The following is a 120,511-nucleotide window of genomic DNA, read 5'->3' on the forward strand; positions in this document are numbered from 1 at the left end:
CTAGTCTCTTATTCGCCGTTGTTGGGGATTCAGCACTCGATTTTTTAACATTGGCCGTGAACAAGCGGAACTAGTGCTACCCAGGGAACATCGCCATAATTAGACATGAAATGCGAGACTGCCTTGAGAAACTATGCTGCTATTATGGGGTAGCTGCAAAAAAAAACTGTTGTTAGTCTCATGCTTGTTTAAGGGTGCTTGATTCAAAAGACAGGAAGCTTCGTTCAAGTGGTACTCAACAAATTCTTCTTGCAGTTTATCTTGTATGTTTGATGATTTTGAAGGACTGTTAACTTTTTGTTCACCAGCTGGTTTTCTTGTTATTGATAACGTTTTTGTTTTCACTGTTTAATGTTACTGTGTTTGAAGGATTGTAAGAAAAACATACTACTGGATTACGGGGCAGGTGATCAAAGCTAAGTTTCATAATTTTCAGCTGAATTATTCCTGTCAATAGGAGTGTCTTGTGAAGATTGGACTGGTTATGCGAAGCACCAATGTCAGCAAACAAATATAACTGCAAAACTCCCTTACCCAACAACGTATTCTATCGAGTCTCATCTTCCATCAATAACTGGCAAAAAATAAAAAGAAAAAAAAACTCTCAATAACAATGTATCATCACAAATTTAAGCTTCTGCCTGTTATTTAACAACATTTAGTCGTTCTCTCAATTATTTCACGGTACCCTTTGCAGTTCTAGTTTCCCTTTAGTCTCACCTGCCGTCTGGTTCATAACCTGTGGTAAATATGAAGCCATTCGCCAAACTCTTTAGAATGTTAAGATTAATCAAACTAATCAGAGGCACGCCGGGGGCAATGCATAGGCTATCGATATGAGCAAAATCCCACATCAGGAAAGGCATGTTAATCCATAAAACGTCATCAGCAAATTGTTAAATTTCAAGAATTACTGTGTTTGATAGGAAAGTATTTCCATTGACCTCTACGTCAGAGAGAATGGAGAATTCATGACAGTTTCTATCCAATCCCGCTTCGGACCACACTTCTCCTTCATTGGCATTCTCCACTGCGAGGAAAACTAGACACATTTTTTCATATTTAGCATTTAAACTACTATGGTGAATTGCGTTGTTCATAACTTACAGTGTGATACGACATGTTGACACAGGTGAAGCTGGTACTAATTACTTACGTTTTTAATTTTATGAAAATGTACAGCAGATGATCAAACATCCTTTGACATGCTCAGTCCGATGTTATAGCTTGTTTTCTATATAGTATGTCCACACAGTTTGGGATGACTTTTGTATGCCTCCCATTCTTCAGCTGATTTAACCTGTACACAAGGGTTCATTGTTCAGGAACAATATTTTGTGCTTACCAGCAGCAGCAGCAGCAGCTTACGAGTAAGAAGTGTCTTCAAAGAATTTCCTCCCCTTAAAATTTAGGAAACTACATATACTATTACCCTTCACATTCTCAACTTGGAAGTGTTGAAGGCTGCACTCCTGCAATCTGGTGCAGTACCATATTTCGGAAGTTCATATGGAATGTTTTGAAGTTGTATTATCACCAAATTATTGTATCAGGTTGCTGAAAACATGGGCGTGAGCAATATTGGAGGGGAGCCAGGTTATCTACGGATTAATACTCCAGTTTTAATCGGAAATTGTATGCTTCATATGCATCATTCCTTTTGCGAGAATCCTGGGCGTTTGTTCAAAGCCATCCATCAAACACCTAACATGTTCATTTGTGTGAAGATATTAGAATATTTTTTCATCCATTCTTTTGGTACTAAATTTGTTTACTACCCTCACAAGAGCGTTGGCTCCAAAGTTTCAATTCAAAGTAGATATTTCATAACATTTTCCCCTGCCGTATCTCCCTCTCAAGTATCAGTAACGTTGATTCCAAACCATGTTACATATATCCGACGCTGTCACGCCACGTCTTTATGCTTTATTTTACGGAAAGTCGTAGTTGAATTGGACCAGACATTAAAGATGCGATCTTAAATATTTGGATAAATTGGCGCGCTGCGAGCCCTCAATCCCTTGGACGGACAAATAAATTTAAATTGGAATTTGAAGGAAATTCAAATTCCAATTTAAATTGAGATTTATAATATAAAAATAGAAATAGAAGATCAAGTCCCTATCATTTCATTTGAATGAAACAAAAGTAGTTCTACATGGATAATAAAACAGCGATTGCCTTGTCCCTAGGATTTTATCGAGTACACCTCCATACAAAGTCACACTACAGACACAACTACATACACAAAGATGAACATCCCGTTCACAATGTAGAGGCAATTCAAGATTTCTTGGGGGATTTGGTGGCTTTGGATGGAGACTTAGATTCTGTGGAGGCTCTTTCGGTTTTCTTAGGCAGCAGAACGGGGTTGATGTTAGGCAACACACCACCGTGAGCAATGGTCACGCCGGCCAACAATTTTCCAAGCTCTTCGTCGTTCCTCACTGCTAACAGAACATGTCTTGGGATGATTCTATTCTTCTTGTTATCTCTGGCAGCGTTCCCAGCCAACTCCAGAACCTATAGCACAATAGATCAGCGTCGGAAAACGAATGTCCAACCATTCACCCGTAATGCATGAACAGAGATTCGACAAAATATCGAATAAAGTGGAGAGAAGCACTAATTTCCACATCCAACTCCGATAGCCCTAAACTAATTGGGGAGATTTATTATCAAAGAAGAAAATGTTTAAAGTAGCCTTGGTATTTTGATGCAGAGATGGTTACCTCAGCTGCAAGATACTCCAGCACAGCGGCGAGGTAAACCGGAGCTCCGGTGCCAACACGTTGGGAGTACCGCCCCTTCTTCAAGTAGCGACCGATCCTTCCGACAGGGAACTGGAGACCGGCTTTGACAGAGCGAGAAACTGGCTTCTTTTTGGGGCCGCCTCCCCTTCTTCCTCCGGCGCCTTTCTTCAACTTTCCTCCGGTATCCATTATGTGAAGATTAAACTGGTAGCCTGACCCTCTCAGGGAACAAACTGAAAATGATGTGAAATTTGGATGACGGAGCGGGAATCGTTCGGTTGGAACATTTATACAAGGTATGGCAGCAGTGAGAAACCCGATCGCCTCGTGATAGGATATCATAGCCGTTAGATTTAGAATATCGACGGTTTTAAAGTGATTATCGCAGCGATCCGTGTTGTGCGAAGGATTCCAATAATATAAAGCCATCTGTCTCTGACACCCAGACTCGAAACCCGCGACGGAGAAGCAGATTAGCGAACTGGGAGGGCCAATGCCTTCGATCCTTCTCTCTTTCCTCTCTGAGTAAACCCGTACAATCACTAATCACTAATTTTCTTAACAAATAAATTTAATAATAGCATAATACTTTTTGTTAATCAATATGCATCGAAATTAACTCATTTTATGACTCAAATTAGAAAAAAGGTAATTCGAAAAAGATAATGTCTCGACGTGAATTCCAGTGTTCAATTAAATAAAAGGTAAGTTTTATTATTGGAAAAAAATTATTTTTGATCGAGGTTCGTGCCAATAAAACGTGACCTTTTTTGGGTAAAAACTTAAATTCTTCATAGACTATTTCATTCACTGAATTGTTTAAAAAATTAAAGTTGTAATAAAATGTGATTAGAAAATTATTACTGAGAGATTAGCAATGGTGAGTATATTTAGGTTTAGCTAAGAGGAATCCAATTGGGCTCAGAGGCTCCTCCTGCCAATGGAAGAAGAAAATGGGCCGTACGTAAGAAAATGACGATGGGCCGAGCATCGGCCTTCAGAAAAAGACATCGCACGGCCGAATTTGAAAAATGAAACGTACTACCTCTTGTCTTAAATATAAGAATTATTTGATTAATTTGAATAGATTAAAAAAATACTACTTCTCTTTCTTAATATAAGATTTTGTTTGAATTTTATTTTGATCCTAAATATAAGATCCCAATCTATTTTGTCTTTCATATTTATATATTTTTTTTAAAGATAGTCCTTCTAATAATGGTATTTCTAAATAATAAACTTGATTAGTAAGGATATTTTAGGAAAAACAATATCTATTCATTACAAATAACCAACTTAACTAAGCTTCTTAATTTTCCAAATTAGTCAACTGGGTCTTATAATTAGGACCGGAGGTAGTAAATTAAGTTAGTTATTTATAATAAATAGGTATTGTCTTTCCTAAAATATCCTTACAAATCAAGTTTATTGGTTAAAACTATTATTATTAGAAAAATTATTTTAAATAAATAAATAAATATGAAAAATAAAATGGAGTGGAGGCTAAAATAAAATCAAAGAGGTCTTATATTATACTGCCTCCGATCCTTAATATAAAACCTTATTTGACTTTTATTTTAGTCTTAAATATAAGACTCCAATCTATTTTCTCTCATATTTATGTATTTTTTTTTCAAGATAGTCCTTTTAACAATGATAGCTCTAGCTAATATATTTAATTATTAAGAATATTTTAGAAAGAACAATACTTATTTATTATAAATAATTAATTTAATTTTTTTTCTTAATCTTCTCAAATTAGTCAACTAATTCTGCAGAAGTGGTATTAAGGACAGGAGCTAGTATAAAATTAGATCGTTGACCTTTTTTTCTTCTGCAACGCGTTTTCTTCCTTATCCCATCATCATAATTTCAACTCAACATGTCTAGAATGGCTTGATTCTGATTTCACTCCTTCAGAGGCTCTTGATTTTGTTTTCAGCTATCTAAAACCGACTGTTGACTTGGTTGCCTGCCGGCGTCCCAAGGTTGAAGTTTCGTTCATGAACGGGTTGGCATTGCGAAGAGCATAGAACAATGCCTTCGGTGCCAATTGATTTCTTGCTATGCCCTTGGATACCTTCTTTGACCATTTTCCATGGTGGATCCTCTTACCGTCTGAAACATCTTGAAAAAGATGGTCGGCGTGTTAATCTTAGTCATCAGTTGGAAACTCTTGTCATTCCTTTCAATTTCTATCAAGGTTCTTTTTAAGAGATATCTGTTTCGTTCTCATCTCATCTCGACGCTTGTTGGTATAAGAAAGACTTCGTGATCTTCCTGAAATCGTGTTAGCTTCAAAAGTTGTGGAAATTTGCTTGTGTTAATTCCTGTTCTAAGAGCCTTGTTGCATTGGAAGTCGTCGCTAAGGTACTTTTGTATAAGTGTACACTAAGAAATCTTCTAAAATTTGTGCATCATTCAAATTCACAATACTCCTTTTTAAAACAAGTCTGTGCAATCATATTTGTCTATTTGAACTTGAGCACGGTTCAAACTATTGGGGGAAGACAGCCACAGCCGCAACCCTTAGTCTAATTGCTGGGACCTTTTTTTCTATCTTCTTTCTTAAGATTTTGGTGCTGATTTGTCATACATGTTACTCTTTTGCATATGTTGTTCTCCATAGAATCATTGGTCACATGTATTTTGATGATAGAGGAAGATAGGAATATAGGATTCTTCTGCTAAACTCAACCTATAATTTTCAAACATGAATATTGCTTTCCACATTTTTACGTTACCGAATAGCTGGTCACCGTTCATTACAACTGATATTTCCACCAAGATGCTGGTTATGCCTTTTCGTACATGCTCTTCTGTTTGTATCATTAGTCATGGAGAGATTGATCTTTGGAGTTCAAATCTTATAATGCCATGATGCTGGTAGTTGTCTTTTCTATGTCACCATATTTTTACTCTTTGTCCACCGTCTTTGTACACAAATAGCATTTTATTTACTAATTTCTTCACCTTAGGTTCTCTGATGGCTTCTTCATATCTTGTTAACAATTTTTTTTTAATGTACATTTATAGAAGTTTTATTTAATTATCTATTTATCTATCTTGAAAATATTTCTTTACTTTTGTCTTTTAGTACCTGATTAAATCGTTTGATATGTACTCTCCCGCCAATACCGAGCATGACATAAGTAATCTAGAAAGTACTTTTAGCAAATCATTTCACATTGAGGATGCTGAGAAATCAGACCACTCGTCTGTGGGGGATGATTATTGTAATACGGGGGAGGGAGGTCTTATGCAGCAGGAAACGGATATGGATAAGACTTGCTTGACGAGGTCTGCAAACACGAGTTATTCTGATCAGACGTTACCACCAAGCTCTTCTGACGAGGAATTGGTCATGAATGACGTGATTCAAGCCGATATAGCAAAGGTTGATGGAACCTCCTACATTAAAATGTAGTTCTTTGTTTCTGGCTTTGCTATCTTATGCTTATTGACTTGTATTTTCGTGATGTCTGACTTCACAGACCGATTTGAAGCCTGTTTCTGTGATGAAAGGCAGCCGTGAGAAACAAGGAGGACCACGGACAAAACTGACCGTAAAATGGGCCCCTGATGTGTATGATCCGCTACCAAGATCAGCTTTGCTCTCTGTTAGAAGCAAGAGACAGCATAAATCCAGGGGCAAGAAGAGAGAGAAGAAGAATGGAAAGGGTCAGAAGAGCACTTATTCTCGGAGAGTTAGTGGCAAAGATAAGAAGCAGTATCGCATATCGATTGAAACATCGGATAAGTGCTATAAGTTCGTTATTTTCTCGTGATGAATTGATTGGAACATCTACCGAACTGGATGCTTTAGATTCCCACCAGGATCCTTTCTGTGGAACTAGATTCTTCAGAAAATCAGTTACGCTAGAGCATTTCTAGGTAGCAGAGGCCTAATGAGCGTGTTATTAATGGTTTTTCCTTTTTAGCTCCTTTCGTCTGTCCCTTTACTACTGGATTGCATGACTCAATGTGGCTCTGGCTACTGAACACAGAACTTCTCAAGGCTCGAGCAGCCAAAACATATTTTTGTTGTGTCAAGCATATTTGTTTGTATGACCCGCTTTGTTGAACACGGCACCATGACAGGATTTAAGCGTCTTGCGTTAATGCGCATTCTCTTTTGTCTATCAACTTCAGCATGTCCGAGATACATTCTAGAACGCTGACTTGGGTAAAATCGTGTTGCCATAGCACGAAGCCATGATAATAGTCGATGCCGTGTAGCGGCAATAATACTAATTTTCAAAGCGGAGTTTCGACGAAGGTTTGGGACTTCGGGTATGTGCTCATCTCACTCAAATTTTCGTCAGGTGGCTTACCAGTTTAAATTTCAATGGGTTGTGCGAAAAAAGAGTGTTCATGGCCGGTGCAAGCATTTTTACAATGTATGTATATGACACTAATCGATCCCCCATTCGACAAATTGAACATCTCTAGGTCTGATGTGCTCCATTAAATAATGCGGTTGCGGTGGTGACCGCTTAGCTACTAGTCAAGTTGCCAAGACTGGGGGAAAAAAGGTGCCAAACAAAAAAGTGAATGCAACTGGGTAATGGATCAAAAATTGTGCCAAAGAGCTCATTATGAAGGACTCCACGTTTGACTATGTTGTGTACTCTGCATTGATTTTAACATAATCGTAGCTTAAATCGCAGCCCCACGCTTGTCCACGACCCGGACCATCACCTGGGGGGAAATGAAGACCAATTAGCAAGCACATGCACTTCCCTATTACCAAAAAACAAAAGACATTTCCCTTGCTCATAAATTCTAGGCTGGGTTAAAGCGTCAAAGCGCAACAGAAAGTGCAGGCGCACGGTTTATTACAACGAAATAGCCTCATTTGGTAACTATCGCATGGGAATGATCCTCGATTATCTAGTCATAAGTAATCAAAATAAATAAACATTGAGAAAACGTTATTTAAAACTGAATTTTGAAATTACAAAATTTTATCCAAGACACTTTCATGCAGGGAAAAAGCATAATAGGGGGAAAAAAACCCTGACAACAAAGTCAAGCGTCTAATATTTTCAAAAATGCTTTTAAAACTTCTGAATTTATATTACTAAAACAACCCTTGTAGGATTCTCTTGTGCAATGACTTGAATGGTATATAATTGTGCTACGTCTCTGCTTTGGGTTACTATTCTCTTTTACCGTCATCATACTCTTGTTGATTACTGAATCCCAATCCCAGTTAAACCAGGGTGGCATTACGAGGGCTTCAAATCATGACATAGAAATATGTGCGAAGAGCAAAACCATAATTTCAAATCACACAAGGGCAAAAATTTTCTTAATTTTGGAGGATTTCATTGACAAGATACAGACTTACCAACTGATATCTGAATTTCAACCGTACCATGAGTATCTCCAGCCTTTCTCAGATAATTACTCGCAGCAACCCTGCCAGAGTAGCTTCTTGAGTTTGCAAAATGTAGATAAATAATCTTAAAAGATGATAAACAAACAACGACATCACAAGCTTAAAAAGGCATGTGCAAACTGCCCAAAAAAAAAAACTGTACGCGTGTAGAATCTTATTTTCATGCAGATGAAGCTGTTCTGAAGAAGCTATGCATGTCTAAGGACAGGCGAGTAAGACAAAAGTTATTGGTAAGTTTTGAACCACTCTAGAGGAATTTATGGAAAAAAGACACCGAAGATGAAACCTCAAGAAGCAAAACAAAGAAAGTAGCTCAAAAAACAAAATAAAGGAATTAGCTCTTACTGATCAAATAATTGAGGTTGGCCAGCATCCATTAGTAAAATATCGCCCAGCTGTACCCTAAGTGAGTTTTGGTGGAAAGCAACCCCTGCGTAGCCAGCTGCAGCAGCAATGCGTCCCCAGTTGGGATCTCTACCATATACAGCAGCCTGCATAACATTATTTTAGTATGTTAACTTTCGTTGAATTGAAATACTTAAAGAATGCTCTAGCTCAATTCTCATGCCTTCACAAGTGAAGAAGATGCAACTGAACGTGCAATTTTTGCAGCCTCAGCCTCACTGTCAGCCCCGGTCACATGGACCTGTAAAATGAAAAATGAAATTTGACGACAAATATCAATAATGAGTAGGATTGAATAAAAATTTTATGACAATCAACCTCTAAAATACTTCAATTTCATATTTATTAAATCAGGGGGAAATGCAACAAGAGTAAATTGTTTGTCAATGAAATACCATCACTAATTGCTGACTAAAACTGTATTTCCAATCATAACTCAGTGAAAAGAAACTTGAAGGGTTAACACTGGATGCCCAGTAGAAAAGAGGAGTAAATAGTCTTAAAAAGCATGCAGATCCTTGAAATAAGAACCAGACCTCAATGAGACATGTTGCTCCCTCTCCATCCCAAGCAATTGATTTGGCAAGACCTTGCATTACCTGGAAAGATAAAAGATTTACTGTTTTGTGCATTTTGAACCATGAGTCAAAGTGGGAAGAATAGGAACTCATTTATATCCCAATGTTTACTTTTTTTTGGCTGGGAGGTCCTAAGCACCAAAAAATAGAAATTGGCTATGAGCTCTGACTACATCAATCTGGAAATTAGCAATTGTATACACATAAAGAAAGGTGTTCTAAAGATCTAGTAGGAAGAGGAACTGGAATCCAAGGTTGCACAATACATTAGATAAATCAAAATGCAATAAGACAATAACCTATAAAAAGGGTCCATTTTTACTAGATCAGTCATGCTTCTAGTGAGAGTCTAAGACCAAGATATATCAAATTGTTTATCATGAAAGATTAAAATATTTGGTAACATAGAGGTATAAAATGTTTAGCGGTCAAACTTACAGCATCAAGGCATCCCTGAAGTTGAGAAGCTTCGTCACTATTTAAAGAAGATACACAGCTTAACCCAGATAATCCACTAGCCAAGGCAATAACAGTATCATTAGTGCTAGTATCTCCATCCACCTGTAGCATAAAGATTAAGAAATTCAGAAGCCAAAGGAAGTCATAGACCTGGCTGATCACACAAGCAAAAGCACGTGATTGTTAAACTATCAATTCAAGTCGATGAACTTGAATGCATGAGAGCCACTTGATATCAATTGTCAGAATGATTTTCAGGCTTTTTTTTTTTTCAATGTTTTAAAAATCACGCTGGATAAGCTAATCAGACTGAAAAATTGATTATACGTCCAGTCCAACTGACCCTCAAAACCAGCCTTTGAAAGAAATCAATCTTTATTTAACAAGATAGCTCCCCAACCAGGCGGACCAGCAGGGTAACAATAAAGAAGGTTAGATCACGGACCTTCCTGAGTCTAGACCAAGTCCAGCACTGGTGCATTAAACTAGTAATTTGGTTTCCTATATACAGAATTGCTACTCTATATACAGAATTTCTACCCTATATGCAGCATTAAAAAGGTGCTGGATAAGCTAATTAGACTGAAAAATTGACTATACGTCCAGTCTAAGTGGCCCTCAAAACCAGCCTTTGAAAGAAATCAATCTTTATTTAGTAAGATAGCTTCCCAGCCAGGCAGACCAGCAGGGTAACAATAAAGAAGCTTAGATCATGGATCTTCCTGAGTCTAGACCAAGTCCAGCATCGGTGCATTAAAATAGTAATTCGGTTTCCTATATACAGAATTTCTACTCTGCTACTCTATTGAACCTTTCCGATATCAGGCATTGTTTCTTCCAGTAATTACTCACAGTGGCACATCCACGCTGGTTTGGACAGCAGAGGACTCCCATTGCACCCTTTCCTTTGGATTGATGTCAAACCTATCATGGTGATTATGGCCCATGACAAATCCATGACATGAATGGCCACCAAACACCTTATGCGCATCAATCTACATTCTCCCAAAGCAGCAAAATCTATCATAAGCTAGGTACCCCGGGATGGGTTGGAATCAAGGTGATTATGAAGAATCTTAAGGGGTTTTAATATCAGAGGATTGGATTTTGAGACAATGTTCTGCTGATGCAGAACAGCAATGAAAAGGGCGAAAGGGGAGGAAATGGGAGAAACAGGGGAAAAAGTGGGAAAAGGGGAGTTGGAACAGAAACAAATGATGATAACTGGCATGCAATTTCATAATATCAAGTCTGTCTGGCTTACAGTTCCCTGGGGCTACTAAAACAAAAGAAAAATAAAATAGTCAGAAAATAGAAAAAGACACTAAATTAACGCTTCCTACCTAGAATAAGTACTACAAAAGTTCCCATCATGCACCCTTCTAATTCAAATTGTAGACAAGCTTTCCATCAGCAAATTGCCAAACAGAACTGTATCTATTTGAGCTACTGTTTGCTTGGAAAGATTTTCCTAGACAGAGTTGTACATGAAGAGGGTATTGCACTCTTAAAAATCATATTTTAGACAAACCTTCCACCAAGAAATAGCCAAAGAGAATTGTATCCTTTAGAAGGGGAAAAAAAAAAGTTTAGCTACCCATGTATGAAGCCTTACTATGCATATGTCCATTGCAGAAGTATTTAAATCAACTCAATAAGGCATTGGACCAGCTTTTAGTGGGGGAAAGCTGTATCTAGTCTTATAAAAATGTATGTGTTAAGCATGTATCCTGTTATCATAAAAATAAGAAAAGAAGGACAAATAAAAGACCTCTTATTTTTTATCATCGTATATTTTAAATTTTTATATGTAAAATAAAAAACATGATATATGTATTCAATTACTATTAGTTTGACCACAGTTCAAGCGAAAAAGCGGAGAGTCCCCCCTCTCTCCACAATATAATAAAAGGCCTCTCTGCCATTCAGATTAATGAATCATGAATAAGTGCCTCCATTAGTCAGTGATCAGACCAATTTTAAAAACATTGTTTTTTATTCTCTCAAAAATAAGAATGGCATTTATAATGAAGAATGAGGATCTTGCTCAAGTTGAGTACTCTAAAGTCTGCAAGAAATTTAGTAAAGATAAATTACATACAGTAATCTGGTTGAAACTTCGGTTCACAGCCACCTGCACCATTTTCCTCCAAACATCGCTGGCAACATGGGCATCAGTCGTGATTACCTAAATGTAGAGATTTTACTTGAGCTAAGAAAGCGATATGTCTAAATAACAAAAGAGCATTTAGCAAGACATACCCCAAGCATGGTAGCCATATTTGGATGGATCATTCCAGAACCTTTTGCCATTCCCCCTACTTTAACCTTGATCCCTCCAACCTGACCAATAGCCAATACTTACAAGCACAGATTAATCTCATCCTCATAATAATTAATAACAAAGAGACGTTGGCTTGTGGAAAATGATCCTTACATATTTAGTAATGTTCAAAACGATTTCAGAGTTATTGGCTTCCCTTTTTAAAAATACTACATCACATTTAAACAAAATTATCATTTACATCAAGAATTCAAGACCATATATCAAGTTGTACAGGTCATGCCGACAATAAATTACCCTTTGATGGCTTCAACTATCGTGCATTCTTAATTACTTAAGAGTTCGTCAACATTATCAACTTTTTCTATCCGTGATTTGTCAAGAAAATGCCTCTTTGCAGTTGCTGACTGTTTTCAGATCAGCTGCTCATCCACGTAAACCATTGTCATTGCAATAGACAGGATGGAATCACATATATGTTTATTAACCAGGTCTACAATGTGAAAGTTGCATAAATTAAAACTGAGCAGGATGGGAGAATGTAATACCAGACACTCCATTGCCACACTCTTGCGAACAAGATCGGTTGTGGTGATTGCAACTGCTGCAGAGTCTGCCCTGTATGAAAGCTGATAAGATTTTTGGGGGAAAAAAGAAAAGAAGGAATGACGTAAAAGAAGGAGTGTCAAATTTGGGTCAGATTTAGATATTTTTTAGTGCATAAGAGAAACCACAATATAAAAAGTAGGGTCAGGAAGAAGAGAGAAAGAATAAAAGATATAGAAAAGTCACTTAATGGCCAAAACAACTATGAAACTATAAACGCGCAATGTTGCTTCACATCAAAGCAAGTGCAACATCAATATAATAATAGCAACTCGTAAAAGTAAAGGAGTTACCCCTCGACTGAAGGTGAGAGTGAGTTTACTAGTTTGGGAAGTGAATTTAAAAGTGCCCCCTGCAAATGAAATGAGAAGTATATAACGCCAAAGCAAAAGTACTTATCAAATAGATAGTGAAGCAGGCTTGTTTGACTACTTTTCAAATTACTGCTCCACACTCTATTAATGTGTAGTCCATATTACAGATATAAGCATCACATAAACACAGGGCAACAAAACATAAAACATGCAGAGTCTCTGAACTTACCTTCTTTATTCTGTGACCAATGACACCAGTTGATTCAACAAGCACATCTTCAGGTTTCATTTTCATTAGCTGTAATCATGAACATTGACAATAGCCACCAAGCACGAATGCTTCTAAAGGAGCAAAGACAAAGAATGCATGAGAATAATCTCTGAAAGAATGCATACCTCCGCAAGGTTTTTGACACATTCTATCACATCCTGGTAACCAGCATCTCCCTGAAGATTTGAAATGCCTCAGCCACTAGAATTAAATCCCACAGCAAAGACAAAGAGCACAAGCAAATCAAATAACTAAGCTCTTAAGCAAGGGGAATAAAGCTATGAGAAATTCCACGCGGCAATATAACGTTAGGCAAACACATGGAATAAAACCAGATATATGGCTTACTGTTGCTGCATTAGCTTGACCTGCATTAATTAACACAGCACGTGCCTGCAAGAAAAATAATTCATTAGCAAGTAATCAAGTAAAAGAAAAATTATCGCATAGAATGAGATGCTTCGCTGTATCAATATTAACCAAAGCTGCTCTGAGAACTCAAGGAAAAGTTAAATGTGGCAAATGATCTGTATTGCATTCTGTTCGGTTGCAGTTCTATCTTGACTAGAAAGCGAAAAACTGAATACTTTCTTACTGTTTTGGAAATATCCATTGTCTTTTTGCAGTATAACACTGGTGCAGCAGCGACCATATTTGTTGTAAAGGCGCCTGAAAGTGGCAAAATTGAAATTTAATAAAAAAAGGGCAGATTTTTTACTAATAGCTCTTACGTTGTCCAGAGCATAAAATTCATAAAATTCCAAAGCCTTTGGTCTGATGCTCCAAAATATGATCACATAAAGTGCATGCCAAAATCCAAAAGTCAATCAGAGTAAAGGTCAATTTTATGAAAGTTAACCTGCAGATACGGCATCAACATCACATGTGTCAATCACAGTAAAGATCAATTTTATGAAAGTTAACCTGCAGATACGGCATCAACATCACATGTGACAAGTGCAAGATCAGGTTTTTCTCCTTTGGCGCGCAATCCTCCATAAAGGCCTGCTGCTTTGAATCCCTCTGCAGCAGTAACTCCTCCTGGTATCTGGAAACCGAAACCAGATGGTAACTGAGAAGTTGATAAATTTTCCAGATCCTAATTTAAGATTTGTTGGCATATTTTCCCAAAAATGAAACCAACCGCTAGACTACAATGAGCTGTTTCAAGCATAAGCATATATCACATGTCTCTCCCTCTTTCACTCCTTCCCTCTAATACAAGCGAATAGGACAGATGATATCCGAATATTTTAGCATCAAACAGAAATCGTTCAACAGTCATCTGCCGTCCGCTACTCTCAACCGCTCAGTTTTTAAAAGAAATCAACCAGATTAAGTTCATACATATTGCAGATGCCTTATTTTACGTTAAGAATAGTGTTCTATTTATCAATATAGAATATCATTTCTTGATACACAAAAATTCATGCAATGCAAAATTGACGTATTTTTACATGGCAAAAGAAACCATCATTATTAGACTATAATTAGCCATTCAATGCATGAGCAAATATCAGAAATCTCAATCTCTTCCCCCCCCCCCCTTCGCGCGCGCATATTCAGTGGAGCACGGGAGATGATTTCTGAATGCTTTCAGCATTAAACGGAAATTGTTCAACAATTATGTGTCATCCAGGACCACGGTCAACCATTTCGTTTCTAAGAGAAATGAGCCTAATTAAGTTCACATATACTTCAGCAGCCTTCTTATCCATTAAGAATACTGTTCTAGTTATCAATATAAAATAACATTTCTCAATACACAAATTCACACCACGCGAAGTTTACACCATATCAGGGATTTCCTGTAAGAAGTTTTCTGAGGAATTAAGTCAATGTAGCATCAATTTACCAATTAATCAGCTAAAGGACGATCCCTTAGCGACTGACCTGCTTCCAAGGTCCTTCAGTAAGAAAAATGGGAGCAGCTGGCACGTAAGTGGCGGGCAGATCCCCCGTCGCAGAGACAGCGCAGATTCTCAAATGTCTTGGAGAAGAATCAGAAGAGCTAAATATCTTTGGAGAGAACGCAAATTAGAATCAAACCGCGTGAAACGAACAAGATAGTTAGGCTAGATGTTATACAAAAGTTAAGTAAGCTTTAAAACATGAAGTAGCGACAGCGTTAACCAAACGAGTAACGTCAGAAATTGCAGCAGCATGAAGCAGGATCACACCTTTGGCTTTGGATGTGAATGAAGGAAAGCACAACCTGAAGTGCAGAGATACATTTATCCCGTGGCGCGCTTATCAGTTAGGGTTTTCTGCAGTTTGAGCGATCAGTGAAGTTTCGGCGTAGCGCGCAGTGAGCCGAGTGTTCAACGGCTGTTTCTTAATAGTATAGTGTAAGTTAAGCAGTCCGTGCACACACCCACATGTATATCGGGCAGTCAACTCAGTTAAACCATGGATGGTCCAAACTCTTGTCACCAAATATCGGTCAAAGGACGAAAGCATAAATCCTCAATCCTTTGTTCTGGCCAGCTAAACCATCGATCTATCGTACTAATCGTAGTATCGCGCATGATGAATGTTGGATGACACAGGACTTGTTTGGATCAATGTTATAAAAGTATTTATAACTATTTTGACATGAGTCGGGATAAAACTCTTTTCACGTATTTATCTCGTATTTTATAAATCACATTTAAAAAATTATTTATAAACTATTCTAAACAAGCTCACAAACAAACATGAAATGTGTTGACAATATTACACTTTTATTTGTTTTGGTAAAGTAATTTTCATTGATTGTCATTATATTCTATATCTTCCAGAAATTATTAACTTATGTAATTTCAAATTCAGAACAATTACTTTACTTTGAGTTTGTTTTATCAGAAGTCAAAACTATTTTTTTCCTAATTAAGGGAATTGAAATCCATTGATTAACCCATGAATATGAGACATAAATCAACAAAAGAAGGGCTTCGAGCTGGCCAAAAATATAATAAACGAAATACTAAAGAATTAATTCCAAAGCAACATCAGAATTGCGGTCCAAAAAAAATCAACACCAGAGCTTCCTAAAATAAGCTTAGACCATTGGAATCCACGGCAGCAATATAAAAGCCAGGCCATTAGTGGTTGGGAACCTCTTCTCTTCTTTTTCCATCCTCTTTTCTTTTTTTTACAACAGTTGGATTAATATATTTTAACAGTTTATATTTTAATTTTTTATAAACCATTTACCAAAAAAAATAAAAACATTTAATATACTTGTAAACCATTAGAATTGAATTTTAATATAGTTTGTAATTTATTATTTATTTATTTTTATGATTTAATATTTTAATAATAGTTTTAAAAGGATTTAAATTAGAGCCGTTAAAATATTAATCTAACGGTTAAAAAAAAAGAGAAGCAAAGAGGATGGAAAGGGAAGAGGAGAGGTTTCGAACTAGGCCATTAGAGGTAAGTATGTCAGGAAAGAATATTCTAACTAGAAAAAAATTATAATAAGGTTCCATTTAGGACAGTTAAATACAAAAAGTTTCTTAAAATTATCAAATTATTCTGAAGTCTCAAAGAACTTTATTGTAAAAAATTTTATTTGTTTAATTATCAAATTACCCTTATTTTTTAAATATGTCTTGACAACTGAAAGAGTAATCGTTAACAACTTAAGGTATAACGATTAATAATTATCATGATAAGTATTGACAATACATTTTTTTAGCTCATCACAAAAATGCAATGTATGAATTGCCAATACCTACCGTGAAAATTGTTAACCGTTACGCCTTAAGTTATTAATGACTGCTCTTTTAGTTATTAATGTATAGTTAAAAACATAAAGATAATTTAATAATTAAACAAATAAAATCTTTGGTAACAAAGTTTCTTAAGATTTCAGAATAATTCGATGATTTTAAAAATCTTTTTATATTTAATTATCTCGAATAGTACCTCAATGCAATTTTCCCTTCTAATAGTCACCTTCAGCGGGCTACTGAAAAGGAGGAGTAAACCCCTCTTTTTAGTTTTTCATCTGCAATTCATTAATCGCCAAACACTGAACAGTACAAGAGTTTAACACGCGTCTAATAAGCACGTTACACCCACCCAGCTCTTTTTTTTTTTTAAAAAAATCACAATTATCTACAGAAGTGATCCCAACAAAACAAACATTATCCTTTCGAACGCCTCCAACCCCATCAAGCCATGTAAAATAAGTTTCCTTTATCCAGTTGCCAGCAAGAGGAATTTAAACGAAATATGCAATTCATGTGCCACTTATCAAAGCTTAACATGGAATGAAAGTGAAAGCAGTCCCTTCTTTTTTTTTTGGGGGGGGGGGTTGTTTGTCATATAGTTTGGTAGATCGCATCATGCACACCATAATAATGTGGTTTTTTTAAGGTCTTTTTGAAATATTGATGGCATCGTGAAAGAGGAAAGCACTTGCAGTGCAGGGACGATAATTGTGGTGCCTTCGAAGTTAACTAATACTCCTCTGATGTTTAATATAGGACCCAATTTTTAAATTGGTTTTAGTTCTAAATATAAGACACATTTCTCATATTTATTAATTTTCTCTAAATTACCCTTATAGATACTCCCTTAACCATAATCAAGTAGAAGAAAGAGAAGGTGTATTAAGAAAGATAATTATAGTGTTTTAGGAAAAATGTGTCACTTTTTTTATAATTAACTAACTTACCTAATTTCTTTCATCTACTCAAATTAGTTAAATAGGTATTATATTAAAGTTAGGAGGAGTAGCTAATAAAGAATAAACTGTTAAAGTTTGCAGAGATTATTATCGTCGCAACATACAATGTCATATGCTACGGGAGAACGATGTAAAGCTTAAAAAAAGAAAAAGAAAAAAAGAGTTCGTGGCTTAACACTTACATATGATCATTAGCAAGGGTGGCATCTGATCTGATAACGAAGTTCGTGGCCTACACAAAACAATAAATTAAAAGCGTTCAACGACAGCCTGGTGGTGGACAGTTGGAGAAGACCAACTTCCGTTTTCCACTACGAAACACCTGGCGCATATATCCAGCACACATTATATTCCTTTCAATGCTTATAAATTTTATGCGCCACTGATGTCTTATGTTTAGTGTTATTTGGATGGATTGTGGGAGAAGAACAACTCCCATATTTTAACAGTACATTTCACGCATAACAATGCTCGAAATCAAAGCACACATCTGCAGAAAATATATCTATATCCGGGTCTAGTATCTGATTATATAAAAATAAATTATGAATACTCCTCCTCTCCTATTTTAGAATGAGAAGATTTTTTTTTACTATATTTACACGTCATTTCATTAAATTTTAGTATGAGTATACTATTTTTTTTTTTATTTTTATAAACCTATGACTTAAAATTTGAGGAATTAAAAACCAAAATAAAATAAATTTATGGAGAAAAAAAATATTAACCCTAAATTTTAGGTCCAATGCTCATATAAGCATATGTATGGGTTCGGGTTTTATGATCCGTGATAAAGTCAGTTTAGTTGGACCCGGCTACAGAAAATATCAACGGCAGGATGCATAAAAAGAATAACAAAGCGGCTGAAAAACCGCGTTCGACGTGTGTGGAGATGTTTGTCCTTTTCATCAGATCAACCAGTGACCCAAGTAGCCTTCGCAGCAAAGACGGAGGTGTCCACGCCCAATCAGCTGGGCACAACCCTTTTAACGAAGCTTTAGCAACCCATGTGGAGATGTTACAGTAAGATTTCAAAAGACATCAAATGCAGAAACAGGAAACTAAATACTCCTCCGATCCTTATTATAAGACCCAATTTGATTTTTTATTTGGTTCTAATTATAAGACCCAATCCATTTTGTCTCTTATATTTATGTATTTTTTTCCAAGATAATCCTTCTAAAAATGATAGTTTTAGCCAATATACTTAATTAGCAAGGATATTTTAGAAATGACAACACTTATTTATTATAAATAACCAACTTAACTTACTTCCTTAATCTCCTCAAATAAGTCAATTGGGTCTTATAATTAGGACTGGAGGAGTAGAATTACAGCAGTGACAAGAGAACATAGCAGTAAAGGCGAGGTGAGGTTTTTTACCAATATACGATAAACAGTAAAACTATATACCAAAATACTGTACTTTTGAAACTATTTACTAATATGCTGCATTTAAAATCGTTCTTGGCAAGAACGATTTTAAAATTACACACAAGTCGTTCTTGGCATGAACGATTTCAAAAATCATTCACACCAAGAACGGATTTACTTTTTCCTGTTCACTCTCTCACATATAAATCTCTGTCAATTTTACATGCAAAAATAAGAATCCTTGACAATGCTCCCATGAGGCTACAACGTCTATATTGGATTAAAATTTGAAAATCCCAAGTTTTTTAATTTTTTAAATAGAGCTTGATGAAATTTTCTGTCATTTCCTCTTCTTTTTATTTTTCTCATACCAAACAATACGTAACCAAAAAAAAAAAGCTTTGATTGTAAATTTTTAATTGTAGCAATTAAGTTATAGGACTAAATTATTATTATTATTATTTTGGTCACAGGCATAAAAGGTTTATGTCCAATATTTGATTTCTCGTCAAACCGAACAAATGCCACACAACAGGCTTTTTTTTACCAAAATACTATAAAAAGTAAAATTATATACTAATATGCTGCACTTTTAAAAGTATTTACTAATATGTTACACTTAAAATCGTTTTTGAGGTGAATAATTTTTAAAGTCATTTATTTGCTGAACGATTTCATGGACAAAAAATGTAGATTTACGGTTAAAAAAAATGCATATTTTGCTGATTTGTGAATTCTGAACACCCTTATAGAGTAATAAATATTCAATTATCACGTTAAAAGAATGTAATGTTAACTTCAAAAAAAAAAATACAAGTATTAACTTCAAATGTTTAAATAAATTGATTTTTCAAGATTATTCAGCGTTGTTTTTGTTAATTTAAATCCTCAAACGACATCTCTTTCAACTACACACATGTACTCAGGCCACACAAAAAAATATATACATGTACGAGTAATTTTGTTGTTCGCTGATATGTTAAAGTAAAATTTTAAAAATTATTAAATATAAAAATATAAATTATTATTCACAGATAAATAAAAACTGGAATATATATTCTCCTAATATTTATTTGGGCCAGAACATATTCTCCTAAATAATTAAGGTCACGCATCACTAATCATTATTCCTGGCCCATTGACACTTTACCAGCTACAAATTTAACTTTATTTCTTTGTTTGTTTGTTTGTTTTTCATTTAAGAAGAGATAATTGCTTAACAGCTTATCATGTACTGTATTATTCTTTCTAAAATTTATAAGATATCTGAACACGCAGATAATATTTAAATAAAAAATAAAAAATCGTACGAAATCTAACAAAAATTCTAAATGGTAGTTATTTATATAAGAGGGTTACATAAAAAATGGCGTGATCTTTACAAATTTTATAGTTCATATTGATTAACACTTCTGTTTATCAAAAAATTAAAACTAAAATCAGAAAAATATTAATTATTTACAAGGGCTTCTCAAACAAGCATAAATGATGACCTTCTTGATGATTTATAATTTTACGGTATGACAAATAATTAAACGTGATAAATTAGTTTAATAGAAAATACCATCAGGCGATAATAAGTTGTCCAGTGATAGTACTACCACCCGCTTTGTTTGGAGATTTAAACTTATTTTTTCCGATTTAGATTTCGTATATGGTAGGAGTAAAAAAAATGTAGTGCCTTTTTATAAGCAACAAACAACTGCTATTTTTTTTCTCTAAATATAAACAATATTTACAAATTGTTTTAAATTTTTATAAAAAATTTCTTATTTTACTTATTAATTACTTATTTTAATACTTAATATATTTATTATTTTATTTTTCAAACTATTACCTCTCTCCATCACATATTCTTTCTTTTTTATAATTATTTTTATTATCATAATTTTCTTATTCTTTTTTTACTCTCTTTTCCCATAAATAAAAGTATTTTAAAGACAAAAAACTTTTAATTTCTATCTATTTATTATTTTTAACTAACTTTTTATCTACGTAATAGAATCTAAAATTACTTATAAAAAGGAACGGAGGGAGTAATTAATTAGTACTACTTTCGGTCTTAATTATAAAAGCCAATTGACTAATTTGAGAAAATTAAAGAATCAGTTGAGTTAGCTATTTGTCCTAAATAAGTGTTGTCTTTTTTAAAATATCCTTGCTAATCAAGTGTATTAACTAGAACTATCATTGTTAGAAGGGCTACTTTGAAAAAAATACTCCTTCCGTTCCTTATTATAAGAGACAAATAACCGAAGTACGTTGATTAAAAAAACAGTTAAAGTTAGTTAAGAACAATTAATGTATAAAAAGTATAATTTTTTTTCCAAAAATGCCCTCATTAATAAGGAGAGAGAGCATGAGAGAGAACAATTAAATTATTAAAAGAAAGAAAAGTGGAAGGGAGAGAGAGTGTGAGTTGGAGATAATAAATATGGGTAAAATAGTAAATCAACACAAAAAAGTAGAGACAACTTGTAAGTGTCTCTTATATATAGGAACATGGCATAAGCATCAAGTGTCTCTTATAATAAGGAACGGAGGGAGTATATAAATATGAGAGATAAAATGGATTGGAGTCTTATAATTTAAGACTAAAATAAAAGTCAAATAGGGTCTTATATTAAAGATAAGAAGTAGTATAAACTAACAGAATTTTTCTTTCAGGCAAAAAAAAAAAACTAACAGAATTTTATCTGTTGTATGTGGGACTTTTGACATTTTGAAAACTGTGGTTCTGTTATTATTCTTATTATGCAAGAAAAGTGGCAGAATATCAATATGTTAGGGGCAAAATACGTTTCCGTAATGATTTTTATTCCGAAATTAAAAAAAAAAAATCCTTACCAACAATATAAGAACAAGCGGCCGCTGCAAAATTTTTGGTGTGCTGAGGCCTTTTCCTATAATTTCTCCTTCCTCCCCTCCTCCGTCGATAGCTGCTGCGAGTCCTTGTCCTGTCAAACCGCAAAAGATGGTCAGTCTTCTCTTTCTCTTTCCTGTCTTCCCTAGGTTTTTATTTCGATTTTACTGTTTAGTTCCTTGCTTGGGACGTCTGGAATTTCGACGAAAGGCTAAACGCTGGAATACCGCAATCAGACGCGATGTGAAATTGGATTATGTGCTTGAAATCTATTGAAATTGGGTGGTGATTACTGTTTCCCACCTGACAGCGTCTGCTCTTGTGCTGATTATTGATCGATTTCTGTATTTTTAAAGGCCGTGGTTGTTTCGTGGTCGATCTGATGTTTTGAACTCCTATAATTGAAGAAAAATATCGGCGTGTTTATCCGATTAGCTCGTTTTACTTGTATTGTTTGCTTCCAGATCTGACTTTATGTCGTTTCGATTGTTCAGAATTGTTTATAAATTACTTGGGTTCGATCTTCTGAGACGATATTTAAATGTTGGGGGGAGAAATGTCTTCTGTTTATATAAATCGAGGACTATTTATGATAAAATGACTACGAAGGCTTTCACTTCAGAGAGAAAAATCGTTGGTGTCTTCTGTTGATATGCCTTGATAAGCTGATCAGCCACTTGCACTTCTATCACTGCAGTACGACCTCACTACCACAACTGTTTAACTCTCTACTTCCAGAAGTAATGAGAATACATATTACCTACATTATCTACCTTCTTTCCCCCCATCAACTAAATAATGAAAGGGTTAATACTTGTGTGTATGCATATGGTATTTCCGTCATATGCTGTCTTGCAAGCTTTCTTGTCGAGTTGAGCCTTGTATGACATACATTATGTCCATAATCATTCAGACTAGTGTAAACTATTTGATTTGTTGTCTGCTTTGAAATATGACAGGCTAATGCGGCATCAGGTATGGCTGTCCATGATGACTGCAAGCTTAAGTTTTTGGAGCTCAAGGCAAAGAGGACATATCGCTTCATAGTTTTCAAGATTGAGGAAAATCAGAAGCAAGTTATTGTGGAGAAGCTTGGAGAGCCAACTCAAGGCTACGATGATTTCGCTGCCAGTCTTCCTGCTGATGAGTGTCGATATGCTGTTTATGATTTTGAGTTTCTGACAGAAGGGAATGTTCCCAAGAGCAGAATTTTCTTCATTGCATGGTAAGCTCAGTTCTTAGGAATGTAAAATGATGAGACTTCAACAACGGAAGCATTTCACTAGAAAAAGAAAGGAGATAAAAACACATAATACTTCTCTCAAATAGTCTCACATTCACCATCAGACCACTTCTCTTATTCTTGCAATTTTTCTTAAATAGTCTTGCATTCACCCTCTTACTAGTTCCTTTGTCGGACTTGTACGATGCCAAAACCACTTTATGGTTCTTAGACTCTTAATTGATGTACAATTAAGATTATCCAAATACATAATTTTCTTCTAAATATTTTTCATTGAACATCTAGTCTATGTAAGACTAGGATGATTATGACTCCAGCAGATTGAATGCTTACTCAAACAGATTGAAAACTATTCCCAACGCGGAGATTGGTTATGCTTGATTATCGACTTTTATCTTGCTGTTTTTCTTTGTAGGTCCCCGGATACATCAAGGGTTAGAAGCAAGATGATTTACGCTAGCTCGAAGGACAGGTTCAAGAGAGAGCTGGATGGAATTCAAGTAGAGTTGCAAGCAACTGATCCAACTGAGATGGGTCTTGATGTCTTTAAAGGTCGTGTCAACTAATATGCATATTAAACACTGGGATGGGTACCACATCCCTGAAGTTACTGAAATTGGAGTGCTTATAGGTTGTCAAGAGTCAGATGCTGAACTTGGCTCGTCATGGTATCAAATTTTTGGCATGGCCTTGTCATTCACCTTCCGACTAGCTTTTATGCTTTCCAGTATAAATGTAATCTGTGAAATACAGAGCCTATGTGTTTGAGTGGTATTCATGTCCTGTTATTGTGTAACTGTTGTGTGATTAGACAAGACACTAGTTTCTCATGTCTTTTGAATATTGAGACTAGCCATAATGTGGCATGCTTTGATTACTGATATACCTCCTTATTTCACAGCCATTAACATGCCTAGGAAACTAAGGAATGCAATTTCATTGGCTAGCTTCAATTAATATCTAATTGTATTAGTGGGAATGCTTTATTGCTTTGCTTTTTTTTTTTTTTTTTTTTTTTTTAAATACTAGTTAGCGTGTCACAACTCTCTAGGAGGGTGAAGCTATATGGTATTCAAACATTGTTTGCCATGGGGGCTGTTGGCTCTGAAGATGTAAGCCTTTTTTATTTTTAAGGAACATCTTGGGCATGTGCAAGAATAGTTGCAATATTTCTTGTCCTCGCAATTTATCGAAGTTTATGCCTCATGCTTTCACTTGTTTGAAAGCAGCGGCTCTTCTGGCAGGATTGTCTTAGTCGACTGCTATATACAATGACTCGACCATTTCGTTCCGGCTGGGGAAAATTTTGGTCGATTGTTTTATTGCCCCCGAGTTTCATGTACTCTCCTCTGAAGCTACAGTTTATAATTGAGTTTCTAATATTTAATATTGAATTTTTGTTTTTAGAAGTCATTGAAGGACATATTGGTCCGTCTAATTTTTTCACTCGGATCTATCGCTTTCAAAATTTAAGATGTTTAAGTGGTCATTATGTGTCTGCACAAGTTTTCAAGTGTCATATATTGATGCGACAAATTTGTTTAAAGAATAAGCGAAGTTTCATGGACAAAAAATGTAGATTTACGGTTAACCCCTCCAATTTTTCGTGTTTTAATTTAATATCTTAGTTAAAAATGTTAAATTCTATAGCGAAAAATTTCCCCCCAACATTGCGTCTTAGCCTTGTCAATTAAGTTCTGGAAAAACAGAAAACTAATGGGCGACGTGTTTGAGTGACCTTAATCATTTTGTCGACGCTAGATTTCACCGACATTGACCCTGCTACTGGACGCCTTCCCGTCTCTTTCTCCCTTGATCTGAGTCCCACAGTGCTCCTCCACTTTTTTGCGCGGCGATTTCAGATGGCAAATAATTGAGCTAGACTCACTGCACCCCCTGAAAAAATGTTCAGATTTTGCCCCACCCTCGTCCAAATTCTCATTTAAACCTTTTATTTATTTATTTTTTGCCAACTCATCTAAACCTTTTATGATTCTTTTCTCCCCTCCCCCCAAAAACTAAAAAACAAAAAAGAACATACAGCTTTATTGTGGAGCTGATCAAATGGAGCGTTGCATCGGAGGGTCCTTGTAGAATTTGAAGAAATGGTGACACTGTGGACAGGTTAATGGCGAAATCAGCAATACGAGACGACCGCACAAGTGTTTTATTCAGTTTTCTTTTCTTTTAATACACAATGCATTGTCAATTAATTAGCCTCTTTTTTCTATTTTGACCAGCAATTAATTAGTCTCTGTTAAAAAGTTTACTTGGTGGATTATTGTGGACATGACAAACGATTTCCGTTAACCGGACGTTCCTTCTCAAGCTGAACGTTTAATGAAATGAATTTGGATATACAGATCTTCTTCAAGCCTTAATATGACGACACTACTTAAAGATGGAAATTTATAGCCCTCTGCTAGATGCTAGTGGAATACATTAAGTGCCTCCAATGATCATTACTCTAGCAGAGGGCTCAACAGAGCACTACTTAGCAGGGTACTCACCAAAACATCGTTCTGCATAAGAACCATCCACAATTTGGATCAACTTAAGTACCTTTATGCTTCACGAGACGAAACTTTCGTCACATTTTACTAATCCAAATGGGTACAATAATTGAATCACAATTACAGCTTTAATGGACGTCAAGCTGGAAACGTTGCCTGCGATAAGTTTCATGTGAGCCGTCATCCCAGTAAAATTTGCTTAGGTAGGCCTAGTTTAAAAGGGTGGGAAGTGAAGCATGAGAGGTGGTAGGGACAATGGAAGCGAACGGAATGCCAGCACGGGCAGGATCGGATATTTCGGCTCCAAGAAGGAATCAGCAAGATGGCTTGTGATGTCTCATCAACATGTCGGTTCAAATTAAAATAGTCTGACTACTACATGGCTATCAAACGAATAGGTAAGATTGACACCATAAATGGCAACACGTAAATCAACAAGGACAGAGTTTCATATCACGCTAACAAATTAATTCCAAATTAACATCAGAATTTCCTGAAATATAAAGTCCAATAGGATGTTGCCAGCTCATACAAAATTTCTCCAGCAATTGATGTTTAATTGGCTTAAATGACTATAGTTTTTCAAGAATAACCTTGCACAATGAAACGGATGAAAGTTTCTCTTCAACAACTAACCACACCATCCAACAGTCTTGTTAACTGTAAAACCTGTTTCAGATTGCTGAGGCTGTGACTGCAGTGGTTTAGGTTCTCTTGGTTTGGCAGGATCAACAAAAATAACCCATCCATCCAAAAACTTAGCATTCATTCCTTCTTTGGCCTTTTCAGCATCGTCTATGTTTGCGTAACTTACAAAACCAAATCCCTTTGATCTTCCAGAGATTCTATCAGTTATGATCTTAGCTGTAGAATCATCGTTAAATGTCAATCACAACATACAGCAAGCTAAACTAGAATGTAAGAACCCCACAGAAGAAAAGGGAAAAAACCTAGAACATTAGAATTTAGTACGTCAGGAAAGAATATTTTAATTATTATCACCTTCAACCAGCTGCCCAAAAGGAGCAAATGCTTCCTTTAGTTTTTCATCTGTAGTCAGTCTTGAAAGACCTGTTAAAATACAAAAAGAGAAGCACGTCTTCAAAAATACAAGAAAAAGTATGTTGTAGAATTATAGTCATTCAATTTCTTTTCAAATAGCTACTATCTGCGGAGAGCGATAGAAACAAAGCAAATATATTTTATCCATCAATAGATCATAAACGACACATGTGATCCATGCACCACTTACACCAGGCCACCACACATGGTGCGAACAAAAAGGTTTACAATAGAATTGATAGGAAGGTAGTCCATATTCCAGGTAAAACATCCTTAGGTAAAGAAGCATGAAAGCATTTACACTTACAGAAAAACAACCCTTTCCTTTAAGCAATTGCTAAACTTCTTTGCTTCATGAACATTGACTAAAGTGATCAAAAGGGACATGAACTAGTATAAACTGTTAAGGTTGTTGGCCGTGAAAAAGAGGGGGGGGGGGAGGTTGTGCTGAAACTCTCAACACCACATATAATCATATGCTACCACACAAAACTGTAAACTTCCCCACATTGCATCACTATTCACCACCCGGGGTGACATCTGATAAGGATGTTTATGGCTACAGAAAATAGAAGTGTTAAAAGACAGACTAGTGAATAGCTACCACATCCAATTTCCATACTTTGCCGCTCTTACTTTCTTGGAACAAGAACATTTGAACACACCATTTGTTAGGTATAATTGAACCATATAAAAACTGCAAATAGATGATATAGTTTCCTTTCTTTCCCTCAGATACGAAAAGCCACTTTCCATTTTGCTCTGTACTCAATGTATGAATAATATGGTACCACCTATGTAGTCTGCGGCATCACTCTTCAGCAATCCATATTCATCTATAAACTCACATGCTTTTAGTCAAGCGAATCAGTCCTGACAGTAGTGTATCGATCACAGGCCAAATTGGCCGCTCTTGTGATTGTTGCTTTATGTTTCAGTTGGGTCTGTGAGTAAATACAGAGCAGGGGAAGCATTTTAGGTATTAACTACAGCATTTGTTTTTAATTCAGTTTTATGGAAGTGGAGAGTAGTCATGCCTTATATGAGTCAAGCACGCAACTAAGCATTAGACACGTGCATTTTAGTAAGGGTCACAGTGTTGGCAAGAGAAACATCTATGTTTGAGGAGTTGAAGAATAACATTGAACCAAAATATAAAATAGGAACCAATATAAAACCACTGAGAAGTTATGGTACCAGATACATAACAATGTAAAACACGCCCAAAGGCCTACCACATCATATCACAAATCATTCAAACTGATATTCCACATCCCCCTACTACATAGTACGTACCCATATAAAAACATTATGACTATGAAACGCCAAGGACGTGGAACACGCATTTACCAATAACAGCACATCATACTATCGGCCACTATTGTTCAATTCAGTGTAATTATCAGTTGGGTTGCCGGATTTCCTCATATAACTGTATATTTTGCACAGAACAATTCTCAGAGGTACATAGCTGCAAAAATACGTCTCGGCGCAGATCTGCTTCTGATCTCTAATCATATTAAATTTCAGCTAGATACAAGAACAATGTATCCATTCATGTTTTTGGCCAACCCAGTCATATGTTATTGAAGCCACGAAGCTAAAAAGAGGGAATTCAAGACAGCAAGGGTGATACAGCACACATAACATTCATTAAACAGCAAACCACGAAAATGAAGAATGTCAACAGAAACTAAAATAAAAGGCAAAAGAAAAAAATTGTTTTAAAAACCAAACGAGAGAGATGGCAGCGAGGGTGACTCAGCAGCATTGAATTCCTCAAACAGCAAAGCACGAGAATAACATATGTCTACGTAAACGAACGACCCATTTACAAAGTCATTTCATTTGGATACGAATACAATATAACAACATGCCAACATACACAGTTAGAGATGCCGAACAACCACGGCCAATATATAAAGAAATTTTCCGGTCAGATCCAAAGAACAGGAGCGACAAGAAACACAAAAACATGGAACTAACACGTGGCAATTCAAACTATATAGCATATAAAGTGAAACTAACCACTGACGAAAAGCCTGGGGGATGTGAGAGTTGAACTAAGACGAATCGAACTAAGTTGCGAATAGAGAATCGACGAGGAAGAAGATGAATCGCGAATAAGGCGGCGGATTCCAGAGAAGAAAGCCATCTGCGCAGATGAACTCCAGTCCCCAACGAACGCCGACGATGCAAGTTGCCAGGAGACGATCGACTTCGGAATTCAAGAGGAACTAGAAGCTTCCGAACGACCTTGGAGAACCCTCGCCTATCGACCCCTTCGAACACTTCCTAACATAAACCTGCGTCCTCCGACTCCGAACCTTATTAATGTCGACTAGTTATTAGTGAAAATGCTATAAACTCCTTTCCGAGCGATTTAATTATAATGCCATTTAATTTTTTCCTCCGGCCCAAAAAAACTGTGGTTATAAAAAAAAAAACCACATATAACCTCTGTCAATTCGGACATTTGTAAATTTTCGATTGCACTTTCACACAAAAAAAAAAACGATTGCAATCTTTAAAAAAAAAATTGTCATGTTATGTCGTACTACCTCTTGTCTTTAATACTACCTCCGGTCCTAATTATAAGAGCTAGTTGATTAATTTAAGAAAATTAAAGAAAAAAGTTAAGTTAGTTAGTTATAATAAATAGGTATTATCTTTCCTAAAATATTTTTGCTAATTAAATGTGTTAGTTATAATTATCATGGATAGAAGGACTACCTTAAAATATATATATATAAATAAGGGAGACAAAATAGATTGGGATCTTATGTTTAGGACTAAAATAAAAAGTAACAATGTCTTGTATTAAGGACCGAAGGTAGTATAAGAGTTAGTTTGACTTTTAATTTAATCCTAAATATAATAGCACAATTCACTTTGATCATCATACTACCTCCGGTTCTAATTATAAAAACTAGTTGACTAATTTAAGAAGATTAAGAAAAAAAGTTAAGTTAGTTATTTGTAATAAATAGGTGTTGTCTTTTCTAAAATATCCTTGCTAATTAAGTGTGTTGGCTAGAACTACTTAGAAGGACTATATTGGAAAAAAAAACACATAAATATGAGAGACAAAGTGGATTGGGGTTTTATATTTAAGATCAAAATAAAAATCAAATAAAATCTTATATTAAGAACAGGATGTAGTATTTATCTATTTTTTTAAAATAGTCTTTGTAGTAGTTGCATATATTAAATATTTAATCAAATAGTAGTTTTAACTAATACATGATTAGATAAGGCATTTTAGAAAAGACACAACTTAATTATTACAAAAAACCAGCTCCAAAAATTTTATTAATCTACTTAAATTAGTTAACTAACTCTTAGGATTGGAAGTAATATATACATTAAGGTTTGAATTTTTTTTTCTGGAATTGAATATACTGCCTCTTGTCCTAAATATAAGACCTAGTTAACTTATTTAAGTAGGTTAAGAAAATAAGGTAAATTAGTTATTTGTGAGAAATAGGTGTTGTCTTTCCAAAAATATTATTGTTAATCAAATTTATTGACTAGAATTATCATTATTAAAAAGACCATCTTGAGGAAAAAAATGAATAAATGTGAAAGATAAAATAAATCAGGTTTTTATATCAAACAAGATCTTATATTAAAAATCAGAAGTAATATTTTTTATATACCGTTACCTTTTCTGTGATAGACAATTTACCCAGTGCTGCAAATATCTCACCTAATTCGGTATCACCTCAAGCAAGGCTTCAAAGACATGCTTTTATTTCAAACAGGCATTTTAGAAAAGACACAACTTAATTATTACCAAAAACCAGCTCAAAAATTTTATTAATCTACTTAAATTAGTTAACTAACTCTTAGGATTGGAAGTAATATATACATTAAGGTTTGAATTTTTTTTTCTGGAATTGAATATACTGCCTCTTGTCCTAAATATAAGACCTAGTTAACTTATTTAAGTAGGTTAAGAAAATAAGGTAAATTAGTTATTTGTGAGAAATAGGTGTTGTCTTTCCAAAAATATTATTGTTAATCAAATTTATTGACTAGAATTATCATTATTAAAAAGACCATTTGAGGAAAAAAATGAATAAAGTGAGAGATAAAATAATATCAGGTTCTTATATCAAACAAGATCTTATATTAAAAATCAGAAGTGATATTTTTTATATACCGTTACCTTTTCTGTGATAGACAAATTTACCCAGTTGCTGCAAATATCTCACCTAATTCGGTATCACCTCAAGCAAGGCTTCAAAAAGACATGCTTTTATTTCAAACAGGGCCAGGCCTTGATAGGCCGCTTACCCATTTTCACAGCTAATTGTATGTCTAACATAGATTGAGTTCAGTAGCGCTGTCACGAGAAAGGTAATGGTATATGAATAGACGAGATATTTGTAGCAAATGGGTAAATTTGTCTGCAGGCGTGATTTTTGGGAAAATTTTTGTTCTTTATTGTATCGCACCATGTTCACAGACCCAGTGTATGTGACTCCAATCCATTATGTCATGTTTTGTCTTTTCAAAAAAGGACAAAAACAATTGCGTGGCGATCTTAATGGCACTTGTTGCAATCGATAATTGGGCTTTAGGAATTATTAAGATTTCATGTGACCCAGTAGCAAAAATAGGGGCTGGGGCTGCACTGAAAATGACATAATCATTTGTTTGTTTTTTGAGCCGCAAATCACAACAGTTGATGGGGTTATATTTTGGGACGCCATTTCTGGATGCTTAAAAGGGTCGTCGTAATGGTAAGAGGGAGTGTTGATTGGATTAGGGAGAAACCTTTCCTCCGGCGAGGTCGACAATCAGTTACGCTTCGCATGTGGACGCCACCAATAAACGTGACGCTGACTGGGAAAGAGTTGGTTCTTTGTTCTTAATTACTTTTATCCCACGGATCTTATTGGTCCGCGGCTTTTAGCTTTCTTTTTCATACATGTGGTTGTTTTTTGGACTGGCAAAAAAAAAACAAAAGTTTTTTTGGGAAATGTCTGTGATAGTGTAACTCGTGGTTGTTTTTTTTGAGGAAAAAAATACTTATAAAATTACTACCAAGTTTTAAAAAGTTCATTTTCACAAGTTTTACCTGTAAATAAGGAATCTGACTTACAAATGTGAAAGATTAGCAAGTAAATATAAATAATTAAATGACTTGTAAATAACATAAGACTATTTATATTTAAATTTTTTTTTTTGGGAATTTATGAGTTTTTTCAGCGAACTTCCGGTAGCTGTATTTAAATGGAAAAAATTACAATGAGAATTCAAGAAAAAAAAAATTACAAAATAAATCTTAAAAGTTGTTATTGTCTGTTTTGAAACTTGTCATTATAAATATTTAGGTTATTATAAAATTTTTAGTAATTATATTTTTTTATAGAATTTTACTGTAATTCTCCCTATTTAAACTTCATGTATCTGTCCTTTTTTTTGGGGGGGTAGGGGTTAATTGAAGGAATCTTTTTTTGCTGGACGTGGAAAACGTTTCAACTGTTATTTGGAGATTATTATATTAACTATTATTTTTATATGAGAGTTAGTTAACTAATTTAAATAGATTTAAAAAACTAATTAAATTAATTATTTGTAATAAATAGGTTTCTTCTTTTTTAAAATATCGTTACTAATCAAGTGTATTAGTTAGAATTACTATTATTACAAGGACTACCTTGAAAAATGGATAAACATGAGAGAAAAAGTGGATTGAGTTTTATATTTAGGATCAAAATAAAAGTCAAGCATGTTTTTATATCAAGGACCGAAGATAATACATACTACCTTTGATTCTTAGCATAAGAACTAGTTTTATTTTCAACTTGATCTTAAATATAAAACACCAATCTACTTTGTCTTTCATTTTATCTATTTTTTAAAAGCAATCCTTGTAGTAGTTCTATTTGTTAAAAGTTTCACCAAACAATAGTTTTAACTAATAATATGATTAGCAGGAATATTCTAGAGAAGATAACACTTATTTATAACAAATAACCAACTTAATAAATTTTCTTAGTTTACTCAAATTAGTCAAGTACTACCTCTAGTCATTAATAAGATCTCATTTGACTTTTATTTTGATCATAAATATAAAACCCCTAATTTACTTTGTCTCTCATATTTGTATTTTTTTTCTAGGTAATCCTTTAAATAATAGTAGTTCTAACCAAGACACTTGATTAACAACGTTATTTTAGGAAAAATAACACATATTTATTACAAATAACCAACTTAACTTATTTTTTTAATCTCTTTAAATTAATTAATTAGATTTTATATTTAGGACCGGAAGTAGTATTTTTTATTTTAATGATGAAGTAGTATCTGAAAACACGTTCCAGGCCAAAACGCGGTTTTGGTTCGTTTGGATCCATGCCTAAACCCATCTCTCTTGTTTCTTTCCTTTACCCGTCCTATTTAGGGTGTATTTAGAATGGCAGTGATAGAAGTAATTTTTTTAATCTGATTTTTATAAAAATCAGATTAATAAAAGTCAGATAATGTAATGTGATTTATATTTGGATTGAGTTTTGTAAAAAAATCAGTTTAAGAAGTTGAAAACTTGTTTAGATGATAAATGTAAAAATAAATTTGGATGTAAAATGACTTAAAAAAATATGAATTTTATTAAATAGTACATATAAATATTAAATATATATAATGTGACTATTTTAAAAGAGGTAAGAAAAATAAAATTATTAAAAAAAATTTATATATAACGTAACTATTTTAAAAGAGGTCAGAAAATAAAATTATTAAAAGTAAACTCTCCAGATTAAATTTTATTAGTTTTTTTTTCATATAATGTTTTTATAAATATAAAATTATTGAATTAAGTGGGACCATTTAAATACCTTTTTCTTTTTTCATCTTTATTTTTGTCTCTCCATTTTTCTCTTTCCACGGTTGAGAAGCAACAATTTTGAGCTTCTCATTCAATCTGACTTTTTCATGAGAGGTGCATCTACTCCATTGTGATCCTAAACAATAAAATTTAGGCAGAAGTTCGTTTGAGCTTTCAAACAGGTGTTTGGTATCGTGCAACCCGATCCCAAACACGCTCTTAATCAATCTGTTGACTCAACAAATAAACTTGGAGGGTGTTTGGAAAGTCTAATAAGCACTTTTCAGAAGTATTTTTCTACAAATCGAGATAAATGCCTCTACATATTTACTTCGTATACTATAAAAATATTTCTGAAACTATAGTTTTGATTTTATCTAAATACTCCCGTGGTTTAAGTTTGACTATAACCTTTTTAAGTTTTTAATTTAGTAAAATTGAAACCCTCGCAGTGACTATTAATTTACAGTAATGCGATAAATAAAGTACTGCCAGATAACCAACACTTTTCTGCCAGCAGCCAGATAATAAACACTTAACGCCACCTCTCAGACGTTAATAAGTAAACCACTCAGTTAGATTTAACTTTCAGAATAATCACGCTTATTTTTTTTTTTTTGCCAGATTCATATATTTGAATAATACTCATGTGTATTAACAGAACAATAAATTTGACAGATGGGATTTCTTTAGCTTATTAAAATAAGCTGAAATTATTATGTGATGAGCAAATGGAAAGAAAAAAATAAAAGGGGGAAAAAAAGAAATGCTTACGAGAAAAGATTTTTATATTCCCCAATCCTCCCCCAGCAAGAATACAAGTATATAGGGCCGCTCACCATTTTGGCGTGCAGAGGCCTCTCCTATATTCTCCTCCCCACCTCCTCCTTTGTCGATTGCTGTTTCGCATCGCTGTCCTTTCAAAGCGCAAAAGATGGTCAGTCTTTCTTCTCTTTATTGTCTTCCTTAGGTTTTGATTTCGATTTTACTGTTTCCTCCTTTTTCTGAGATGTCTGGGATGGAGGAATGTTATTCACTTGCATATCGTAATCACCCGCGATGTGAGATTGGAAGCATGTGCTTAAAATCTATTGAAATTGGACAGTGGTTACTGTTTTCTCGCCCCTGTCTTCCCTTCTCTGGCGCTGATTATTGTTTTATATCTGTATTTTTAAAGTCCGTGGTTGTTTCGTGGTCGATCTGATAGTTTGAACTCGTAGAATTAAATAAATCTATCGGCCTGCTTACCTGATTAGCTCGTTTGACTCGTATCATTTGCTTTCAGATCTGACTTCTCTGTCTTTTCGATCTTTTGAATTGTTTTATAAATTAGTATTTACTTTGGTTTGATCTTCTGAAATGTTACTTAATTTAGCCCCATTTGGGTAAGCGATCATGTCTTGGATCTAATCTTTGTTCTGCTAAGTTGAGGATTATTTATGTACTGATAAGTGATTGTGAAGAATTTCTTTTGATAAAAGAAAAAAACCGTCGGTGTCTTTGCTGTTGATATGCGAAGATATACTGATCAGTCACTGTACTGGTATTGGTCATGTGCACTTTTATCGCTGAAATACGGGCTAACTATAATAAATGGTTAACGCTCTACTACCTAAAACAGTGAGAGTACTATCATCCACCAGTTTCGTTTATCGGCTATTGAAATGATTGGTACTTAAGTGTATGCATATGGTATTTGTTTGTTGGTTTTTCTTTAATTTCGGTCTTGCTATCTTTCTTATGGAGTCGACTTGTGCATGCCATAGACTATATCCATAGTCATTCAGAATAGTTTGTAAATGATTTGATTCATCGGCTGATTTGCAATGTGACAGGCTAATGCAGCGTCGGGTATGGCTGTCAATGATGAGTGCAAGCTGAAATTTTTGGAACTCAAGGCAAAAAGGACTTATCGCTTCATAGTTTTCAAGATTGAGGAAAAACAGAAGCAAGTTATTGTGGAGAAGGTTGGAGAGCCAGCCCAAGGCTATGATGATTTCACTGCCAGTCTTCCTGCCGATGAGTGTCGATATGCTGTTTATGATTTTGAGTTTCTGACAGAAGGGAATGTTCCCAAGAGCAGAATTTTCTTCATTGCATGGTAAGTTTAGTTCTCTGGCGTGCAAAATGTTGAGACCTCAATCACAGAAGCTTTGCTCAAGAAAAAGAAAGGGGATAAAAATTGCAAGACCTTCCCTGCCTTCAATTCTGAAGCGACAAATTAAACTTCTTTCTTCAGATCACAACTATCTAAGATCCAGTCAACGCCTATGCATGAATCTATGCTTGTTTGTGATGCTCAAACCACTTAATCACAACTATCCAGTGTCCCGATTACCTCCTTTTGTTAATGCCATTATTGGAATGGTCGGATACCAAAGCCACTTGGGAAACTTCAACCCCTTGGACTTCTGTTTGATGTAGGATTAGTGTGTGTGTGGGATTCAAATAAATTTTATTCATTCATGTTCATTCGTTAACAGGAAACTTAAGCCCCTTAGACTCTCAAACTCTTAATTCACGTATGATTAAGATGAGAATTATTCAAATACATGGTGCTTATCCAAAATCTTAGACACCTCTAGTTTGAGAGTCAAACTTCGTCTTCAAACTTATAAATGTCTCTCCTCTTGATTTGGCGTTTGAAAAATATTCCCAGCACAAAGCATGTCATGCTTGATTATTGAATTTTATCTTATTGCTTTTCTGTGAAGGTCCCCGGATACATCAAGGGTCAGAAGCAAGATGATTTACGCTAGCTCAAAGGACAGATTCAAGAGAGAGCTGGATGGAATTCAAGTAGAGTTGCAAGCAACAGATCCAACTGAGATGGGTCTTGATGTCTTTAAAAGTCGTGCCAACTAATATGCGTATTAGACGCTGGGATGGGGGTACCGCGTCCCTGAAGCTTTAGTTATTTAAATTGGAGTGCTTATAGGTTGTCAGAGTCACATGCTAAACTTGGCTCATCATGGAATCAAATTTTTGGCTTGGCGTTATCATTCACCTTCTGTGAAATACGGGGTCCATGTGTTTGAGTGGTATTCATGTCCTGTTATTGTGTAACTTTGTGTGATTAGACAAAAAAACTAGTTTCTCATGTCTTCTGAATATTGAGACTGGCCATATTGTGGCATGCTTTGATTACTTTCGATTTTTTGATATATTGTTTTTATTTTCATAACCATAACCGAGTCGTCAACTTTGTTGGTTAGCTTTGACCAATGTCAAAGTTGATTATGTTACCCCAAGGGGGAGAGCTGTGTTGTCGGGTATGCTTGGTTGTAAACTGTCAAATGCTTTAAACAAACTTGTTGGATTGGGTTTTCTATCAAGCCATATGCATCCAAGCACGGTTTGCTTGGAAGGATATATGGAAAGTTGTGAATGAAGCGGTTTGCGATTTTCTTTGGCAAACAATAATAATAAATCTTATTCTATTAAATGTGTTCAGTTATATTAATTTCATAATGTTATTCTATAATTAATCACATCTTTTAGATATATTGTTAATTGAAAAGTTTTTGTTAATAACTTTATTAAATGTTGCTTTTTCTTTTTAATCTCTTTTGAATATACGTTTGTTATGGATTCAATCTTTTTTTTAAATTTTTGGGTATATCCATATATTTATCTCAACAACTCCAACCACATTTATTATTACCATATATTATTGTTGGTGTTATAACAGTTCCGCAAAGCTTTTCTTTTAAGCTTATTATTAGGTTATGAATAGAAAATTAGTGCATCCTTTCTTCGCTTTTTTTTTTTTTTTGGGCGTGGGGGGACCTGAAGCATCCTTTCTTCACTTGAACTATTCAACTTATATTTTGTGAGCAGCACCCCTACCAATGTCGCCTTTATTTTGTACAATTAATTTTAAATTTATAAATTTGGTCACTTGTGACATGATTTGTTCTCTTATTTTAACCTCTGAATCATTTCTAACTTGTCTTTTATTTAAAATTGTAATGTATATATTTTATCTTGTTCAGGTGAAAATCCTTCAATTCCAAGGTCCTCCTTCATGAGTCAAGTTTAGATTTAACTTCTTGTCTTGGTTTTACGGTGAGAATTACATCAACGCCAAAGAGCATGCATTTTGAGATTTCTCTTGCATGTGCCGAGAACATCCAAGATCATATTAAAAGATGATTTTTGATCTGGGCTAATCTTTATAGTAGTGTTTTTTCTTCCTCACATCTGCTAACAGAAAATCTTAGGAACATGAATGTGCGAGTGTGGTTTCAAGTTTGAAGGTTTCTTGTCATCCGAGCTTGTTTTGATGTGTTGTTACTCAATTTGGGAGCTGCGCCTCATGGAAATACTTTCCTTCAGCTTTGGGTGCATGGTAAACCTAAAGCCTGACTAAAGCACGTAGAGATAGGGGGCTAGGGGCCTCGTAGGTTTCGACTAAAGTAAATTTGGTGAAGTATACAGTCCATAAATTTCTTTTGCCTTCCAAGCAAACTAAATACTGATATTCCATGCCGGACACCATTCTAAATTGTTAGACCGACTATTATTTAACATTTAGAAAAATGAGTGGTATTGCTTATGATTTATAAATATTACCTCCGATCCTTAATATAAAACCCTATTTGATTTTTATTTTGATATTAAATATAAGACCCTAATCTACTTTGTCTCTCATATTATATATTTTTTCAAAGTAGTCTTTCTAATAATGATAATTCTAATCAATACACTTGATTAGCAAAGAATTTTAAGAAAAACAACACCTATTTAAGACAAATAACTTACTCAACTTACCTTCATAATCTCTTCAAATTAGTTAACTGGTTTTTATAATTAGTATCGGAGGTAGTATTATGTTTAAGTTTAATTATAAATCATATACTCCTCCGGTCCTAATTATAAGACCCAATTGACTTATTTGATGAGATTAAGGAAGTAAGTTAAGTTGGTTATTATAATAAATAAGTGTTATCATTCCTAAAATATCCTTACTAATTAGTATATTGGCTAAAACTATCATTATTAGAAGGATTATGTTGGAAAAAAATGCATAAATATAAGAGAAAAAATGAATTGGATCTTATAATTAGGACCAAATAAAAAGTCAAATTGGGTTTTATAATAAAGACCGGAGGAGTATTTTGTATTCATCATCATGTAACCTTGCTCCCACTCCCACCGTCGGACCGTCCCACGTCCTAACCAATTTTTATATTATTTTCTCACTGCTCCGCGGATGTGAATTCAATATATGATGCAAGTTGAACACACGCCGAGCTTTAAAGCGGCATTTCAGCGTTTTAAACTCTCATCTCAGCATGGAATTGTGCGTAAAATGGGATAAGAAGATACTGTGGCGCCAATGTCTGCAATAAAAGATCGCGGGTTGCTTTGGGGAAAGTAAATTACAAGAATCATATAAAAAAAAAGGAGAATTACATTGAAGTGGTAAAATATTTATAACTATGATCAAAACGTTTAAAGATAAAATTCATTTTTAACAGTTCTAATTATCTGTAAATGATATTAACCAATAATTTATTACTAGAAGGAAAATATATATATATATTTTCTAAGTCAAAAATAGGTCAACGACAGTGAGGGAGACTATGTTCAATTGCACTCTACACGTGCGTAGGAATGCAATTCAATACTTGTATCAAAATTTTCATATTCATTATCTTTAATCTAATTATGTGTCTTATTGTCAAAATATTATCATTTAGTTATAAATTTATGGAAAAAAAATAGAGTATATAGTTAGATGTGATGGGGAAACTTTATAATGAATAAAAGACATTTTTCTAAAAGATTTGGTATTGACGGGGCAGAATCAGAAAAACTGAGACTCGGGGGCTGATCAAGTCATTCGAATATTGATCCTTCAGGTCGCGAGGCTATTCGATTCTTTCGTTGCAATCAATCCACACCCCATCCTCTGCCCACAACCGCTCTCCCCTCCTCCCATCCACCAATGCACATTTTAGTTTTGTTAAAAAAAGGAAAAAAGATCCACTAGCTGCCTCCAACAACTTGTCTGACCCCAGTTGCATCTTTCATACGTATTCTTTCTTTTTCTTTGTTTATTATTTAAAAAATAAATGAAATTTTCTTCTTTTCAAAACGAATTACAATCAAGTTTTAAAGAAAAAAATAATTATTAAAAAGTCTCATAACAAGTTTTAGAATAAAAAATAATAACTTCTAGAACTTATTTTGTAATTTCTTTTTAACAATTTCATTATAATTCTCTTTTTATTTTTCTCTTTACTTTTCGCCGGTCACATTTGTCATCTGAAATTAAGTTTTTTTAAAATCTAAAACAACTAAAATAAATGTAAATTATATTAATTTAGGTATAGCTAGTTCCATCCTGCATGATCCTTTTTCTTAAGGGGTATTTAGGTAAGATCAAAACTATAATTTCATAAATACTTTTACAATATACGAACTAAATATATGAAAGAGTTTACCTCGATTTGCGAAAAAATAGCTTTGAGAATTGCTTATTGGGTTTTAAAAGGGTCAATAGAGCCGATCTCTCAAAATGCCTGCTGATCTTGCAAGCTTCATCTCACGGAATCCCAATCACAACACTTTCATTTTCATACGAGCTACGAGTAACAAGAAAGCTTCATTCACGGTATCATCCATGCCACTCCGCCGCCTTCAACCCGAAGAACAATGAAGGAAATAAATCAACGCAGAAAAATGACCGCTCTACGTAATAGGATGCTTGCATAAAGCGCAAGTTTGGACAGAATTGTTAATGCCACGCAAAGGCAAAGCTTGCTTCTTCTTTTTCTTTTTATTTCTATATTTGAAGACTGAAGATATGATACTTAAACCTTCATACCTGTTATCTATATCCAGTTGATCTCAGATCTACTATTCCATTTGTATTTTTCACCTCGAGGAAGTAAAACAATTATCATATGCGAAGGCAGAGAGCATGTCGTCATAAGCCTCCACTGCATCTCATAAAAACAGAGCTCAATGATCAGAGTGTATTGTCTTTTTGACAGTGACATAGGCAAGGGGCTGTTCATGGAGACGGTGACGTGAGGGGATATATTATCATTTTGGGGCTACCGTGACAATAATGAAGAACCCACCATTCTGATTTCTGAACAAGATAGGGAATCTCCAAGATATTATAAATTTTTTCTGCTTTCTCTTTCTCTGGCGACTAGCGAGTAGCGAGGAATACAGTTGTATAATCCCACGTCATCAACTAAATTATTCAGATATTTCGACTATTTGATCCGTCCGGTCCTGTCCCATGCATTGTTGTAGCCCCTTCAATTCTTCAAATCATCCATAGGCCTTGATAGCTATCTGTTGGATCATTTGGATCGAGACTTGGAGGGGCTATGGCGGCTTTACTTCCCCACGACGAAGAGACGCCATTGATTGCTCTTTCTGATGATTCAACTCCCAAGAACCATACGAGGGACGTTCATATCTTGAGCGTGGCATTTCTGCTGATCTTTCTCGCCTATGGAGCTGCCCAGAACTTACAGAGTACTCTGAATACCGTGAGCCTCGCCCACATTTATTTCAAGTCCTAGTTCTATTGAAATACGTTGTACTGCAAATGTGACCCTTTTTGGGTTTGAGTTTTCCTTTACAGGAGCAGGACTTGGGTACAACTTCGCTTGGGATATTGTATACGTCCCTCACTTTCTTCAGTCTGGTTGCTTCTTTGGTGGTTCGGGTACTCGGGTCAAAGAACGCTTTGGTTCTTGGGACAACTGGTTATTTGTTGTACATAGCCGCGAACTTGATGCCAAATTGGTGATCACCTGCCATTTTGCCCTTGTTATTGATCTGTCGTTTCTGTTAGAAAATGGAATTACAATTACGAGTCGATTTTTTGAGTCTGACTAAACACAAGCATCTGGCCGGAGAAGAAGGGCTGATCCAAGTTTGGGAACGTTCCGCAGTTGTAGAGTGCAGAAAAGTCTTGAGTTTAACAAGAAAAGTCTATTTGAACTGATTATACCCGTGAAAATTCTCAGCCGTTTACACAATGAAGGCTCTTCTACTGGCTGTTTTCTGGGATTAATGAGTGGACAGTTTTGCATTCCACTATTTATCACTGTTTATACCTGTTGATATTGGCTCTTTTATATGTCTGAGTATCCTTTATGACCTTATGCTGAAAAAGATATTAACAACTTCCAGGAATACTTTCCTTCTTTCAGGTTTACAATGATTCCAGCCTCGTTGTATCTTGGATTTTGTGCTTCAATTATATGGGTTGGACAGGTACAAGTAACATTAACCTGTCATGAATTAAAAGCTCCTTGAACTCTTCACGGAATTTAAAATATCTTTACTAGACTGAATATGACTTGACAGGGAACATATCTTACTTTAACTGCACGTAGTTACGCCAGAGCGTACGACTTGCATGAGGGAGCAGTGATTGGTGACTTCAATGGGGAATTCTGGGCGGTGCTTGCACTCTTCCAGGTGATGATGAATTCTGCTACTCATGTCTGATATGTTTCTTGTAAAAAATATAAGATGTATCTGTTTTTGAATTGATTCCAACTTGAAATAATTTTATTTTGCAGTTTATTGGAAATCTACTTACATTTACTCTACTTAGAGATGGACAGGTACGTAGCTTCTTGGGGCTGTGGCTGCAAATTTTCTCATAGTCCTTTTGTTTATATTTATAAAATTGAGATCAATTTATTCATATAATACATTGTCCTGTTTTATTACTTTTTATCTCCGTCCTCACAATTTTACGGACCAAACGTAGCATTGAGGATGAATAGCTGCTTTTGACAGGTGCATATAAAAACTAAATACATGCTAGACAGAACCCTTGTCCAAATTTTATTAAAATATCAATGATGCCCATCTTCTTAACTGATTTGTAAATATATTTTGATTGGTGGAATTGTGTCCTCATAATGTTTCTACAATCTTGGGATTTAATTTTGTTTTTCATCACTGCAGGAAGGAAGTACCAAAGGCACAGCTTTGTTATTTATCGTGTTCCTTAGCTTTATGGTCTCAGGTGCAGTACTTATGTGCTTTTTGAGCAGAAGGACTGATGAAAACAAGGAAGAATTATCAGATGCTTGTGTTGGTGTCCATTCATCCTTAAAGTCTCTATACAAATCACATGCCGATTCGTTTTCTGACGTAAGAATGTTGTTGATCATTCCCCTCCTTGCATACTCAGGACTACAACAGGCATTCGTGTGGTCAGTTCCAAAGATTTATTTCACCACTTTGTGCTTCCCTTCTGCTTCCATTATCTCAATGAAATATGGTTTTATTGTAGGGCTGAATTTACTAAGTATGTTGTAACTCCAACGCTTGGCATTTCTGGTGTTGGTTGTGCAATGGCAGTGTATGGGGCTTTCGATACAGTGGTAAGTATGAGAATGTTGAACTCTGGTACCCTTACCTTTGGTGGTTGTTTCATTAAAGCAACCTGACAAGGAGCATCTTTATATCTAAGTTATGTTGCCATATGAACACTTTATAGCGGATTAATGAGATTTCTTTCATGGTTTCTTACTGCATTCAGTGTTCCCTAGCTGCTGGTCGACTTGCCTCTGGTTTAACATCTATTGCGACAATAGTTTCGGTTGGATCTTTTGTTCAGGCAGGCGTAATTGTCCTGCTTCTGCTAAATTTAAGGTCAATTATAAACACTCCTGTATTCTGAAGTTTCACACTCACACAGACACAGATAGAGATTTGGCTGTAATCTTATTTTCTTGGCCAACTTGAAACACATAATGCAGGTTAAGTACTGGGTTCCTTGACATTCTGTACCCACTTTTCTTGGCTGCTTTATTGGGCATTGGCAATGGAGTTTTTAACACGCAGCTCAATGCTATGCTTGGAATGCTATTTAAGCATGACACGGTAAACTTGATCAAACCATTCCACAATTATGTTTGAGAACCAGTTAGAGGGCTTGGACTCTGATTTTTCATGTTGGTTTTTTTACGAGCAGGAAGGAGCATTTGCGCAGCTAAAGATGTGGCAAAGCGCCCCAACTGCAATATTGTTCTTCTTGAGCCCTCATATCTCCTTCCAAGCAATGCTTGTGATTATGCTTGCTTCATTACTCTTGTCTTTTGGCGCTTTTCTACTGCTCACTCTCCAATTAGCCAAGACATCCTCCTTTCTCAGAGAGTGATTGAGAAGAACATCTTCCTGGCTACCATTATTTTAACCTTTGTCAATGACACTGGAAATTTTGATACAAATATGATTCAGAATCAACTGTTGCGTACCATGCAGAAATTGCGTGCAGAGCAATGTAACATGTAATGGCTGCTCCCTGCAAGTTTCAAAATTTGTTTGTCTACTGCAACGATAATAATAGTAACCCTCTTCTATAAGTAACTAATCACCTTTAAATGCGTTAACCGACAGTTTGTTGTCGTCTTTAAATTGAAAACTATCTTCCAAGTTTCCCATTATGTTAACGATATGCCTTTTGTTTTTGTGGAAGGAGTAAGTTTTTACAACTTTTAGGGTTTACCGTTTAACATTATTTTTGCGTGATCGTCGCTGATATTTTACACTCTTCTCGTGTGATGGTATCATCTCGTCTAAATTCCAATTAACAACTATGGCTGGGCTTTGCCGATAATATCACATCAGTAGTAGGGAATATATGAGCATTTGGATATCTCATATCTATTGATAATATCTTATTATTAACTAGTTGATTAATTTGAGCAAATTAACAAAATTAATTAAGTTAGCTATTTATAATAAATATGTGTTGTCTTCTTTAAAATATCTTTACTAATTATATGCGTTAGTTAAAATTACCTTTTTCATGTAACTATTATAAGGATTACCTTAAAAAAAAGTAATCAGTAAATTACATGAAACTACTTGACAACCGGCGCAGAGATAGTTACGGGGCTATAAATAATGCATATCACTATTCTGTGTTTAATTAGGCTAGGAGTCGTACCGACAAACATTTGGCGCCAGAATTAATTTTATTATATTTTCACAAAAATAAATAAGAGAGAAAAATAAAAGAAGAGAAAATGACAAAAATAAAAAGAGCAAGAGATTACTAAATACTAAATAAGAAATAAAAAATATCAATAAAAATTTATTGTCATTTACAAATTCAGTATTTTTAATTCTAAATAAAGTGTTATTATCAAATCTGGGTTTAGTAACTTTTAACTTTTTATTATTATTTTTTTAATAAAAGAAACAACGATAAACAATGTTTAAAGAAAACAAATGCTTCTCATCCCTGTTGAGCACCCAAATTTGTCACCACTTCATATCTAACACGACTGCTTCTCATCGCCTCAAGCTGCGATGTGATAGAGAAAAAGCTGCTTGGTTTTTGCCGTTAATTTTAATTTTTACTCCGAGCCACAATTTTTTTTTTTTCCATTTTGTTAATTCTATTCCGTTAATTTTCAGGTATTTACCAAATTTTTGCTTCTTCCTGCTCAATCCTTCCTCTTCCTACCTAAAACCAGAGTGGCCCTTGTAACTACCGGCTGAGTTGCGCGGGCAACATTACTACAATACTGAAGAGGTGAAAAGATTCGGAATCTCCAAGATATTATTGATCTTGTCCGCTTTCTCTTTCTCGGCCATGGACGCAGTTTTATAATCTCATCCTCATTAACTAAATTACTAAGCTATTTTGACTTTTCTTTGCGTCCTCTACCATGCCAGGTTCTGGCCGGCAATACGCCCCTTTAAATCATCTCTAGGTTTTATTACCTAATTGTCGACCATTTTGATCGAGAACTGGGAGCTATGGCATCTGTACTTCCCCACGACGAAGAGTCGCCGCTGGTTGCCGCTGTTGAAAATTTGCCGATTCAAACTCCCAAGAACCACACGAGGGATATTCATATCTTGAGCGTGGCATTTCTGTTGATCTTCCTCGCCTTTGGAGCTGCCCAGAACCTACAGAGTACTGTGAACACTGTGAGCCACGGCCTAATTTTTCTCCCGTAATTTACACTTCGAGTTTCCAGTCCTGATTCAATTGAAAGATGTTGTTTTGTAAATGTGATATGAATACCTTTGTGACCCTTTCTGAGTTTGAGTTTTCAATTACAGGAGCAGGACTTGGGTACAACTTCGCTCGGTGTATTATACACGTCTTTCACTTTTTTCAGTCTGGTTGCTTCTCTCGTGGTTCGGATGCTCGGGTCAAAGAACGCTTTGGTTATTGGGACAAGTGGTTATGTGTTGTACGTCGCTGCGAACTTGAAGCCAAATTGGTAATTACTAGCCATTCCGTGCTTTTGTTATAATTCGTTTATCATTTCTGTTAAAGTAGAATTACAATTACGGGCAAATGTCTGTGAGTTTGAGTGAATAGCAAGACGAAGTTTGGGGTAAACAGCATTAGTTAGTTGTAGAGTGCAGGGAAGTCTGAGTTTTTGAGAGACCCTCGTATAATTTGTTGAAGTTAATAGTTATTTTCGGTGAGTAGAGTTGACGGTTCATGTATTCCAGTACAATATATGGCCTCAAATTAACAATTTACGTTTTGGCTGCAGTGTGGTTGAATGAAAGGAAGAGTGGTGGCTACTTAAACTGATCATCCCCATGAAAACCCATAACAGTCCACACGCTGATGTCTCTCTTATTAGTTGTTTTCTGAGATTCGTGGGATGGTTATTTATAGCTGCTGATATTGACTCTTATGTCTGAGCATCAGCTTGTTGGACTTTATGACTATATGCTGAAAAGATATCAACTAATTCCATGAATTCTTTACTGGTTATACATTTTTCTTTCAGGTATACAATGATTCCAGCCTCTTTGTATCTTGGATTTAGTGCTTCAATTATATGGGTTGGAGAGGTACTAGTAACGCTGACTTGTCCAAAATCAAAAGCACCTTGAGCCCTTCACGGAATTTTAAACATCTTTACTAGCCTAAATATGACTTGACAGGGAACGTATCTTACTTTAGCTGCACGTAGTCATGCCAGAGCTTACAACTTGCATGAGGGAGCAGTGATTGGTGACTTCAATGGGGAATTCTGGGCAATGTTTGCTCTCCACCAGGTGATGATGAATTCTGCTGCTAACCGAAGTCTGATGTGGGACATATAATAAAATGAAAACCTCTTTTTGATGAATTCAAACTTGATATAATTTTGTTTTGCAGTTTGTTGGAAATCTCATTACATTTTCTTTGCTAAGAGATGGACAGGTATGTGTTTTCTTGGGGCTTTGGTTGCAAATTTTCTTGTATTCCTTTTGTTTGTAATTATTATAATCAGCACGTGATCCATAATTTCTTCCTGTTTGTTTTCACTATCATGTTTATTTTATCTTTATAAAGATTGAAAATTTATGCTCCTTGAACATATGTTAACATGTATAATATAAGAAATCTATCAAGGAAACATAAGTATGAGCTGGTTTTTCCTTTCACTGGCCAACAATAAATGCTTTCCCCAAAAACTCACAAGCGCCAGGATTGGATATTAAATTTGGACAATCTTGGGACTGAATTTTGTCTGCCATCGCTGCAGGGAGGAAGTACAAAAGGCACAACGTTATTGTTCATTGTGTTCCTTTGCATTATGGCCTTAGGTGTGGTACTTATGTGCTTACTGAGTCGGACCGGTAATAAAAAGGAAGAAGGGCAGCTACCAGACGCTGATGTTGGTGTCCTTTCATCCTTAAAGTCTTTATCTAAATCACTTGCCATTTCAATTTCTGATGTGAGAATGTTGTTGATCATTCCCCTCATTGCATATTCAGGACTACAACAAGCATTTGTGTGGTAAGTTCTATTGATTTGTGTGGTGAGCTTTACTTCTTGTCTATTAATGAAACTTGGTTTTGTCGTAGGGCTGAATTTACTAAGTATGTTGTAACTCCAGCACTTGGCATTTCTGGTGTCGGTAGTGCAATGGCAGCATATGGGGCTTTTGATGGAATGGTAAGTATGAGAACGTAACTGTAATACCCTTACCTATGCTGGTTGTATAACTGAAGTAACTTGATGCTTATTGCTCAATTTGTATGAATCATGCTAAGAATGAGCGTCTGTATATCTTGGGTCACGGAGTTGGGAAACAGAGTCTGTCCCTCTTGAATTTATAGAGGTCCTTACCATATAAATATTTGTTGTTGTGGATTGATTTGATTTCTTTCATATTTCCTTGACTGTATTCAGTGCTCTCTGGCTGCTGGTCGACTTACCTCTGGTCTCACATCTATTACATCAATTGTTTCTGTTGGAGCTTTTGTTCAGGCAGTGGCTGTTGTCCTGCTTCTGCTAAATTTGAGGTCAGTAGTTAACACTCCTTTGTTCTGAAGTTTTGTGTGGGTGTGTGTGTACTCTGTAACTTTATCTTCTCAATTTCTTATTGAACACTCATAACACAGGATAAGCAGCGGGTTCCTGAGTACACTGTACCCACTTTTCTTGGCTGCTTTATTGGGCATTGGTGATGGAGTTTTGAATACGCAGCTCAGTGCTCTGCTTGGAATGCTATTTAAGCATGACACGGTAAACTTTCTAAACTATTCTCCTGGGGTCTAGTCGTCTTCAGTAACCCGCTGCAACCTCCTGTTGAACTTTTACTTTTGGCTAATTAAACGGCTTGCGTTCTACTAATTTTCATGTTGGTTTTACGGGCAGGAAGGAGCATTTGCACAGCTAAAGATATGGCAATGTGCTACAATTGCTATCGTGTTCTTTCTAAGCCCTCACATCTCCTTCCAGGCAGTGCTTGTGATTATGCTTGCTTCGCTAATCTTCTCATTCGGCTGTTTTCTATTGGTGACTCTCAAAATAGCGAAGACATCTTCCTCTTCCACAGAGTGAATAAAATGTCTGCTACAACTCCGAGCGTAATAGATCGTCTCATATTGTCGTACCTGTGTGCCTGTAAAATATATGACAATCTTTATTACATTTTTCCTTTTGGTGACATAGCCACATAATGTGACTCTATTTTCTTAAAAATTACACATTTTTTCTACATTACACTGAGTACAAGAAATGAGCTGCATTAATATCAAAGTTTTGTTTTTCTCGGTTATTTTCTCACCTGAGATAAAATTGAGCTTAATGATAAATAAATGATAAAGTTGAAATTGAGTCTTAAAGTTGTGATCAAGATGCGGTTTTTTTTAAAAAAAAAAAAAAAAACTGTTCTGACCCATTTATTTATCAGCCATTTATGAGCTTGGTTCTTTATTCATTGTACAGATGTATGTATCGCTCGTATATAAATGTTAAATAAGTTTATAATTATATAAACATAGGTGGAGGGGTTGCTCTACCTGCCAACTGCCACGTGTGCAAGAATTTAAGGTGGTGGAGTCGCTCTCCAGTCTTTTAACTAAACCGAACCCACCAAGCACGCCCAATTCTGCACCTCACAGTTGGGTCAGCTCAACCATCATTGTTTCCAATATACCCCTCTCGCCATCTCGCCTTATGGCGCTCCACCAATAATTAAGTAGTTTCACCGCGCCCATCCTCTCTGTTTATATTCTTTCATGCCCATTAACCCCTCAACCTCCTAATCCCATAATGGCTCTCTCGCTCTCTCCTTTCTTCCGTTTTCGTCTCGGCCTCACTACTTCATGGCCTCTTCTAATCTTCGCTGCGACTTGGACGATGCTTCTGACCTTCACGGTGGCCGTGGCCTCGTTCTCGCCGGAGGCGGCTTTCGTTTTGGCCATCTCGCCCTCTTCTTCCTTCTCCAAGAAGTGCAAGACTGAGTCTTTCATTAGAGTGCCCTTGGATGTTCCGGGAGACATCCTGTGTTTCCCGCCTCAGCTGTTCACCAAGTCCAAGATTGATCTGATTGTCCCGCCTGTGTTTGCGGCCGTGATTGTCGCTGCTTCTGCTTGTTTTGTTCGGGCCGTGGGGTTGTGGGAGGATGGTCAAACTTTAACCCCCTGAGTTGGGGACCAATTGAGTATTCGTTTAGAATTATATTAGGTTTAAGATTCAGGTGCGGTACATATACATAGTTGTAATCGAGTTTTTCAACGAACACTAAACTGCAAAATTTTCACCCATTGGACTTTTAATTACTAAAATAAAATACCAGATTGATCTGAGTGTCCCGTGTTTCCAGGGGTAATTTGCTACCAGATTACTCGTTTAGAATTACGTTTCATATATATCAGATTTAAGATACAGGATTTGTAGATATCTATCATCAAGTTCTTTCGTATTAAGCCTTATTTAGTTAAATGATGGAGACGAAAGATCTTGTGCGGCGATTATGTCTGTGTATGAAAGCGGTAATATCGATACATATTCAGAACCAACTGTCACCTACCACGCAGAAATTGCCCTCTCTCTCTCTCTCTCTCTCGTGATGGGATTGAAGGAAGGGGACCATGCCAAAGCTGGACATCTGGTGGAGTCTTGTGATGTCAAATTTGTGGCTCATATTACGCGCAGAGTCAAAAGACAAAATATGCATAAAAAGTGTTCGTAAAAATACCCAGTGCCAGAATTGATAACCATAAACTGCTAACTTATGAATGAACTTATAGGGAAGAAGCTTGGGTGGCGAAGAGCAGCTGCACTCAATCTTCTGAAACAGACTTGATCAGCTTGTTGCTAAAATCCCACAGTTTCCTCCCTAACACTTTGTCTGTGGCGAAAGCACTTGGTTGAAACTCATTGCAATCCAGAAAGTATTTCCCACTCACACCTTTCACTTTTGGGTGCAGGGCAACGTAACATGTAGTGGCTGCTCCCTGCAAGTTTCAATCACAAGTTCAGAGACCTTTACAACAATCTCAATTTTTTTTTTTTGGGGTTTATCAATGCTTTCATTTGAATTTTCAAGGGCAATGAGTTCTGTACCTGTGGGACATTCTTCCATATGAAAAAGGTAAATAACTTGAGAAAATCTGCTTCAATGAAGTTTCATCGCATTAGAACAAGAAAATCAGCAATAAAAAGTAGAAGCAGGTATTAGGGAGACACATCGTACGCATAAGGAAGGAAGAATGTCTCATAAGAGGAGTCATTATAACTCCGGGGTGGACTGAGTTGGCCGTAATGTTCACACCCTCTTCCTGCAGTGTCAGAAACTCAAGGTGAGTGCGAAAAATGAAAAAATGAAAAAATGAAAAATGTGTAGGCCCTCGTAGGAGAAATATATGTGGTCAGAAGCAAACTAACAAGTACATTCCCGTCCTGTTATAATCTTGACCTCAACTAATGTTAAACTAGATTGGGCTCCATGAGTAGCACGACGCTCAAGAAATAAATTGCATTTTTTATGGCCTAAAAAGGGGGACTTGCCTTAAACTTTTTAAAATATATGTGAACCTCAATTTTATCTCATATACGTTCGAAAAATAGTGACCAGAAAATATAATTGTTTATGAGGTTTATATCCATCCTTACAGTCATTTTTTATCTCTATCTGGATGTGGTGTGTCCACTTTTTTGGGTAGAGAGGACCGAGTTTAAGCAATACATAGACGAATTTGGTGGTCCTTGTCTTACATATATTTCTCACTAATTTATTTCTATAGCAACTGTTGATCAGAAGAATTTTAGGAGGATCACCTGCAGGCGACGAGAAAGCTCATTTGCGTGCAATATATTGGCCAACTTGGACTGCCCATATGCTTTTTTGTCAGAGTACCTGAAAGATTATTATAGCATAATAATAAATTACACAGTCCTACATAATAAATCCAATAAGAAGCGCGTTTAATAAGAGGCAATTAAGGTCCATTTCAACCATCTCTTTACAACTCACAAAAGTTAATAATTCTGACCTGTGTAATTATGCAGTGATGGTTCGAATGGACTTCTTACTGAATTTAAATCCCAATGTAACTCATCAATACAGCCAAAACCAAGGGTTAATATAAATAAAACAATACCCAATTTGATCATTGATCTTATCAAAGCGAATACCCTCTTCATAAGTGTAGGTATGGGCAATCGATGACAAATTGATAATCCTGCCCTCGACTCCACTTGCTTTTGCAGTTTGCTTCATTTTGTCAAGAAGGAGGTTTGTCAATAGGAAATGACCTGAGAAAATAACGAGAATTAGCAAACCAAGAGATAGGCACTTTGGTTATAAGATTAATCAAACTTGTTATTACCAAGATGATTAGTAGCAAACTGCATCTCGATCCCATCCTCAGAGACTTGGAAGGGGCAGAACATGACACCAGCGTTGTTTCTGAAACAGAAAGGCCAACAATCTCAATCCAATGCGCCCGTTCAGAATCGTAGTAACTCATAAAAAAGGAGACAGGGGATTAGAGAAATGACATTAAGACGTTGAGAGGAAGATCAAGAGCGATGAAATTGTCAACAAATGATCTGACAGACTTGATTGAGCAGAGATCAAGCTTGAGAATATCCACCCGAGCTGACTCATTCTCTTGCAGAATAAGCTGTTTAGCTTCCTTCGCAGCCTCCATGTTCCTCGCAGCAATGATGACGTGGGCCTTTCGAAGAGCCAAGACTCTCGCCGCCTCCAAACCTATACCACTTGCTCCTCCTGGAATTTTTTTTTTTTTAATGAGCATTTAGACGAACAGATGTTGTTTAGATCATAGTCATGCCATGTGCTTTATGAAGGTACTACAGTAAAGAATTAGCAAAGCCCTTCTGGTAGTTTTTCTCTTCCCTTTTCCTTTTTGAAACTCAGCCTCCCTGAGAAGGAAACCTACGAAAATTCTACAAGGCATCTGTCATAGGATGCGGAGGTATATATGATAAAGGAAGGCGCACAAAATAAAGACAGATCATGGGCAATTTCAAGGCGACAGAAACAAAAAAAAAGGGGATCAAGAATCTTTGTTGAAACCAAGTTGTTAGGATTTAATTTGCACAAAAACAGAAAGTAGACGCTGAGAGTCAAAGAAGCGGAAAAACAAAAAAGCTCTTGTGGGTATCCAGTGCTTCCAGAGTACAAAAACCAATCAAGTAATCTCATCGTAATTTAGATCATGAGTAGTATAGCCAGTAATAACAAAGTGCAGAGTCTGACAAAAGGTATGAGGAAGAAATGCAAGGGAGTAGTTGTGTTACCTGTGACAATGGCAGTGAGATTGGCGGCATCGATTCCTTCAGTAACCTGTTCAGCAGTGGAAGCAGATCCAAACCCACTGGGACCAGGCCTCCCCGTTACCAAGGAGAAGATACCCACCATTATTAATTTACTGGGAAGCCAAAAATGGGAATGGCCACACTATTTATCCGGAGAAGCTCAGAGTTTTCCCTCCTGAGTGGTAACACAAACAGGACGCAAGCTCAAAGCTATTATTATTTCTCTTCTTCTCTGGAAGGTTCGCTTATACCAAAAGCACAGAGGAATAATACAAGAGCATAAAAATATGCACGAGAGTGGTAAGCAAAAGGAGGAAGAGACAAGGAGAGGTAGGGTGGGGCGATGGAAGAAAGGAATGAAGAATGAGAGGGGGTTGAGATATGTGGTAATGTATATAGAAGAGAGGAGAAGAGCAGGGAATGAATGGGACCTATGGAATTGAATTGAAATGGGGAAAGAGACAGATAGAGTGAGAGAGGGAGGGAAAGCATGAAAGAAGAGTAAGGAGGGGGTTAGGGAGGGAACGGGCGGATGTAGGTGGTAATAGTGGTAAACAGAAAAAGGGGTCATTAAATCGGAGCCGGTGGGGGGTGTTTAATATTCTGAGCGACCATTCTGGCCTGCCTTGTGTGGAATGGTACCCACGTCACTTATCTCTATCCATTCACGTACCTCATTATTTCCCTCCTTCCTTGTGTATCAGATTCTGTGTATCTGCACATAAGCACCCTCTTCAGTCTCCGCCATGCATATGTTATATTTATGTGTCTGCCTCTGTAGCTATGGGGCTGTAAGCTTGCATCCTCTGTAATCTCTGCTTAAATTACAAATGAAAAAAAATCATACTCCTCCGGTCCTTAATATAAGACCCATTTAACTTATTTGATTAGATTAAGGAAGTTAGTTAAGTTAGTTAATTATAAGAAATGTGACAAGTTTTTCCTAAAATACCATAATCATTTTTCTTAATATCCCATCTTCATCTTCTACTTGATTATAGTTGATGGAGTATCCATAGGGGTAATTTAGAGAAAATTGATAAATATGATAAATGGGTCTTATATTTAGGACCAAAACCAACTCAACAATTGGGTCCTATATTAAGGACCGGAGGAGTAATACTTATATCAAGTTACTTATATTTATTATATCAAGTTTTCTAATCATATATAGGCATGCGTCTTATTTTTAAAATATTAACATTTGATTATAAACTATAAATTTATATGAAACAAAAAAAGATACATGATGACGATGTAAGATTGAAAAATTGACATAATAGATCTAAGGAATTTGATGTGAGTGCTTTTGTTGGGGAAAAAAAAAATATAGACAATGTCATTAATCCTTCAAAATTCAGTGCTTAAGTCATGAAAAAGAAAACTATAAACAAGAAATTTGCCTAAATTATATGAAATGGCAAATCTGTCACGATACAGCAGCCTGGGAAGAGTCAATTGGTTTGATTTTAATAAACGCGTAGTTTTCAGGACCATGACAAGTCATTAATGGACGGGAAAATTCACTGAATTTCTTGGTTGGGATTGAAAAGGAAAGTTTGTCATCAATAATCCTCCTTTGAAATATACTAGTATGAAAATTGTTACTAATTCTTAATATAAGAACTCATTTGATTTTTATTTTGGTCATAAATATACAACCCCTATATAATTTGTCTCATATTTATTCATCTTTTTTAAGGTAGTCTTTCTAATAATAATAATTCTAGCCAATACATTTGATTAGTAAAGATATTTTAAGAAAAATAATACTCCTCCGGTCCTAATTATAAGACCCAATTGACTTATTTGAGGAGATTAAGGAAGTAAGTTAAGTTGGTTATTTATAATAAATAAGTGTTGTTATTCCTAAAATATCCTTGCTAATTAAGTATATTGGCTAAAACTATCATTATTAGAAGGATTATCTTGGAAAAAAATGCATAAATATAAGAGAGAAAATGGATTGGGTCTTATAATTAGGACCAAATAAAAAGTCAAATTGGGTCTTATAATAAGGACCGGAGGAGTACATATTTATTACAAATAATTAATTTAACTAGTTTTTTTAACCTACTTAAAATAATTAACTAGTTTTTATATTGAAATTTTTTGGACCGGTCACTTACAGACCATCGCACAGAGAAAATTATCAAGCGCGCGCGGTTTTTTCATTTTGTTCCTGTCTCTCCTATTTTATTACTCCCTTTATTCATTGCCGTAAGACATGCTATTTTTTTGAAAAAAAGATGTTTTATACTTCAATTTATAAGATATTTGCAGAATACGAAGAATGATTAATGTGTACATTTATCCCAAAAGTGCTGTGGAGATCAATATAAGGCAGTTCTCACGATGCACATTAAAAAGAAAGTAAAAAATATATAAATTGTTCCCAATTTTATTCTTGTTAACTATATTAACGTTGACATTCTCAGAAAACATTTTGTGACTTCAGTTGAGCAACATAAGGATAGATTTTTTTTTTTTTTTTTATGTACAAGATACTGCTGGGGCCAGTGGCTCAAGTGAGACAACAAGCATCTTTGTGATACCCTTATCCCAAGTTTGACCCGCTCTTGTAAACACTTGGCCATTTGCCGGTTAAAACAAAGACAGTTAAAAAAACAGTCTTATTTGCTTTTGTTTTTTATTTTCTTGTTCTTAAAACAAATTTATAAAGTTATTTTGGGCTAAAGTGTACCTATCACCTCAAAAATATTCCTGACGAAACATCCAACAGCACCCTAAATTATTTAATAGTGCAATTTTAGCCCTAATATACTAAAAATGTAGGAATTCTCGTTCCAACAGAAGTTAATTAAACTACGCATCTGCAGTAATTCGTGAACCGCATTAAAGTGCTACTCAAAAAAATCAGATTTCTTTTCTCTTCCTTCATCCCCTCATACCCATGATGAATCCAAATACCTGATTTCTTTGTTACGCTCATCGCTCCATCTTCGAATCCATCTGAAATTTGTGCTTGCTTCAGTATCATCAGTTCAGCCTGCTCTGTAACTTCTGCTGAGAGTTGTATGGAACTGCAAGGGAAGACATCCAAAGCGGTGACGTGCATCTCCCAGTTTCCCTTGCCATGACAGGGAGAAACCATTTGCATCAACAAAAGATTTGAGGGCTAAAATTATTAAATTTAGTGCATCCGAATAAAAGGAAATTAGGAATCTCTTAACCAAGCAAGCAGCATACACTTAAAAAATTATTTTCACATAAATGGAGATAAATAATTTTTTATTTGTTCATTTAGTTAAAATTACCTTTAAAATTATGGTTTCATTTTTACCTGAACACTCTCTAAATCCTAGGTAGGGTCACAAAATAGTTGCATCATGAGCAGGCTACTTGATGAAGACGCAAGCGCAATAATAATCCAAATTAAAGGTTCAAAGCACTGTCGTCTTGTTGGCATTAGTAACTACTCAGCTAAGCATTTAACGAAGATACATAAATGCTTTAGGGGGTGTTTGAAAACACCCAGAAGTGTTTTTGAAAAGCATTTTTTTGCAAATCGAGATAAACTCTTCCATATATTTATTTCGTAAACTATAAAATCACTTCTAAAACTATGATTTGGTTGTAATCCAAACACCTCCTTAGTCTTGCATTTACATATGGAAAGCCATCGTCTTCATTCCTCACCCTCGTTCCATCGTTTACGCCACAACTACTTGTGAATGAAAGTCAGTGACTCATAATAACATGAGGGCTTCTAAATGGCATATGGTATACTCATGGGTGGTACTTGAAGCCGAAACTTGCTGATAGTTGAGTCAAAGCTCAAAGACCATGGCCTAATCAACCCCATCAGCCGACACACTATGAGCCAGGGGAAAGGACCAATAGGTCCTTCCCTCCTGTACAATCATCCTAATCTGAGAATTAAATGTTGCATCCGGTCCTCAATATATTACATAAGAACTAATTTAAAAATATTAAAAAAATTAGTTAAACTGGTTATTTATTATAAATATGTGTTAGTCTTCCTAAATTATTTATTTAATATCTCTTAATATAACCCTTTATGTTCAATGAAAACATTTTGAGAAAATAAAATAAATATAAGTTTTATATTTAAGATTAAATTTAATCCTGACCTAACTGCCTTTCTATATTCACTGCCACCGGAGGAGTTAGTATCGTGAGTTGAATCTGAATCCTATGAGATGATGACGAGCATTGTTATTTATTAAAGGATTTTTATCATGCTTTTATTTTAATAAATACAGGATGTTTTTTCTAATTGTTATTCCAATGCAAGAGACACTCACACAAATATTCATTGGCCTCGTCTCACCATCATTTCATTCATAGATAGTCGGATTTGGATCCCAAACATTGTCCGAGTGTGATCTCTGCTACCCGTGTCATGAATCTCGTGTCGAGAAGCTTCGCAGGTATGCTGTGATTTACTTTATCCGTCTTTTTTTATGAGTAATAATTATTGTTTCCTTTTTATTTCTAAATATAAGTAATAGTTGCACTTTGTTTTAAATTTTTGTAGCTAATTTTCTATTTTGTTCCCGTTAGTTACTTATTTTAATATCCAATACATTTATTATCTCATTTATCAAATTATCATCTATCTCCATCTACATTCTCTTTCTTTCATAAATAATAGTATTTTGGAAAAAGAACATTCAATTTTTACATATTTATTGTCTTTAACTAACCTTTTGATTTACATGATGGAGTGCAAGGTTACTTATAAAAACAGACGGGAAGAGTATAAGTTCAAGAGACTCTTGCTTTAACAGCCTGTGCTGCTTGAGAGCATTATAAACTTAAAATACTCCTCCGGTCCTTATTATAAGACCCAATTTAACTTTTTATTTGGTCCTAATTATAAGACCCAATCCATTTTGTCTCTTATATTTATGTATTTTTTTCCAAGATAATCCTTCTAATAATGATAGTTTTAGCCAATATACTTAATTAGCAAGGATATTTTAGGAATGACAACACTTATTTATTATAAATAACCAACTTAACTTACTTCCTTAATTTCTTCAAATAAGTCAATTGGGTCTTATAATTAGGACCGGATGAGTATATGTTATTTTAAAATTTTATTATCTAATGTATCAAACATCCTGATATTATTTTTTAGTTACATCCAGTGCTTTAATTAAGAGAAAATGAAATTAACATGTTGGACACACCGTGTAAAAGATAAGGATGGTTTATAGGATGCATTTGCGAAGTTTCTAATTATAGAATCAAGCGTGTGGGCTGAGCGAACGCAAATCGTAAATAAGAGGACGTCAGGGAGGATAGGAAATTAGAGGTGAAGAGCAGCCGAGTTATTAATGTTAGCAGTTAGCCGCACTGAAATGAAGATTGATTTACGGGGAAGCGGTGTGGAGGCCATTATTGAGGGACAACGGCATCGTTGGATCTCACCGTCCACTGCACCTATTTTCTCAAGATGTTGACAATTTGCCATTTTCTTGCCCCTCAACTTCCCCCCTGTTTTCATTTTGTCGTATCATGTTTTTTCGATCTTAAATTTCATTGCTAATTGAGATTAGTTGGGAGTTGCTAATTTGTACAGCTAATTAATCCCATCCCCTTTTGCATCTTTCATTTCGTTTTCTTGGGCCAAGCTTCAATTAATACAAGCAGTACCGTTGGGTGTGGAAACTGTTCATCGTTCGCAAACCACAAAAAAAATGCTGCGGCAGAAATTCTGGTTGAACAGAGCCCCATTTATTTTGGAAACAAGATGGCAAAAAGATAACTAACAGCAGCCGGGTTTAATAGGAACGACTACTTCCTCATCATCGTGATGAATTATGATTTGAATTTTTGCTAGGGAGGCATTTAGTATCTGACATATCTTGAACATAACTGTGCCTAGTAAAAATAAAAAAAATAACAAGAAGATAAAGAAATCATTGTACCGGGAAAAAAAAAAGATAAAGAGATTATGGCAATTCATTTTTTTGATTTTTTTTTTCTATTCTGTTACTGAAAATAAAACTCAAGTTATTCATTATTTAGTATGCGCTGATAATGAAAGTGAAAACTCATGACATGGAATTCCCCAGAAACGAAGCAAAGCGTCCAAACGTGATACGCCAATGTCTCGCCTCAAGTTTAGACACTTATCACCGGACACCAAATGTTATTGTCCGAAACGAATACATAAAAGATTAATTTAATTTCCATGTAAGCACTCAATAATTTTGGCAAACCAGTTTGTGAAAGAGAACTCCGAAGAAAACAATTAACAGAATTTTTTCCTTGTTCCATATAGAAACAGAATTTGTAAATTGCTGCAAATTCATTTCAACATCCTCATTATTGTCAGATAAGAAATTATGAAAACAATCATGTTGGAGCCACATGACTTCAAATCTGAAGGGTTTTGAATTACTCTCAGAAGCTACAAATTTAATTAGATTTATAGATAGTGGGTTGGGATCAGAAAAATTTGTTCTAGGCGGCACTCTAACTATACAGTCTGGGAATGCAATAAAGAAATTTGAATTAGCAAGAGCTCGACCTAACCTCTCATAAAGTCTAGCATACCCATTTAGAAGAGGTCCCTTCCAAGTGAATTTAGGACCTGAAGCACCCAAGTCGGACAACCCAGCTTCTGCAATTTGATCTTGAAACCATTTGATGCGCCGAGAATTCTCCCTAGCTCCACCAACACTTTCTGAATTAGAGGAGATATCATTAAAATCTCCAAAAACCAACTATGGTTCCATCGAGTGCAGGGAGAGAAGCTTGATTTTATTCTAAAGAACTTCTCTAAAATTGAGTGGGGAAGCGCATACACAGCGGTGCATAGAAAAAGAGGGGAGATCAGGAAAAATACACATGACGTGAATGAATTGTTGACTCTCCTCTTACACCTAAACATTGACTTCATTGCTTTTCCAAATGGCAACGATACCTCTAGACCTTCCTTCACCAGGAATCAAATGCAGAGAGTCATAACCCATTGTAAAAATTTGCTGGAACTTTGCTTCATTGTTACTTTTTTTTTTTTTTAGCCTGCTTAGAGTATCTTCCCACTCAAAGCATTTCTTTTAGATGCCGGTGCTCAAACTCGTGCCCTATGGTTTAAGAGGATGGTTGGAAACCACAACGGCACAAGAGAGCAAGTGGTTCATTGTTTTTTTTTTTTTGATTGCCCAGAGTATCCTCTCACCCTAACAGTAAGAAACTAATCTCTCGAAGTACTATCAGAAACCGTAGTAGAGACCCCTCTCAATAGTGTTTTTTTCATACATACCTCTCCAAAGATAGAACCCAAAATATGAGTTTAAGGTGTTCAAGTCTCTTCCACTTGAACCAACACTTATTATTTTGATTGTTACTTTTTGTTTCTGCTAGAAATAGTAATGCAGGTTCAGGCCCAGTCAAAATAGCTTTCAAATTGTTGAGAAGCCCAGTTCCACAGGCCCCTCTAAAATTCCACAAAAATAGTTTATTCATAGATAAAATATAATAATAATTGAAACCAATCCAATTAACACTCAACACCCTTTTGGATCTCTGCTACAAATGTATCATTCAAATGGATACTCATCTCCAGGTGATCAAGCATTGGGCTTTCATCTAGCGGCCCAAATTGTGAAGAACTTGGATCCCCCTCATTCATCACTTGTTCTCCAGGGTCATGACTCATGAGGACTAGAAGGCCGAGCAACTAAAAGCTTGTTTGGAACTTTGTTCAAAAAGTATTTTTAAACAAGTTTATGTAAGTCGAGATAAAACTCTTTTCACATACTTAATTTGTATTCTGTAAATCATATTTAAAAAGTTATATATAAGTCAATCCAAACAAACTCTAAATGTGTTGTCTTGGTACAAAACCCTTTTCTGCATTATCCATATTGCCGCCGTTATTCTCATCCCCCATTTTGACGTACAACACCTTATCGGTATGGTTTTGGACTTTCAGCTTTGCAAACATGGCTGAGCAACCAAATTTCTGTCGTTTTTTTTTTGGGATGGATCTAGTCCAATCACTAGTATAATGGGAGACTGACTAAAAAGCCCCGATGCTTTTATTTATTTAGTTATGTTACTTCCTCCGTTTCTTATTATAAGAGACATTTGATGCTTATGGCATGTTCCTATATATAAGAGACACTTAAAAATTGTCTCTATTTTTTTATATTGATTTTCTATTTTACCCATATTTATTATCTTCAACTCACTCACTCTCTCCTTCCCACTTCTCTTTCTTTGAATAATTTACCATGCTCTCTCTCATGCTCTCTCTCCTTATTAATGAGGGTTTTTTTGGAAAAAAAATTATATTTTTTACTCATTGATTGTTCTTAACTAATTTTAACTGTTTTTTTTATCAACGTAATTCAGTTATTCGTCTCTTATAATAAGAAATGGAGGGAGTATTTAATATGCGCTGATAATCAAAGCAAAAACTCATGGCATGGAATTCCCCAAAAACTAAAACAAGGCGTCCCAACTTGATACGCTAATGTCTCATCTCAAGTCAAGACACTGGACACTGGACACCAAGTGTTATTGTCTAAAATGAATACGCGAAAGATTGATTTAATTTCCACGTAAGCACTCAATAATTTTAGCACACTAGTTTGTGAAAGAGAACTCTGAAGAAAATGCTCGGATCTTATTTATAAGTTTTAAATTTGAAGAGTGTAGTTCATTTTATAAGCTTAACTTGAGTTTATTGTAATGTATTTTTTTAATGTTGTTTTTAATTATTTCTCTTTTATTATATTTTCCCACACATTCTCTTTCATTCTATTTTTTATTTATTATAAGGACATAGTTAAAAACAAAAATCCATTTCTAACATATTTATTATTTTTAATTAATTTTAACTAATAGTTTATTATTCGTGTTAATTATTTAATGGTTGCAGGAGGGAAACAAATTAACCTGCTTCTAATATTAAGTAAATTTGAACAAAGTTCAACCAAGGGTCCATAGCTCAGTGGTAGAGCATTTGACTGCAGATCAAGAGGTCACCGGTTCGAACCCGGTTGGGCCCTTTTGTGTTAATCTTTTTAACGAAATCCTTATCCTTATATATGATTGTGGCTGTTTTGAGAAGTGAAGCCCACATACAATTGGACTTTTTGGAATGACGAGTTGGGCCGTTGGCCCGTTTATAATTTTTAAAGGTCTATAAATGGACATCCTGTGGTTGATGAACGGCGTTGGGATTTGGCTGGCTCCAGTACTTTCTCTTAATTATGTGACCATTAACGTTAACCTTCACTTTTACCATATTGGTGGATCCTCTCACAATTCCGAAGCATCAAGGAAAAACGAAGCGGAAGGGAGAGAGGATCGCTCCACTTTATTTTTATCAGATCTTTCAATTTATTTCATTTGCTTTCGGTGGTCGAGCATCCCGTTCAGATCCATCGTGTAGGATCTTCATGGCGGCAGCGAGGCGGCTCCGGGACCTGCAAGCCCAACCGGGGAACAGGATCTGCGTTGATTGCTCTCAGAAGAACCCCCAATGGGCGTCCGTTTCCTATGGAGTTTTCATGTGCTTAGAATGCTCCGGCAAGCACCGTGGCCTCGGGGTCCACATCTCCTTCGTCCGATCCGTTACGATGGATTCCTGGTCCGAAATCCAGATCAAGAAGATGGAAGCAGGTGGTAATGAGCAACTCAACGCCTTCCTCGCCCAGTATGGTATCGCCAAGGAGACCGATATTGTCACCAAGTACAATACTAATGCGGCTAGCGTTTATAGGGATCGAATTCAGGCCCTTGCCGAGGGACGACCGTGGCGGGATCCACCGGTTGTCAAGGAGAACCTTGGCCCTGGGAAGAGCAAGCCTCCTTTGCCAAAAAGTGGAAACGATGGAGGCTGGGATAGTTGGGATAACGATGACGGTGTCAGATCTCCCCATGACTTCAAGCGCAACATGTCTACGGGGGATGTGAGGGGGTTCAATGGAGGTTCGACCGGCAGCAGGCCCGCGAGATCGAGGTCGACTGAGGATATCTACACGCGGTCGCAATTGGAGGCTTCCGCTGCCAACAAAGATAACTTTTTCGCTCGCAAGATCGCAGAGAACGAATCACGACCCGAAGGGCTTCCCCCCTCGCAAGGTGGCAAGTACGTTGGATTCGGATCTAGTGTCGCACCTTCCCGGGTGACTAACCAACAAAACGATGTTTTCTCAGTTATGTCTCAGGTGATTCATTGTGGAATTTCCTAGTCTTTTTTCTCTATGGCGGAGAAATAATACGTTCTTGTAACCAATTTTATATTACATGTTTGTTTCTATCTAGGGATTTGGTAAATTGTCTTTGGCTGCTGCCTCAGCGGCTCAGTCTGCTGCTACTGTTGTTCAGGCTGGCACTAAAGAGATTGCTACCAAGGTATTTGCATCTATTCTGTTTATAAGATGATGTATCAAACCGTCATGATTTGTTCATCTTGAATTTTTTTTGTTTAAGGCGTGATAGATATTGTGCGACCAAACGGCATCCCGATGCTGTCACGTGAGTTTATCAAGATTTCTTCTACACATCAATCAGAAGACACGACTTTACTCCATCTTTCTTAGACAATTAAATACTAGAAATAAGGAAACGAATAACAGATGAATGTTTTATACTTTTCTACTTACCAACAGCATCAGTCTCTTATTCCATATCTTCTTGATTTCTGTGTTGGTTTTGAGAATAAATAATAATGATTAGACCAATAGTGGTGCACAGTGGAGAGGATACATGAAAAAGAAAAGGTGTTGAATGAAGAAAATGGGGAAGTAATGCTGAGATTTCCATATGGGTAATTTTGAAAGATTCCATTTATTTTACTCAGATTTATATTATTGCAAGTTGTACGTCATATAGTTGTTAGTTGATTTTATCTTCGTGTTTCTTAGGTGATAAATCATATTCTCATGTTTAGGAAGTTGATGCAAGTCTGTTGGGGGGAAAAGAAAGAAAATATATTTGGTGCATCTTTCTTGAGTTTTTTTTATTTTAAATAAATTGTTTATAAATTTTTGCTTCAGCTTAAGCATTTGAAAGTCATGATTGGCGCTGATAAGGACTCCAACATGCTTCTAATAATATTCTACTTCATAATATATTAATTTTTGAAGTGGATTTTCTGAGAAATTAATTGGACGCGGGTTTGAAAGTTAAGCTTACAATGAGGAGTGGCCTTTCATGCTATTGATCTTCAAAGAACTTTATTTTTTGACGAATTGGTACTATTTACTGCTGATGATCCATGTACCATTGTTGTCTCTTTATGCATTCTTGAGGATGAGAGCTGGCAATGAGAAAATGTAAACTGATTATGGGGTAAGCAATTAGTGGTTTGGTCAAGAGCATTTTCATCATTCTGTATAGAGGCATTGGTTCTTTTTGTATAGAAGCATGCACAATAAGAACTTGATCACATCCCTTAATCTTTCCTTTTGTACCTGACGAGAGAATGCTGCGGGCGATGTTTGAACCACAGCACTGATGCAGCATGTGGGAGTTTGGTAGACAAGGGAGAGAAGGAGTGCAAGACTCCAAGAGTAGGGAGTGTGAGAGATCTGAAGCATTAGGGAGGGAGATGAGAGAGCACCATCAACAGGGAAACAGGGTTATGACTGAACAGGGAGGGAGAGTGAGAAATTAGGGAGAGACGGTGTTGTGAGGTAGGGGATTAAGGAGCGGGTGTCTGAGTTTAGATATTTGTGAATGACTGTAGGCTGCGTGAGATTGGAAGAGACGAGAGAAATGGCCAAACAATGAACGCACTGAAGAAAGACTGAAAGGGAACGTGGAGGCTGGCGTATGACAATTAGGTTTATCCTTGAACCACACTAAATGCTCTACATCATAAAAAATATATATAAGAATATATTTAATTGAGTTGGTCCTGTCTATCTAGATCTTATTTTATATAAGAAAAAAGAACAAGCGGTCAGTCTAGTGGGTTCAATTATCAGTCTCAGTTCAGTTTTGCTTACACCAGTTGTTTTTGAGACATTGCTTCATGAATTACATTATAGGGTCATAATGTTTTCTTTTCATTGAAAAGAGGAATGGATGGTGGCTCATATTCATTTATTCATTTTCTATATTTATTCTGTATGCCAGGTAAAGGATGGTGGCTATGATTACAGAGTCAATGAAACTGTCAATGTTGTCTCTCAGAAGACATCAGAGATAGGACAAAGGACGTGGGGGATAATGAAGGGGGTCATGGCTTTGGCTTCGCAGAAAGTTGAGGAGTACGCCAGAGATAACCCAAACTGGTCATCTGATAACTGGCAGCGAAATGAAAATGGTAGAAATGGCTATTATCAAGAATATAATCAAGAGAATAAAGGTTGGAATTCTTCTAGTGGAGGAGGGCAACCTTCATCAGCTGGGCAGAATAATACTTATCACTCAAGCTCATGGGATGACTGGGGCAATGATGATACTAGGAAGAAAGAACCAGCTAAAGCATCAGCTACTCATAACAATGATGGTTGGGCTGGCTGGGATGATCCTAAAGATGATGAATATGATAATTCGTACCAGAGTGTATCAAATAAGAATGCAGTTGGTCAGAATGGGAAGCCAGGTGACAGGTGGACAGGGGGAGGCTTTATGTAAGGTTTGTATATTATGACATTTGAACAATATGTTTTCTTTTTTTAATTATTTTAAGTGGAAATGGAGGGAGAACAAACAAAAGGAGAACAGAATGAAAATTAAGCGTATTTCTAATGGAATCTGCAAGTATCTTTCAACCTGCTTGGCCATCGAACGGCTTGAAATGTTAATATATGTCACATTTGTGTCGACATGCTTTTGTTATTGGGGAGGACATTGGCTAGATGATTAAATGCAGAATCTTGGGACTAGGAAGAATCATATTTTGCTTTCTTATGCGTAATTAATTTTGTCGTTCATTGTTTACTTTATTCTAGCTCTCATTTCATGCATATAATTTGAAATAGATATTCACTATTGAAACCCTTGCCTGACCCGAGTCTGATCCTTTCTTCACATTACTATAATTCAGCATAAATGACAAAATTATGGTAGCTTTCGAGGCGATCACATGCAGGCCAACAGGGATGCCTCTAAACATGATGGATGTAACCAGACTGTCGAGGATAAGTAAGTTGTCGTACAAGGGTCCAAAGGAAGGGCTTGTCGCTTAAATTTGAAGAACGCCACTTCCTGGAATTGTGAAGAAAACAATATTTTGATATGAAAACTTCCAAATTGTTTTGTATTTGTTGCAACCAAATTTGCCTGTTAATTTTTCATTTGCCCCATATTGAACACATGGCTTTTATTTGTCATTTCCCCGAAACTTGTTATTATTTTGAGTCAAACTCAAACTGGGGTTAATGCAAAAACAGCAGAACTCCTTTATATTATATATTTTGATAAGGTATAACTTTTTTATAGGAATCAATGGACATCTGTTTCTTTTCGCTCCTTACAGTAATGTTCGGCGGCTGGCTTATAGCCCCGATTTTAGCATTCTTTAATTTTGAAAATTTGGCTGTCCCCGACAGGGATGAGCGAACAACTGTTTTTCCGTCAGTTTGGTAAAAATTAGTTACCGTAACCGGATACATTTTGGGATGTATTTTTTCGAAAGCTCAGTCCAGTAAATTAAAAATTATTTGGGTGATATATTATGAAAATTACCTTTAAATGTATAATTATTTTTAAAAACAAGAACATAAACATAGAAAGATAAACTCATACTACTTTCGGTCTAAATTATGAAACATCATTTATAGTACGAATGATATTTTATAATTAGGGTCGGAGGTAGTAATATGCAATTTCTGTTGTTTAAAACTTGATTTGGTGGGAAAATATGAATATAGAAGTATTAGGTTATAATACCCTTTTGTTCTTTTTTATTTTTATTTTTTGGGGACAGTTATACCCTTTTATTCTATATATACAATAAATCTCTTAAAAAGCTAACAAGTAATAACTTGTATTTTTTAATTTTTGCGCGCTCGTGTTCTCTTATTTGATGATTAACATATTAATTGTACTTTCTATTCCATAAGTTAATGATTAACTCGTCTAAGTCGAGACGCGCGGAAAAATTATACTATCTTCGTTTTTTAATAAAAGACCTCAATTGATTTTTATTTTGGTTCTAAATATAAAACCTCAATCTACTTTGTTTTTCATATTTATATATTTTTTTTCAAACAAGTCCTTCTAATAATGATAATTATAGCTAATATACTTGATTAGTAAGGATATTTTAGGAAAATTAACACTCATTCATTACAAATAATTAACTTAACTTACTTCTTTAATCTTTTTAAATTAGTCAACTAACTCTTATAATTAGGACAAGAGGTAGTAATTAAGAATACTCAATGTGTTGGTTTTTTTTTTTTGGGTTGTTGGTCCAAGCCAATGTGCATTGCTATTATTTGAAAAAATAAAAAATAAAAAATAAAGAAAAGGGCCGGAGAGGGTAATATGATCTGGGAAGGGAACAAACAACTGCCAATAGAAATACATTTCTTACTGGACATAATTTGACTACAGAACTTTTATTGCGGATTAGTTGACGCCAATTTACACATTTTCTGATTTTCCACAGACTGAGGAAGTAACTAAATCTCATACGAACCCAAGCTCGACGTCTTTGCCTTTATTCTTGAAGACGATGCATTATTCCTTGATATGCATGTGACGAGGTACTTAAGAAAGTTGAAGTGACGCTACGCTGACTTGCTGATCCTTGGCTTTTTGCCTTTTATAGGCCCTTCATGGGAAATTTTCCTGCCATCAAACTGAGCATTGCCGTTTCAGAAACCAAGAATTGGCGAGCTACAGAAGACCAACCGCTAAACGCATAAGTAGTACCAGTTCGGTTCCGTTAAACGTTGTTGTCGTTTGATGTCGAATTGCCTTTCCCTATGGACGACTCGTCGGACTGAACTAGCACTTTAGATACGGGAGACTCGTCTCCCACTTCCGCAGCGTGTTGCTGAATGACCAGCACCGACGACCCCACGCCTTGTCCTGACGACGCCAGAATGTCTCCGATTGGACCCAACTCCGCGTGCTCCGCCTGCCGCTCTGCCAATTTCGCTACCATGCTCGACGGAAACCGCCCCTTCCCAGCAACTATCAGATCGTAATCCCCGCTACGTCCTATCCCGAAAACCTCCTCCACTATGTTGCTCGCTGCCTTCTCTATATAAACCGCCGTCTTCCACTTCCTTCTGAACTCCTCTAGAGTAGTTTCATCTAGGCCCTGCAATTCCGCACAGTCATTAATTTTTCGAACAAACTGAAAAAAAGTGTGTGCGAGTGTGTTTGAAATCGATTTTCTTACCTGCTCTTTCTCACGGTTCATCGTCGCGGTGGAGAAGCTGTAGTTTTTCTCGCTGCACTTATTTGGGGAAGGGCGTAACACGACTCCGTCACCTGCCAACCCATTTGTATCCACGAATCTCACAACGGTGACGTTAACCGCCGTATGCTCAGCCATTCTGCCACCCAATTCGATGGCCTCTCGATCATCGGGCCCACCAAAGAACAAAATACAGACTCGTTGGGTAACGTTCGGGGTTGTTCCTGCTGACCCATTTCCATATCCTCGATCTACAAGCACTGCCACAGAACATGGTGAATTCTTGAGCACCCTCTGGTTCACACCTCGCCATCCATGACCCACGTTGTCCCATGCCTCGTGGCTCTCACTCCCAATTTCTTCCTCCTCCATTTCCATCCTCCACTGCTTGTGAAACGGCAAGATAATCATAGTCACTCTCTTCTGCTCCGCCACGTGGCAAATGTCCTCGTGCATGGTGGACAGGGAAGAGATGGCTGTGCTGGGCCGGACGGAAACCCGTCCGCATTGACTATAGGCCTGAAAGGCTCCGGCGAGGCGGTCATGCCACTGTCCACCGCGGAAGCGGTTGAAGAGAGGGAAGCCATTCTTGCGGGCGCGCCGGGCCAAGACGATGGAGGAGGAGCGTTCGGTGAGCTCAACGAGGTGCATGATGAACAACTTGAGGGGAGACTTTTTGGTGCTGCGAGTTAGCTCGATGAGTCTGATGATGGAGGGTACGTTGCCGGGACCGTGCACGCAGGCTAGCACTCGCAGCTCCCCGGCCGCCTTTTTCTTGGAGCTCGAAGATAAGTCGCCCAGCTTACGGTGGGTCCTCGCTGAGATGCCACGTGCGGGCCTGTAGATGGCCATCACCGTCGGGGTTGTGATGAAGGTGGTGAACAGAGCCATCAGAACCAGAATAGCGAACATCTCATCGTTCAGGACCTGTCAAGGCATCTATTTCCTTAGTTACTTCAAATCAGTACATGGCTCTTTCAGTATGTACCAAAAAATAATTCAGTCAAGAATCCAATTTTTTTAAAAATATTTTTTAGAATTATCCTCAATCAAGTTGAAAAATAAAATTACTTCTCCCATCGTATTTCTATCAAGGCAAAAAAAAAAAAAAAAGGTACTCTGAAAATGAGTCACATGTATTTTATTAGATTTTATGAAGAATCTTGGTATTACCATAAATAAACCCTACATATAGAAACACATGCTCGAAGGTATTTGACACTGTCAAATTTTTATTTGTGTATATATCAATTAATGTATCGTTAATATTTTCATTCAACTAGATTTGATTTACTAGCTCAATTAACGTTTTTATTATTTAACTAGTAAAAAAGTGCCCTGAAATGTGCACGTGCGACATGCATGGTAATATTAATACATGTATTGTGAACTAGAGGCACTTATCACTGGTTGACAAATGAAGCGCAAATCTTTGTCATTGAAAGTGGGAACTTGGGAATATAAGTCGGAAGAATCCACAAAAATGATAGCCCTCTTGGTGCGTCATTATCATCGAGATCACTCTCAATCTCAAAGAGAGGAGCTGGGAACCTCTAATTTGTCACTACGCATGATCTGTGGTTAATTATTTGGACCACACTTAGTTTTATTCTCCAACACAGTACTTAATAATCATTGGAAACTTGTTCAGTAATGGCCAGTTTTGGGAAGGACGTACCACAGTTGAATCAAAGGGAGGAATAGTCTCTGATGATTGAGACTTATAACATACGGCTAGTGAGAGAAGGCTATATATTATCTATGCTGCTAAAGCCAATGAAAATTATTTCAGCCGAATAGGTTTCATAATTAGAAGCAGGAAAGTGGTGCGAAGGGGCTTAAGTTGGCGTTTGGTCTGGATGAATGAGAGAGATACATCTCAACCTCAGCATTTAAATCTGCTTTCACTTTGCTACTTAGTTCTGAGCTGTTCAGAGGGACACATATATACCACACGTCAACCTTAGAGATGAGAATAAACTAGCTTATATTCAAACCCATATAGAGTCATCACTAATTACTGCCAAATACATCGGAGACACAAATCTCCAACTTCATTAATCCTTGGAAAATCTCCGTTGCTAATGATGACAGGCAAATATACGGTTTATGCACTTAACACGTAAATATCCCCAGACTTTTCCAATTAATCGTAGAAAATTAGACATCAAAATAGAGACCGACATATTTAGTCAATATATATATAGATATAGATATGTCCCAGCCACCTTGCAAAATTAATTTTCAGGAACGAAAAAGTATGATTCTTTCATATCTTTCCACTGTCCAGCTTCTTTTTGTGAAGAAGCATGGGGGTAACGGAAAAGAGGGCGAGAGATACACCCTCGCTTTGGTGTGATGAGGTGCAGTTGGAGAACATATTAATATTACGGTCTGAATGAAACATTAAAAGGCCACGTGTCGGCCAGAAAGCATGAAAGGGCACGTGGCACTTAGATGAAAGCGTTTGGAATTGGAAAAAACAAAAGCTGACCTTTTTCTCCTTGCCAATGTTGAGCACGATAAGCTCCACCAGGCCTTTGGTGTTCATGAGGACGCCCAGCGTTAAGGATTCCCTCGCCGGAATCAAACACATCATCGCCACCGCCAATGTCCCCAGTATCTTGCCCGCGCAGGCAGTGGTTATGACCAGGGCCAGTAGCCCCCAGGCCTCACCGCCTCTGATTTTCGCCACGTCCGTCTTCAACCCGCTCGATGCAAAATATAGCGGGAGAAGCAGACCCGACACGAAATCCTCGATCCTCTCTATTAGTCTCTCGGCGAAATCTCCTCCTTTCGGAATTGTTAACCCGAACACGAATGCTCCGAATATCGAATGGATCCCTATAAAGTCGGTCATGAAACCCGACACCATCACTCCGGCTAAGGTCAGGCAGATGTACGCCTCGTCAACTGCTTCATGCTCCGACGAGCATCTCCGGGCCACCCATTTCATCGCGGGTCGGATCGCGACCATCATGAAAATTACGAAAGCAACCCCTGAAAGAAGAACCCACACTGACACTAAGGGGCTCTTATGATGCCCCCCGTCGCCGTCGCCGGCTATAGCTACTGCCAGAGCCAGTAGGATCCACGCTGCGACGTCGTTGAATGCGGCTGCGGCCATGGCGATCTCTCCCACCTGGGTAGTTAAGAGTTTGAGCTCGGCTAAGATACGAGCGAGCACAGGGAATGCCGTGATGGAGAGTGCGACGCCCATGAAGACCACAAACTGACCGAAACCAACCTTGTCCACTCCGTCGACGGTTTTTCGAAGCAACATGGCGACGCCGATGCCCAAAATGAAAGGAACAGAGATGCCAGAGGCGGCTATGGCAAAGGCTCGGCGACCACTCCGGCGAATGGAGGTTAAGTCGAGTTCGAGACCGACGAGGAAGAGGAAGAAGAGAAGACCTATGCTAGCGACGGATTCGAGTATGGGAGTGCTCCAAGATGGGAATATACGGTGCATGTAAGCTTGGTTCCTTCCGAAAGCCGATGGGCCAAGCAGAATCCCACCCTGTAAAGTGTAAAGAAACACAAGCATTGACCATTATTAATAGTAAAGAAGATAGAGAAAATGATGATAATGGAAAATAATGAACGTACGACAATCTCAGCGATGACTTTGGGTTGGCGAAGAGGTTTGAGAAGGAAAGCGAGGGAACGGCTGACGAGGAGGATGAGGAAGGTTTGAACGATGAGGAGAGGGAAGGCGTAGTAGAGGGGGTTATCGCCCTGCCAAGCTCCATCGGAGGAGGTTTTGATGGAGGTGATGTTGAAAACCATGATGTTTGCCAAGAAGCTGAACAAAGGTGGTGCGGGGTGGAATGCTAAACCACTTCTGCGGAATCGTTCCTATTTATAGAAGACAATGCCACAAAAGGTTGCTTTTTTGTTTGAAATACACTTTTTTTAAAAAATATTTTTCATCTCTTTTATTTGGAATTTTAATTTTAACTCCTGATTAAAAACATATTGAATCAATCGTCGGAACCATTTTGACCACAGTTTGACAGTGCATTATGATTACTTAATTATGAACCAATGTCCTGATTGATATATGATGTTTTATACAGTGTCCTAGCTTTTTTTTTTTTTTTTTTCCCGGATAAGATACGTTGTCCTCGTTAGATTCCACATTCTAATCCCTCTCTCTCTTTTTCATATTTATTTTTTCCAAACTAATTTATTTATTTTTTAACTGATACGTAATATAATGTTGTATAGGGATTTTTTGGCAAATTAATTATGTAACTTTTATTAAGAATTGAGAATTGGGAGCAATAAAGTTAACACGAGGCTATTTAAGTTTTAGGCCGTCGTGAATGGAAGCACATGTTCTTATTCCTATCTTGTCTGTATGCTAATCCATCAGTTCATGACCAATTTTTCTAGGTGAGAACCCCAAAATAATAATGCTTTTATCCCAAATCATGCCAAACATAATATATCAAAGGAGGTTTGGCTCCGTGTTTAATAAGCATATATATACTATCCCCTTTCCTAAATATAAGAGCTCATTAATTAACTAATTTAAATAGATTAAAAAAATAATTTAAATTAATTATTTGTAATAAATAGGTGTTGTTTTTTTTAATATATCCACACTAATCAAGTGTATTAACTATAACTACTATCATTAGAAGGATTACTTTAAGAAAAACATACATAAATATGATAAATAAAGTGGACTAAAATCTTATATTTATAATTAAAATAAAAATTAAATAAGGTCTTATATTAAAAAAACCGGAAATAATACTACATATTTACTTGGGCGATTGTATTGGGCACTTTAAGTTCCAAACTTCCAATTAAGGAGCGTATATGGTGCGTCTCCCCATATATGCGCGCACATTTTACACGCAAATGCATGCCAATTATTGATTGATTAATTTAAATTTGATGTAGCCCTTATACTCTATCCCATTCATAATATAAGATGTTGGTTTGGAAAAAAAAATTATGGTCCAGTTCATCCCTATTGAATGTAAAAGAGAGATGAGAATCATTTTTTAAGGGTAAAATAAAAAAAAAACTTATCATTTTAAAATACATTACTTTCAGTTCTAATTATGACTACAAATGAGATTTGATAATTAGAACTAGAGGTGATACTTAACGACTAAACTTTTATTTTTTGATTTATGAGAAAAGTTAAGTAACTTCTAAATAGAAGGTAGAATATATTAGGAATAGGAGAAATATTATTACAACGCGCGTGTGTGAAGGGAATGGCCAAAGTGTAATTTCCGCGGATAACCAAAGCATCCACAGCTGTGCGAGGAACCTGGCGATCCACGAGGAATTGAGAATGATATTGAGAAGGGAAATTAAAGATGTGTGTTAAAGAAAACAGAGTGATAATTATCCATAACTTCTACCTCCTGAAGTTTAATATGCAAATGAGACATAAAAAATATTTAAACTTTATTAGGACTTTTCTGCAATTATCTCTATTATTAATTTAATAATTTTTGTATTCGATTTCATTTAATATAAATAATTAAAATAGTAGTCACATTCGCGTCCGTGTCTAGTGGAAGAAAAAGAGATGCTTGTCTTTGTTATCGTGGCAATAAAATGAGGGACCAAAAGTACGGAGTTTTTCTTTATTCTTTTTTTTTTAAAATAATGAAGGAAAGTCTTATTAATTAATTAGGCGGCCACTTCAATTAATTAATTTAATGCATATAAAAAGATGGTTTATACATGTAATATCCAATCCTTAAACCATTTTGCAATGGCCGTGGTATCCTAAACTTACTTTTAGTGTATTCAACACTTTAGAGTGTTTTTTCTGCAGTAGTACTAAAGATCCTAAGTTTATAGTACTTATTGCTAATAAGAAAACTATTTTAAGGGTAAAATTTTACCAAAAAAATTACTTGAGAATATCGTATGCCACTGAAAAAATATTTTAAGTGTGCTAATTGCATCAAAAATTAGTTTAGCACATTATGTGTTACTATAAAATATTTTAGGGTATTGAATACGCTTTAATCCTATATATATACTGCATAAGGTTACTAATATAAGAGTTAGTTAGTTTTACATTTAATTTAGTTCTAAATATAATATTTAATATATGTTATTTCTAGCATTTATCTATTTTTTTAAAGTAATTATTGTAATAGTTGCATGTTAAATTTTCCATCAAATAGTAGTTATAACCAATACATGTGATTAATAAGGGTATTCTAAAAAAATAACACATATTTATTACAAATAACTAACTTAACAAATTTTTTAACATATTCAAATTAGTCAATTAGTTCTTACATTAATAAGAAAGAATAATATATATGAGTTCTTTGTGCCATGGAATTTGGAGGGCGAATTCATGTCCTCAAATATTTTTCCTTTAAAAAATAGTTAGCTTTTATACGAATAATTTTTTATCCTTTCCATGCAAGATAAATAATATATTAATAGATTTAGGTTGAAAATTAAACATTCAAACAGTAAAAGAATTAGAGAAAAGAGATAAAAAGTAGAAATGATATTAATTAAAAAAAAATGGCACACAGCCCAATCAATGCAAAACTGCATTATTCTTGTGGCTTATAAATAGTATATGGTAGATAAAAGTTGCATTGTTTATCAACAACAATGCCCCTGGTTAAAAAAAAAAAAAAATCAACAACAATGCTCTTCTAAGAAATAGATACACTATAGATAAACATATCTAATAATAATAACAACGACAATAACAATAACATAACATAATAATATGTGCTGGGCAACATTTACTAGCTTTAATTTCTTCAGTATGACAGAAATGAGATCATAAGCGGTAGATTAACCAAAAAAGTGGATTTCCTCAAAGACAGATTAACGTATGAGTTCGATTTCGTAGATTCTGATATTGTTCAAAGCCCCAAGAAAAGCAAATCAAGGGCACATTTTTTAATTTATGAGTATTAACTTGTCATATGTGGGCGTAGAACAACTATAATCTGTGAGTTTTACTCGTTCCTTGAGTTTGAATAATACTCCACTTCCTTCATGGATCTGCGTCCTATAGTAACGTAGTAACTCTTCTCCCTTCACTACTTCTCTGTTAATATTTTTATCTGATGCTGTAATAACATTATTTGACAATTATAAAAGCTACTTAAGACAATTAATTTACCTATTTGTAAGTGAACTCGATTTTCTCTAATAAACAGGGATTTAATTTGCAAATATTTCTTGAAAAGGAAAGTTGACAACAAATATAAAATCACGTGAAATGATCATCACAAATATAACTTTGTTTGAATTCTTGGATAATATTGGACCGTATGTGTTGCATGAAATGATTGGAATCATTAAACAAGACACACTCCTCACAGATGATAAACAGTAGTTTTGGTTCGGAGGAGAAACGTACGTGTCAAATTATAATGCTTTGATACTTAAATTGGAGCCCTTTATCCTTTGTTCTTCTGACCAGAGGGTCTCATCGCACGCATCAAATTAAAGTAAGGTTCCATGATAAAATTTCATAGGCAATAAATAATTATGAGATGGACTTATTGTACTACACCATCATTCAAGGATCCTCCTTTCTTCGGTTGATCAGCAATTCGAGTCTAAAAGGCTAGTATTAAAGCTCACATCTTTCTCCTTTTAAGATGGAAACTCCCATATATGATTGGTCTTGCTTTAACCCTGATTCCATAAGTCCATTGTACAGAAAATCACAAGCAGATGCTCTTAGTCTAATTTCTATGGTCCTCAAATCAAGAATCGATCACCATGCACGTCACAAAGATGCCAGCAAAAAGCGATCCCCTAAACAAGATTGATCTCTATTAATATTCCTCTCCCCTGAATTACCACAAGCTTTTAGCTCCAAATTCTCTCTCTTTTCGCCCCTTCATCTTCGACATCACTTTCGCCTCATCTCTATCAGAACTTGAAACCTTTCCTTTTTAATCCTATTAGAATAAGATTATATCCAATAATTTTTTCAACACATGCATACATGTGCATGTGCGCTTGCCTGCCCCCCAAATGAATGCTTAGTGATTATGGAATTAAGATTATAATTACATAACGTGAAAAGAAGGTCAAAGGGGAGGCCCATTGTGCGCGGTTGGTGTCTGTGAATGCCCTTTTCTCAAAGATAATAGTGGGAGCACTTGTGAATTGTTGGGATACACAGAGAGCAACTCGTTGGGTCTCGGAAGCATCATCTAGCCTCAACCAGGCATGGTGCTCTCATGAATTTTCATTTTCAAATTATGGACATTCATTCATCTTCAAAAGGTGCTCTCATGAAACAAGTTTTAATCCAAGTAGAAGGGACTTGGACATCTTAAATATCATGTTCTGGGTTCGATTCTTAGGACAGTATGTATGGCAAAAAAATCGTTGGGAGAGGTCCCCGCAACGGCATCTGACAATACTCCAAGAGATTAGTCTCTTACCATTCAGGTGAAAGGATACTCTGAACAACCAAACAAAAGAAGGGTTTGTTTCAGCCCAGAAAGTTAAGTTGAGATCATTCACACCAATCACTTGTTGCTTCTTGCTTCATCCACTGTTAATTTCTCTGACAGCACATATATAAGAATAATTATTAATAGCAACAAGAAAAGAGATTTTCATGACCACGAATTAGATAGTGCAAGATCAAACAGTAGGACTCACTTATGATGTCTGGGAATATCCATATGTAGTCTGATGAATTTGAAAGGGAAGGATTGAGGACGAGGGGGAGTGGTTGGCAAATCCCAAAATGGTATGGATGTAATATTTGTGGAAGTCAATTATTTCCGAAGTTCGCGCACAGTGGATATATATAAGCTATCAACTACTGATCCGCGTTATATGATTAATTCAGCAGATGCTCTGTTTGCTACTTTCACTATTTTTGTGCAAATCCTTGTGGCTGTAGCTTTCGTTGAAACTTGAACAGTTAACTTTTAAGCGCAAAGCAACAAAACAATCGTCTCTCTCTTGACGTTTCTTCCTCTTTCATTGGCGAAGAAGAGGCTGAAGTTAATTGCCAATGCTGATTATACTTAATAAGGTATAGATAGGCAAGCTTTGTGTGTTGTGTGCGTGTGGGATCGATTTAGCTTGCCCCACTTAGAAATGAGAGGTTTGAAGTGCATGAACCCAAAATGGGGCCGCAACTGGCACAAAATGAAGGAAGTTGACCATAAAATGTGATTTCATTTTCCAGCTGATGCATGAGAAGTGCATATGATTAAAATTAAACGAAAAAATAATAATTAAGGAACCAAAAGTGATATATATATATATATATATATATATTGAAAGGGGCCTTTGCTTTAAAAGGCATATTAGCTTTGACAACGAAAACTTGGAGCCTTGAGGGCTAGCTAGATAAACAAAAATCATCATCTGTGCAATTTCCAAACGATGAAACCAAGTAATTATACATCAACTGCAGAGTTACCCAACTTACCCTCAATCCAGCTATTCCTTGTTTTACTATATTTATGTGTACATATAGCAGCCCAAAAGACTCTAAACAAATGGAAACAAAATAAGAGGTAGGAAAAGAATAAATAAATAAAACAAAAGGTGGCGTCGCCCGGACTCGAACCGGAGACCTTCAGTGTGTTAGACTGACGTGATAACCAACTACACCACGACACCCTCGTGGTCTCGTTCATCTACACAGATATATCCAGAATCATCTGATATAAGATTCTTACCGCCCAACGAAGAGACACGAAAGAGAGTGCAAGAATTGTGAACATACCAATGAAATTAATGATAATTAAATTGGCCAAAGATAACGGAAAATTTGATGGTCAATTTTGCATTTTTTATTAAAATGTAGGAACAAATCATAATTCACAAGTTAATCATTGGTCAATAATCCTCCTATTTAAACTGATGAGGGGTATATTTAATGCAGCTACACCCTTAAAAAGTGATTTCGATCTTCGTTCTTGCTAATGTCGGCGCAAGTAAAACCGTCTTCCCTCACCGATCCGTATCCTTTCATTGCCGCAGGACTCGAGGCAAGAGAACAGGTTTTTCTCCTCCAATTTTCAATTGGATAGCTTTAGACATGCATCTGATTAGTAAATTAAACTCAACTCCCAAACTAAAAACCTCACCACATTTGAGTGGGCCAAACAGACATTATTGACCGATAATAAAAGGCTATTAATGTTACAGTAGTATTGGGTTGGACATTAAGTCCAACAAGATCAGCATCGGGCCGACCCAACCCACAACATTCGGACATCAGATGATTAACCGCCAGCAAAGGGCACAAGGGCTCAAGTTTAAGTTAAGTTTTAAAGTCTACTATCCCCAGATGAAATGCGTGTATAACAATCAATTCCGCGATACTTTGTTCATCGATCGCAACAAAGTTGAGGTGAATGACGGGTACCATTTACATGAAGTAAAGCAGCCGCATTTAAACGTATTTTATCTATGAATCCGATACAATTACCGGGATAACAGTAAAATCGCCTCCAACGCTATAATTTGGGTCCATAGATTTTATACCCGGTCAAAAATTGGTAACGGTGAAAGTTCCATCAGAGCTGAACAATAAAAGAAAAAGAATGGACAAGATTTGATTTGATATAGGAGAAACTACCAAACATCACATTAAAACCGGATCCAAGGATACATTTCAAGATGTTGCGAGAACTACAAGGCTGAAAATAACATCTAATTGAACTTAACATTTACAAACACAATCCCTAAACAAAAAACCCTAAGAAGAACCTTCGACTTCGATACTGAAATCAACCACCGAAACCGTACAATGTCCTACCCTGCCTCTTCAGCGCGTAAACAACATCCATGGCGGTCACCGTCTTCCTCCTAGCATGCTCGGTATAGGTCACCGCATCGCGAATAACGTTCTCAAGGAAAATCTTCAGTACACCGCGAGTCTCCTCATAGATGAGACCGCTAATACGCTTAACTCCACCTCTACGAGCCAATCGGCGAATTGCAGGCTTGGTAATACCCTGAATGTTATCGCGAAGCACCTTCCTGTGCCTCTTGGCTCCTCCCTTCCCCAAACCCTTGCCTTGCCTCCCTTTCCACGGCCCGACATTTTCAACGAGGAAGTGACAGAAATCCCGAGAGCGATGCACTGAGAGGACTCGGTCTTCGATATTCCGTGAACCGCCAGCGGAGCACCTAGGTTTATATAGAGAAGTTTTGTTCGGTAGGGTTTGTGCTTTTTGGTCCCCAAAACGGAAATGACTGTTTTCGACCGTTGGATTAGATATTCATCGATGGCTAAGAATAGGAATCCGCGTGATGTGTTGTGGACTCTAAGGGCCGTCGACTAAACTAACACTGTGCAAATCGTATGGTTGCACTTTACGGGTCACTACGGATCAGTGACGTGGCAATATTTGGAAATGCTTCTTATAAAATAAAAGCGACATCCTATACAATCGCCTCCTATCAAAATTTACTTCTAATTTTAATTCTAATTCTAATATATTTCATCATAATAAAAAAAAAGATAGCATGCCTTATAATTAAGTTAAAAAATTCTTTTTTATCTGTCTTATATAAATGAGGCAAAATTGATGATGTGCCACACATGTATAATTAGACTACGATAGTAAGAAGAAAAAATTAATATTGCATTACACTCAATTGCCAAATCCATTACACATGTAACCTAAGCTAATAGGAGTTTGTAAAAAAATTATAAACATTAAAAGACAAATGTAGATTAAAATTTTATATTTAAAATAAAATCAAATTCTTAATAGCTCTTATATCAAAAAACCAATGTTGTATTTTTCACTAAATTTGAAAAGGATTTTTAGCCCATGGAGCTTAGCGTGGGTATTAAATAATTATTAGATTATAATGATGAGTTTAATGCGCAGTCTTCATATCTAAAAGCAGAGTGAGCCAAATAAAAAAGGGGGAAAAAAAACGGATTCTAAAAGCAGAGTGGATAAATTGACACGACTATCAAACTTGGGGGCAACATTCGCCTATCGATAAGCTTCTCATTGTAAATATTCGAGAGTTATCAACGTAGTTGCAATTCAGAACTCACTTAGAGAGTTATATAAGAAAAAACTGCCTTGAAGAGCCCTCTTTAGTTGAGTAGCTTCGACAACTGCATGAACTAGTTGATCGCTAATAAATACAGGTCATATTCACAGAATTAGTGTCACATGAAAACAAAATATCGAAATACTAGATACATAACCTACACCACAGCCACAGGAACAATAATGAGTCGACTATTTTACATCTGATCCTGTTCAGCCACACCGACACTTGGACATTCTTCATAATGGAGGGGGCGAAAGCCATCCAATGCACGCTTCAATCGCCCTAAACACCATGAGGCGCTATACCTTTAGATGAGTACTCTTGTATCACTAAAGAATTTAAGACCAACATATATACCTCAAGAGTTTTGTTACAAGCAGATAAATATTTCATATTTCCAAAGTACGTATAATAGTTCGATTTTAGTCTTTTTCCCATTGAAATACCGTCTATTAGTTTAAATACATAATGAGTTTTCTTTTTTCCAAGAACCAGAAATCAAAATATTTGTTAACCTCGGGCAGATTTGCGCCGTTATGCATCATATGTTAAAGAATTACCTTCATAGTCTGCACCATTCAACACATTACTTCCTTTGCTTTTCTGGGATTGTGCTCCATCCAGGATTTCAGTTAGGCTGTGGTCCTGAAATACATAACAATAAAAAAATAACGTCAACCACACCCGACATAGGCATTTAAGTAAAATTTCGACAGTTGGAATGCAGTGGTGGAAACAATCAGACACAATTTAAAGGAATTAATAAGAATGATATTAAAAATGAACCATGATCAACTAAGAGATGATCAAATCATGGGATGAACAAAAATCAGACACATTCAACGTGCATGATATATGCAAGCCATGCAAGATGATCACGGACAAAAGCTGAGCAAAAGTTTGCATAATCACGTAAATAATCACATACCGCATCATAAACAGGCATTTGATTGCGCCAGAACTCCAGAGGAGGAAGCAGCCGCCTACCTGCAACACACAAAGCGATTGACATTAACAGAAAAATAATCTAAAACTGGTACTCGTTTATCCATCAATTTGGTATTTGAGAAATTCTTCATCTTCCATAAACGGGGCACCAGGCCAAGCCCAAGCACATAGACTAATAATACAGGCCAAAATTGACAGGAAAATTAAAATGCCGTCACCCATCCCCAGTGATGAGGTAATACAAAAAGAAAGAGTACAGGTAATACTCACCTGACCTGGATCTCCTAAAATTGGATAAATCTGGAGAAACTGCAGATGATTTCTCCTTCAAAAACCAAACACATGGAAGCACCCTTTAATCAATAGATGTATCACAAATAAAGCCATTCGAGCTGGATGATAGTCATAAGCCAATACAATTGACAAAAAATAGACATAGCAACACAAAAAATACACACTACAGTCACAAATAAACGTGTGTTTACATAAGACACTACTACTTACATGTGAATCAAAGTTAATTCTCTTTTTACTCCTCTTTACAGATAGGCTTCCCCTAGTGGTGTCAGCTGAAAGAGGCTTCATTTTTCTTTTAGGATCAGCTGATTTAGACCGATTCATTTTTCTGTTGGACATGGTCATCTTTGGCCTCGCGTGGCCCAGGCCAACTTTTCTTGCGCTACATTGATTTTCAGTATTTCTCAACCGAGTTCTAGATTTTCTAGATGCAGATCCTCCAACAGAATGTTCTGACAACTCATCTATTTCCCCCTGTGATTGAATGGGTGTAACTGGGCTTGTTGGTTCCTCTTCATTAGAAGTAATGATATTTCCTGAATCAATGCCAGTAGCAACTTCTTTGAAGAAGTTAACAACACAGCCCTCCCAGTCAGGAGGAAAGCCAAATATAAAATGATTGAAAACCTGGCCAGAGAGCATATGGTAACAACATAAATACATAGCCCTCATAGTATTAAATTTGCAAATAAGAAAATTTCAAGATATATAATCTTCGCTTGCCACAAGGAACGCCAAAATATGTTATAGATTGCCCTAGAAAAGGCTCTGTGGCCCTATCAGCTCACATTCTCAAGCTTATAATAAACAAACAAGGGTGTACCCACATCATTAACATTGGATAGAAACATATAAAAATTAAGGATTGAAGAAACACAGGATTCACTTTGTTAAATCAAGTAAAACGCTGGAGTACTCCAGACCAAGGCTTATTCACGCAGCTCTCTTTTTTTAACATATCCATATTGTCACTAATGTAATCATTTTTTATGGTTTATGAAAAATATGACTGTCGATTAAGATTAACACTCTGCAATGCACTGGCAACTATGCTATGAAGCAGTGGGATGTTGTAAAAAGTATTTATCAGGTAAGAGCAAATTTTGAATTTTACAAACCTCACATGGGAAGCCGTTCTCCTTAGTTTGCAGCTCATTAATGAAACCTATAATAATAAGATAAATTCCATCTGCTGTCTCTAAGGTAGATAAATCATGTCTTTTGATTATTGGAGCAGAAACAAACACCCGCTTTGCATCTTGCCTGCTAAAGTCAACCTATGTCAGAAACATTATTATTTTTATGTCAACTTAGCCTCACATAACTTTGATTTATGTTTCCATGACCACAATGCAAGTAAAAGGAAGTAATGACAAAGCCTAGTGCAAAAAAAGGCATCAAATGTAGGTGGACCTGAAATCCCCAAAAATGAAATGGGGTCTTACTTTCTGGAGGGGTAGCCTGCAACAGCTAATAGCCTCCCATGGTAGTCCGTTTCAGCTCTAACCAACCACCAATTGTGCAAGCAAACCTTCAAGAAAAATGGGGGGAAAAAAAGAATCAGAAACTGAAGATAGTGGAGAAGGAAGCATAATGCGATGGAAATGGCACGGTAAGACGGGAAATGAGTGGATAACCGTGGGCAGGAAAGCAGATGAGATGTTGGATGGAGTTGGAGTTGAATCAATTTCCGAAGCCATGAACGAGGCCACTGAGCTTCTTCTCAGGTTTTGAGTTTAGTACGGGAACAATAGCAACAATTTAAATTTTTTAATGAGGAAATAATCATAGATCTATAATGTTCCTCTTAAGATCCCACTACTTCTTCATCGCTCAGCGCCGACTAGCAGAAAATCTTAGTGCTGATCAAATAGTAGGAATCATCTATCTATCTCACTTTGCTTGAGAACTCGCCTACAACATGGACAAATCCATATTAACTCCACCATATATAGGAATATATTACATATGCTTATCAACTAAAAAGCTGCCAATCATAAAAATTATAATTAAATCAGCAAAGTTCCATTGCTAGGCCTTGTGGTTATTCAAGTAAACTGCTTAGCGTGAGAAAATAGGAAATAAACATCTTTTTTTTTTGGACCAAAAAATAAGCATCTTTCAGAACCAGATTGATCATGCCTGCTATCTGTACTTCTTCAACCCAAATCCCAATCCTGCAATTCAGCAATCAGGACATTCCGGACATTCCAAAAGATTGCAATTAAGTTGTGATGATAAAAAGCAGCTCTGTCCCAATATAAAATATGGACTCGTATCATCCAATAAGCCAAAAGGATGTGCCCTTGGCTGCGAACTACATCCATATCTGGTATTTTAATCATAGGTAGACTTTAGAACGGAACAATACCAGCATATTCTGAAACAACCCCAAAGAAATTCAACGTTTACATTACATAATTGTTTGGTTAATACAGAATAATAGAAAAGCAATGATCAAACAGACGGATTTAATTTCTCATGCAAACAACGTGATAGAGCATGCCATTGAAAATTAAAAAACTAATGCTATTACAAAATCACAGGCAGTGCAAGGAGCAAAGGTTAATGGTCAAAATGTGAAGCTAAAGAGTGGTCCCGCATAATGTCTTTCCTTTTCTTATTCCTTACAGCCTTGCTACTTGTACACACACACACACACACACACACACCCATGTCTTTCCTTTTCTTATCCCTTACAGCCTTGCTGCTTGTACACACACACACACACACACCCCTTCTTTATCAAATTCCAATTTCATGAATTAAGCTTTAAGATTGAATTCTTGTCATTGACTATCCACGCCAATAGCACTTTAAATATCATTCTATATTTAAAATAATTGTTGTTAGCCATTAATATCAAATCTGGAAATTATTTTCCAACTTTGAGAATCATTATCACAGCACTTTAATCCTAAATTTCTAACCATTAAAATTCTTTTAATTTGTGTGTATCTATAATTTATTAAATCCTAAACATCATTTAATATCACTTCCATTCCTAAGCATTAAAACAGTAAGTATTTCCCTCTTAATGATCACAAAACTTCAAATCCCATTTCTTAACTTTTTGTTTGACTCTTGATCCTTTTTTATATATTTCCAAGCACCTTTAATACGTTTAATCACTTTCATTCATTCTAACTTAACAACTCCTAAAAATTTAGACACCTACACATGGTAACCAATTAAAACTCTCCCTAAAATAACTTCACTGAGCTTCAAAACCCTATCCACATCTCAAATTCATGTATCATTACTCTCTTAAAATTTGGACAGCAACTTTCCAAGCACCTTAAACATTAAATCTTCAAACTCACCATGCACTTCTAACATTCACCTGAGTTATCATTATATTATATTTGACTTCATCTTGGGCAAAAAACATAATTTTTATTATCATATTTGAAGACATTTGGAAGAATGTCTTCCCTTTTCTAATCCTCACACTCTAACACACACATACACACACATCTATATTTACATATGCATAACCCATATCAAAAGCAACCTTCCATTAACTTGAGTCTTGGCTTTACCCCCTTTATCTTATCTCTTATTTTTAAATTCTTTTCTACTTTCTTGAATAGCTTAAACACTTAAAACCATTATCTAACTTCTCTTCCAAATCTGAAAATTTCCCAACCTCATAACCTTAACTTATTCCTCACTTGTGTCCCTAATCATAGGTTATATAGTTTACTAACTCATCAACTCTAAATGACATTAAACAACAACATACTTATTGCTTTAACCATTCAACCTTATGGTCTATCATCACCACACAGGCACACACACATAGCCATATTCCTATCTATATTTATTGGCACTTAAAACATACACTTAACATACATAAGCTTCACACGGCCCATGCTTTAAATCTGGAAATTCCAACTTTCTAAAATTATTCCATCTTGGATAGCATTGTTTCAGCATTTATTTTGGTGCTTTAAAACATATTCTAATAACTAGCAATGCCCAGTACATATCAGCACCAAATCACGCACAAACACCCTTCCATAATCTGGAAATTAATTTCAGATTTCAAAACCATTTTCCCTCAAACAAAATTGAACCTACAGTGACTCATAAACTCCTATAACTTTCAATAACTTTTCTATTACAGCATTTAAATAACTTGAAACACTGTTTCAGAACCAATAGCAGCCTCAATCAAAGTTCTAAAAATTTCAACTTCAAACATAATCTTCTAGTTATCACATTGGAGTGTTTGGACACACTTTAATAATCTCAAGTACCCAATATATTATTAAAACAGTGGAGAAAAGTATAATTAGTTACAACTTCCAGATTTAAGTTACAACTTTACACGGGCACGGGCTAGTCCATACCCGTAAATAACCAGTTTAAGCCCATACTAAACACGATGGGGTAAAGCCGGGCGGGTTTGAGCGGGTACCGGCAGCCCATTTACATTGATGAATAGATGAAGGCTTGAATTCATGAATATGAAAAACACACTGAGACATGGAAATTGGGAACATAGAACCATCAAGTCAAAAATACAGGTTAATCGATTACAAAAGCTTCATCTTCAACAGAATAATCATTTGCAATTTCAAGCACAGCTAAAACAAGAGAGCAAGAATAACATCGAACTGAACTTACATACATCCAAAACAAGAGGGTAGGATAACACAGCTCGTTGGTGAACCTGGAGAGATCAATCCGAGGACTAGAGCTCACGCAATGCACAGATGCTGACTGAGACGTGCTATGCAGTCGAGGTCGATTCGAGGGTGAGTGTGACTGAGACGGAGTGAGAGACTGAATGAGTGTGTGTGTAAGACGGCATTGAGCTCGATTCGAATGGAGAGATCTGGTCTCTAAGTGAGAGGTTGAGCGGCGGAGGTTTATGGCCAAGGGGGCTCGACGGCAGATGAGATAGCGACCACAGCTTTGTGAGAGGAGAGAAGAAGGAGGCGGCGACAGCGGAGGCAGTGGCAGCTGGTGAGATCGACGGAGGCTGGCTGCGTTGATGTGGGAAAGGAGGAGGAGCACTGGAATGGAAATGAGAGTAATCACGAGTGGGGGAGCAGAAGAAAAAATGAAATTGCTTGTATCAGAAGGTAAAATTTGACAAGAATTCACGCCCCCTGCTTCGTTGTTCGAGCCCTCCTTCCCCGCCACCCAGAATGTTAAAAATAAATAAATAAAATAAAACCGCTCAAAACTAGGCATGGGCACAGAAATTTTTTTTTTTCAAGTATAGAAGCAATTTTATTAAATACGCACTATATGACACTAAGTATCTCCCTCATCAAAAGATTTAAATCTTGATTGGTTACATTATAAAAATTAACCTCTTTGTTAGGCTCAAGACACTTACCGAAATTGTTAGCAAACAATAGGGCTTCCAACAAAGACTCGTTCCTTGTTTCTATTGGGCCACTTTTGAGTAAGTTAGTTTGTAATTGGACCAAACCGCTGGGTTTTAAGCATTGGGTTGCAATGGGGATTGTTGACTTCTTGTCCACTATTTATGAAGTTTGCACATTGGAAAAGCTACTGACGATCACGAGCCCGCGCAGGCGCAGGAGTGACCAAGGATTGCAGAACCTCGCTTCGACGAAGAGAAACCGAAACGGATTTACTACATCACAGGGTACGACCAGTCTCAAATTTTATTTTTCTTGAATACTTATAATTGGATTTGCCTTTTGTTGAAAACTCTAAATCCGATGCCTTCATTGATTTTTTTCGTTGATTTTTTTAGATGTGGCACTGTTCTTCACGTCTTATAATTAAATTTATGTAAGAGATTTTCGATGCTGAGACTTATTCTGCGTTTTGATTCTTCTTGCACTCGTCTCTTGCTATTAGACTATTTCAATCTTTAGATCGGAGTGGGTTTCAGGTTTTTCGTGGTTGCTATTGTTCCGTCTGACTTCTCTTTTCCTCTCCTTTCTCGATCTCTTCTTCTTGTTTTTTTAGCGGTTTTGTGACTGTGACTGCCTCTATTTTCTCTCACTCAGGTGCTCAAGTAATGATCAGTTGTTAGATGTTGTGCCAGGGAGTTAGGAATTTGGTTTTAGAATGGAAGAATTTTTCGCTCCCCTGTATTAATCAAATGCATGTTTTTATTTGGTTTTGCTTTATGCCATGCCTAGCTTGAAGAACGAGATTCATTTAGTGAAGTCTGATGGCACTGATTCTTGTACATATTTTTCTAGCTACTCATTTGCTTTTCTTCTATTCCACACAAGTCTTCCAAACAAGTCATAGGTAAAACTTTGTTGGTTGTTTTCTGAATGGCGGGATCCCTGTCCCGACCGGGACCGGGACTAACGCGTGAGCACTGAGTTCATGAATAATTTCTGCAACTTCGATTTTCAAGCATTCGAGTTATGTGGTGCCAAATTATGCTAAACAAATTACGTATTGGGTACTGACATATTATGCTTGTTGCGTGTGATGACAGATGATGGATGATCAAGATCTGGGATTCTTTGCCAATTTTCTTGGCATTTTTATTTTTGTTCTGGTAATAGCGTACCACTATGTCATGGCCGATCCCAAGTATGAAGGAAACTAGGACCCCTTTGAAGTGTAATACTCATAGATTCTGAGTGGTTTGGAAGGTAGACATTGAGTTGGTATTAGTTAAGAACTTAAGTTTGGGAATGTGAATGCTATCTTACTGCTATAACTTTTATAAACACTACAAGTTCGTTCACTAATTCTTGCGATATATCTGTGTGCTTCCAACACCAGGTCTTGCTGAGGGTTGAGGAAAATCTGATTCAATCAAAATAATTAATATGTTCGACTTGGTGTGTGGTCAGAGGATATTGTTAGCTTAGTTTTAGTTCTCGATGCAATCAATTAAGTGCAACATATGGTTCATAACTTTCTTTTTCTCTGGAATTCCACATTTTATCCATTCCACTCCGCATAACTGACTGCGATAATATGTTCCATTTCTGGGCCACAAATATTCAGCTATTGGAGTTGCACTTCAAATGATTTTGAACCGGATATGATCATGCATCTTACAGAAAGTTCAAAAAATGAATCATATACTGTCCGCTATAGATTTTATATTTTTTGTGATAATGTCTTGTACATCTAATTGGTTAGTTAGTATGGCAAATACACGTTATTGGGCTAAAATTTATGACGAACGTAGAGCATTGATCTTGCAATAAATTTCAGTGAGGCGTGAATCACTCGAGGGATTCTCCCACATCACTAACTCCTTTACTTCATTCTGAATCTGCATTGTTTCTCTGATCAAGCCGCTGATGCAGAATCCCAAGCAATAGTAATGAGCCATGATTTGGCCTCTAGTAGCCTCCTCATTGGATGAGTTGGAATGAACTGCATCAGCCATCTCCTCCAAATGTTGTAGGAAAGAGGAAGCAAAGCTTTCAGCCTCTTCATGACCCCGCAGGATCGTAATCGTATCTGCTTTGGGATATTCTCCTGATTCGATGTCTCTGCTGCGATTTCTTTTCTTCCACTTTTGTTCCAGTTTGCTGAGGGACTTAATGCGGGTTATCTCCCCAAGGCATTTCAGGGTGGGGCCAACCTTGGCCTTGGAAAGTTCTATGACCTCATTCACTCTATCTTGTAGCTGCACCGACGTTACTCCTTCTCTCAGTGACAATCTTGAGACATTTTCTGTCGAGTGTGCCACGAAAAGTAAGAGATCTGTCATGGTTGATAAGGAATCCAGAATCTTCCTATAGCAAGCCCCATGAAAGGCAAGAAACCAGAAATTTGGCTCCAACTCGGCCTCCTCTATGAACTCTTGTAATTGACACGTAATAGACTTGACGTTCTTTTGTCTCGTTCGCAGTTCTTGAGAGTTGTTCCATGCTGTCTTTTGCTTATCGCTAGAAGCAATAGCAATAGTTTCGATGCAATCTTGAAGTGTCCCGAGGGTGTGGGAAAGTTCAGATTTTGCGAGACTTGTCCCTCTCCGAGGGTTAAAAATAATCTCTACGACTATGAAACAGGTGAGTCCAATCGTAGCCTCGGCGATTCGAGCAATTGCAAACTCTGCAGGAGGGCCATAGTTCTTTCTTCCAAGAATTAGAAGGGCGCCTATAACTGCTGAAATTCCACCAGCTTGGCCGTACATTTTACTATGCATCAACAAGGAAGAGAAAACGACCCACGGCAGAAGAGGCAATAAGCTGAAGCCCCCAAATCTGTGGAACAGAAAGCTACAAATGACGCCGTAGATCGATCCCATTGCTGTTCCTTGTCCTCGAGCATTAGCAACTGAGAATGTTGGCTGTCTTGTAGTGACAAAACTTATGGCAATTGTAAGTCCTGACCAAAATGCATGCTCTTTGTCATATAACAAACCAAAGAACACAGCAAGTCCCAAAGAAACTGAGCACTTGACTGCAAAAGTCAGATTCTGTCGACTGGGTAGCATGTTAATAATAACTCTCCTCTCTGATCCTCTTGAGGATTCCATGCTGGTCGGCGTCGGTTTTCTGGGTTTTCTCTTCCATGAGGTTGGTGTTCGTCGCAATAGGGGTGTCCTCTATCAGGAGTTGAACACAGTACAGGAAGAATGAAGTTGGGAGGTGTTCGTATACTACGGATAAATTCTTCAGAGGCCATGGGAAACTGTTGAAGTTTTCTTTGTTCTTCTTGCTTTCTGGGGCTGTGGTTGCATCAAAAGAAGCAAAACACGAAGCTTGTTTATTTAATTTGAGGCTGAATCGTCCTCTGTAGTCGAGCAAAACACCCCTGAGCTCCTCATCAATGAGCTAACGGGAAATGAAGTGCAACTTGAGAGAGCAATTTCCATTCCTCGTAATGGTATCTCCTTGTCTTGTAGTTTGTCATAGAAGTTTCTCATTCGAGGCCTTTCCCAAGGCATACCATCCTGTAATGAACATAAGAAGCATTTACCTCAAATTGAATTGCCTAAGGGAAAAGTATGTGTCTTTTGTTTTTACGACAATGTTAGCTTACCATGTTACTCTTGATCCACTGGAGAAGCTTGGCTCCTACTTTAGACAGGGACTTAGATTGAGTGCACAAGTCATGACCAGTTGAGTTGTCTGATGCAGAGATAGCCTCTAAATTGTGATTAAACCTCTCAGAAGCATTCTCAGCGTATAATCGGAATGCCCTTTTTACCTGAAAGCCAGAAAATTGATATGTGAATGGAACCAAGGATTATTGTTAGTGCAGTAGATTCTTCGAAGTGCAAGCATATAACGGAGGTCCTGACTTCAGAGGATAGAGGACCCTACTCTTTAAATGTAAAGGACATGTGTTAGATGTGGGAAGAATTGGAGGTGATTGGGCAGCTGTGGAAGGCAATAACGCATGGAGAGGTCAGATTATGGTGGGTCCCCATTTTTGCCATTTTGCGAATAGAAATCATTATCATTTGCATCAGTCCTTTTTTGGTTCCCATCATCTCCCAACAGACTGTACAGTGTTCATTCTTTCATTTTGTTCATCAAAATGCAGTACTAATGCAGGCCACTCAGGCAGGCTCAAACCTAAACTTATATTATCGGCTCACTTCATATAGCATAGGTTGTTGTATTAAAATAATGTTACATATTTGTGCGGCATTAGAATCAATATCAGGTAAACTTGTGTAAAAGCTGCTAAAGATGTCTCCACAGATTATTCAATTTTCTTTCAAAACAAGAAACTGAAGTTATCAGCTTGCGGAATATAACTCTGTGGATTGTGATTGGTGGTTTTTAGGTTGTAAATTTGCTTTATGTTTACCTCCTCTCCTCACTCTCTCGCACACAGACACACGCAATCACAAGATAATATTGAACATCAAATCGTCGGAAGTTGCTTTCTGGATCAGTTAAAGGGTTTTCTTGGGACAAATTAAAAGTTACACTTGGAAATGGATCGGGGTTAGATCGATTAAAAATTATTAAAACTGATGACGTTGATAACGATTTCTGTCATTTTTCGAAAGCATATATAGCAGGCTAATGACCAAAAGATTATTTGAATATTTGTTAGCCAAAAAGATTATTTTAATGTTAAGAACGAGTCAAAGTTGCTTTCGTTTCATCATTGGACTAGTTTCCTGTCCGTTTAATTGGTGCCTCTTGACGCTAAATGATGGCCAAGTCCATCATTTCCCAAACTCCCCACCGAAACATCTCTCTTCTCACGTGGACACATGTCTAAGACTTTAGAAACCAACAGGGTGCTGGTTCTCCCATTACCATTATAGGCTAAATGGGTGTTTGGGTAATCTTAAAATCATTTTTTTAAAATATTTTTTTATAAATTGAGATGAATTCCTCTACATGTTTATTTTGTTATACCATGAAAACACTTTTAAAACTAAAAATTCTAGATATTTGATCGTTAACCCAAAAAATGGTTAGATCTCTCGATAATATCACTCCCAAAACAAAAAAGAAATTGCAATTTTCGCCTCTAGTATTAAGATTTTTTCTGAGGGCCTACGAAACATTACCGAATAATTATTGAGTCTCAAAAGTTGGATTGACGAGAATTTAAGCGTAAATGAAATAATCAAGTCCCTCTAAAATAAAAAGGCACGGACACTTCGACTCATAATGACAGCATGAATACTGTTGTAACTACGCGAACACATTCCATTATAGGGAGGTTATCATAAGTTGCAGAATTAGAAGCATAAAAGAGAGTGACGTGATACCTGAAAATGAGCTAGTCGAGGAAATGGAAGTAACAGGGCTAAGACAGAAGCCAAAGCTCCAAGGGCGGTACTTGCAGCGACATGAATTGGATGCGTTAAAACTCCACCTTCTGCGCCATGTATCACCGTGCTCACGTACACAATCACTAGCTGCCCAAATGCGATTCTCTTAGTCAGCAAGGGTGTCGCCTCCGGCACAGCCACCATGAATGAGCTCGCCGCCACCGCGGCTGCCGCCACTCGGCTTGTAAAGTGGGCAGGTCCCACCACCTGCAGCCCAACGATGGACAGGATCATGACCTGAAGGGTAGCACAAAACACATGCCAGCAACCTCTGATGGTGTCACCCAGGTTTGCATCCGACACTACGAGGATTGTCGTCACATAAGAGAAAGCCGGGAACTGGATATATTGCTGGAGCTTTGCCGGGCCGTACAGGGCGGTGCAACCCACTATGGTGCATGCCAAGGTGGTCCGTAGAGCCGAGCCAACCCGAGTTATCCACAACTCAGTTCTTGTGTCACCTATGGATGTTGTTTTTGACATGTTAGTGTGAGAACAAAGATCAGACTTAGAGAGAGAGAGATCTTGAAAGCTGAAGAGAACCGGAAGAGACAAATGAATTTGGGTGTTCTGATAAAGGGCAGAAGGGATGAGAAATAGAATTCAAAAGCCTCTATTTAAACTGGAACAAATAGAAGTCCACGAAGACACATTGTGTTGGGGGGCGGAAAAAATAACGTACGTTAATTACCAGCAGTCCGCGAAGCCACATGGCGTGAGTGCGACATATTAATTATCTCTTTTTTGTATGGCGCGGCATAGATTGGTCAATTACTAGTTAAATACCAACCAGTAACCAGCTGAAAACAACAAATAATATTGCTGGTAAAAAAAAACAACAAATAATAAACAAATACGATTGGAGAAAGTAGTTCCAATTATTTAGCATGTACTTTTGCGACCGGTCGAGGAATGTTCCGTACGTTATGTTTTATGCATCGATCAGCAGCACAACTCCAAAATACAAGTATACCTTTTACAACTTCAGATCATATTTTATGAGCAGACCAGCAGCGTACGGTCGTTTGTTGTGTATGTATTTTTCCCCCATAATCAAACTATAGTGCTATATTGTAATAAACTTATTTCAAAAGCCTCTATTTAAACTGGAACAATAGAAGTCCACGAAGACACATTGTGTTGGGGGGCGGAAAAAATAACGTACGTTAATTACCAGCAGTCCGCGAAGCCACATGGCGTGAGTGCGACATATTAATTATCTCTTTTTTGTATGGCGCGGCATAGATTGGTCAATTACTAGTTAAATACCAACCAGTAACCAGCTGAAACAACAAATAATATTGCTGGTAAAAAAAAAACAACAAATAATAAACAAATACGATTGGAGGAAAGTAGTTCCAATTATTTAGCATGATACTTTTGCGACCGGTCGAGGAATGTTCCGTACGTTATGTTTTATGCATCGATCAGCAGCACAACTCCAAAATACAAGTATACCTTTTTACAACTTCAGATCAATATTTTATGAGCAGACCAGCAGCGTACGGTCGTTTGTTGTGTATGTATTTTTCCCCATAATCAAACTATAGTGCTATATTGTAATAAACTTATTTCAAATCGTACCCATATATATACATATATATATTTTGTTTTAGATAAATGAGTACGCCGTTAAAATAGGCCAAACACAAACCCAATAAACCGGAGAGGATATATAGGTACAAGGGTCTGTGGAGTAGGGCCTAGCTATGAGACACACTCATCAGCAACTTGGTTGACTAGTGGCAAAAACACATCACGCATGCTCATTAGAGCTCAGGTGTTAGTCATATTACTGTGATGTGTATTTATGTCCAATTTGCAGGAGGATGATTAATTGGAAACTAAGTTTCACCATGTGGGAGAGAAAGGAGGGTGAGGGAAGGAAATAGAAGGAGTTACAAGACGGAAACTGAAATTGAACAGAGCTGGACTGATGAATACGCTTTAGCGAAAGCGACAGGGTCCCTTAATGAGAGAGGAAGACAACCAGAAATCGGAGACCCGTATGATGTTTTCATGCCTTCCTACCCCGAAATCGAAACTCCGTGGGAATCTAAACCAAAACTCTTACATATCTCAAACGACAAATTCATGTGGTTCAAACCAACAGGCTGGTGTCCCTTCGAATCTTTAAATGTGCTGTGCGTGAAGGATTCAGCCAGTTAAGTCCCCAGCACATTTAATTTCCCCATCTCGCTAACCCATGGTGCACGAAGCTCCCTCTAACCCTGGCAACTGGGTTCCATGGGCCATAAATACAACTGAAGCAAGCTATAGTATATCTACACGCACACACTCTCTCTGTATGTGTCTTGACTTCGAAAATCCACCAGAAGCCATGTATTTATTATGTGAAAGGTGTTGTTCAATCCAGATATGTCCGTGTATGCGAGAGAAGGGGGGGAGAGAGAGAGGAGAGAGAGTCAATAAAGCATGTATTTAATTATGTGTTACTACCTCCAGTCCTATTTATAAAAACTCGTTTGTAATCTACAAATAAATTCTTATAAATAGGATTACAAATGAGTTCTTATAAATAAGACCGGAGGTAATACATGTTAATAACTTGTTTTTAAGTATGTAATATACTACTTTCGGTTCTATTTATAAGATTTCGTTTGTAGATTAGAGATGAAGCTTTATAATCAGAACGGAGATAGTATATAACAGCGTCTAGCATGATGAGGTAGAGATAATCAGAGCCATATAGTTACAAGTCCTTGTCCGGGTAGAAGGCAAATGCATACCATGAGAGTCCCATCCTACTACAGAGTGGCTGATTGGTACATGTTTGGATTCTACTTTTCAATCCAAAAGGGACTTTTTATTAGAAAACGGACTTTTGCCTTAGCTAATGTTTGGCTGTTTTCTTGGCATTAATACTCTGTTTGAAATGACTTATAAGTAGCTTTTCAATCTTAATTTATAAAATACAAGATAAGTATGTAAGAAAAATTTTATCTCAACTCACGTGAAACATGCTCATCAGAGTTTTTAATGGTGAATCCAACAAATTGTAAGTATAGAAAACACAAATAAAACACACATGAAAAAAGTTAGTTTTGTAAACCCCCGTTTAGAATAGCTTTTGATAAAAGTAAGTTCGAGCGTGTTTGGGATCACGTTTGGAAGCCCGAACGTGCATTCCAACCGGAGAAGTAACAGGTGGGTTGAAAAATGATATTTAGATCCATGTTTTGTGCATCTGACTTCCGTCACTGAAACAAACTTATGTAATAAGCTCAAAAAAACTGTTTTTACTCAATCTGACCGGGAAAAAGTTACTTCTGTTACTGCTATCCCAAATACACCCCTTATCAGTTTAGCAAAAGTCCATCTTGCAAACTATAAGCCAAAAATAAGAGCCACTTCTCTACGTGGATTTCACTTAACTCATAGCCATATACATATAACAAAACTTGTTATTAGAGAAAATATATGAATTCTGCTTAATTTATTTACAGTTTCTTTTTAAAATGTGGAGACTACTGATCATCATCATCACGCTTGTCTCGTTTCCGGAATTCTTTGCTGGGAATTAATCTTGTACTCTTCTAGTTACTTCTCTCCTGGCCGGTAATGGTCTTGGATCAATATTCATATGGCTAATGAAGTTTTGGTTTGACTTTTGAGCAGCATAATGCCGCCATCTGCACAGCTCATTTGCGATAAAAACTTCTTCCATGTACGGAAAAACTTATGACCAGCTGAGCTAATTAAACAAGACAAGACTGTTCTTGTATTCCCTGTTCTTCATCATCTTATTATAGAATAATACACAAACTCAACAACTTTTAGTCAAATAACCAATAATTCTTAAACCCGTTCTATTGAAAAAGTAAATACATAAAGTGATTAATATGTATCATGTATGTGTGATGAGCTTAACAAACAATAATGGAAATGATGAAGAGTGCTCTATGTGTGTGTGCATATATTCATCTGATTCTATTTATAAGTCACTTCCAACATATTTCACACAAATCAAAGAAAACATTAAATTTCATTAACTCTCATTTAAAATTCAACAACTTTTTAACTTTATCCCTCTTTAATATATATTATACCTCATGTAAATAAAATCCACATAATAATAAATGAAGAATAAAATTACATGTCTATACAAAAAATTTCTCACGATACTTTATAAATATGATCAAAAAATATTTTCTCTCTCTGCCCTATAAATAGGACCAGAGGAGTATACATCAAGCTTTCTGGTGGAGAAGGATCACATCAGAAGAAAAGAAATGGACTTTTGAGAAGAGCAAATAAGAATGGGAGTGGATTTGCAGGTGATAATGTTAGTGGAAGTGCAGGCAAATTTCCGTTAAGCTTGCCATGACCGGGTTCCTTAATTGGCTAAGGATGATAAAGTGTCAAATTACAATAAATCAAATCCCAACACTCTCCAATCAATTGGATTATGAGTCAGATATCCATCTACATATACATATATGCACCGCATTATATGTGTGTGTGTGTCCATTTCCGCTTTCACTACTAATTATGTGGCCATATCTACAAAGGGGTTTTTCTTTTTGTCAAAATTTCACCGTACATCACATTATATGTACTTGTGACCCCTCATATTGTACGGAAATTGCATTCTTTTCCAAGTTGCGATGTATAATTTCTTAAAAGTTATTTTCAAAGTAAAACATATGGACAAATTAATGATCATCATCAACATAATTATTGGCTCCTTTTGTGTTTAAGGCGGGACTCATGGCCACGTGTCCTTGTGTAAACATGATTACAGTATGAGAAGCACATTCACAGCGACGGAATCACGTAAATTAATGAAATTTGCATTGCGATGAAAAGCTGATCTTATTTTGACCTAAGAGTACTTAACAAATACAAATTTGTAGTCAGTTTGTTGAAGTCTCGCCTGTGTTACGTCTTTTTTTTTTTGGGCCAACGTATGCTCCGTCTTTATAATCATACTTAAATAATTTTTTTCACTTTTTAAAGCGTACAAGAAATAGAACATTTGAAACGTCAGCAAAGAAAATGCGCTGTGATAAATTAATGTGAATTTTGTTGTTTATTTAATTAACAATTAACAAGTACATATGAAAACTTGTCTAAGAAGTTGAAAAGGCGTGATATCAAATTTGCTTAATTGCCGTGATAAAATTACCAGTACAGCCTTAATTAGCATACAAGATGGAACCAGCAGAGCCATTCATAATTTGGGCAGTGCAGAGTTTTATACATACATCCACATAAACATATGCACACACATATATCTGTGTGTGTGATATATATATATATATATGTATATATATAAAAGAGCGGGGGGGGGGACAGGGAGAGAGAGCCCTGAACAAAGAAATAGAGATAATATGGGATTGACGTAGTGTTCAATAGACAAAACCCACTTACTCGTGAATGGATCATGAAGCTGTAAACAATATACGAACATATAAAAGGAATAGTTAGAATTTACTACCTCTGTTGCTTAACATTAGAGCTATATAACTAATTTGTAGATGTCAAAAAAATTAGTTAAGTTGGTTATTTATAATAAATAAATATTATTCTCTCTAAAATATTCTTATTAATTGCATGCATTTAAATTATATTTTAACATTAACATGCAATCACATAGGAATTACTTAAGAAAAAAATAGATAAATATCAGAGACAATGTAGATTAAAATCTTATATTTATTACTGAATTAAATATTTAAGCCAGTTCTTATATTAAGAAGGGAACTGATAGTGATTTTGAGAACTTTGTATTTGATTCTATGAACCCAGAGGTAATATTATGGATGAGCTAGCTAGTGGCGACCAGCTCATGAGCAAAGACATCATACCCGAAGATAATTAATTGATGAATTTTGGCATAATCATATATATTCATTTAGGTATGTTATGTGGAAAAAGCTAGAATAATCTCTCCCTGTCCCTTTTTTTCTTAATTTTTTGATTATCTGTTTGGTATAAGAATGAGAAGAGTGGGAAAAAAAAAAAAAGAAGTAAGGAGAGGATATGAATGGGTCTTCACATTCTACCCAAGCATGAGATATTTTACGGTTTTCAATGTAAAATCAAACATGCTCAAAATATAATAAAGCACATATCGGTTTCCTAGAGCATGAATATATATGCAGGTGATAACGACATAATCATTTAGCTTCAATATAAGCTCGCATACACAACGTCTTCTTTCTTTACATTATTATTATTCTATAAAGATAAAACCAACTAATAAGAGGATGCACTTGGATGGATAATACTAGTAATAGTTTAGGAAGCCAGTTAGATATTTATTAGATATTTTGATTACTGGTTACTCCTTCGTCCTTAATATAGGACTCAATTTTGAGTTGATTTTGGTCCTAAATATAAGACTCATTCCTCATATTTATCAATTTTCTCTAAATTACCCCTATGAATACTCCCTCAACTATAATCAAGTAGAAGAGGAAGAGGAGGTATTAAGAAAGATGATTATGGTGTTTTAGGAAAAATGTGTCACTTTTCTTATAATTAACTAACTTACCTAACTTTCTTAATCTAATCAAATTAGTTAAATGAGTCTTATATTAAGGACCGGAGGAGTATTTAAGATGGTAAGTTCACTTGATCATCGTCTGTGAGCCAATCTATTCGGTCTCTATTTTAAGGTTTTTTGTTTAGCATTCAGAGATCTTCGCTTGAAATTTAATAATGGGAGACGTCCTGTCTACTGCTGTGCCAGGTATAATATTGCTCCAATTAAGTCTGAAATTAGATTCAAACGAAGTAATTATTATGCTCAAAGTGATAGGAAACTTCTTCTAAGCAAAGCAAAAATTAGTGTAATGATGCTAATAGAAAGGCAATGATTATTATTAGTTCGATGCAGGATCGTGGTTAGGCCACCAAATGATTTCAGTCTTAGGCGGTGAAAGTGCAGATTTTTAAGACTAGACTCGTATTAGACCAGATAAAATTTAAATATTAACCAATGGAGATTGGAGATTGGATCTAACCAAAGGAGCTAGTCCCTCACAACGTGGCGAACCAATATTTGAATTTTTATTAAGAAATGTGTTTACATTTAATGCCTGACAGTGTGTCAAATAGAATTCCCTGCAATAAAAAGATACCTATATTTAAAAAAAAATTAAATATTTATTACATTGCTCACAAATAACTTATAAATAATATTATATATATTAGAAGTATTGAATAAATAACTTGTCGAGGTTTAGAAAAGCAGTCATTCTTTATGAAACGTGTCGCGAATTATTTTTTCCCACTGAATGCGCCCCCAGTATTTAAATATAATATATATATTTTTAATAATTTAGACCAAAATAAATATCACAAAAACTCCCTATATTTAGGAGAAGAAATAAAGGGAATGTGGAAGGTGGAATTAGAAAGTGGGCAGACAAATGGAGTCACAGGAGGCACCCTCTCGCCCTTATCACGGGCGTCGAAGTCAATGTGGATCCTCCACTTCTCCCATCCCATTTCCTCGTTTTTCACCTCTTTATTTTGTCCTCTTGTTCTGCTTATAGCTCATAAGGGTGAGTATTCGGTTTTTCGGTTCAGTTATCGGTGATAATTGAATTAACCAAATAACCGAATAGAGCAAATTTTAAACACCGAATCGAAACCAATAACCTAACTAATCATAACCGAATTAATCGAAATATTTATATTCGGTCAACCGATTAACCGAAATATATAAATATGAAAGTGATTTTAAATTAATAATGATAATAAAACACAATTACAACCATTAATTAATAAATATTTCATCATTTAATGTGATTTATTACAATAATATTTATTATAACCATATTTATTGAATATAAATATATTTAAAGAGTTTACATAAATCCACATATATATTTATTATAATAATATTTATTAAAAATAAATATATAATATATTTATTTTGGTTTTTCGGTTATAACCGAATTCTTTTTCTACTAACCGAACTGAACACCAAAACTGAATTATTACAAAAATAAAAACCGAATATATAACCAAAAACCGAAATAACCGAATTGAAAAACCGAAATTAAATTCGGTTTGGTTTAGTTTTCGGTTACGGTTCAATTTTGCTCACCCCTAATAGCTCAGTTGCACGTGTCACTGTCATAAAAAGTACTACTCTATCGTTGGATCCTTTTAACTAAATTTTACAGTTTACAAAAAAAATTAAAATTAGTTAAAAGCAATTAATATGTAGCAAATACATTTTTTTTTCAAATATACCCCTATATAAATGGATAAATATAAGAGAGTAACAGTGAGATAAGTAAAGAAAGAGAATGTATTAAATACATTAAATTAGAAGTAAAATGAGCAATATCATATTAAATGCTCAGACAAACTCAAAGAGGATTTTATAAAAAGGGACAAACCCATTCAAAAAATTGGATCTTATAATAAGGGACAGAGGGAGTAACTCCACATATCAAAACCCATGTTTTCCCAGAAATATTGCAATTTTTTTCTAATAAAATATCCTCTTATTAGAAGTAATACTACCTCCAGTTCTAATTATAAGAGCCAGTTGACTAATTTAAGGAGATTAAAAAAGTAAGTTGAGTTAGTTATTTGTCCTAAATAGGTGTTGTCTTTCCTAAAATATCTTTACTAATCAAGTGTATTGACTAGAACTATCATTGTTAGAAGGGTTACTTTGGAAAAAAAAAAGTATAAATATGAGAGACAAAGTGGATTGGAGTCTTATATTTAGGATCAAAATAAAAATCAAACAGAGTCTTATATTAAAGACCGGAGGTAGTAATATTTAAAGCATACCAGGTACAAAATGTGAACATTTTTTCTAGTAGAATTTGAATTTTTATTTATCACGTTCATGAGTGATTAATTCACTTCACTAGACTCAACAACCATGTTTCCCCCCCCCCCCAAAAAAAAAAAGAGCATGTCATTGCTTTTCGGCATTAATGGATATTGACTAAAAATGGCCTGAACAAATAATATTGGGTTGGATCCTATTGATGGTCCATGAATATTCTGCTCTTTGAAAGTGGATCATGTTTCAAGTCCCCACCATCAAATGGCTTACAATAAAAGCCCAGTTACCTAACTAATCTGTTTAAATTCCCGCAGAAAACCATGAAGTTGTGTTGTTTGTAACACACCAGTACTGTAAAAACTACATGTACTCATGTCGAATACATAAGATGATACTAGTTTCAGTAATAAATATAAGAACCAGACAAAAAATTATTTTTATCTTAGATATAATATTTTAGTCTATTTTGTTTTTAAAAATTTATGTTTTTCTAAAAGTATCTTTATTAATTTCACAATGTACATAATTAAAAAGAATATTGTAAAAAAAAACGTGTTTGTTACATAAGTTTGAAAGTGAAATACTGCTCTTTTTGCCTGGGGCATGACATCTGATTTAATCAGCCCTCAAAAATTTTTACTGAAATGAAGTAGTAAATACAAATTCAAACAACTGTTGTAAGTATAAGAATATCAATTGTAATTCATTGAAAACAAGTTATAAAACTTAAATGTCTTACTTATATTAAAATAATGCGTATCTGTTGTGTTTTATAATTCTGGGAACGTAAGGTTTGCATTGATATCATTTTTCAAAGGAATTTATTAGAGGCTCCAATATGTATTTTTTCTTAGATTAATCTAATTATATAATTATTTAATATTAAATAAAATATAAACATATAAGTACAAAAATAAAACGAGCTTCGCTAACCACCCTGGGTTAAGTCCGGCCCGGCCCGCTTCGATGCTGAAAAATTGAAATGGGAAATATCTGTAACCTGATCCAACGGCTCTTAACAATTCGAACATTCTGGAAGAAACCGAAACCCTATAACCATACAATGTTTAGCCCGCTGACTCTTCAACTTGCCTTTGAAGCTGCAAGGTTTGCCTGGAGGCTGTGGTTTTGATCCTCTCTGGTACTCTTTGCTTCTCGCCAACACAACCAACGTAGAGCAATGGCCGGCAAAGGAGAGGGTCCTGCTATTGGCATCGATCTAGGAACCACGTACTCATGCGTCGGAGTCTGGCAACATGACCGTGTCGAGATTATTGCCAACGACCAGGGTAACCGGACTACGCCGTCTTACGTGGCATTCACCGACTCAGAGCGTTTGATCGGTGATGCCGCCAAGAACCAAGTTGCCATGAACCCTACGAACACCGTCTTTGGTAAGATCTGCTACCCAACCTTCCTTGCGTTGAACTTTCTATTACTGCCCCTGTTTGCTCATTGGGATCCGAGTTCCCTTCTTAGATTCAATGTGATTGCAGACTTGCTCTTACGTCCGTTGGTCGTGACTTTAGTGATAGTTATATTAGATAAATGATTTTGAAACTACCAGTTTCAATTTCACCTGATCCAGTGGTTGTAGCTATTCGCTGTATTTGTTGCTTCATTATTTTAGTTACTTGCCTTTGTTGTCAACTGTCTGATAGAATAGATCTAGGTTTCTTGCAGTTTTCCTCTTATGATCTGTTTTTGTCTTTAAGTCTAAGACATCCCGACTATGTTGATCATACTAAAATGAAGCGGTTAGTGATGAATCTAATGCTGGAATCTGCCGTACTTGTTAGTGGATTTGAATTTTTTTTTTTTACCCACACTGAAATTTGTGTAATGCTTTGTACTTCCCGATTTCTCTTGTACTGAATTCATGATTTCATAGTTTATCATAACTTTCGTGATGGACAATGTATTGATGATTTCATTTCATCAGATGCGAAGAGGTTGATTGGTCGTAGATTCTCCGACGCATCTGTTCAAAGTGACATCAAGTTATGGCCTTTTAAGATCATTTCTGGCGCTGCTGAAAAGCCAATGATCTCAGTCAACTACAAGGGTGAAGAGAAGCAATTTGCTGCGGAAGAAATATCTTCAATGGTTCTGATGAAGATGCGTGAGATTGCTGAGGCCTACCTTGGCTCCGCAATCAAGAACGCTGTGGTTACTGTCCCTGCTTACTTCAATGACTCCCAGCGCCAAGCTACCAAGGATGCTGGTGTCATTGCCGGCCTTAATGTCATGAGAATTATCAATGAGCCTACGGCTGCTGCCATTGCTTATGGGCTTGACAAGAAGGCAACAAGTGTTGGCGAGAAGAATGTCTTGATTTTTGATCTGGGTGGTGGTACTTTTGATGTTTCTTTACTCACTATCGAAGAGGGTATCTTTGAGGTGAAAGCCACAGCCGGGGACACTCATCTCGGAGGTGAGGATTTTGATAACAGGATGGTTAACCACTTTGTGCAGGAATTCAAGAGAAAGAACAAGAAGGACATCAGTGGCAACCCCAGAGCACTTAGGAGGCTGAGAACTGCATGTGAGAGGGCTAAAAGAACACTATCTTCCACTGCGCAGACCACCATTGAAATTGATTCGCTGTATGAGGGAATTGATTTCTATGCCCCCATCACTCGTGCCAGATTCGAGGAGCTTAACATGGATCTCTTCAGAAAGTGCATGGAACCAGTTGAGAAATGTTTAAGGGACGCTAAGATGGACAAGAGGAGTATTCATGATGTGGTTCTTGTCGGTGGATCCACAAGAATTCCCAAAGTTCAGCAACTTCTCCAAGATTTCTTTAATGGGAAGGAGCTCTGCAAGAGCATCAATCCTGACGAGGCGGTTGCATATGGTGCTGCTGTCCAGGCTGCTATCTTAAGTGGTGAAGGCAATGAGAAGGTCCAGGATCTTCTGCTCTTGGATGTGACCCCTCTCTCACTTGGCTTGGAGACTGCCGGTGGGGTGATGACTGTGTTGATCCCCAGGAACACTACTATCCCAACAAAGAAGGAGCAGGTTTTCTCAACCTATTCTGACAACCAACCTGGTGTGTTGATCCAAGTCTATGAAGGTGAGAGGACTCGAACTCGGGATAACAATTTGTTGGGTAAGTTTGAACTGTCTGGCATTCCTCCTGCTCCTAGAGGAGTCCCACAAATTACAGTGTGCTTTGACATTGATGCCAATGGTATCCTAAATGTTTCCGCTGAGGATAAAACTACTGGCCAAAAGAACAAGATCACCATCACAAATGATAAGGGCAGATTGTCAAAGGAAGAGATTGAGAAGATGGTTCAAGAAGCTGAGAAGTACAAATCTGAGGATGAGGAGCACAAGAAAAAGGTAGAAGCAAAGAATGCGTTGGAAAACTATGCATACAACATGAGGAACACCGTGAGGGATGAGAAAATTGCTGGAAAACTTGATCCAGCTGACAAGAAAAAGATCGAGGATGCCATTGAGCAAGCTATCAATTGGCTGGACAGCAACCAGCTTGCAGAGGCAGATGAGTTTGAAGATAAGATGAAAGAGTTGGAAAGCATATGCAATCCTATCATCGCCAAGATGTACCAGGGTGGTGCTGCGCCTGACATGGGTGCTGCTATGGATGACGATGCGCCTCCTTCTGGCGCAGGTGGTGCTGGCCCCAAGATTGAGGAAGTCGACTAAATGTTGTTGCTCAAATTTCCATGTTTTGCATCTGATTTATTTTATTTTAGGTCTTGTATTTGTTTTTTGCTCTTTTCAGATACAAGCATTTAATTCTGCTGCCGGAAGCCACTTTTAGGCATAACGTTTTATGATTTGTTTGGTTTTCATCGGACAACAGGGCACTGGATTAATTATAATATATTCTGCTTTGAAGTAGCTCGCCTAAGTTGTGTTGCTCGAGTGTCTATTTTATTTTCAAGAGAGTTGTTATGAATTTACTTAATGTTCATCTTTTGATGTGAGTTTGATCGCCAGTAATAGCAAGTATATGGACTTGAGAATGTCTTATTCATATATTTGGTATTGGTCAACCTATCCCTATTTGCCCTTGGGTGAAACGAGCAGCCCATAGATCGTAAATGTAAAATTTGTTCTTTAGATATAAAATTCATTTTTAGTATGGTTTATACTATAAAATAAGTCTTATATTTTAGGATCAGAGGGGCTAATTTCTATCACTTTTGAGGAGGGCGGGGCATCAAATAATTTTGTTGTTGTCTTCGTTTTTAATTTGCATTAATTTTGATCCTTAAAGAAATTATTTGCATAAATATATTTACTTTCTGAGTTCTAAACTTTGATCCTGCAACGACAGAGAAAAGACAGAGAAAGATGGGGAATTAGCAGCCGAATTAGAGAGAGGCAAAGGCGGCGCAGCGGAAGGGGTGAGGGTGACGGGTGAGGGGAGGGCCAATAGGAAAAAGGAAAGGGGAGAATCGCCAAGTACAAACATCAGGTCAGGCGGCTTTGCAATTCCGAATATTCTGGTCCCCATAATTCCCCCGCATACATCCTCCATAAATATTAATATAACCCTCTCATTTAATTAATTTTTGTTACTGTATTTAATGTTTTTAATCTCATAATTTAAGAAATGCGTTGAAGCTAACTTTATATTCAGACAAAAGCTGCATGTAATTGACATAAAATACAATGGTTCTTCGACACAAGTATACTGCTAGTGTTTTTTTTTTAATATATTCAATTTTTAAGAAATAAAATCTACTCTCTAATAAAATATAAGACTTAATTAATCAATTCATGAAAATTAAAAAAAAATTGATTAAGTTGTTGTTTGCTTTATCACATGAGAATTACATGTCATATTCTCCTGCCAATTGGACCATTTCTTCACAGTTAGTCATTCCTAACATTTTCGACCTTATGACTGGACGTTAAAAAACATATTGAAAAAAAAAAACTAAATATCATTTAGTTACAAAGCCTCGACGATTTCTTCCTCATGAAAATTAAAAAAAATTGATTAAGTTGTTTGCTTTATCACATGAGAATTACATGTCATATTTCTCCTGCCCAATTGACCATTCTTCACAGTTAGTCTTCCTAACATTTTCGACCTTATGACTGGACGCTTAAAAACATATTGAAAAAAAAAAACTAAATATCATTTAAGTTACAAAGCCTCGACGATTTCTTCCTCCTCAAATTAATCACTCTTAATATTTTCATCTCATTCTTAGATCACTTGATAATTTTTTTTTTTGCCACACATTTAAGTTGTCTCCTGTGGCGATATTTGAACTAACAATATCTTAATGATATCATTCTTCGGGTGCAGGACCAAGGAAGCAAAAGATATACTGATCCGATCTTTAATATAAATATTAGTTGTAAATATAATTTTTATTTTTCATATTTATTATTTTTTAAATTATCCTTATTAACTCTCAATCATAATTAAGTAAGAAGGAGAGGAAAAATATTAATAAAAATGATTATGATCTTTAAAAAAAGCATAGCACATTTTAATAATTAACTAACTTATAGAACTATATTAAATAGTAAGGACAAAAGAGGAGTGGCAAATACTACCATGAATAAGAATTGTCACTCATTTCACTAAGCCGGTGTTGAATTTTTATACATCAAACGTCAGGTTCGTTTTGGTGCGTGGTATTCAAAATACCCTATTTCCTAGTCTCAATCATAATTATCATTCTCAGGTCAAAAAAGTCATAATCATCATTCGACTGAATGATCATATGTCAAAGGTATCGATTCACGTGTTTCTTTCCTACTTCAGAATTCCATAAAATACCCCAATAATAATCTCATTAATACAGACAAAATGTTTATAGATATCACAGAACAAAAGTTAGTAAAATAATGATGAAACAAGGACCATTCTAGCAACTAACAACCCTACAGAGTTTTTCCCAAAATGCCTAGCGTCTGATCTCAACCTCAAGTCAACTTGAGATCATTGCCACCTAGATGAGGACGAAGACAAACGCGCACTTCGTGTTCTTGAGGTTCTGCACTGAGTTTTGGCACCATAATCTCTAGAACCGAACCTGGCCCATCATAGTATGCTTCTATGTTTGCATCTTCCGGAATTCTGGTCGACAGTGCAATTTCTCTTACAAACTCCCCGGGAGGACAGTGCTCACACGACGGATCCGAAAGCTTGAAAGTTCTGTCCTGTCTCTTGATAAACGGCTTTCCCGATGTGCTAACACAGGACACCTTAATGATCCCTCTAGTGAGAGTGTTCCTCCAAGAGACTTTGACGCTCCCCAGATCCACAAAGGGCAAGCTGATAATGATCAGGTAGCTTCCTTCATCCTCGTAGATTGTTTTCGCCGCTGTTACGGGTCCATAAACATTCTTCATCACCCCACTAAAGTCACTCAACCAGTGTGGCTCACTAGGATGCATTTCCATGTCTGGAATCCGATCTGATGGAGGATTCACAGCCAAGTAACATTCCTCCTTGTTTCCAGGAGGGAAAAAGTCCTTCCGCCTCTTGCTGCCCACAGTAGACAGGTCCATCGCATCACCATTACTATGGTTAGCTGGATGAGTTGATAAATTCAGCCCAGATCCATTCAGCAGCTTCTTTGAGGGCCCATTGGAAGCATTCTTGGTTGTGGGATGTGGTCTCTCGAGCTCAAAATCTGTGTTGGGGAGATTTCGCCAGGTACTGAAGTCACTTGCCTCAAGAGGGATGATGAAATTCAAGTCCCTGCCTGTGAGTTCCATCCACCTTTTCCGATCATCCTCATCAAGACCCATGAGATTAGGGGAAGGAACAACTTCAATGCCATGCAGACACTGGGGGTTTGAGAGTCCCCTGTAATGTTTTCGTTGCATCCGGTGGGATCGAACAAAACCCTTTTCGACGCTAAACGGAAATGGACGCTCTCCCTGGCGAGAATGACCATTCATGTAACTCCTTAGCTGCATCTTACCCAGTGCATTCTCAGGCCTCTCCTTGAAAACCCACATGTACATGTTTTCCATGTCATGCTGAACCATGAAAACATCAAGCTTGAGATCTGATTTGTCAAACCCTGTAACACCATTGCCGTCCCTGACAATCTTGGCCTTGGACTTGTCATTTAACGCAGGCTTGAAGTAGAAACTGAAGAAGAACCAAGCACCCCATATACTATCAACCCGCTTGGCAAATTTCCTTCCACTTTTGGGAATGTTAAGGAAACTCTCAGTCTCATAGCCTTGAGTTCCGAGACCAACATCCAAAATATCACAAGCATCAGAATTCCATGGCTGTGGGGGAGGACTGCGTTCTGCTGAAAGAGGCAAATTGATATCTGGTGGACCTGAAAGAATGATCTGGCGATTCATCTCCAAATCGAGTTCCTCATGGGAAGAAGCACTTGAATCCATGGATAAGAGCGTGGAAGGGTGATGATTCTCCATAGACAAAGATGTGAGACGCGAATCACCCATGCTACCTCATCTGGCTGATGAGTTGTATTGCTGGTCGGTTCAATGTTGGCATCGCAAAACAATTCAAGAAAACAGCCGTATGAAAACCTTCATATTAATCCCCACTATATCTCCCCTCCATCGACGCCCTAGATTTATTAATCACATAACAAAACCCTCACACACCCACGTATAATGAAAGAGGGAGAGAAAAGAAATGAAAGAATCCAACAAGATAAACTCCAGAAATTTAATCTATGAGATAAATTAGAAGAACATCTGTATACTTTCAAATATACATATATTTTTCAATTAGGGTTCTATGAAGGAAGACCAAGAGATGAGGAATGGACATGGATAGGGCGATATAAGTCTCTTCAATCTCTACTCAGGGAGAGGGAGGAGGAAGTTTCGAAAACGCTACAGGAATACTACATCTAAACCAGGCACAAGAATTTCTATGAATCCTCCAAAATCAGGTGGGAAACAGAGAATCAAGACCCTCAGATCCATAAAGATGAAATCCGAATTCTATTTCTTTTCGGCCGACATATTCTTTGAAAACTGAAAAGGAAAAGGAACTAAAAATACAGAGACCCAATGAGAAAATCAGAGGGGGATCTTTAAAGATTACCTTTTAGGATAAGCATCGGAGAAGCGAGAAGAAGAAGAAGAACATCCACAGCCGACGATGATGATATTATCCATCAAGTCATCGACAACCATATTTCCCACTCCTGACCTTTCACTATATTTTTGCCCAGAAAATAATCAAAACACCGATTTTTCCTCCTTGTTTCTTCTTCCTCGATCCGTCAAAAGAAACAGAGAAGAGTATGAAGGTGTGAATAGAGGAAAAAAGGAGGGCCTGTGGGTTGCGTCTCAATATAACAACAGGTTTCCTGGGATAAAGCCTTCACTAGATAGCACACACCTCGTACCCTCGTTTGTTAACGGTGACGGTGCACTACTCTTGGGTTCCTCGTTTCCAAATTAGAAAAATCAAAAAAGTTTCTTGCTTTAATTTTAGATTCAGACTCGTTTAAACTGACCCCTAAAGAGACGCCAACACCGAGCTCATGAAGTATCAAAATAAAATCATTAATTAAATGGATTAGAAACTAAGCATTGATACTGATATCCATTATCCAGGCCGTGGATGTTTCTGTGTAACTTTAAATCCTTTGCAATACTGCTTTGATAATACCAATTTAAATTAATTATTTAAATAAATAAATATCTTCTTTCTTATAATATTTTTACTAATCATGTGTATTAGTTAAAATTATCGTGCAGATACTATAAGAACTACTTTTTAAAAAAATAGTTAAATATAGAGATAAAGTAGGTTAAAGTTCTTATATTTATAACTAAATTAAAAGTCAAACTAGTTCTTATATTAAGGGTTGGAAGTAGCACTCTATAAGAGAGAGATAATTACATTTTTTATGGTGTAATTACTTATAAATAAAATTTGAAAAATCTTAATCCCTCGTGTTTTTAAAATAAGAATTTATCTCCTAGATTTATCGTTTTGCTTGGCTGCTTCACTTCACTGGTGAACACGCGCACACCTATGAATTTAATGTTACATGGGAAATTTTTTAATTTGCATAAATTTATCTATGCATTGAGGAGAAAATATTGGTCAGAAAAGAAGCGGAAAAAAATATTGTGAATATACTACCTTCGGTCCTAATCATAAAACTTCATTTATAATCTGCAAATGAGATATTATAGTATTCTTCCGGTCCTTAATATAAGACTTATTTAACTAATTTGACTAGATTAAAAAAGTAGGTAAATTAGTTAATTATAAAAAATATAACATGTTTTTCCTCAAATATCATAATCATGTTCCTTAATATCCTCCCTCCATCTGGTTGAGAAAGTATCCATAAGGATAATTTAGAAAAAACTGATAAATATGATAAATAGGTTTTATATTTAATACTAAAATCAATTCACTAATTAGATCTTATATTAAGAACCGAAAGAATAATATTTTAAATTTAAATAGAGATTTGAAAGAGATGGGCGGAGGAAGTGCGGGGGGCTGATTGGTGGAGTGGGGCTATCAGAGGGCTGATAAGGGGAAAGTGGGATTACTTTGGCGGTGGCAAGCGATGCATCGTTGGGTTATGTTGCGTGGGAGATATTTTCCATTTGGGGTTTCTCAGGTTTGACAAAGGGCGGCTAGGGTTCAATTATCTGCTTATAAAATTTCTATAATTGCTGCTTTTATACTTTTTTTTTATTATATCTTATGTTTACTTTAATATAAGTCACAACTTACAATGTTTATGCCACCACGCACCTATAATTGACATTAGTATAATCCCCCATTCCAACTTTTAATAATTCCCCCTTTCCAGCTCACCACAAAATTGACCCCCCTCCCCTACCCCCTTCACATGCTTTATTTTGTTTTTTAAACTATTAAACATATAATTTTTTTTTTATTGAAAGTGCCTTCCAAACCCTATTGTTTGTCTCGATAAAAATTCAAGACTCGGATCGCTACACTATATTATGAAAAATTAGTTTCTTTCACTTAAACTTTTTTTACACACTATTTTAAGATTTTCCAAAACTTCTATAGAATTCTCATATCTCTAGTAAATATAAAGGAAAAGAAGAATGGTTTATACGATGAAAGGCAAATTCAACAATAATATGAATTTGAGAAAAATTTAAAAAAATAATTTGAATTTAAATAAGAGGATGATTGAAGATAAAGATAACCTCCTAGCTTTTTTTTTTAACGAAATTTCAATTTAAATTTCAAATAAAATGATCAAATCTAAGTCATGTTTAGATTTTTTGGATCTTAATTTGTGAATATGAAAAGAAAAAAGTGGGAATATTTTACAAAAAAAAAAAAAGAAACAGAAGCCGCAAAAAGGTTAGAGAGTGTCTTTGAAATAAAAATTTAAACATAACTCTCTAATTTTTTGAAAGTGAAGATTTAATTCGAAAATAAAAAAAAGAAGTTTAAATAAATCTAGATTAAATGGTTTGGGTTTCATTTTAATTTTAGGGGCGCGAGTAAAAGAAAACAAAGAAAAGAAAGTATAAAGAGGCTTGAGGCAGAAGAGTTTTTTTTTTTTTTTGGGCCAAAGAGGCAGAAGAGTTTTGATTTGTAAATAATTATAGGCGGCGTGATGATGAGATGATTGGAGGAATCATATAGCCTTTCCTTTCTGCCGAACGCCGTAGAGACACTCTCGTTCCGTATCATTTCCGCCTAATACGCTACACGCGCATTCCTTCCCTTCTTTAGTCGTATTCCGTACGAGGTATCCCTTTTCTTGGGCTTCCGCCGGCCCATTCCAAATCATTCTCCAGTCTTCCCCCTGTCCTCTTATCTTATCACGCCCCACGCGAGTTCCCTTATTCCCGCCTTTCTCAATACGTGGTCCCCCAGAACGTTTCATATCCATAGCAAAGTATTCATATTTAATCTTCAATAATATCTAAAATAAATTTGTTTTTGCTAGAAAGATACTCCTTCAGTCCTTAATATAAGACTCATTTAACTAATTTGATTAGATTAAGAAAGTTAGATAAGTTAGTTAATTATAATAAGTATGACATGTTTTTCCTAAAACACCATAATCATCTTTCTTAATACCTCATCTACATCTTCTACTTGATTATGGTTGAGAGAGTATCAATAGGGGTAATTTAGAGAAAATTGATAAATATAAGAAATGGGTCTTATATTTAGGACTAAAATCAACTCAACAATTGGGTCCTATATTAAGAACTGAAGAACTACATATATTTAGCAAAAGTAAAAGTTACCAAAATTTACACAAAAATTTTTATTGAAAGGTGTGTCCACGTTTGTTACCTGATAATATTTTGAACAGTAGTACCTCAAATAAAGAGATACTCATGCCTAGAAAAATAAAATCACACAATTTTCTCATTTGTTTTCAAAATATGCTAAAACATTGATACTAATTATAAAATACGCATAAAAATTATTCAATATTGATTGTTTTTGCAGCCGGATAAAAACGGCTGATAAAAGAACGTTTTTTATGTAAACGAAATATATGAGAATATTTTCATAATAAAAATTACATGTATTATTTTGGTAATATAACATTAACTGGCAGTCCGACAGAGAATATTTACTTTTCTTAAATTATTGGAGGTATAATATCCCAATACTGCATGCCAGCCACTTGCGTATATTGTTATTGTGAACTGAAAATACCACGGCCTTTTATTTTAGATGGTCGCTTGAAGCTTGAGGGCGAATGCGATAAAATGGGATGAGTTGAAATTTTCAAAGTCAGCGGAGTAAAAACGTGCTCTGATTTGTTTCCTCACAGGTCCCATGCTTGTCGAAAAATATTCTCTCCTGTCTGCTTGAGCTAATTTGAATCAATTTAAAAATGTAAATAAATTAGTTATATATTTAGCTGTGTTGAATTATGCGTGAAGCTAATTAATTTAAAAGACTGATAAATATAAAAAATAAAATAGATTAAAGTTTTACATACAGAGCAAAATTTAACCTCCTAACAGCTACTGCTTTGGTCCCTTTTAGATCTAATTAGTTTAAGAAGTATGTTAATATTCATTGAAAGTAATAAATATACAACAAATGTACTTTCGTCTCCAAATCATATGCCCTGGCTTATAAGGAATTAGATGAGAGAGAGAAAATAATATGCAAAAGGGAGAAAATAATGTAATTAATTAGAAATAAAACTGGTAAAAATATGTTTAGTATTTAAATAATTCAAATTGATTTTTTATCAAAAAATAAAACTGAATCTTATAAAAAGAAGCGGATGAACTTAAAAATTTGAATTTTATAAAAAGGTATAACAGAAGTATTTAATATTGTATATTCATATTAAGGATTGGAGGTAATAATATCTAAAGAAAACAATTCGTTGATGTTTAAAGTCGGAAAGGATTTCTGTACATATTCCATGGAGGATTCCTATATGAAGAGGGCATCCTCGCTTCAGGCCAACTGGAACGCGTCTCTAGAGACGTGGGACTTCACTCCATCGGACAGCTGGGAATTCAACACGTGTCGGAGCACATGCTTACCGGATCTTCTCCTGCACGCGTCAACTTTTCGTCGGTATTGAGTAAATAACCCGGTTACATTGGTTATATGTTATATAGTGTCTGTTTGATAAGGCGCTTGAGGGAGTAGAAAATATTTCACAAAGATAGCAAGTAAGTTTGTAAATTTGAAAGTTATTTGTCTGACTTATGGGTTGAAAAGAAAAGAAAGCCTAACTCCAAGTTGTTTAATAATAGTGTCGTTGAATTCAACCACTTGTTTTAGGATTAGTCAATTCTATTTCTTGATAAGGGTGGGACAAAAAAAAAGATATAACTCAATCATATAGTGTTATCTTGACGTGGTGGAAGTTTAAAAAATGTTTTTTTAAATAGTATTGTAAAAACACTTAAAATTTACTTATAATTTATGTAAAAATCACTTTTTGGAGTTTAAAAATATGTTTGTCTTTATGTTTATATTGTTCTTATGCATTTCTCTCTATATTTTTTGTGCTTTCTAATCAGTTTTTAATTATCTATTTTTGACATTCTCTTAATTGAAAATAATTTTTAACCATTTTTATAATATTTTTAATTTTTAATATTACTTTTTATTTTATATTTATCTAAATTATGTAGAACATATCATCTAATTAATTATTTAATATTATTTGATTCAAAAATTTATATATTATTATGATTTCTAATTTAAATATATTTTATCGTTAATTATAACTTCTTCCTATTATAATAATTTAAAATTATTATATTTTGTAAATTTATATTTTTAATTTTTTTATTATTAAATAAAAGTCATATCCATTCTAGTCATTCTACAAATTAAATTTACTTATTTAATCATAATGTAAATAATTTTTTTATTTTACAAACTAACTTTTATAAAGGTCAATATAAATATAAATTACACTACTTGATCTAACTTTTACCTAATCTCATTTTTTTAAAAATCAAATTAAAAATAAGTTTCTTTTTTATCATCAATTCAAACAAACACGGAGTATATTTTTAGTTACGGAATTAATATCGTATAAGAGCTTTTTCTTAATTTAAAAAAAAGGCCAATTAAAATGTTGGTTGTATTTTATGATTGGCGCCATAATTACTCCTACATATCGTGGGATAAAAACTTTTATGAGAATAATCAATGCTTTTATAAAAATAGTAAGCATAATTTATTTATCATTTTGAAATTCAATAAATGTTTTCTTATCATTTTTGGTATAATATTTTGCATTGGTATCTACAAACTAGGGAAGCACATATTGTAATGGAAGAACAGCATAGAAGATGGGGTGGCCGAAGGGATAAGAGCAATTGCCATGTTCCCATTAATCGTTTTTTTTTTTTTTTTGCCAACGGGGAAAATAGTTAGTCACCTAATCTTTATCTGGGGTACTTCCACCAGCTAACATCCACGATGAACAAGATTAATTAAACAATTGAACAGCTATTAAAAGAAAGCAAAGGGATTACATTCTGCCGGGAAAGCGCGTGGAGCAAAAGGATGACCTGGCCTGGTAATGATATGGATGAAATATTAATATAATACTCATCCATGTTCAAAATTACTACCTCCCATTCTTACTATAAGATTTTTTTTTTTTTTGATCTTAAATATAAGATCCCAATTTAATTTGTCTCTCATATTTATGTATTTTTTCCAAGGTAATCCTTTTAATAATAGTAGTTCTAGCCAATACATTTGACTAGTAAGGATATTTTATAAAAGACAATACATATTTATTACAAATAACTAACTTAACTTCGTTTCTTAATCTCCTCAAATTAGTCGACTAGATTTTATAATTAGGACCGGAAGTAGTACAAGATATTTTTAATTATCTCATATTTTAAATAAATTAGCTAATAGTTAATGGTCTCTAAAATTAGACTTTTTTTTATATTGGTTAAAGTATACATTTAGTCCTTTAACTTGATATAAGGTTTCAGTTTGATCCCTTAACTTTAAAAAGTATATTTTTAATTCTTTAATCCTAAAATTATTAGTCTTAAATGATGATTTTTTTTATAACAACTATAGTTATTTTGAAAAGTAAACTTAATATTATAACATTTAATAATGTTTTGTAAACATTTAAGAACATAACATCATCATTTTTTGTTACAGTTATAGGATTATAGGACTAAAAGTTTACTTTTTGAAGTTAAAGAATCAAAATGAAACCTTATGTAAAGTTAAAGGACTAAAAATATACTTTAGTCTTTTATATTTATCCCTACTAACATGGTGTCTGGATTTTTTTAAAAAAAATTTAAATACATATTTTTTTGCCATGATACTCAAAAATGTCTTTTAATTTTAAAGAGAAAGGGTTGTTAATAAGTACACAGAACCTCGTTCATTCTACTTCCAATAGTTAATATAAAAACTAGTTCGAGATTGAATTTAATTCTGAGTACAAGACTTCAATTTGTTTTGTTTATAAAATTTATAATGTTTTCTTTAAAATATTTGAAAGGACTTGTCAAATTTCAATACATATAATTAAAAAAAATAGTTTAAAAAATTAACATATATTTATTATACTTGATTAATTTAACTAATATTTTTCATCTTTCTAATTTAGTTTTTTTTTGAGTGACATCATCTGTATTCCAGACATATCATCTTTCAGGTACATCAACAGTCCAAACTAATCTAGATTCACTAACTGTAGGCACGTTGAAGTCTGAGATAGCTGGCCAAGGGGTTTAACGCTTTTCATACCCAAGTGATGATTGAAGCCCCAACCTTGGTTAAGGAAGGATGAATGCTTAGTGCTCAAAAGGAAATTGCTCACTAATGCTGAAAAGATGTAGAAGTGGTATAACATCAAATCAAAGATGTACTCTCTGCTGTGCAGAATATGAGAATCTTAATCATGTCTTTAAGGCTTGTCCTTTAGCATCCTCAGTGTGGAAGAAAGTTCTCCCAAATGATATGTGCATAGATGTCTTTGGGAAAGACATTGTTTATTGGTTAACTCATCAAGTGCTGCATTCAAATCTAGAGGATTCTTGAAAAATTGGATTTTGCATAACTTGTTGAAAATTATAAGAAGCAAAGAATCACCGTCTCTTTTCTAGTAAGAATTATATTACTGAAAATTTTAATAAGTGTTCGTGCTATAGTTAGGCATTTCTTAAAAGGTTCTTCTACTTTCAATTTAATCAATGTGAGGAGCACTTCCTCTCCTCACCCCACCGAGCCCACCGCTAGGCCGCCACTCCTCCTAGTCAAAGCTCTTTTCGGGCAGCATTGCCTTACGTGGCAAACGCACACCCACTCTTGGTCTTCTTTATTCCCTTCCTCCCATCCGTGAATGAATATATAAATAGAATAAAGATGATGAGGAACGCCTAGCCCTCCCATATTCAATTTAGATGCTCCTATTTGCTTTTCCTTTTCTTTTCATTTTCCCGAATTTAGATACTTTTGAGTCATGCCTTTCCATTCACAGACCGACCAACCCAGCTATTGCTCTTCCTCGTCATTGGAGAGTAAGGGGATTGCTCATTGACCTTGCCCCTTCTTTCCCCTTATCCATCCAGTTCACCTCCAAAACTCATTCCCCAGCTCACAGCCTCGTTTGCCTTATCCGTGGTTTTGCTTGCCACCACGCACACGCGTCTCAAATCTCAATCATCATCGCCTCTTCCAATTATCATCTCTCCTTCCAAACTAGTTTTATTTTGTCCCCTTCTCTCCTAAATATGTTGCATGCCTTACTTTTTCAATCCCATTACGCATGCCTCCTCCATTATTGCATGATATACACGACGTTCTTATAATTTACCTTCCGGCCGCCGATCTGACTTTTTCTTTTTAATCATTGACACATCTTGACAATAGTAACAAATAAGAGTTTACCATGTTAACTGCGTGTGAATCGAAGGTGGCGCATAACCTAACGCCATAAACAAAGAAAACAATAAAAAATTATCATCTTACGCTTGTTAGAATATATAATTTTTTTTTAGCTGGGCGCAAGTTCTTTTATTGGAAGCAATTTTTTGTTTAAGGTATTGCTCAGCACTAAATGTAAGAAACTTTTGCAACAATTCGAATTTTGGTTTACTATGTTTTGAGAGACTAACCTTTTTTATCAGATCCAGTTCCCGTTGATATTGTTAGAATACATAATTAATTTAGAGTTTTTTTTCCCTGGTCGTGCATTGTGTCCTTTTTTCTCTTGCTAGGCATAGATATTATATTGTTAGATGTAATCGTGTTTAAAACTTTGTTGTGCACTAAATGTAAGCATATCTTCTAATAATAATTCAAATCTTGATTTATCACGTTGTATGAGACTAACCTCTTTTATTAGACTCAGCCCGCTCGTGCATTTTGTGCATTTTTGTTGCTTCCCCTTGCTCACACTGTTTGCTTCTATTTTCATCAGTATGGGCCTGGGCTTTATAAGTAACGTGGGTAACAAAGTGAACCCTCATGTATGAAAAATTGTTTTCTGGCCCAAAAGTTTCTGAAACGGATCCAGTCTACGGCTACGGCTAATTTACAGCCTAGCAAGCACGCGCATTGTTGTTAACCGAGAAAGAGAGAGAGATTGACCCCAATGGTCACAATGCACCTGTCAGTTACCATTTCAAAATGGAACCAGGAAGGTTTGATTAATTCATTAATCCTTAACCCAGTGCCCATTAACTTCCTGTGAATTGTTAGGTTAGCGTGTTGGTATGGTTTTTACTGTTGCCACTTCTGTGGGGTGAAACATTAAATATTCATTGAATATGCCCAACTGCCTCCTCACCATCCTTTAAATTTTCCCCTTATAAAACAGCAGGGCCTCACGCTCTTTGTTCATCACTGTCACTGAGCTAGGGCTACGTACTGCGTGAGTGACAGAAAGAGAAGCAGAGAGATGGCTAGGTGGTGTATCTTGTTGGTTCTTGCTCTGGCTGTGGCCGCTAGTGCCAGAACAGTGCCCAGCGACTCTGGCCTCAAGGACCAGAAGAACTTCCTCACCTACGGCGGCGTTGGTGGATATTCGGGACTAGGCAGCAACGGGCTGCCTTTTGGAGGAGCCGGAGCCGGAGTTGGTGGTGGTTTTGGCGGTGGTCTCGGCGGGGGCTCAGGCTTGGGAGGATTTGGCGGACTGGGCGGACTCGGTGGAGCCGGAGCTGGGGGTTTAGGAGGTGCTGGTGGTGGTGTGGGCGGTGGGGTTGGAGGCGGAGCTGGTGGCGGCACCGGTGTCGTTCCTTACCCTTGAGAGAGTGGAGAATATGGTTTCATGTTTGCTCTCATCAGTCTCTTATCTTAGCCTCTTACGACTTTATAATTTTCGGTTCAGAAAATAACGGTTGTGTTACGTTGTTTAATGTCGTTGAAGGACATCGTTAGGGTTTGTCGAGTGAGGATAGTTATATTTCATTACTTTGTAGCGTCCACTTTCGTCTCTGGGTCATTACTTGTAAGCTCTCATCTATATATGTTTCTTTGGTTGAGCACAAAAGCGGCCTTTGCAAGTTATTAATTAATACTACTAGTTTAATAACACACACACACACACTCTTATATATCGCTCTCTTGCGTTTCGTATATGTATTCAATCCTCATCATGAAACATCGACCGGCGACTATGCTTCAACGTGCTAATTATCGAATAAGCAATCTTTTCATGAGGATAAACGGAAAGTTGGTTTACCGGAAACAAACGTCGGGGGGCTTCCTTTCTGCTGAAATGTGAAAAGGTCTGCAACGTATATAAATACATGTTAATAAATATAAATATGCATTCAATAATATTAATGTTAATATTTATTTATTTTTAAATCTGCACAGGCCAGTAACAGGAGAGAAATCACAACGATACGCGTGTCTCGTGCATTCATGGCAGCAGGCTATATATTAAGATTTTCGAATTAAATTAAATGAAATGTTGAGGCAACTGAAATTAATTAACTGAAGAAGTTACCGAAGTTATCGTTTATTCATGCTGAATATATAGCATAGATGTATTATGTATATAGCTAGGTAGGCGGGGTTTTGAATTGAATTCGCCATGAAGAATAAATGATGATGTTGAATGTATATATAAAATAGGGTGGTCCTCTTATGGATGGCGAAAGCGAATCCCGGCGTTGGTTGATGCTCCCTGTTGGGATTGGACTGCATGCACTTCCCCTGAGATCAATTAATAAGTGTTCATCGTTGTGGCATTTATGCCCGTTGATCCATCCATCAACATCCACCCCATCATCCTCAAGCCATTTCTGTTGATCTCCTTTAAGCTTAAATTGTCTACTACTCGACGTTTCTCTACGAGTTAGTTCAATATATAATTAGGGGATGTTCGACAACTTCGAAACTATAGATTCAGAAACCTTTTTCTACAAAAGGAGATAAATTCCTCCATATATTTACTTTGTAAACCGTAAAAGCACTTCTAAAACTATTGTTTGGTTTTTATCCAAACACTTTCTTATATTCAAGCTTAGTAGGTTAAACTAAACATTATTGGCGGGCATTGAAGACCCAAAAACTTATAACAGATATTTCTCTTGGAAGAAACAAAAATCTAATATTAACACATACTCTATGCAGTTAATTATTTGAATTGATGGGAAAACAAGCATGGCTTTAGAGACGGGGCACTGATCTCTGTGGTCTGCGTATTTAGCAGGTGGTCCTAAAATATGACTTTTAATTTCCTTCCTGAAAAGGTCATTAGTGCTTTCTTTTTCTCCAGGCCTAAAGGAGATAGAGCATTCATACCTCAGACACGGGGAATAGGGCAAGCTAGCCAATATAAAAAGAGTCTTGGTGGAAGTTTAGAATGACAAGTATGTATATGTAGATGACCCACCTGGCTATACCTATAAATATGGCGACAGGGCTTTTATAAATCTTCACACAACGTACAAGCTCTGGGAACAAGGCAGCTGGCCATGGCTGCTGGGTCAACAACACTTGCTCGTATTCAATGTCATAAATAACACTCACCGACTCTCAGTCTCAGCGCTTATTTCACACATATTATTCCGTACTAATATAGTAATATACTACTTACTGTCATTAATATAAGACCTCGTTTGAATTTTATTTTTGTTTTAAATATAAGATCTCAATCCACTTTATTTTTATATTTATCCATTTTTTTCAAGATAATTCTTTAATAATGATAGTTCTAAATAACAAACTTGATTAGTAAAGATATTTTAGGAAAAACAACACATATTCATTACAAATAACTAATTTAACTAAGTTTC

At 36.0% G+C, this 120,511-nt stretch overlaps 17 protein-coding genes, 1 long non-coding RNA gene, 2 other non-coding genes and 2 pseudogenes across 28 annotated transcripts; 11 read left to right on the plus strand and 11 right to left on the minus strand.

The window, feature by feature from the left end:
* Nucleotides 1-2,099: 2,099 nt before the first annotated feature.
* LOC114717276 (histone H2A) lies at nt 2,100-3,032 on the minus strand. The gene is made up of 2 exons (XM_028902381.1): nt 2,733-3,032; nt 2,100-2,523 (listed from the first exon to the last, which is right to left on the minus strand). The coding sequence occupies exons 1-2, from the start codon at nt 2,940-2,942 to the stop codon at nt 2,284-2,286; spliced, it is 450 nt and encodes a 149-aa protein (XP_028758214.1). The 5' UTR covers nt 2,943-3,032; the 3' UTR covers nt 2,100-2,283.
* Nucleotides 3,033-4,602: 1,570 nt separating this feature from the next.
* On the plus strand, nt 4,603-6,889 carry LOC114717275 (uncharacterized). 2 transcript variants are annotated; one of them, XM_028902380.1, is made up of 3 exons: nt 4,603-6,150; nt 6,248-6,453; nt 6,533-6,889. In XM_028902380.1, exons 1-3 carry the CDS (start codon nt 5,872-5,874, stop codon nt 6,645-6,647), a joined length of 600 nt encoding a protein of 199 aa, XP_028758213.1. In that variant the 5' UTR covers nt 4,603-5,871; the 3' UTR covers nt 6,648-6,889. The 2 variants fall into 2 exon arrangements, with proteins under 2 accessions (XP_028758213.1, XP_028758212.1); XM_028902379.1 differs by having other exon boundaries at nt 4,608-5,123; nt 5,851-6,150; nt 6,248-6,889.
* Nucleotides 6,890-7,051: 162 nt separating this feature from the next.
* On the minus strand, nt 7,052-15,515 carry LOC114717273 (arginine biosynthesis bifunctional protein ArgJ, chloroplastic). Of its 4 annotated transcripts, none has more exons than XM_028902375.1 (17): nt 15,255-15,515; nt 14,968-15,093; nt 13,999-14,122; nt 13,670-13,743; nt 13,423-13,467; nt 13,200-13,250; nt 13,033-13,101; nt 12,783-12,841; nt 12,432-12,496; nt 11,862-11,959; nt 11,701-11,787; nt 9,579-9,701; nt 9,099-9,161; nt 8,726-8,803; nt 8,503-8,648; nt 8,107-8,177; nt 7,052-7,454 (listed from the first exon to the last, which is right to left on the minus strand). In XM_028902375.1, exons 1-17 carry the CDS (start codon nt 15,306-15,308, stop codon nt 7,372-7,374), a joined length of 1,416 nt encoding a protein of 471 aa, XP_028758208.1. In that variant the 5' UTR covers nt 15,309-15,515; the 3' UTR covers nt 7,052-7,371. The 4 variants fall into 4 exon arrangements, with proteins under 4 accessions (XP_028758208.1, XP_028758209.1, XP_028758210.1 ...); XM_028902376.1 differs by having other exon boundaries at nt 11,862-11,942; nt 12,432-12,501; nt 15,255-15,513; XM_028902377.1 differs by lacking the exon at nt 14,968-15,093.
* Nucleotides 13,484-24,175, plus strand: LOC114717278 (actin-depolymerizing factor 2). Of its 2 annotated transcripts, none has more exons than XM_028902385.1 (3): nt 13,484-13,493; nt 22,949-23,214; nt 23,648-24,175. In XM_028902385.1, exons 2-3 carry the CDS (start codon nt 22,967-22,969, stop codon nt 23,796-23,798), a joined length of 399 nt encoding a protein of 132 aa, XP_028758218.1. In that variant the 5' UTR covers nt 13,484-13,493; nt 22,949-22,966; the 3' UTR covers nt 23,799-24,175. The 2 variants fall into 2 exon arrangements, with proteins under 2 accessions (XP_028758218.1, XP_028758217.1); XM_028902384.1 differs by lacking the exon at nt 13,484-13,493 and adding an exon at nt 22,007-22,103.
* Nucleotides 24,176-26,149: 1,974 nt separating this feature from the next.
* Nucleotides 26,150-29,092, minus strand: LOC114717277 (organelle RRM domain-containing protein 2, mitochondrial). Its single transcript, XM_028902382.1, has 3 exons — nt 28,836-29,092; nt 26,748-26,816; nt 26,150-26,609 (listed from the first exon to the last, which is right to left on the minus strand). Exons 1-3 carry the CDS (start codon nt 28,960-28,962, stop codon nt 26,377-26,379), a joined length of 429 nt encoding a protein of 142 aa, XP_028758215.1. The 5' UTR covers nt 28,963-29,092; the 3' UTR covers nt 26,150-26,376.
* Nucleotides 29,093-34,485: 5,393 nt separating this feature from the next.
* On the plus strand, nt 34,486-36,829 carry LOC114717279 (actin-depolymerizing factor 2). Its single transcript, XM_028902386.1, has 3 exons — nt 34,486-34,582; nt 35,481-35,746; nt 36,360-36,829. Exons 1-3 carry the CDS (start codon nt 34,580-34,582, stop codon nt 36,508-36,510), a joined length of 420 nt encoding a protein of 139 aa, XP_028758219.1. The 5' UTR covers nt 34,486-34,579; the 3' UTR covers nt 36,511-36,829.
* Nucleotides 36,830-40,511: 3,682 nt separating this feature from the next.
* LOC114717286 (UNC93-like protein 3) lies at nt 40,512-44,039 on the plus strand. Its single transcript, XM_028902391.1, has 10 exons — nt 40,512-41,162; nt 41,258-41,421; nt 41,832-41,895; nt 41,989-42,102; nt 42,207-42,251; nt 42,601-42,851; nt 42,932-43,022; nt 43,181-43,293; nt 43,401-43,524; nt 43,616-44,039. Exons 1-10 carry the CDS (start codon nt 40,998-41,000, stop codon nt 43,799-43,801), a joined length of 1,317 nt encoding a protein of 438 aa, XP_028758224.1. The 5' UTR covers nt 40,512-40,997; the 3' UTR covers nt 43,802-44,039.
* Nucleotides 44,040-44,903: 864 nt separating this feature from the next.
* Nucleotides 44,904-48,653, plus strand: LOC114717283 (UNC93-like protein 3). 2 transcript variants are annotated; one of them, XM_028902389.1, is made up of 12 exons: nt 44,904-44,982; nt 45,067-45,184; nt 45,328-45,585; nt 45,721-45,884; nt 46,410-46,473; nt 46,567-46,680; nt 46,784-46,828; nt 47,154-47,407; nt 47,476-47,566; nt 47,804-47,916; nt 48,016-48,139; nt 48,272-48,653. In XM_028902389.1, exons 3-12 carry the CDS (start codon nt 45,412-45,414, stop codon nt 48,455-48,457), a joined length of 1,329 nt encoding a protein of 442 aa, XP_028758222.1. In that variant the 5' UTR covers nt 44,904-44,982; nt 45,067-45,184; nt 45,328-45,411; the 3' UTR covers nt 48,458-48,653. The 2 variants fall into 2 exon arrangements, with proteins under 2 accessions (XP_028758222.1, XP_028758223.1); XM_028902390.1 differs by lacking the exon at nt 44,904-44,982 and having other exon boundaries at nt 45,028-45,184.
* A 140-nt stretch (nt 48,654-48,793) lies between these two features.
* Nucleotides 48,794-49,740, plus strand: LOC114717288 (uncharacterized). The gene has a single exon (XM_028902393.1). The coding sequence runs from the start codon at nt 49,172-49,174 to the stop codon at nt 49,544-49,546; it is 375 nt and encodes a 124-aa protein (XP_028758226.1). The 5' UTR covers nt 48,794-49,171; the 3' UTR covers nt 49,547-49,740.
* A 280-nt stretch (nt 49,741-50,020) lies between these two features.
* Nucleotides 50,021-53,114, minus strand: LOC114717287 (short-chain dehydrogenase TIC 32, chloroplastic). The gene is made up of 8 exons (XM_028902392.1): nt 52,670-53,114; nt 51,905-52,136; nt 51,733-51,812; nt 51,505-51,658; nt 51,182-51,260; nt 50,598-50,682; nt 50,468-50,514; nt 50,021-50,358 (listed from the first exon to the last, which is right to left on the minus strand). Exons 1-8 carry the CDS (start codon nt 52,788-52,790, stop codon nt 50,185-50,187), a joined length of 972 nt encoding a protein of 323 aa, XP_028758225.1. The 5' UTR covers nt 52,791-53,114; the 3' UTR covers nt 50,021-50,184.
* Nucleotides 53,115-61,632: 8,518 nt separating this feature from the next.
* TRNAC-GCA (transfer RNA cysteine (anticodon GCA)) lies at nt 61,633-61,704 on the plus strand. The gene has a single exon. It is a non-coding gene; the product is annotated as a tRNA-Cys (tRNA).
* Nucleotides 61,705-61,906: 202 nt separating this feature from the next.
* LOC114717292 (probable ADP-ribosylation factor GTPase-activating protein AGD6) lies at nt 61,907-66,125 on the plus strand. 2 transcript variants are annotated; one of them, XM_028902400.1, is made up of 4 exons: nt 61,907-62,868; nt 62,966-63,055; nt 64,784-65,288; nt 65,745-66,125. In XM_028902400.1, exons 1-3 carry the CDS (start codon nt 62,098-62,100, stop codon nt 65,285-65,287), a joined length of 1,365 nt encoding a protein of 454 aa, XP_028758233.1. In that variant the 5' UTR covers nt 61,907-62,097; the 3' UTR covers nt 65,288; nt 65,745-66,125. The 2 variants fall into 2 exon arrangements, with proteins under 2 accessions (XP_028758233.1, XP_028758232.1); XM_028902399.1 differs by having other exon boundaries at nt 61,911-62,868; nt 65,700-66,125.
* A 1,038-nt stretch (nt 66,126-67,163) lies between these two features.
* On the minus strand, nt 67,164-67,599 carry LOC114717282 (uncharacterized). Its single transcript, XR_003737699.1, has 2 exons — nt 67,535-67,599; nt 67,164-67,450 (listed from the first exon to the last, which is right to left on the minus strand). It is a non-coding gene; the product is annotated as an uncharacterized LOC114717282 (long non-coding RNA).
* Nucleotides 67,600-67,604: 5 nt separating this feature from the next.
* LOC114717302 (cation/H(+) antiporter 20-like) lies at nt 67,605-71,816 on the minus strand (the record flags this gene model as incomplete). The annotated part of the gene is made up of 4 exons (XM_028902410.1): nt 71,637-71,816; nt 70,522-71,547; nt 68,010-68,954; nt 67,605-67,928 (listed from the first exon to the last, which is right to left on the minus strand). Coding segments are annotated over exons 1-4 (2,475 nt in total), but the record flags the coding sequence as incomplete, so codon positions are not given.
* Nucleotides 71,817-77,574: 5,758 nt separating this feature from the next.
* TRNAV-AAC (transfer RNA valine (anticodon AAC)) lies at nt 77,575-77,648 on the minus strand. The gene has a single exon. It is a non-coding gene; the product is annotated as a tRNA-Val (tRNA).
* Nucleotides 77,649-78,570: 922 nt separating this feature from the next.
* LOC114717296 (histone H4-like) lies at nt 78,571-79,095 on the minus strand (annotated as a pseudogene).
* An 879-nt stretch (nt 79,096-79,974) lies between these two features.
* Nucleotides 79,975-86,504, minus strand: LOC114717303 (uncharacterized). Its single transcript, XM_028902411.1, has 8 exons — nt 85,932-86,504; nt 82,745-82,830; nt 82,418-82,562; nt 81,507-81,926; nt 81,273-81,327; nt 80,983-81,041; nt 80,615-80,699; nt 79,975-80,336 (listed from the first exon to the last, which is right to left on the minus strand). Exons 1-8 carry the CDS (start codon nt 86,502-86,504, stop codon nt 80,248-80,250), a joined length of 1,512 nt encoding a protein of 503 aa, XP_028758244.1. The 3' UTR covers nt 79,975-80,247.
* A 311-nt stretch (nt 86,505-86,815) lies between these two features.
* On the plus strand, nt 86,816-88,092 carry LOC114717297 (dolichyl-diphosphooligosaccharide--protein glycosyltransferase subunit 4A). 2 transcript variants are annotated; one of them, XM_028902403.1, is made up of 2 exons: nt 86,816-86,924; nt 87,741-88,092. In XM_028902403.1, exon 2 carries the CDS (start codon nt 87,745-87,747, stop codon nt 87,856-87,858), a length of 114 nt encoding a protein of 37 aa, XP_028758236.1. In that variant the 5' UTR covers nt 86,816-86,924; nt 87,741-87,744; the 3' UTR covers nt 87,859-88,092. The 2 variants fall into 2 exon arrangements, with proteins under 2 accessions (XP_028758236.1, XP_028758235.1); XM_028902402.1 differs by having other exon boundaries at nt 86,818-86,928; nt 87,745-88,092.
* A 155-nt stretch (nt 88,093-88,247) lies between these two features.
* On the minus strand, nt 88,248-92,562 carry LOC114717293 (uncharacterized; annotated as a pseudogene).
* A 9,343-nt stretch (nt 92,563-101,905) lies between these two features.
* On the plus strand, nt 101,906-104,487 carry LOC114717295 (probable mediator of RNA polymerase II transcription subunit 37c). The gene is made up of 2 exons (XM_028902401.1): nt 101,906-102,201; nt 102,750-104,487. Exons 1-2 carry the CDS (start codon nt 101,988-101,990, stop codon nt 104,483-104,485), a joined length of 1,950 nt encoding a protein of 649 aa, XP_028758234.1. The 5' UTR covers nt 101,906-101,987; the 3' UTR covers nt 104,486-104,487.
* A 2,067-nt stretch (nt 104,488-106,554) lies between these two features.
* On the minus strand, nt 106,555-109,082 carry LOC114717291 (uncharacterized). Its single transcript, XM_028902398.1, has 2 exons — nt 108,855-109,082; nt 106,555-108,369 (listed from the first exon to the last, which is right to left on the minus strand). The coding sequence occupies exon 2, from the start codon at nt 108,239-108,241 to the stop codon at nt 106,733-106,735; it is 1,509 nt and encodes a 502-aa protein (XP_028758231.1). The 5' UTR covers nt 108,242-108,369; nt 108,855-109,082; the 3' UTR covers nt 106,555-106,732.
* A 9,061-nt stretch (nt 109,083-118,143) lies between these two features.
* On the plus strand, nt 118,144-118,762 carry LOC114717267 (glycine-rich protein 23-like). Its single transcript, XM_028902364.1, has one exon. It carries the CDS (start codon nt 118,165-118,167, stop codon nt 118,510-118,512), a length of 348 nt encoding a protein of 115 aa, XP_028758197.1. The 5' UTR covers nt 118,144-118,164; the 3' UTR covers nt 118,513-118,762.
* The last annotated feature ends 1,749 nt before the right edge of the window (nt 118,763-120,511 follow it).

Source organism: Neltuma alba, unplaced genomic scaffold (genome assembly GCF_004799145.2).
Source record: "Neltuma alba isolate B1F8T4 unplaced genomic scaffold, ASM479914v2 tig00011729_pilon, whole genome shotgun sequence".
Classification (NCBI taxonomy): Eukaryota; Viridiplantae; Streptophyta; class Magnoliopsida; order Fabales; family Fabaceae; genus Neltuma; species Neltuma alba.

What these genes read in the sequence shown, in the direction of transcription:
- LOC114717276 (XM_028902381.1), bottom strand. Translation starts at nt 2,942, where the DNA reads ATGGATACCGGAGGAAAGTTGAAGAAAGGCGCCGGAGGAAGAAGGGGA. An exon ending in TGGAGTATCTTGCAGCTGAG is followed by an intron (nt 2,524 to 2,732) that starts GTAACCATCTCT and finishes ATTGTGCTATAG; the next exon opens with GTTCTGGAGTTGGCTGGGAA.
- LOC114717275 (XM_028902380.1), top strand. Translation starts at nt 5,872, where the DNA reads ATGTACTCTCCCGCCAATACCGAGCATGACATAAGTAATCTAGAAAGT. An exon ending in TTCAAGCCGATATAGCAAAG is followed by an intron (nt 6,151 to 6,247) that starts GTTGATGGAACC and finishes CTGACTTCACAG; the next exon opens with ACCGATTTGAAGCCTGTTTC. An exon ending in GGTCAGAAGAGCACTTATTC is followed by an intron (nt 6,454 to 6,532) that starts TCGGAGAGTTAG and finishes AAGTTCGTTATT; the next exon opens with TTCTCGTGATGAATTGATTG.
- LOC114717273 (XM_028902375.1), bottom strand. Translation starts at nt 15,308, where the DNA reads ATGTATCTCTGCACTTCAGGTTGTGCTTTCCTTCATTCACATCCAAAG. An exon ending in CAATGGATATTTCCAAAACA is followed by an intron (nt 13,468 to 13,669) that starts GTAAGAAAGTAT and finishes TTTTTCTTGCAG; the next exon opens with GCACGTGCTGTGTTAATTAA. An exon ending in GTGTCAAAAACCTTGCGGAG is followed by an intron (nt 13,102 to 13,199) that starts GTATGCATTCTT and finishes TCATGATTACAG; the next exon opens with CTAATGAAAATGAAACCTGA.
- LOC114717278 (XM_028902384.1), top strand. An exon ending in AGAATTTTCTTCATTGCATG is followed by an intron (nt 23,215 to 23,647) that starts GTAAGCTCAGTT and finishes TTTTCTTTGTAG; the next exon opens with GTCCCCGGATACATCAAGGG.
- LOC114717277 (XM_028902382.1), bottom strand. Translation starts at nt 28,962, where the DNA reads ATGGCTTTCTTCTCTGGAATCCGCCGCCTTATTCGCGATTCATCTTCT. An exon ending in CCCCAGGCTTTTCGTCAGTG is followed by an intron (nt 26,817 to 28,835) that starts GTTAGTTTCACT and finishes GTATTTTAACAG; the next exon opens with GTCTTTCAAGACTGACTACA. An exon ending in TTTTGGGCAGCTGGTTGAAG is followed by an intron (nt 26,610 to 26,747) that starts GTGATAATAATT and finishes ATGATTCTACAG; the next exon opens with CTAAGATCATAACTGATAGA.
- LOC114717279 (XM_028902386.1), top strand. An exon ending in AGAATTTTCTTCATTGCATG is followed by an intron (nt 35,747 to 36,359) that starts GTAAGTTTAGTT and finishes TTTTCTGTGAAG; the next exon opens with GTCCCCGGATACATCAAGGG.
- LOC114717286 (XM_028902391.1), top strand. Translation starts at nt 40,998, where the DNA reads ATGGCGGCTTTACTTCCCCACGACGAAGAGACGCCATTGATTGCTCTT. An exon ending in CTACAACAGGCATTCGTGTG is followed by an intron (nt 42,852 to 42,931) that starts GTCAGTTCCAAA and finishes GTTTTATTGTAG; the next exon opens with GGCTGAATTTACTAAGTATG. An exon ending in ATGGGGCTTTCGATACAGTG is followed by an intron (nt 43,023 to 43,180) that starts GTAAGTATGAGA and finishes TACTGCATTCAG; the next exon opens with TGTTCCCTAGCTGCTGGTCG.
- LOC114717283 (XM_028902389.1), top strand. Translation starts at nt 45,412, where the DNA reads ATGGCATCTGTACTTCCCCACGACGAAGAGTCGCCGCTGGTTGCCGCT. An exon ending in TACAGAGTACTGTGAACACT is followed by an intron (nt 45,586 to 45,720) that starts GTGAGCCACGGC and finishes TTTCAATTACAG; the next exon opens with GAGCAGGACTTGGGTACAAC. An exon ending in CTTTGCTAAGAGATGGACAG is followed by an intron (nt 46,829 to 47,153) that starts GTATGTGTTTTC and finishes CCATCGCTGCAG; the next exon opens with GGAGGAAGTACAAAAGGCAC.
- LOC114717288 (XM_028902393.1), top strand. Translation starts at nt 49,172, where the DNA reads ATGGCTCTCTCGCTCTCTCCTTTCTTCCGTTTTCGTCTCGGCCTCACT.
- LOC114717287 (XM_028902392.1), bottom strand. Translation starts at nt 52,790, where the DNA reads ATGGTGGGTATCTTCTCCTTGGTAACGGGGAGGCCTGGTCCCAGTGGG. An exon ending in AGCTTTCTCGTCGCCTGCAG is followed by an intron (nt 50,683 to 51,181) that starts GTGATCCTCCTA and finishes CTGACACTGCAG; the next exon opens with GAAGAGGGTGTGAACATTAC. An exon ending in ACATTCTTCCTTCCTTATGC is followed by an intron (nt 50,515 to 50,597) that starts GTACGATGTGTC and finishes TCATTGAAGCAG; the next exon opens with ATTTTCTCAAGTTATTTACC.
- LOC114717292 (XM_028902400.1), top strand. Translation starts at nt 62,098, where the DNA reads ATGGCGGCAGCGAGGCGGCTCCGGGACCTGCAAGCCCAACCGGGGAAC. An exon ending in TTTTCTCAGTTATGTCTCAG is followed by an intron (nt 62,869 to 62,965) that starts GTGATTCATTGT and finishes GTTTCTATCTAG; the next exon opens with GGATTTGGTAAATTGTCTTT. An exon ending in CTAAAGAGATTGCTACCAAG is followed by an intron (nt 63,056 to 64,783) that starts GTATTTGCATCT and finishes TCTGTATGCCAG; the next exon opens with GTAAAGGATGGTGGCTATGA.
- LOC114717303 (XM_028902411.1), bottom strand. Translation starts at nt 86,504, where the DNA reads ATGCCTAGTTTTGAGCGGTTTTATTTTATTTATTTATTTTTAACATTC. An exon ending in GAATTAACTTTGATTCACAT is followed by an intron (nt 81,328 to 81,506) that starts GTAAGTAGTAGT and finishes TGGTTTTTGAAG; the next exon opens with GAGAAATCATCTGCAGTTTC. An exon ending in AAATGCCTGTTTATGATGCG is followed by an intron (nt 80,700 to 80,982) that starts GTATGTGATTAT and finishes TATGTATTTCAG; the next exon opens with GACCACAGCCTAACTGAAAT.
- LOC114717297 (XM_028902403.1), top strand. Translation starts at nt 87,745, where the DNA reads ATGATGGATGATCAAGATCTGGGATTCTTTGCCAATTTTCTTGGCATT.
- LOC114717295 (XM_028902401.1), top strand. Translation starts at nt 101,988, where the DNA reads ATGGCCGGCAAAGGAGAGGGTCCTGCTATTGGCATCGATCTAGGAACC. An exon ending in CCCTACGAACACCGTCTTTG is followed by an intron (nt 102,202 to 102,749) that starts GTAAGATCTGCT and finishes TCATTTCATCAG; the next exon opens with ATGCGAAGAGGTTGATTGGT.
- LOC114717291 (XM_028902398.1), bottom strand. Translation starts at nt 108,241, where the DNA reads ATGGGTGATTCGCGTCTCACATCTTTGTCTATGGAGAATCATCACCCT.
- LOC114717267 (XM_028902364.1), top strand. Translation starts at nt 118,165, where the DNA reads ATGGCTAGGTGGTGTATCTTGTTGGTTCTTGCTCTGGCTGTGGCCGCT.